This window comes from Anoplopoma fimbria, chromosome 15 (genome assembly GCF_027596085.1).
Source record: "Anoplopoma fimbria isolate UVic2021 breed Golden Eagle Sablefish chromosome 15, Afim_UVic_2022, whole genome shotgun sequence".
Taxonomy (NCBI): Eukaryota; Metazoa; Chordata; class Actinopteri; order Perciformes; family Anoplopomatidae; genus Anoplopoma; species Anoplopoma fimbria.
In genome coordinates, this window is record NC_072463.1 from 7,597,251 (window position 1) to 7,724,750 (window position 127,500).

The following is a 127,500-nucleotide window of genomic DNA, read 5'->3' on the forward strand; positions in this document are numbered from 1 at the left end:
TATATTAGTTAGTAGCCCTTGAATGGACAAACTGGTGTTTCGACTGCATAGTCTCAGGGTTTTGAAAGCAAAGTGACTAAAAATATATTATGATTTAATTCTAGTGCCTCATGTCTCTGTACTAACCTTGGGTGTTGTTTTTTTTCTCACTGCTTTTTGCTTTATCAGTTGTGGTGCGATAAGACATTTGTCTCTGTGTGAGCTTCACTCCACAGAGTCAGTGTTTTAATATTTCCCTTTACTCAGAGAAATCTCAAGGCTGATGAATATTAACGCACACAGATTCACACACTCCAGATGACCATTGAATCCTTTTCAGATTGCTTTTACAAGGCCGGGGCCTTTCACAAGCGCTTTCAACCACATCCAACCTAAACCTGTTCCCACCGTTTTGTAAGCCCAGAGTATACACAGGCTTAGCTCCAGGTTCTCGCCTCTCCTGACAGTGGTTGGTTGTCACACTCATGGGAGGTTTGTTGAAATGATTCCTGTGTTTGATCCGTGGAGGTCGTGGTAGTTTGAAAACATTCCTCCTCCCTCCTCTGTGTACTTACCCACCGGTATCCGTGGTCCAGGCCTGAGCCCGGGGGGCCAGGGGATTGGACCCCTCACTGATCCCCAAGGTGTGTTATGGTTCTGGGGGGGGAATGTGCTGCGTCTCAGGTCTGATTGAGATCAAGTTACTGCCCCCCCCCAAAGCATGTGTTGCCTTTGGACTGAGCTTTTGGACTGCTGATGGGGCCACGTGTCCCCAGGAACTCATTCTGTTGTTTATCAGTGTTGAACAATGGATCATCGCTCTACATCTATCCAGCAACACATGCACTTACATCTGTAACGATTCCTTGATTAACTCCATTACTAAATATTATAATACAAGGCCACTAAATTGTAATAACCTGCCCAGGGGCTACAGATGCAAATTAGCTCTCTGGCTCATTTACATTGAGGTGGAAACTGAAATGCTGATCAATGTGCGATGTCCCTGGTAAATAAAATATATGATTGATGCATACTCATTACTACAATGAATCAATAGCTGCAGCCCTACATGCAAACACAGAAAGTGTCTAAGGTGCTGATGACCTATAATAAATGAAAACACCCACATTGCTTATCATTCACAATGTGTCAGGTGCAGCAAGGTGTTTAATTAATTATCAGTTCTTATCGCAAGATACTTGACTACTAATACTCCCATATGAAGATAAGTATCTGCAACGTTATGCCTGTGTGATGATGCCATGGAAAAACAGGTTTGCTGACACTTTTACCCAAGGAACTTAATATGCTGGTTGGCTTTTTGTCAGCTCTGAAAGTGAATTAGGTCCATATTTCTCCCTGGCACCAATGTAAGTGGTTTCTAGACATAGCACACTGTTTGACACTGGTGCCAAATATAGAGCTTAAACAATAAGTCAACAGCAACCCAAACTGCATCCTCCAAAATGACCCTAAAGTTTCAACAAAAACTGAACATTACAATTGTCATTTAGGTAGGCATTTAGTGCAGGACTGTTGTATTAGACTACATCTTGGTACCAAGTAGTACCTAATTAAACTGACAACTGAGTGCATATTCTAGTAAAGGTATATTTTAATCTTCTTGTATTCATATATTTATATTTGCATATAGGCATATATTATTTTAAAAAATGGTACAACTATCTTGTCTAAAAAACTCGCTTTGATTATATCTTCATAACAGTTTTATTACTTCAACACGTTTCAAAACAAAATCTCATCTCAACATGTGGTCTATACAAAACTTATTTGATATGTATGCTATCATATGACTGTGAGTCAGTAGCAATGAATAGGTGATGAGCATCATGAGTTGCTGTATGATTTATTGTGGTAATGGAGTTTGTTATTGGTTACATTTCATACTCTATCCAGCATGAGCTTTATACAAGTTAAAGTTTTCATAAACAGGATAAGTGGTTGTGATTTGCCCCTCGCGCTAATAACCTCCAGACTCCGGCTGTCAGATGCAGATGGAGAGAAGCAAAACAAGAGGCCTCGGTTGATTGTTTTTAGGCAGACTCTCCCTGATCCCACTTCTCACCATCGTGCTTTTAGGCAAAGTTTATTTTCCTGACCCAGTCACTTCTCAGAGTCTTTCTACCCTCACATTGGATTCTCTCACATACTCAGTCTGCCAAGTTGTTTACCCAGAGTATTAACTGACCTCCCTGCTCCTTACCCAAACACCTCAGCAGGAAGCAACATTACCTCCCCCTCCACTGGCCCGGTTCCACTGCATTGTTATCGTGAAACCTCGATGTAAACCTACACTCGTGTAAAAACACAATGCAAGTGAGATCAAGGTCATCTGCTTACACTGTATGAACCACATCAGGCCACATCGGCAGCTACTTTTCTAGCAAAACAAGCCTTCAGATGTGTTTGCAGGCATTTCCAATCTTACTGAAAAGGCTTCTATCTTTAACATGTATATTTTAAATACTGAATCAGCACCCTTCTTAATTATCTAGACATTTTTTGGCTCCACCCAGTTATTAATAGACAGCTCTTAGTAAGTCTTTCTTTGCGTATTTGAGATTTAGGGTGTGTGTGTTATTGTTCCTCAGGTGTTCCAGGACCTGGGTGTGTCGGTGCTGTCTGGAGCCTCAGAGGGCTACAATGTTTGTCTATTTGCCTACGGACAAACAGGATCTGGAAAGACGTACACCATGATGGGGACACCGGTGAGAAGGACTATGAAATCACTGCACGGCATTGTAGACATCCTCACCAGGCACATTTTAGGCAATGCAATTGTTACACAAAGTATAAAACCCAAATCATGCTGCACTGACAATAAGCAACATTTATTTTATTTTTTTCTCTATGATGTCAGGACTCCATTGGCTTGACTCCTCGGATCTGTCAGGTACGTTAGAGGATTGTACAATTCAATGTGGAGAGCAAACTGATGATTCAAGTACTTGATTATCCATTGTTGATGTGATGTAATTTGCATTTCTCCTTTCCTTGCAGGGTCTCTTTAGGTCTGAAGACACTTTTTCTGATGAGCAAAACTCCAGCAGAGTGGAGATCAGGTATTGTGTTCATAAATGCCTGACTGTGTCTGATTGTCTTTAAAAAAAAATGTAATCACTGCAATTTTAATTGGTTTCCTGATGTAAACATTCAAATTACACAATTTTGCTGCGAAGCTGCAGGCAAAACATGCAAATCAAAAGCTGGATATCCTTGTCGGTGTTGGAGGCAACCTCAACTTCTTGAAAGCAATTAATAATGTAATTTGACAAAGCAGATATTATGCTTCATATAATTACCTTAGTAGACTGTATGTCTGGGTCATTTGGTTGGACCAGCACAAACACAGACCCTGTAAACATGACCATGACCCGGTTCACATAAAGCCAGAGTTCATTGTTTTATGTCACCCCCCCCCCCCCCCTCTGGCCCTACAGCTTCCTGGAGATCTACAATGAGCGTGTGCGAGACCTGCTCAGAGGAGGAGAGCAGAAGAAGAGAGCCTCCCTGAGAGTTAGAGAACATCCTGAGAAAGGACCCTATGTACAAGGTTAGTGTTCAGTTACCTTCTACCTTCTTTGTAAAGGGGTAGACAGCAAAGACATCCCAGGGCTAAACTCAGTTTAAACTCGAGAGGCATCCTTTCTTTGCTTTTTCAGCAAAAATAGGATACATAAGATGCTGATTCTCAACTTATGCCCCCAAAACTAAGTTTTGTTTATTTATTTTTATAAACTATATATACATAAACCTACATATGTGTTCATACTCATAGACCTAAAAAACATATGCAGAGAAGATGGAGAGCTAAGAGTATGTACAAAGACCTTTATAAATAAATTATAATTCAATATTCAAACATGACCCCACAGTTCCAGGTGTAATTGCACAAAATGATGAGCTCCAAAATCAACAGATCATTTTGGCTTTTTCTCTCTGTCTTGCTGTTTAAACAATTATCTAGAGGCTGTAAATTGTCATTACTCTACGAGGTAATGATTAGTGATTAGGTTCCTTCCAATGCACCAGTTGTCAAGTGTCCAATAACCATTTTAAAAATGGATCCAACCACTCAGCAGTGGATCTTATAATAGAAGAATCTGAGTGAATATGAGAGTGGATATCAAAGGCTAAATCTTCTTTTCTCTGCACTCTCAGACACAATATTTGGACTCGGATGTGCAACATAGTCTGCAGTATTTTAAGTAATGCTCATGTCTTGTAAGCTTAGTTTATAGGTCACTGTGGTATGTGGTCAGTGAGCGAATTCTGATCTCTTGATAGTCTTTTGATCCGGTGCAGTATTGGCTCCTCTTTATGCTTGTCTTGTTCTCCTCTCTTACTCTACTTTTCCCTCAGTGTCCTCATCCTTCCCCCCTCTTTCCTTCTCTCCCTCTCATCCCCCCTCGTCTCCGTGTTTCAAGCCCCACATCCACTCATTGTCAGTATCTGGAAAAATCCCAGCTGACCAAAGGAAGTGAAGTCATTTCCTCGTGGTTCCAAAGGGAACACTCACCACTCACAAAGACTCTCACATTAAAGGCTTCCAGCTTGTCCATCAGCACGTGTCCTTCAAACAGTGTTTCACTGTCGCTCTTATTCTTTTGGAATAATACAAATATTTATGTTAAATGGTTTTATTAGAACAAGGATTAAGTTACCACATGTTATAGCACCATGCACCTCTGTGGTAATTTGTGTGTCCATGTGTTTTAAAGCTTCTTAAAATGCATGACTCACACCTGGAAGTAGAGCATGGTTGCATTTTTCTTATTTCTTTATTTAAAAAAATCGTTCAAGAAGGATCCAACGTTGATGACAGACATTTCCTGTTTGTCATCTTTTTCACATTTCTAGTTTTCTTTTTTTCGTTTTTTATTCTTCTGCCTAAATGTCTTTTCGATTCATTTTCAGTTTTATGGGGTTTTTTCTCAGAGCTATTACTCTTCACCATGTGGCAGATTGTCAATAATGTTTTATTTATTTTACTAATTCCACCAGTGTAGCATTATTCCTCTGGCAGCCATGAAAAAGTATAACCTTAAAATTTAAACTATTCCTTCCAAAATCTATTTTTCTAATTCCCAACTGTTGTATAATGTGCATCTTGATACACAACAATGAAGTTGAACTGTTTTTTACTCTTACAGGGAGTTTTCCACCCCAAGTTTCACATGAAGTAGTTCCCAATGTTGCAGTAAATTAACACAGATTTTGAGATTGATAAATCTTATCCACTCTTGGTTTATTTGCTTTAGATTTCTCAACATTTTGTCCCTTTCTAATCAGACCTGTCCCAGCACCTGGTCTCAGACAGCAAACAGGCCATGGACCTTTTGGAGGAAGGCATCGCCAACCGAATCACCGCAGCAACTCACAACCACGATGCCAGCAGCAGATCCCACGCCATCTTCACCATCCAGTACACACAGGTCATCATCTCTCTCAGCCCTCCAATCAGTTTACATACAGCTACACTCGTCTGTTAATCAGTCAATCTGTTAATTATCCTCTTTATTACTTTTGCCAATTATTGCTCCTATGCATTTAATATTGTTGGTATCTTTTTTCAGGTGCAATGTTAATAATTACTTGTAGATTCCTGTCTGATTACTCTTTTCTTTTCTCTAAAGGCAATCCTAGAAAATAACCTTCCTTCAGAAACTGTCAGCAAGATTAACCTGGTGGACTTGGCTGGGAGGTAAAACTGTTATCTCCTTCTGTTGTGTCTTTTTTTCCCTCAACATCATTTGAGTCAGTCATTGACTAAACTGCCCCCTAGTGGTTTTGCCCTGCCCTACTGCCCTGAGATGTTCAATTCCACATTTTTTGTATTGAATAATCTGTGTTTTAATTTATTGTGAATGACCTTATGTTGTTTTTATGTTGTGTCTGACAGTGAGCGAGCAGACCCCCACTACTGCAGGGACAGACTGACAGAGGGCTCTAACATCAACAAGTCGCTCGTCACTTTGGGCATCGTCATTTCAGCTCTTGGTAAATGGAGATAGTAGGAATTAAATCTATCATGGACCTGCACACAGTCCTGTTTGCCATTTCCCCATTCCCTGGATCCTCGCAGTATTCCCTTCTTTTCTGTGACATACTTCATAAATCCCTCAACCTTTTGTACTTCTTCTTCCCAATGCCTCCACAGCCCAGAACTCCCAGATGTCCAGCAGCTGTCAGAGTATCAACAGCATGGCCTCTGAGGGCGATGGCAGCACGGCAGGAAGCCACAGCAGCTCACTGTCTGGAGGAGGAGGAGGAGGAGGAGGTGGAGGGAGGAGGCACTGCTTCATCCCCTACAGAGACTCAGTCCTAACCTGGCTGCTAAAAGACAGCCTGGGCGGCAACTCCAAGACCATCATGATTGCTAGTAAGTGGAACAGATGTCAGTATAGTGAAAGGACCATGGCTGGGGTTTTGCACATGTTTTGGTTCATTAACTATAAATTGCATGTGTTTACATGTAAAAGATTTAACTGAAAATTTAAAGTTGAATGGTTTGCAATCATGAGCTGTTTTCAATATAAAACCCTAAAAGCAAACATGGAAAATAAAAGGAATTACTGATGGTGAATTTTTTATGCCAACCAACTCTTAATTTTCCGTTGTTACAGATTATCTTGCAAGCACTTGAACTAAATAATATTAAAGATTTGCATTAAACTAATCATAGCGGCTGCAGTGTAAAAAAAGAATGTAATGCTGATAAAGATAAATGTCTGCAAGGTATTTCTGTATGTTTCTGTATTTAACCTAATAGCTGGCAGGGTGGTTGGAAATTAAATCTAAAAATTGATGTTTGTGCTTTGGAAAATAGTTTGCAGTAATGTGACCACGCTGGTAAAACCACTGGAATGGTCCTTTTAAGTCTCTCGTAAAACTTATTTTCTGTTATGTGAGTGCTAATTTCTGTGTGTGTGTCTTAACTTGTGTGTGTTTGTGTTGCAGCTGTCTCGCCCTCCGCTAACAGTTACAACGAGACCCTCAGCACCCTGCGCTATGCCGCCCATGCCAAAAATATTGTCAACAAGCCTCGGGTTAATGAGGTCAGCGGCTGTTAAGAGTCCCAATGCCAAGACTAAATGTTTGATCTAAATCTTTTTAGTAGGTTCATCTGAGCTTTGATTTGTGTGCAGGATGCCAGTGTTCGACTGATCCGGGAACTGAGAGAGGAGATTGACAGGCTGAAGAGCATGCTGCTCAGCTTTGAAATGGTATGGAGACCTTTTATCATTAGAGCATAGCGCTAACTCTCCCTACGGAGTCCCCCCCCTAAAAATAAACTCTCTTAGTGCTGTAAGGCTTTGAATAAAAGAGATCCCCACATTACAAGTTTTTCTACCAAAGGCTTAATACAGTGCTTTGTGTCTTTGTGACATTTTTAAATCCCCTGGATGGTAAAGATTGAACGATTGCATTGTAACGCATGTGACATTTTTCTTTTGCACAGTATTGTGACTGATCATTTTTCACCCTCTTGATTGACAGCAGCGTAATCCCAGTCCGTCACTGAGCGATGAGAGGGATGGACTTCTATCTGACATTGTGCTACAGAACGAACTAAAGGTAACGCAGCGTAGACACACACACACATGGTTACATCTGCCTGACAGAGACAGTGATCCTTGACACATCAAGGACCACCCGTTTGACACTAATGTCACTATAAAGAAATAAAGGGGAACATTAATCAGAAGGCTGAGGAACTAGCACCCCACATAAAGCCTCACCCTTCAATGACTGCTCTCTTTGACGTCTTTAACCTCACTGACCTGTGGATGGGTCCGTCATCAGATATACATGAACGATGGCAGGTCTTGAATTTTAAGCTCTAGTCAGGCGACAAGGTTTTAGAAAAAGATAGAAATATGTCATGCATACTCATTTGTTAATGTACATGATATAGACTTCAAAGATCAGTTCACACAAGTTACATTTAACAATTTCCCAACTTACCCCCTGCTGTATCTAAATAGCTTTTTCCCTCTTGATTTTGAGATTATTGCCTACTATTTTTTGACTTCTACTGATTTGATGAGAATCCTTTTTTAATAGATAACAAACATTCTCAGTGAGGTCTGTGGATTATTCTGAGGAACTAGGACATGTTTTCTTAAAACACACTCTCACACAGAATCCCATTTCAAATGTAGTTTTTCAAACTATCGAGCTCCATAAACAAGATTCCATTCACCTGTGTTGTATTGGGAAGACAGCAGATGTCTCAGCAGTGGATATCACACAAAACCTGTGTGTAGAAATAAGTACTTATCTGTGACACGTTGTCATACAGTATGTTTTTGATTTTTTTATGACTTTGAAACTTGCGGAAACATTGGGGTTTAAACTGTATATATGTGTGTGTGTGTGTACCATGTAACATAGTTAAATATAGTACATAATTGTCTTTTTGTATGTAATACTAAGTAGTAGTGGCTGTTGTTGGTATCATCATCTTCCTGACCACAGTTATTTACCACCCTGGCTTCAGCCCCCTGTCTTAATTACCTTCATCCATGTCTCCTCCTCAGGTGGAGCAGCTGACGAAGGACTGGTCGGAGAGCTGGAGAGACAAGAAGGAGCTGCTGGAGCAGTACAGTGTGGACATCAACCGAGACCGGGCCGGATTCCTCATCAACTCCCTCCAACCACACCTGGTTACCCTCGATGGAGATGTTCTCAGCACCGGGGTCGTCTTCTATCACCTCAGGGTATGGTGATAAAATAAAAGTGTTGTGACAATAAAGAGCAATGATTTGTTTTATTTTGGTAATAACAATTGTCCATCTCCATGAAGTAATTTCTTTATGAATTTTGTGCAGTGCTTTTTTTTTTTGTGTGAATATTGCAATACACATTAGATGAGTATGGAAATTCCTATTATAAATGTAGCACTCAATATAATATTTATAGTGTTATGCATGTTTGTTGTATTGGATGGTATTATGGTAAGTATGTGCTTTTTCTCTGTCTCGTTCTTTGTTCATTTCTTTTCATCCCCTGCGACACATCACTCACTTGAACAACATGATGCAAACTCCCACAAACTGATATTCTTTGAATTTGCTCTACTTTTCTCCAACTCTCAAGTTACTGATTTGTCAGCTGTCTTGACTAAACCAATCTCTTTTTTTTCTACTAGATTCTCCCCCTCCTCCTCCTCTCACTATTTCTCTTTGTTCTGCTAGAAAAAACTCTTGAGAAAAGGTGCGTTTCTACTGTCTTTTCTTTTCTCTCTACCCTCCAACTGTCCTGTCGATCTCCCATCTCTGCACGTATGTGTCTTCCGCAATGCATAAAGCTTGGTTGGATAAGAGGCTCTTAGTTCTGAGGCTAGGACTCAGGGGAGCTTAAGCTGTCCTGATTCTGACAATGACAAGCATACCCTTAGGCCTGCCAATTACACTGTGTTCTCCATGTGAAGAGCAGGGGCCACCTGGGAACGCATGTGGTCTTGACACCATATAAGAAAGCTTTTAATCCCATTAGATAAAGCTTCAAAGTAAACGAATGATATGTTTTCTGTCAGCTAAGTGGGAGATTAGAAGGGAAAGGACAATAGTTTTCTTAAGATCATTGTGTAAAATGATTGTCATTATATCCACTATAGCTTGTGTTTTGAGCACAACCAGCTAATTTCCAGAATGCATAAAAGTTGTTTTGATGTTTTTGTTTATGTAGATTTGAAATATAGTTGCCATGTTTACAAAATGTATTTTTTTTTAACAGGAAGGAGTTACCCACATAGGACCGCAGAAACAGTTTGAAGAACCACAAATAGGTATTATTTATTAATTGGTCTCCATGTTTCGTCATCCATCTGCAAATATTCCTTTTAAATCTCTATAAGGAGATTTTTTTCTTGACTGTCTGTACATTACAATAGTGGAAATCCTCAAAGCATCTTACAACCATGTATTATCCAAGAGTAGACACGCAGCAAACTGGCAGCTTTAGATAAAACACACTATAAAACATGGCAGAATATATGCGAGAATGCATAATAAAACATTATACTGGATATCATAAAATGGAATATTCACTTTTCATTAAATGCTGCACTGAGCGCAGAATATATTTGGAAGTACAGTAGCTGCACAGCTTTCTAACTCAGTATGTGTGATTGTGTTTCTTCTGCATTCTGTTCCTAGTTCTGCAGAGCAGTGCCAGCTGTGAGATTGAAAACCACAGAGGTGTGGTAACGCTCAGACCGCTGCCGGGCTGCGTCTGCTTGCTAAACGACCGAGAAGTCACTGAGCCCTGCAGACTAGCTCAAGGTCAGCTCCTTTCCTCAACTAACAGTTTGTCCCCACTGCATTTTTTTACCTACATGTCACACAGATGGGATATTATGTAGTCAAAGTGAAGAGCAAAAAGATATAGTTGTAGCATGTTTTAAATTCACTTTTGTTTGACCGTAAACACTGAGGCAACTGTTGTCACTTTGTTGCCTTTTAAAGCTTAGTTTGGGTACAACAGTTATGATCCCTAATAATTTTGATTTAATTTGCAATACTTTACGTTTAATATTACTTGTTATTGTATTATTAAGACACTGACAACATCTTAATAAATTTAGTCCAAGAGTGTAAATTTATATATTGCGTAAAGTAAAATAAATGCCAGGAAAAAAAGTATCAAACCTGTATAATTTAAGCAATTGTGTTGTAAGAACTGCAAAGAATAGTAAAAAGAAGAGCATCATATCACAAATATCTTTTCTGCATTTCTGATGTCGGCAGAATAGACATTGACATAAGGTCATGCATAAATAACCTGAACAGCACTTGACACTGAGCATTAAGGTCATGTGATTACTGCACTATGCATGTATATATCACATATAGGTTAATGTAAAATATTATACACACAATGAACAGTTCAGATTTGATTATTGTCAATTATATATGCATGCACACTTAAAGGGGCAAAGATATATTTTTCCCCAGGGTAAACGTATAGACACACTCATATACACCCTGCTCCACTCCTACACTGCACCACACTCACCCACAACACACTGCTACAGGATGAGGACAGCTTGTGATGAAGGAGATGTCTCTCTGTCTCCAGGGACGGTGATCACATTGGGAGGAGTGCATAAGTTCCGCTTCAACCACCCAGCCGAGGCAGCCGTCCTCCGGGAACGCAGACGGGTGGGTGGCGCTCAGCTGGAAATTAAAATGATGCTGTTTGTTATGATGGCAGTGATGATAATAATAATGATGATCAGACGAATGAGATGCTGTTGTTCACATACTGAGAAGCTAGTGATGCACAATATTGTTTGAGCATAATTGTGGTTGTTTATTTTTCTATTTCTGGTAAATATTAAAGTTGGTCTTCTCTTAAATGTTTTCAGGCCAGTGAAGGTGGCATGGCCTGCACCTACATCGACCTTTGCCCCTTGACCCCTGACCACAGGTAAACACTGCCACCAAAAATAAGTTAACAAAACAACACAATATTCACCCAGGGCTGGGCGATACGGCCGAAAACTTCTATTACGATATCGGTCATTTCATATTTAGATAACAATACATATTACAATATAGCATGTTTTCTGGTAAGTCAATAAATAAAAAGTCTATATGAAATTGCCACATGGTTTTGAATACTTTGCTTTGTGTACTCTTGTATGAATTAATTACTTGACAAATTAAAGAGTATTTTCCCATTTAATTAAGAACTTTACTATAGAATACTCTGAATATATGAGGAATTTGATATAGTTTGGTAGAAATATCACCCAGCCATATATATTCCTCCTCTGTGTATACTGAGTGTTTTGCACAGCGAGCTTATTCTGCAAACGTGCAACATACATATTTGATAATTAAGAACATGTGTTGTATCATATTCATGCTGCAGAAATAGGGCAATGATTCATGCATCTTTCAGTTCAGTTGTTGGAGATAGCATGTGTTTCCAGTAGCCCCCACCGTCCTGAACAATCCCAGTTAGATGTTTACAGGAGAGGCTCAGCGGTTGCTTGGTTACTGCTGAGACACTAAACTGAAAACCAACAACAGTAGCTCTTACTTTAAAGCTGCCACCACCTAACTGCTAAATTCTAGACATGAAATTGTACCTAGGTGAGGTAAAACGATTTATTTTTCCTTCTGGTTTTCTCATTGCTTTTTCATCTATCACAGTTGCTCACTTTTTATTTTACCCTGTATCTATGTGTCTGTTTTATAGTGTCGAGGATGTGAAGCTCCAAGGCCAGCTGGGTGCCTGTCTCTCCCCCAGTGAGGAGCCTACTGCGAGGCAGCGTATGGAGGAGCAGCAGCGCTACGTGGAGAGTTTGCGACAGGAGATTCAGGCTGAACAAAGGAGGGCTGAGAGAGAGCTGGAGAGGGAGCAGGCCCACCTCCGACAGCAGCACAGTGAGAGTAAGACGTCGTTCCACCTACATAAAAAAGTTATTGCTCATGCGGATACCTGTCAACTTTCAAAATCCAATCCAAGCCAAAGTTCTAGATAGATTTATAGAAAATTGGATAAGCACCTCAGATTTGGTATATTGCTAAATGTTGTGCGGGTGTAAGATGTCCCCCCCCTAATGATTCCCTTCTGTAAATCTTAACCCAACAGTCCAGCAGTGGATCTTGCAGGAGAAACAGCGCCTAACAACTGTAGAGCGGAGAATCACCCAAGAGTCTGGAGTACAGACAGACCTTATGCCCTTAACCTTCCTGGAGCAAGGGGCAAGTCAGGCATCTGAGGATCAAGAAGGTCAGACAGTGGATCAACCATCCCAGGTGATTAGGGCCCGGAAGAAGGCGGTGCAAGAGGAGCTACTAAAGCATCACGCCCTTTGTCGTTCCGAGAGCCGCATCCGTCGGAAAAAGTTGCACTACCAGCTGGAGAGAATCGCCCGCAAGAGGCATCTGTTAGAAGCTAAGAGGGAGTTGCAGCATCTGGAAAGGGCCCTGCCTCCAGGACCAGACAGCCCTGAGTCTCCTGAGCTGGGCTCCCCAACAAAGCTCAGAGAAAGATCGTTTGTTTCTCGTAGACACTCGTTCTCGGCAGATCTTCTGTCCCGGCTCTACCCACAGAACACCCCTATCTACAGGTAAGCCCATAGTGTCGTAAAAGTGTAGAGTTAATTGCATGTAGGGCAGATAGCAAATTTAAGGGGCTAATACTAGAACTACTATATTAATAACAAAATGTTTCAGCAGTTTTTTGTTTTTTTAAATTTATAAATATTTTCATAAATTTCGAGTCTAAACTAGTCCTTTTCTTTCTTTTCTCTGACAGACACTTTCTCAAGAGAAACAGATCCACAGAACGGACGTCAAATTCCTTCACAACCTCTGATTCCATTGGCAGCAGGAAGTGGGTTTCAGATGAGTGTCTTCCTCGAGAAAGAACCCAGAGTTGTTCTGGTTCGCTCTTCTCAGGACGAAGTCAAGCCAGCCGGAAAAGAGTAAACTCCTCTGAAAACCTCAGAGCAACTGCCAAAGACGAGCCCCAAGCTCAGCCCTTCCGGGAACGACCAGAAAGAAAACCTCTGCTGCCAAACCGAGAACTGTCTTTTAAGAACAGATCGGATCAGAACTCAACAGTTACTCTAAAGTCACCACTTGGAATTATTCTGCAGCCAGTCTGCAAAGAAAATATACAAGGTCCCATAACTTGCAAAACCAGTTCTCAGATTGTCCCTTGCATGAATGAGATAAATCAACCCCATGCAGGAAACAATGGACTGGAAACCATTGTAAAGACTTTATCTTGTTCTGTTGGGCCCAGGTTAAAAACGGCTCTGTCCAAAGTGTTCAGGAAACCACCAGCAATTGTGAATGGAGCACGAAACCCCAAACCTCCAGGGAGGATTGCAAGCAAACTTCACTGGCGACGAAAAAGAGACAGGTGCCTTAAAGATACCCAGACGAGCCGAAGCAAATGTGTTGTTAAAACGGCGGTCTCATGTGAGGAGCTTGACCAAAGGACGGCGTTTGAGGACGTTAAACAGAAGCGGTGGCATAGTACTGAGGCTCTGATGAGCAAGACCAGCAGATGGGTCGAGAGACAGCAAGGAATGATGGGATGGGAGGAAGAGCAAGAGGACAGAGATGAGGTTGCGTCAGACTGCGAGAGCCTTTTCTCTCTTGACTCGCTGTCCTCCGCCTATGTGACAGCCCTCGCAGAGCAGCTGAGACACGAGGAAGCAGCTCAGAGTGAAGCAGAGAGCGAAGACAGTCAGATGTCTAAAGATTCCTTGGCTGTGGAGAGCAGTGGGAAATACTCAACAGTGGTGCCAGCTTACTCATTGTTGACAGAATGCTCCCATTCATCCATGCAGCACAATAGAACAGCAGAGATCAGTTTAGAGCGGGACAGCAGTCAGAAACCTCAGGTAATCCCAGCTGAGGTGTACCGGAGCCAGCAAAGCTCCCCAAAATCAACACGCAGTGTTGCCACAAGGAGGCCTCCTTCCCACAAGTCTTTAGTAGCAGATTCCAGAGGCAGAGACAGTGTACACAAATTGATTGAGGACTTTGGGAACATGCAGACCCCTTCAACCATCAGCCCACGCTCCCTGAGCAGCTGCAGTGTGAGGGAGCCAGACAACATGCTGGCACTCACCGATGCCTGGTCCTCCACTGACGCAGCAGACAGTCCCAGGATTCAAAGGGATTCTCTGCCTTTGCAAAGAAAAATGATGTTCAGAGGTGTAGAGAGCAGCAACAGCAGTCCCAGTCCAATCAGTATGAACCTCTCGGACTGTCAGAGTGGACCTACAAGCTGTAGCTCAACATCCACCAGCACTGAGGGTGTAAATGTAACCGTGCTGGAACACAGTCATGAAATTTTAAGGGGCACATCAGAAATATTAGATTCTCAGATTCTAGCAACACCAGAGGAAGCCCTGAAGCACGTAGGACGTACGGGGAAAGCAGTTATGGATACTCCAGACTGCAGCATCAAAAGTCCAGCACTCTTACTGACCTTAGAACCTCAAACCACTTGTGTGTCACCCACAGAGATCCACTACAATAAGCAACAAGCATCAGAACTAAAACTGCTTAAGGTGTTAACAGATGTACCTGACATGGTGGTCGCTCACACTACAATGTCCTCTGACACTAATATGTGTACGTCAAGTCCTACTAACCAAGGTCAAGTGTTGAATAAGATGTCTGACCCTGCAAGTGGCTTTAAACCATCCACTGAAGATGAAGTACTATGCAGTATAGATGGTGCAACTGAAAAGTTGAAAAATATTCATCAATATGAGCTTGGGAACGGCAAACATTTATCTTCTACAACTGACAAAATGTTTGATGAGGCGGAAACCAAAGAAGCTCTGACTGAGCAGTATATTGCACTACAGCAGCCTGGGCTTGTTAAATCATCTTGTAAAAATTCCAGGAAGAGGAACAAAGACCAACAGGATGCTTTCATGGGCAGCCTGAAAATTCCAAAAAGGAGCAACGGCAGTGATTTGGTAACTCTCTGCTCTGCACCAGTGGACAATCAGGAAGATTTTTGGCCTGATGACAATAATAACACTAGTGATTCAATAGGGGAACAATCTGCCGTGGAAACTGACAGCTCCGGAGTTGATTACGTTTGTGTTGATGCCAGCATAAGACAGGACACAGTGGCTTCAGAGGCGTCGCCAGTTTCTGATCCCATGAGCAAAAAACTTGGACAGATCTTTGAGGACTCTAAATCTGGTGACAATAGTCCTCAGATTGGTACCTCTGGGGGAGAGCGGAAAGTAGTTGAAAAGGGTGATGTAACAATAAAGGAAGTAGCTGTTGAAACAAAAAGGGGGAATCACAAATTGATGAACCCAGAAAAAAACAAGAAAGTAGAAAACACATGTGCAAGTCAGATGCTATTTGTAGCGCCATTGACCTAAGAATCTCAGAAGTGGTCAAAGAGCACATGACATTGTCATTGATTGACAGCAAGGATGACAGGAAGAGCAGGAGTCAAAGCATGTATGCCTTGTCATCCTCTGCATGCCATTTTGGCTGTAAGAGTGATGAAAATGGATGGAAGGAAAAAGAGCTGAGAGATAAAATGAGTGATCGGGTGAAAGAAGGAGCAATCCTTGAAGGACATCTTGCACTTGAAAGGATGAAGAGTGAAAACACAGTGGACAACAGTGAACACCTGGCATCAGATCTGCCAGCTGAATTAAGGACAAGCCATCAGAGCAACATGCTTAAATCTACTGAAGTAACACAGAAGATTGACCATGTGCAAAACTTCTCTGATGTGACATCGAACAAGCCAGTAATCCATCATTGTGCTTTCCAAATGTCCAATGCCAAAAACAACAACAACAACTTCCAATCAAACGTGACACTCAACAGCCAGAGAGAGTCTGAGCACTCCACATGTAACCCCACTTTGCAACCATCTAGTTTTTCCTCAATTAGTGGTTCCTCCGTTGATTCTAAAGGACACATTGTGGAGAAAGATGCTTTGTGTCAAGAAATAAATGATTCAGATAAACAAAAAGTTACATCCCATCTTAATCCCATCATCAACGATGCATGCTTGAATGAAGTGGACACACCCAGCTCTTCGGATGCCCCTGCTGTGAATCCTGAACTCCACCAAATAACCCGTGAAACACCTTCCACAATGGGTGCTGCAAAAGAAAACTGGGGCTGTAAGCATGAAATGGATGTCAGTATGGAAGCCACATCAACTTCAGCCAGATTCAAATCCCACGGATGTCACAGCAGCCAGAACCCACCCACTGATGATAGTGCCTTTATGAAAGGGTTCGCTGTTTCTCCTGGCCGTGATGGAAACAGCGAAACAGACAACACAACAGGAGGTAAACATTGTGTCACAGCACAGGACGAGTTCAGTTGTCAACAGACTCATTCAAATAACTCGACTCAGACATGTGTGGTCAATATGAATTACCACAATAGGTGCCAAGATGTTTCAAATTCAAGGTGCAAATTTGTTAAGGATACTGAAGTTGTCAGCCAACAAGAGTATGTATGGAAAACTGACAAAGAGACTCCAAAGATCTTTGCAGAATCAAAACACGAAGCAAGTATTTCTGCTTCTATGGAGCCTCAACACACAATACCACAGGGGAATGCCGTTAAACATACAAGTTGCTATGGATCTGTGATGTCAAAAGAGGTTCAGCTTTCAACACCTTGTGACGAACAGAATCGATCTGCTCTTATGTCTAAAAAGGCCAAGTCAAAGAGGCTGAGAAAGACTAAGATCCAGACTTATCCCATATATTCCACTGAGTCCTCTCCTAAGACATCAGATGAGGATGAGGAGGATGACAAAACCACCAGAGTGCATCACGGCCGGCTTTCATCTAAATGGGTAAAGCTTGGCGAACAAGAAGTTCGACAGGTTAGAAGTAAAGATGCAGGTATGTCTACTGCAGTGTCAGTGAGCAAATCTCAAATGAAGACTTTCTCAGCTGGAACTCAGGATAAAAGTGAAGTTAAAGCTAGTAGAGATTACATCCAAAAAAGACACTCTTTACAAGTGATGTCACAAAGGACAAATGTAGAAAAAATCATCCCGTATGCAAAGCAAAGTGAATCACAACAGGACTCCCCGATGCATTTTGCCTCCAGCGACATCAACCCTTTTGTTCACCAGTGGCAGGGCGATGACTCAAACCAACGCTGTCATAAGAACCCCGCATTCGGAAGTGCTGCTGACCTGTCCTGTAAGTCTCCACTTTTGAACAGCGCTGAGAAACGTATAACGAGATGCTGCAGTGTTGACAATGGTTTGAACGGGCAGAACTCGCCTTTCCATTCCCATCTGAGCACGTATGCCACCAACAAGGGGCTCTCCAGTACGCTGAGCAGTATGGAGGATTATAAGGAACAAGGGAACAAAACCGCTCAGCTCACGCCCTGTCAACAAGCGTCTGTTGGTCATTTAGCCAATCTGACAGTGACCGGCAGTTCTTCAAGTGGTAACAACTCGAGTCAGGTGGATGAAATTATGTTGGTGTACTCGTCTGAGCAAGAGTCCCATGGAAGCAAAGTATCGAACCAAAGGAGGAGGACATGTGAGTATGGCACTCAAACTGAGCCTGGCCTTCAGCCGGTAAATATCGGCAACAGCAGCAGTAGTGCTCCAAAGAGGAGAGAGCGGCACAAAAGGAGTAACACTGATGTACCGGCAACACAGAAAACCAAAATGGGCATGAAAGAATCTACAACGTGGGCCAGTATGGAAAGCATGTCGGCTCACCTCTCAAAGCTGATCGACAGCACCTCAGACCTGCTGGGGGACGTCCAGGGAATGAGATCAGGAGAAGTCAGCAAATCCAGCCCGAGGAGGAGGAGTGTCAACATGTCAAATATCAGCGTCTCTTACAGTGCGTCTAATGACTGCACACAGAGAGACTGCCCGACTCAAACAGCCATAGATGTCGGGATCCAGACAGAGAGGTCTTCAACACCAGCCGTGAAGGACGTCCCTGCTCATCAAACACCCAGTGAAAGGTCCAATTCTCATGAGGTCAATGTGATAGTGAAAGTGATTGGTTCTGAGGTTGTCGCTGTGTCCCAAGACAAGAATGTGCACTGTGTGGTGAAGAGTACGGATGAAAAGATTCAGAGCATATCTGACCTGAGCTTTAACACCTCTGCTGCAGCACAAAGGTCCGCCTCACAATCGGAGAATAAAACACCTCCTTTGAAGACGGCGGTTGAATGTCTGAGACGTGTAACAACTGCTTCTTCTGGAGGCTCAAAGCAAAGCACGCCCGAGGCACTGTTCCACAAAAGTGTAACAATATCTGAAGTCTCTCACAGTTCATCACAAAACAGCCATCAAGGAAATCACAGTCCCTCTTTTAAAAAGAATTCAACACTTTGTTTAAATAAACAAGCAACATACACAGACCGTGCATCATCCCCCATTCGTACTGTGGGAACAAGTTTACGTATGAAGCTGAGAGGAAACCAATCAACACTAAATAAACACCATCATTCTGAGAAAGACAATATTACTGTGTGTTCTAGCAAACATTCAGCCAGCACAACTGTTTCAGAGGATGAGCGAATGCCTAGACACGATTGTGATGTTTCCTCTTGTACATCCGAATCTGTATCACTTGAGAAGGTGAGTGAAATGAGTTGCTCAAGCGCTAAAGGCTCTATGAGCGTTAGTGCGTCACTGGATAGATATACAGACACTGACAGGAGACATGTTACCTATAATGACTCCAAATATCAGAGTACCTCTCAGCAGTGGAGGACTTCTACTTCAACTAAAGGTTTAACTATGCAGAACCACATCTCTCCCATATTAAAACCAGCTGATGTGCACAAACAGCAGGCTAAAGCAACACATGGAAAGACATTAAGCTACTCCAGACCTGCAGGAGATGCTGTTGATTTTTGCGTTGATTCATACAATCCCTCCCCGGTCATCAACAGTACTGTTCCAATCCAAGAGGACGACATGGTGTCACTGGCGCCCAGCGAGTGCAACACAGATGTCCTCGTGAACACTGAACCCGTCACCAGCGTGTCCCCGTCTCATCATCAACACCAAATAGCCCCAGAGGACCTGCCCATGCACAACAAATTCACCAACTGGTCGGGCATCAACCTTCTGCAATCAAAACACTCCAACAAGCCGGGCACATATCCTACCAAAGATAACGACAGGAGCGGAAACTGTGCCGAGTGGGGCGAGATGGAGAGCTACGGCTCAAACGTAGAATCCACGGCGCAGAGCGACAGAAGGGCCAGAGAGATCGAGAGGCTGCGACAGGACAGAGAGCAGGTGATGGCAACGGTCAGCCTCAACATGAACCCGACGCCTCTGACTGTGGAGCTGACGGAGGCCAAGCTGCACTACGGCCTCGGAGAGACGGATACGATGTTAAAGATGCTGTCGCCGAGGACCAGAGAAGAGCTGGAGACACCGACCTCTGCTTCCACAAAGCAGCAGCTGTATGATAGGTAAGGATACAAATGAGGCAAACACTCTTTATTTTGATAGGATGCAATTTTCTTTCTGTAAGGACTAGGTTTAGTTTTAATAATTCCAATACTGGTGCCAGTGCAATGAGAAGGATAAGTAAACAAACTCCGCTATAAATAACTTTGGCAATTTATCTTTTTGTTGAATCTCTCCTCTCAGACACCGCAGGAGTATTGAAGGTTTGAGACTGGAGAGAGAAGAACGTCTCCAGACTTGCCGGAGAGCTCGGAGTCTGAGTCCCAGCAAACATCCTCGCTCATCTCAACAAGAGGCTGTTTCCTCCTCCAAGGTGTCTGCCGCCATGCCCAGTCGGCGTAAAGAGCACCTACAACAGCTCCGCCAAGAGGTGATAGATAGCACCAGGTAAGACTCTATACCCTTATTATTCCTACATTTTAAACATGAATGTTTTCAGGCTTAGTGTTGGAAAACGTGACTGAGTCCTCACTGAATTATCTAAATGACAGAATACCAGACCCCCCACGAGGAGAGGGACACTGTCCATCTGACATTGAGCAGCTGTTGCGCGACTACGGCCGAGCTCGAGAGGAGGCCAGGACTGAGATTGCAAAGGCGCGAGAAAGACTGCGAGAAAGAACTGAGCAGGAGAAAAAGAGGCTTCAGCAGCAGGCTCTGTCCCAGGAAGTCAAGGTCAGTTTTTGTATCACAAGATAAAAGCTGTTTCTCAATATGTTGAACATCTTTAAATAAACCAATTAATCATTTGTTCCATAAGAAGTCCTCTGAGCCTAAGATAACTTTGTGAAATTGTTATTTTTGTTTGACCAACATTTAAAAACATCAAATGCTCACATTTTTCTAAGCTATCAATCAATAAATCGTTTTGGCTTGGATTATAAATCACAGAAAAAATATGTATTTATCTTATGTTTTCCTCTGATTTAAATAAGAACACATCATTTGTTATACATTTAATATATTACAAGACATTAGAAGTGAATTGTTAGGGTCTCTCTGGGTTTTATTTATGACAGCACTGTATAATTTAACTGATATCTCATTTCTCCCTGTGTGGTCAGGATGACCTGAGACATCGGACAAGAATCAGTAACAGCACCTTATGCACCGGATCCAGCTTGAGTCTTTCCTCTGGACCAACGTCAGGTTACAACAGCGGAAACACTGCACAGCTACAGCACGGCAACAGACCACTTCTGACTGGACAGGTCAGTAGATCTGAATAACTGAAATGAAAATCCAGCAATGTGTATACATATGACGGATTACTTTTATACTGCAAATATCATCTCCATGTATTTGTTGTAATTTTTCTTTTAAAGCAACTCAGAAGTTAATTGTGTTGTTGTTACTGTTTCCCTTCAGATCTCAGAGACCCAGGATGAAGGGCTGAAGGTCAGGACGCGTCCACCTATATGTGGTCCTCAAAGTGTGAAGTCACAGAGAGTCTGGCTGTCTGCCCACGGTAAGGACTGTGATTCATTAAAGAAACCATTGACATCTTTTTGTTTTAACTTTATTTAAATTTCATTTAACTTCAAATTGTAGTAACATAAAACAGTGGTAACCAGTCCTTGGCAGAGGGCTTTTCTTTCATCTGTCCACATCAGTTCACATCCTCACATTTAGACAGTCAAGTACAACATAACTGGAGCTGAAAAATGTTCATCTTCATTTGCAGTCTTGCTGTCATATATTCCATAGTGTAGACCATTGACATCTTTTTTTATTTAAAATGTAGTATAAAGTATGTTTCCTGGTGCAACACTTAACCCCCCCTCTACATTCTCTGTGTTGATATTCCATGTTAACATCTATGTGTTCCGCTAGATGTTCGCTTTGAGCCTCCTGTCACCATGTTTGAGCCCCTGATGACTTCATCTCCATCACCCTCAACTTGTGCTCGTCAACGCACAGCCTCCTTTGGCTCCTCCTCTTCCATATCCACGACCTATCAGGACATCACATCTAGCCTCCTCGGGAGAGCTATGGCTGAGGTAACACAGACCTGAGTCTAGAGCTTCTATTTTAGTAAAAACACCCAGCCTTTAAATACTCCTGTTATTGACTTGACATTGTGATTGTCCCAGTTTTTATCTACTCTTTCAGATGTTTGTATCAGGTTGAATTGCAAATCTCTTTCTCCACAGGTGCGACTGGCTTCCTCTGGGGATTTGAGCAACCTGCTAATGAGCAAGGCCACAGCAGGCTGGAGGTGAGCTTAGTCATTCTCTTTAATAAACTCATCCAAAAATAATCTACCCTCACTATCTGAGATTAATGAGCTGCAAAGTGAATTGTTAACTTAAATCACAAATATCATTAATTTGCTAATGTATTAAATCTGTGTTTATTTAGGTACCAGGGAGAAGAACAAGGTGTCCAGGCTTACTCCAAGCCCTCCTCCAGCCCGTCTGTCCATGGTTTCCTTGGAGCCGGGGAGCTGGACAGACCTCTGGACAGTCTGTGGACCACAATCCGCCAGCTGTCCAAGAGCCACATGTACAATCAGTCGGTCCGTTCTGTCTGGACACGACCACTAGATGACAGCACTCAGCTAGGTGAGCTAACATGTCTGTTTAGTCTAAATCCTCCTCACACGGTTTCTATACATTACTGTACCAGTTGTAGAATTCATCGAAGTAAGTTTAGTCAAGAGCTATACTTAACTGCTGACTTAAGTATTTCCATTTTATGCCACTTTAAACTTCTACTCTACTACAATTCAGCAGGAATTCCACCACATTTATCTGACAAATATAGTTACTACTTACTTTATTAAACTTGATTTTACATTAAACATACAACCATCTTATAGAACATAATGCATAGTTATGCATTAAACTACCAAACAGTATATAAAATAGTTGAATTTAGCTCCATCACAACAAACTAACAAAGTAATATTTCATTATATGACATATATTACAGTTTTCTGAATTTGATACATTTTGCTGTTGGAGGCAGTACCTTAACTGGTGTTGGAGTATTTTTGACACTGTGCCAAAACTACTTTGACTACTGAATACTTGATTAGTACACGATTGCTTGAATACGAGATGTTGATGCTAATGATGTTGGTTTTAGTAGACCTGAAACATTAAGATGCGATACTCGTCAAGGAAAGTAGCAGTTTATAAGATACTGATAAATACTTGTTATTTGCAATGTGACCTTCATGTGATGGAAGAGTTGACCTTACAAATAATATTTGTATTGTTGCAAGAATATAAATAGAGAAAAATATTTATATTTTTGCCATTGCTGCAAACTTATTTATACTTTTGCAAGGCGTTTATGTATCCTGCAAATGTATTTTCTTCAAATGATGAGTCTGCATCCGTAAGCTATGTATAGTAGAGTACAGAACACAGTCACATTCATCACTGACTAGCTTATAGTGTTAGCGCATGACCAACTCCACTCTCACACCTGCAGTACGTGGCATTTAATACCTTTGCAACATCATCTCGCCTCATGTGTTTATATTATCTGGAAAATTTGGCCTTTTTTCTGAAGGTAGAAAAATAAATAGCTTTCTGACCTTGTTTAGAAATACCGTTGAGGTCTGTTGCCTTCATTCTTTTAGATTTTCTTTTATTTCCAGGTTTTCATCACTTATGTTTCCTATCCGACACATTCTCTTTGTATTTCTGTCTAGTTTATGTACTAACAGATCCGTCCACCTGCCACCTCAGCCAGCCGCGGGACTTCTGCTGCATCAGCACCGAGTCCAAACAGGTAAGCACAGCTGCAAAATCAACCAGCCGGTCCTGATGATTACTGCTTGTCGCCCCTTGTATAAGGTCCACTGAGCATTTGCAATATGGCTGTTCACAAAATCAAATTTCAGTTTGAAGGGGGAAAATTCCATTTACTGTCAGATTAGTGTTGCAGGAAACCAGGACCAGACATGGCTGTCTTTTTTTAATGAAGTTCAATTTATGATAAAAAAAAGCGTGGCATTAAGTTTGTCATCCACAAAATGTAGAACATATTATTTAGACTCACAGAAACAAGGGTAAACAACACTGACCCAGAGGCAGTGGGTGTGGAAAAAACCTGTTCGGTTATCAGCGTCAGTCTACAGTCACCTCTTGGCTGATTAGAAGGCTGCACTGCCTGTTTTATTTATTTATTTATTTTCCTCCTGCCTCAGGGTGGCTTTTGCGTGCTGGCAATGCAGTCTGTGTTCGAGGAGTCTCTGCCTCGTCCCAGTGTGGATGCCGTCCGAGGGGAGATGATGCCCAGTTGCTGGATCCTGCAGCCAATAAGACGTAGTGGACAGGAAGCCACCAGGGTCATTTACCTGTTACAGGTGAGATACTGTTGCTATAAACTAATCATATATTTGTGCTGTGCACACTAGCAACACAGCTACATTTTGACTGCCAGTAAAAGCAAGGCCGTTTGGGTTGATGATGGACAGATAAATGTAGTCTGTGTGAAAATGCTTAGAGAAAGATAGGTACCATAGCCATTAACTTTAGTGCAACCTGCAAATTGTTCAGGAATTAAACCCAGCCAGCATTAGCTGGTAGTTTTTATAATATAAAAACAAATTTGCAATTCACAATTTCTTGTATTTTAATCCAATGAAATACATTGTTTAATAAAATTCTGATACATTTGAAATTGTAAAAGTGGAATTTCTACCAGGAAACATGCAAAGATGTTACAGCACATCATTGGCAGGTCTCAGTATTAGTAAAATTGACATCTTAGAAGAGGTTTGTTTTAATTCCACCGTCACTCCGATTCTTCCTTACAATAAGTGGTTTCCAGGCAGCGCTACATGTGAAAGAGGTCATGGCTACATCACTTTGTTCTTCTCCAGGTGGACTTAGGAACTCCATCCTTCCCCCAACGACTGTTGAACACTGTTGCCAGAAGACATGCAGCTGTCATCGCTGATCTTGACGCTTTCCTCTCCAAATCCACAGCACTCATGACGACGCATTAGCAGTGAGCACTTAGAGTAAACTGTCTCCAGCAGGGAGGTAGTCTGTCTTTTGAAATTGCACCTGAAATTCATTTACTTGACTTTTTTTTTATTTCTAAGAGCACTGTTAAATTGTTTCCCAGTCACAAAGTTGAAGCAGCTTTTTTTTTTTTTATATATATATATGAAGGTATTTTTTGATAAAATATTGAGACTGTATTTTTATATTTGCAATGTACGTTAATGCATGTAACAATCACAATCCTATTGTACCAAAGATTAATTAGAAATACAGAGTACTACTTTCCACGACACATTTAATGTACTTCTTTATGTCTAGAAAGCGTAAAAATTTTATTATCCAAGGCTGCAAAGCTACCCCACCTAATCGCTTCATTCCTGTGACGAAATAGGTTTAAAATACACTGATGAGTATCAGCCATTTAAGACCCTGAATGCCTGTTTGCAATATAGACTCCATTGATTTCTACCATATTGTAAAGTGGACAAACAAATATATCAAGGTCAACATCATAGCTAGAAAACCATTTTAAATTGAATTTAAAGCATAGATCAACAGATAATCCAAGGTTACACTGATTTACAGTGTATTTACTACGCAAGTGTTTTTTACTTTCCATCCATCTATGATAGACAGATAAATAGATGCAGCCAGCTTTGTTGTCACAGTGACATGTCAACAAACCTGAGATTATACAAGAGGCAGTCACACTTTGTTCCATATCTGGGTCAAGCAGATTTTGCAAATATTTGCATGTTAATGCTTTGGTACAGCCTATTTGGATAGATGATGAGGGCGGTTTGCTGGATATGACTATAATATTAAAGCTGGAACACTGAGACGTTCATACAAGGGAAAGTATTTGAAGGTCAGTTGAGTTTATTTCATGTGAATGTCAACTGAGGTGACACCTGAGTTGTCATGATGAGGTAAACATCATCCAAACATATGAAGGAAACATTTGCAAACACAGTTAAACCCCCTGATTTGTTACAGCATATATGTGTACATATTTCCTCAGGCACTGCTTATTTTAACCACTCAGAAACGTTTATAAAATGAACTTCAAATAGGAAATGTAAATATATGTAAGGGCCTGTACGAAAATCTTTGGGGGTGGCACTTTTTTCCGGTCCTGAATTTTTATTTCAGGCTCTCTTTGTAATAAATTTGTTAGTTACATAAATTGTTACAATAAAAGACTCTTTAAAGGTTAAGAGAAAACATTAAAGACCCCGGGGAGGAAGTGAAATAAGGTCCAACTACTCCAATAATTTTCGTACAGTCCCTGTTGGATCGTAATGTGCTGCATTGAAGGAATCCTAAGAATGATTTAGCTACTCCTCATCCGTTATTTGTAACGTAATTTGAAACCACTCAGCAGCACTCTCTCGCTGCAGGAACCGAATCCCTTTAACAACAGTTTCATAGCAACACAGGGAGATGGTGCTGAGAACCTTTTGGATATAAAAAGTAAAAGTAGCCACATCACCTGGCTTGTGGAAGTGTCCTTGAGCAAGATACTAAAGATCCAGATATGATGCTCTGTAGCTGACGCCAACCTCCCTTTTATTGCATGATTAAAGCTGCAGTATGACATGAACACAACATGGTACCCCAAATCTGCATAAGCTCAGTTTTAAGGCCTCTTGTTCTCACGTTTCTGAAGTATGTGGTATTTATTTTGTTCCTCTTGCCTTCTGTTTTTAAAATGCTGTTGAATGTGTTATGTAGTTGTGATGGGTTAATTATATTTTATGAGCAGAGCACGGTGCCGTGTTTACGCCCGCTTGCACAAAACTGTTAATGCATTTATTAATGTAACATATTAAAAAAAAGCTATTTTGTTTTTGTTTGTGCAGTGTTGAAGCTATGCAGACGCTGATCAAAGGCAGGACTGTGCTCAGTCAAAGCCGGGACAGCTGTGCCCAGATATGAAGCCATATTATTTACAGTAGTTGAAGGTTCGGGATTGTTTTTGGCAGCGCTCAGATTGTGACTAAAGATGTTCCCCGGGGAACCAAAGAGAAAGACACACAAATACTGAAGACACATAGTGAAGGAACAAACACAACTTTTTGTACTGATTTATTTTTGTATGTGTTCATTTCATTTTGTAAAAAGCATTGTTATTTATGTTTTTGATGATGTGTTGTAAGTGTATTTTATTATAAACACCCGGCTTCCTGTTGCTAATAAGATGTTCTGTGGCCCGTGTGTTTGGCCGTTTTATATGAATACAATACATATTTAAAGTGAATTGTTGTTGTTGCATTTTTTTTAAGTCCACACTGTTTGTGTGGACTTCTCCCAGAATTATCCTTAAGCGTCAACAGTACATCAGAATCTTAAATTGCTTCATTAATCATTTGCAATTAGACTAAGTAGGCTTGGGTATTGAGCCTCTGTATCCTTAGTGCTGATCTAAATGTGTCTGAATAACAGAGTATCCAAAACAGTCAAGTACCAAAAGCTGACAGTGAATGCTTGCTCAGATTTATGTCTTCTTTCTCTATTTTACTTTCTTAATGCTTTTGTCCTTCATATTTAAAAAACTGGGGGAAAAAGCCATTCTTCAAAGAATATTTTTCTTTTTTTTGGTATCTAAACTCGCAAACAATCACAGCCCTCATCCTAAATCATCTGCCCCTTTAAAAAAAATAAAAAATATATATTTATTTTCTCTACTCTTTGATGCACCATCAAATAGTTTAATTTGAAAAACAGTTTCAAAGCCCAAAGATGTATTTAAACAAAGCTTTTTTTATTTTATAAAAGTATAGTACTATGTTCTTTTAAAGTACAATCTCAATCTGAAAAGTAAGTATATCAGTCAGATAAATGTGGTGCACTTAAAAAGTACTAAATGTCCTTATAACATGCAGTGAAATAGAAGTATAAAGAAACATTAAATGGAGTAAAGTACCTCAAAACACTTTTAATAAATGTACTCAATTACGTTCCACCACTGACGTCAGATTATCTGACAGGTGTTTTAACTCTGGTGTAACTGATGGACATGCTTTGTAATGTGAGGATCTTTCTCCAGCACTTGTGTCCATGTGCAGGCCTCTGTTCTGTGTGAAGGTGACATTTCTGAGAGGGGTCTCTGTGGGTGTTTTGTGTGCGATTAGAGCCCGTCGGGGCGGGGTGTGGTGGAGAGCAAGAGATCACAAGTGTCTCTGCCATTTACAGTCACCAGCTCTAGTCAGGAATGTCCGTCCTCTGCGCGCACAGATCATGTATGCGCCCACTTTATTTTTAACCCTGCAGGGTGGGTCAGTCTCTGGCTGTCGGGAATGACCGTGGAGCGCCTTCAGCCCCTTCCCCTCGTCCCCCTGTCCTCCGTGCGCTCCGACCAGGACCCCCGCTGCTTCAATGGGATTATAATTGGTTTATTGGCAGGGAGAAGGCTCTAGATAAACACTTTCGGACAGGAGATCATCCAGAAGCAAGTAAGTGTAAATTGAAAGCTGAGCTATAGTTGCGCTTAATTGAAATTATTGATCTTTGGCCAAATAGTTTGGCCGCTTTTTTTTCCATTCAAGGCTGCTTGTGTTTGACGTTGTTTGTAGTGGAGTTAAAAGTTTACTCCACCTGTTGGAGCGGGCTGCCATGTTAAACAATGACGTCTTCTTCAGAAAGCTTTCACACTAATTTTTTTTTTTTGAATGAATGCACTCTGCAGTTAAAGTTAAACTTCATCTGGAGTTATCAGTGTGTTATCTTTGAGTGTCTGCTGAGAGCAACTCGTTGGAAATGCGCACAGTGACGTCACTGCGCATGTCACTGTGCAGAAGTGCGCTCCCCAAGAGTTTTTCTCTAATCTAAAGTGAGTGGTGGAGAAAGTATTTGGATACTTTACAAGAGTAAAAGTGTCAGTACTGCATTATAAAAGTACTCCAGTATATATAAAGAAGTCCTTAATGGGAAATGTCACCGAAGTAAAAGTGTACAATTAGCAGAAATGTACTTAAAAGTATCAACATAAAAGTATTTAATTCAGAAAATGATTACTCTACCATCCTCTTGTTTGATTATTATGATTATTACTTTTTGCTATTACTGTTATTATTATGGATTTACTGTTTTAGTTGGTCAAGCTGGAGCCAATGTATGTATTTGAAGTGTTTTTATATATCGTTGCAATAGTTCAATCAGTAACAGTGCTTTATATTTTATATGCCTGCAATATATTTTTATGTAAAATTTAATCTAAGAAGTAGCTTGTAACTAAAGCTATTAAACGGATGTAGTGGAGTTTAAACAACAAATTTCCTTCTCAAATGTCATGCATACAATTGAAGTACTCAAGTATAGGTACCTCAAATGTGTACTTGGCTACATGACTTGAGTAAATGTACTTAGATATATTTCACCACTGATGTTTGCAACAATTTCAAAAAGTTCTTTGCCTTTTCCTTTCTTAAAGCACCTAACATGCGTATTCCCTCCTTGATCAGATACAGTGTGGTGGCTTTTGGAATAACAAAGAAATAAAAATGTTCCCAGAGCAAAAGAGACGCTCCCCCTCGTTCCCCTTAAAAGGACAAGTGTGTGAGTGTGTCTCCTTGTCTGGAAGAGCTGGGGCTTTTGCGTAAACACACTCCAGGAACAGTTAACTATCGATTCATTATAACCAAGCTCAGTATTGTTGCAATCAAAACATTATTGACCACAACAAAGGAACTTTTCTTTTCCTTACAGCTGGTGTACATAATCAATATACAGTATGGATTATGCTAAAACGTGTTGTGGCCAGCTCCTCCATGTTTTCTTTCTTATATCTTGTTAAAGTACATGAGTAGTGGTCAGTTTGAAGTTATTGGCAGTTTGAGGAGAATTTTTGGAGCTGCAGACTTTGGTAGTCACTCAGTCCAGTACCCAGCCCCCCCTTCCATATTGATCTCTGTCCACTTTGTATTTATATCTCATATTTACTCTCTGCTGGACCACAGGCCTCCCTTTCCTCAGTCCAGTTGCTAATACAGTTTCACACACACACACACACACACACACACACACACACACACACACACACACACACACACACACACACACACACACACACACACACACACACACTGTAGGTCATTCATCTGGACCACACCCATCTCTTATTTCATCCTCTCCACCCGACTCCGTGCTGCTCAGAATAATGTGCTCACACGTTAATGTGATGCGTTCCTCAGAGTGCATGCATAAACACCAGACTACTTACAGCTGGGAGCAACATATCCAGAGTTATTATTCATCTGGGTGCTGACTTAATGTTTATGTTGTACATATTTGTTTACAGTGTAGTTTTGCGGTAACAACAGCAGAGGGAAACGGGTGCAGTCAATTAAAATCACAAGCAGTGGAAAGGTTATCATGAAATAAATGGGTTTTTTTCACACCTCAAAAACAAGGAACTGTTATTCTAACTTGAATAAAAATCTCATTCACACCTTTCTATCATTTACCCCAAACTTTATGTGCAGAGCTGCATCTGCAGATATCAAAACACTTGTGGCATTATTGTAATGCAACATGAGTTTTGATTAAAAGAGATCAGGAGAAAAGGAGAAATTCGAGCCGACATTTTAATCATCCCTTTTGGCATTAAAACAACTTTTAAAGATAAATTAACTAATGCTTCTAAGTCATCATCTTACAATGTGGAGCCACAAAAATTATGAATTACTGGACCGTGTGCTGAGGTCTTTATTTAGAGGTGATAGAAAGCAATACAAGAGGATGCCAAAGTATTACATAATTTGTTTTACAGGCCAATGAAAACTTAAAGTTTGTTATTCGTATCAGCCTCATGTCAAATTCATGCCCAATACCTCAAAGTGGTAACAATGATAACATTACTTATAATAAGACTCGACATTTATGATCTCAGCTTTATGGAACTCAGACATGTAGAAACTAGTGTTGAATGGATTAGTTATTAATCAGCTGGTCGATTGCCAGAATATTATTGTCAAATGTTGATAATCAATTAAAATGGTTTAAATCATTTATTAATACAAAAAGTGACACATTCACTGTTTTAAGCCTCTTAAATGTGAGGATTTCCTGCTTTTTTCTACTGTATGTCGTTACAAATTGCATTCTTTGGGTTATGAACTTTCAATTGTATATAACTATCATTATTTTACATTTTATAGACTTAGTTAAACCTAAATTAGTTTATTGATTTGGGATGCAACTGCAGGCGATTATAATAAATCTTCCAGAAAATTTCCCAAGATTGAATATTCCCATTTCAGAAGCTGTAACCAGCTAATTCTTTTTTCGCATTTTGCTTGAAAAATGATAAAACAATTAATCAGTTACCACACTTGTTGCAAATTCTTTTTTTGTTAATCAAATGATGAATTAATCATTGAATCATTACAGCTATGCATTTAAACTTATTGAAAGTTAGTCGATAATGAAAATAATTCTTAGTTGCAGCTGTGATGGAAACTAGTTTTCAGTAATGACTACTGTTTTTAGAGATCTGCATGTTACACTCTAATTATAGTGATTTCATTCTATTATTAGGCTTTTATTCTCCCTTACAGGATCTTATAGCTGACAAGGTGACCTACTGTGAGTGAAATATGTCAGAGTTCTGTCTCTTGCTCAAGGGCACCACAGGAGGACACCTCACTATTGACAGACACACATTTGCTGTGGCAGGCGGTGAACTTTCCGTCACAGGCCTGTCTATAAGGAGGCCAGCTTGCCTTTAAAACAGCTCTAAATTGAGACTAGTGCCGTCTCACGGAGCACAAGTACCCAGCTCACAAACCTAATTTGCTGCGGTTTGTGTTTGGAAGCAAGCAGTCAGTCGGCCCCTTGGACACGATTAGAGTCTTATAGGGTTCTTTAGAACAGCTGACGGTTTGTGGATACGGGATTTTGTACAGCGTGTAAAGAGGGTTTGTGCCGTTTGAGTGTGTTGTGCAGCGGTCCTGTTCAGGTTATGTGTTGTGTGATAAGGGGATCCCCATTGGTGGGTGGAGCCTTCCCGGACCGATAAGAGCCCTCTGCAGAGGACTGATACTGAGCAGGAGGAGGGAGACCTGTAGGGTGCCATTATTTTGCATCACTGAGGGCCTCTTCTCTGAATGCTGATCAGTAGTGAAGTCATGTCAGCAGCGATGGAAAGTACATTTAGTCAAGTACTGTACTTGAGTACAATTCTAGGCACATGTATTTTACTTGAGTATTTACATGTTCTGATACTTCGTACTCCACTGTGATTCAGAGGCAAATATTCTACAGTTAGTTACTTTGCACCACTGTAAACCAAGAAACATAAATGAAGTTTGTTTGCATTTTCTCTAATTGTGGTTTTAATGTCATCACTTAAATTTCTGATTTAAAAAATATGTGGTGTTCATGTTGTTGTGCCATATGACAACACTGTCATGTTTTTCTGTCTTTTGCAAAAAACATCCTTGTGTACTACAGTATCTACACAAGTTGTATTTCCCGCCTCATTTCAAGTCAAGCGCTTATTCTCACAAACACTCGCCAACGTAAACGCACAAACACACACACACGCACGCACACACACTCGCAGTTCAAACGACGTGAGCTGCATCATTCAAAAGACGCTGCTTTCGTCATGTTCTGCAGTACAGAGGGGTTGCCCTCCCCCTGTGTGGCATGATAAGAGAGCTATGCTGCACTCAGATAGACAGCTATCTGAGCTGCTACCCTTCAACCCGCCATTCCACACAAAGAATACGCAGACACACTGCAGGGTGACAGTTGAGCAGAGCGACACGCACAAAATGGAGATTGCGAGGGGCCCAGGAGCTTGTGGGGCCAATTTAAAGAGCTATGATAGGCATGTAAAAATACAACTGCACCACATCTGAGATCACATAGATTTTTCAAATTGCCAAAATTACATTCTCAAGCCAGGTATAGATGCAGCCCCTCCCCAGTGGAGTTGATAAATTGAAACTTAACACCAAATTACAAACCAAATTGCAAAGAGATGGTGCTCCTTACAGAGAAAGCTGGACTCAAAAGACAGCATAATTTTCCCTACAGTGGGGCTGCAAATAGTTATTTTTTATTTGTAATTGTCTTACTATTGGTCTTTAAAACATTGAAAAACAGTAAAACAATTCTGATGTTCTTAACCAAGATAATTTCTTTCAACAGGCCAAAACAAAGCACATTCCATTTCTTAGCTGTAACCTTTTTCATGAATCAACTGAAATGTTGCACTAATCGTCGCAACTGTGCCATTCAGAAATATTAATTTGTGTCTTATATGGTCTTCCGATAAGAAAACAAACAACTTTATTAGAAATTCTTAAAAATACATGGACCCCTTTCTTCAGCAAAAAAACAGAACCAATGAATATGTAAATATTGTTTAAGTAGTCTCATTTGAACCCAGTTATTGATCATAATAACTCCTCTACTGGTTTCCTTTCCCCTCTCTTTCAGACTACTTCCAGAATTCAAAGTCTATCCTGTCATCTCGTCTCCTCCACTTACTTCCCCTTCACACCCAGACCACCTGAGGACGCCACCTGTCGTCCCCTCACCTGCTTGCCACGCTGGCTTCCGCCATGACTTCCACCACGGACTTTGACAATGCGGAGATCACGCAACAGTACAGCCGCATCAACACCCGCTTTGACCTCACTGACGAGGACATGGACAATGACAACAGCTCTGCCAGGCTGTTTGAGCGCTCGCGCATCAAGGCCCTCGCAGGTGAGTGCATGCATAGTAAACAGGCTGCATTCTCTCAGAGGCATTTGTGGGACACATTTTTGAGATGACAGTGTCTTTTTAAGAACGTGGGAAGGGCAGAAAGGTCGAGCTATAATGGGTATCTGTTTAACTATGGCAGGAATGAATGGGCATGAATGTGTCACTGACCTTCACTTAGATTCAGTCCAAAAAATGAAAGAAATCACTCTCCAGTTGACCCTTGATTTTACTCCAAAGCTCTCAGCTTGAGCTATGCAGGTGTTGTTGTTGTTGTTGTTGTTGTTGTTGTTGTTGTTGTTGGTGTTGTGTGTGTGTGTGTGTGTGTGTGTGTGTGTGTGTGTGTGTGTGTGTGTGTGTGTGTGTGTGTGTGTGTGTGTGTGTGTGTGTGTACATGTTACTCGTGGTGTCACACACACCCACAGCAGCTGAGGCCTGACACCGCTCCACACCCTCTGCATTTAACTGGGATCGCTTGCACATTCCCATAATGCCCAGCGTCTGACCGATCTGGACAGCTGCCCTGCCTGTCTGCCTCCCATAGCACAGATCTCTGGCATTTCAGGCTGGGCTGGTGAGCCGCTACTCCACCTGTGGAGCGGCTGTTTGTGGTTTTAAAATAGCAGTGTTTCTGTGGTGGACGGAAGTGTAACAGAAACGGGGAGTTGAGGGTCAAACCATGATCACTTCCGTAAATCAAGAGAGGTCAGCCACAAGGTGGTAAAACATGAATTTGGCTCTGTTGAGACGGCACTGAAATGTTTTACACTAGTGCGGATACGATGCCCGAATTTCTCCAAAACATGATTTTTTTATACTTTCATTTATATAATATGAACTTGTTTTTCTACAAACCCCTTTAACCAGCCTGGTATTGTTTTCACCTTGTGAGTCTCAGTGTTTGTCATCATGGCAAAATGTGTTGCTGGAGACACCTTCTAGCGGGAATGATGACAGAACGGTTTTGAATATTTTTGCAGGTGTTTATATCTCTGTCTCAGGACAGATTTTGTCATTGTGATTAGGTTTAAATCTTCACAAAACAGGTCTGGTGATAATCTATATATTTTTCATTGTTAACAAATCACATGAAAAGACTAAAACAAGAAACAAAAAAAATATACTTCTAACAGTTATTACTTGTGTAGCCAAAACCTGTTGGAGTGCCATATAGCTCCTGATTAGATTTAGGCAACAAACATACTTGCTCAGGGTTAGGAAAAGATCATGGTTTTTGTCAAAATAAACCCTTTCTGCAGAAAGCCCTGAAGGCAAACTTCTCCTTTGGCCAATCCTGCTGCCTTAAATACTCACCAGAAAACAAACACTTTTTTACTCCTGTTTGAGCAAGATTTGCTAAAAAACTATAGTGCCTAGCTGTTCTCAGAAATAACTGAGCATTAAAAAAAAAACAGTCCTGGTTGTTTTGGGGATTCCTGTGGTTACTACTCTGTCAGAAATGCTGTCCGAAAGAGAGGAAGAGAAACTTTGGATGATAGCATCCCCAAACAAACTGTATTACTAAACCTATGATCATATGTTGTCTTCCACATACATGTAATCTGCACATGCACTATAGCTATAGTCCTCCACATCATGAACTTTTTCCTGTGAATCCCTTGTGGTTTGGTATCTCTTCAGTCATAATGAAGACTCTAATATAGGGCATTGTGTCAGTTCAGGCACTGCTGTTGCTGATTGGCTACATCTGCTTCATTCATGCCTCATAATCATTGGCTCATACATCAGTTGCTTTGTGACTAGCACCATCCAGACTTTCTCCTGATATGCTTTATGTATTGTTGCCTTTGCTAAGAATTATTATCACTTGCCACTCAAGCCAGAAGGGGCCACAAGTGGGACACAATGGGGGGGAAACAGTTGTGGTTCTGGCTGTCAGCTGACAGCTAATAAAACTACAAACACTGCTGACTGCTTCGCCGCCACACAGATGCTGCTCTGTGGCCAGAGACACAATTATTGTGTACTTTTTTTATTGGGCTTCAACCTCACTGATACACTTGTAGTCTAGGGGGATAACCAATTGTGGGTTGTATTCATTCAATCAAACTTTATAGCACTGGCCGTTGCAGTGACACCTGGCAGAGATCTGCACTCTATTAAGTGCACCTTCTATTATTTCTTGTATTCAGGGGGGCAGTAGTTCAGAGATTTGCACATTGATGTATAAGTATTTGACTGAAATCGAGAAGCAGTTTCAGACTGCAAGTACACTGAATGTCTATTCCTGAAAAAGTGCTGGGGTTTGATATAATGAAAGTTAAGGATTACTAGTTTAAAAACTGATTTGAACATTTGACACCAGCTTTCAGTACTTGATGCTACACACAAATATCTATCTATAAAGACACATAACAAGGTATTTAGGTTTGATATCCGGCTTAACATCTGGGTGGCATAAAATATTAAGTTATGTCCAGACCGTTTATTGGGCAGTGCTCTTATCACTTCTCATGCTGTCTCTTTCTGTCTCTTTAAGTGATGAAGGCTTCTGTGTGGGTGTTGGTGATATTGTGTTAGAGTGCTGCTGCACCGATGTTTCTGTAATGCAATCAGTGTTTCCTGTTAGAAAGAAATAGAGAGAGAGACACAGAGAGAGAGTGGTAAAAGAGAGAGGAAAGTCAAGAGAGTGGCAGGAGATGAGATAGAATCTGCTGATTTACAGCTTGTGAACTCAGAAACATGCACCCAGCGTGTCTTCACAGCACATACATAACATATTGAGTATCCATCCATTTGCACTCCTCCTTACATAAACCTAAAAAAGGACATGTTCCTCTGAGATAGATTGTTGGATAATTGGCACAGGAAATACACATTCATTGATGTCACGACTGAGTGGGAGTGCTGTGTAGAGGGAGGGACACTTGTGAGCACGTGGACGTATTGAAACATATTGTATGCATGGATGGGGCTAAAGAAAACCACTCTGAAGTGAACCGAAGGCTGCCAGAGAGTGGAGGCACAGCATCATCACGGCAGCAGTGAGGAGAGAGTGAGAAAGAAAGAAGAGGAGGGAGGGAGGGAGGGAGGGAGCAGGAGTGAACACGAGTGAACACGAGAGAGATCTGGAAAGGAGGACAGAGAGCCAAGAGACAGAGAAGAGGAGGGACGTGGAGTGCCAAGCTCCTCCGCTGGCTCGTGGCTGTGTTGTTGTTGTTTGGGGGTCAAGATGAGCAGCCCATGTCTGCTGCGCGCTGCCCCTATCAGCCAACCCCGGCTCCGGGAGGTCAAGATCAGCCTGAAGGCCAGCAGCAGGGAGACCACAGCCATCCGGAGCAGCGGCGGAGGGACCAAGGAGGCTGCCAGCCGGCCCTATGCCCCAGCAGAGAAGGAGGCCCCTGTTCGGGTCGGCATGAGCATCAGCCGGAGCCGGAGCACCCCGCCGGTCCACCGGACCCAGAGAACCGAAAGCAGGAAGACAGCGAGGGGGAGTAGCAGCAGCAGCAGGAAGCAGCAGGAGCTTGAACCCCAGCCAGAGAGGAACGGCACTATCCTGCACATCCCGGTCGCCGTGACACCCGTGGGACTCTCCCCCTTCTCTTCATCCTCCTCCTCGTCCTCCTCGTGCACCCCAAGACGTCAGCGGCCCTCTCACCCTCAACCTCCCCCACCCTCCTCTCCTCCTCCTCTTCCTCCTCAGCTAAAAGTATGAAGCGGGCGCGCTGGCTGAGTTACAGCACCTCCAACATCTGTTTCAACTCCATCCTGGATGGACGCTTCAGGCAGCTGCAAGGTAGAGGGTGCCGGTGTGGAAGAGCTGTGTGTGTGTGTGTGTGTGTGTGTGTGTGTGTGTGTGTGTGTGTGTGTGTGTGTGTGTGTGTGTGTGTGTGTGTGTGTGTGTGTGTGTGTGTGTGTGTGTGTGTGTGTGTGTGTGTGTGTGTGTGTGTGTGTGTGTGTGTGTGTGTGTGTGTGTGTGTGTGTGTTTGTGCATCTGTGTTGTGTTTCCACCCTGCCCTGCCTCACTGATCGGACGGAGAGAGATAACACTTTTCCAATCATGCCCCTCCCTTCACCAACTTGTGTTTGTGTTTAGGCCAGGACGGGATCACAGGGAGCTCGAGCTGTGATGTGAGCAAGTGTTAGTTTCTCATCCTGTTGTGAGAATTGGAAAAAAGGTAGCAGCAAAATAGAGTCTGAGCTTCCGAAGCGGTGTCCCTTTTTATTAAATGTATAGGGTAGTAATTTATTTATTTCCAGGAAGCCGTGGCTCTGCCCCAATTGTTCACTGACTTTGCTTTGAATAATTCATATGCAAACTCCTAAAAAGGCTGTGATGTTTTCCCCTTCCAAAGGTAGTGTTATGCACTCTTAGGTGCTCCTTTCTCTTTAATATAACAAACATATTCATCATTTTAGTTGTCACCTGTACTCCATATGGCCCTTACCCTTCACAAACTGTTCCAAAGAACAAAGCCTAAGAGTATTTTCATCCTAACCTCCTTTTTTTATTACGTGAATGATTGCGTTGGCGGTGTTAAAAAGAATCAATTTCTCTGGCGGTTTAACTTCTTCCCGAGTATGTTATTAAGGTTTTAAGAGAGAGGTTTGCCGTCACTGTGGATTTTCTGTTAGCTTGCACTATGCTATCCAACTCCCTGATGACAGGAGTGCATTAGTGAGAGGAAGAAAATGGAGTAGACGATGCAGGAACAGAGAGGGAAACATGCTTTTTTTATTCTGCCTCTGCTAGATTTCAAGTATAGACTGATTCTGAAGACTGCAGACTCAACTGATACGTGAAGCGGTAAACTTCTGAAGCTCTCCCAAATTGGAGTGGTTGTTTGGAGCCAAGTGTATTGATCCACCAATTGCATGTCATGGAATTTTCTTTACTTTTTCTTTACCCCTTATTAGGGAGATCCGGTCAACACTGCAGCAGAATGAAGTTGGACAGAACAACAATAACAGAAAATCACAACTAATAAATAGAGAAAGAGAGGAAACACAGTCTGTGCTTTGCATTTATTGATTTCAACCATTCATCCATTTTCTTATGTCTTTATTGGAATTTGACACACTCATTGGTGATGAGTATTTCTGCTGCCCTGGTTGCAGAAAAGTGTATTTTCCATCCTCTCTAGTTGTTTTTTGTGACATGTTGACCTTTAACCTTTTGGCTTACCTCCTCCGAGTCTGAAGAGATCTTCCCCTGTTTACTGTTTAAAAATACAATCTCCATGAGTTTGACCCTCAAATTATTGTGAACATTTGTTCTTTAAGCCGTTGTCAAGTTTTGCAGTTCAGCACTCATTTTGCATCTTTTTAAAAAAGAGTACTTTAACATTGCACCCCTTTAAGACTGTTGGACTCATGATGGACAGTTATCAAAAATCGATGCAGCAGAACCAGAGATATGTTGTTTTTTCCCACGCATTATTCCCAAAAACTTCACGCCTTAATTTCCCATAATTCAACTCTACCGTTGACAGTGTGTTATGCTAGTAGCAGCTTATGTAGCCTTGATGACGCTAGCTTCAAGCAGAGATGAGGAGCAGACTTCAGAGGCCTGGTAAACTCACTTTTTCTAACCACACACCAACAGTTTTTTTTTTTATGTTAGAATTTTAACTTTAGCCCCAACTGACTCAAGTGACATCATTTAAGGCTGTTTATCAGATCTCACTCAGCTCCCTCTGAAGATACAAAAGGCTTTATGCAACTTTTTTCACATTTGCAAAAGTACTCTCCAACACCTGTCAACAGGCTTTCATGGAGCTTCACTATAATCCTTACTAGTCAAAATACTGGTATGTTTTGATGGCCTCTAATGTGCATTGATCTGATGTTTAGCTGTTGCAGAATGTGAGTCCATTTTGCAAAAGCTCCAGCAATTCATCTTGTCTTGAGGAAGCGTGTAAACAGAGCCGACAGAGGAGATGTTTCATCTAAACTCTGAGACAGGCTTGTTAATAGAGACATTGCGTCATGGCTGCAGGACAGGTGGCTCTGGCAGTGCCATGACTCAGGTAGCATGTATCAGGGTGCTGCTGGATCTACTGGGCAACATCCAGTATGAGCTGACTGTGGGAAAAGACGGCTCAGGCAGCATACAGGGAAAATCCATCAGCATGAATAAATCATTGGGTTTTTTACTGGAGTCAAGCTAAGATGAAGGATTACACAGTAAAAGCATGTGAAACAGAGGAATGTTTAGTAAGGCTGGCACTGATATGCAGAGAGAAGAAGTCGGAAGAGGAAAGCAGCAAAACAGAGTCAGGAAAGTTGTGAAATGTAAAAGACTGCTTTAAAAATATTTAATTCATGTGAAAAGGCTGTTTGACAATGGTAGTACAACCAAACATTAAACATACAGTGAAGTTGTGGTCAACCCTTCGTATGAACCATTACAGCTACTTTCCTATTTATGAACTGCATCTAAAAATGCAATGTGTAAAAAAGCCAGGCATCTGTTTCAGTTCTTACGTAACTGAAGCGAAAACCATACAATAAGTTATAAAACATTTCATCTTTCATTTACATTTAACTTAATTTAAATACTAAATAAGTAGAAAAAGTAAATATGTGTTATTGGGCTTGAACACTCAAATAAGCTCAGGCATGTTATCTCTCAATTGGAATTTAGCCTTTCAGGATATTCTGCTAATAAAATCCTGCTCGATATTGAATCTTGTATGACTCATTGTTTGCATATTATTTCGATTTTTTTGCCCAATTCTAACATACTTCAACTTGAATTACGAGGTTAAACAGAACTTATTCTTCAGACTTAACGCTGACGGCTTTGTTCAGCAGCGAGTGAACACACGGAGCTGATGTCACATTGAGCTTGTTGAACTGCTCATCTGGAGACGGCTCGGCGGGATGCATGCAGGCAGCAGTCCTCCTTCCTCCCCCCTCTCTGCTGTCCCATGCTTTCCTAAAAGGCCGGGAGCATCGATGTGCACTCTGGCTCCTCTCAAGGTCTCGTGATGTGAGACGATACGGGACAATCATGTGCACGTGGCTGGGGTGTATTTTAATTGTCCTCCACTCTCTGCACTGAGAAATCCTCTTGAAGCGGCACTCTAAATAGTTCAGAAAGCATCATGCACACAGAGCTGTGTCTTGTTGATTTTTTTGTCCTTGCTGACAGATTATGATGTGACACTTTGTGCCTAATTAACATTGACACTCCAGTGGGAGCTTTGGGTTATTTGCATGTTTTTAATTGCCATTACTTTTTCATGGCGTGGTAATCCGTGACGACGTAGCGGTGCGTGCCGTTGTTCTGCTGAGGGGAGCAGAAAAAGCATGATTTATTTATTGTATTCTGCTGCACCATGTGTTTAAACATACAATAACTCCTGGTTTCTTCTCTTTGATGAGGCTAAGAATGGAGCTGGAGCTTTTTTTGGTGCTTACTGGGTCATTTTTAGAAACTGCAGGTAACATATCCTGCTCTATTTTCCTGGTTGGGTCTCTGCAGATTAAACCTGAAAGAATGCATCTCCCCTCATTCTCTCCATTACTTTCTTGCTGATCCATATTGCCTTCCGTTGCCTGGCCACTTTTTCTCTTCCTATTCTTCTTCACCTTTGCTCCAGTCTCTCCTCCTTCCTCACTCTATTGTCTCCTTCTTAACCTTCTAATCCAATATCTTTAACTCCTCTTTCCTCCCTTTCCTCCCTCTTCCTCCTATGTTCCTCCTCTTTAGCCTGTTCCTTGCTTGTTCTCCACAGCCTCTGGGCCTGAATCATTTATAACACAAAACATTAAGGATGCAGCCCTTTGCACTCCGTAGTTTGAAGTCATATTTGGGTTCAGGAATAAAGAGGGCAAACTGTAGCAGGCAGACCAAGGGGAAGTCACGTGGTGCAAGACAGGACGACCGAGGGGAAAATGTCTCATCACCAGTGGTTGACCTGATAAATGTTAAGGCGCAGTGAGTCTTTATGTATACAGTGTGTGTGTGTGTGTGTGTGTGTGTGTGTGTGTGTGTGTGTGTGTGTGTGTGTGTGTGTGTGTGTGTGTGTGTGTGTGTGTGTGTGTGTGTGTGTGTGTGTGTGTGTGTGTGTGTGTGTTGTGAGTGAGTGTGTTTGTGCCAGCTCGTCCTTCTGTCCTCCAGATTATTCAAGAAAACTTTACTAAGAGCTTCAATCAAAAACTACTTATCCTCATCTAATGATTATTGCCAAGAAAAGATCAATTATTCTGGTTTACAAAATGTCACCAAGTTTCTAGAGCCAAAGGTGATATATTTCAATGTCCTGTTGGTTCTGATAAACAAAAAAACAAAAAAAACTTTTTTAATTACTTAAAATGACCAATATATTATTACGACTTTTGTCGACTAGTTTTCTGTCAATGTATCCAGAGTCAAAAAAATGAAAAATAACTGCTTTAATGAAAGTACAGCCAATTATTACTTACTATATAGTTATCAGATGTGTGAGGAAGTTTTCTGGGTTGATTTATGATTGATTCAAATACTATCTTTATAAGTGTGATATAGTCATTTATTGGCATTAACTCATGATTATTTGATCATGGTTTGTTCAAAACTCTGATGTCTAAATGATTCTCAGTTAATTTGAAATAAAACTGCAAACTAGCTTTGGATGCCCTATATACATTATATCTGATGCATTTCTTTTTCCCATGTAATATTGTTTATATGCGATGATCTGGTTAAATAAACTAATTGATAAATAACGGATTAACCAAGTAATAAAACATATTACTTGTTTTAACAGTTTAAATACTTTAATTATACATCATCGGGCATCAATTTAAGAATTGTATATGTATTATATAATGCATATATTATCATATCTTCCTTTTTGATACATTAATCATATGTTAATTATAGCTTTGTTTATAATGTGACATTTAGTTTAATGATATTGCCAAGCCATGGTATCACCTGTAAATGAAACATATCGACTTATAGGTACGGCAATGAGAATCTTCCAAAGCCTTTGTTTAATATGTTTGAACAAAGCCCTGCAGAAATATTTTAAAAGATCATATTATGTGCGCACAACATTGTAGACCTAGATCAATAATTAACTGGGCTTTTACAAGCTTATTGCAGATAGATCTCGCTGTTGATGCATATGGAGGTGGATGGGTAAAAATAAATTACAGTTGAAAAATGCCAAAACTATGTTTAAGGATAGTTTAGAAACAGTGCTGTTTTAATCATGCAGCAGGACATTAATATGCATACTAAATACAGATACAACCCCCCGATCACAAGCACACACCCACTCACACCACCCCCGTTCCCATTCACATTAAGCGTGTCCACAAACAAAGTAAACAGTGTATAGTACATTGGGTCATGCTGACATATGGTCCCTTGAAAATTGGTTTTATTTTTGCTTCTGAGTAGGAGGCACATCTGCCGAGCACTGAGATATAATTTCTAAGTGTGAGCCCGGCAAGATGTGTCACCATGTGGGCTGAAATCATCCTTCCAAAAAGTCTGACGCTCGTACTTTCTGCTTCTCTCCGACTGTCATTCCTGAGATTTCAGGCAAAATTGCAGTGGAGGAATTTCAGCATAAATACTGTACACCCATGTTTAACTATGCAGAGACCTTGTTTGTGTTAACTTTTTATGCATGTGAGGTTATTATGCAGCATTCTACTATGCAAGGAGAATGAGGAGACTTAAATCATTCAAGTAAAGCTTTTCCTCAGGGAGTATCTGTTTCTTGAAGACATGTATCACAGTTGCAGCAGGTCTGCCTACAAAAATACTGAACTCATCTTAGTATCCAAGTCAAGCATTTCAGACCGATGAGGACTCCGTCTTCTTCGATAATCGAGCAAAAGGTCATACTTTCAGCGTTTTAACAGCATTTTATTGACTGATAAATTGCTCTTTTTCCAATAGAAGAGATTCAATTAACAAATATACAGCAGGGATAACGTGACCAGATCTTTTAAAGTGACCTCATTTGTTTTTTACTTATCCCAATTTTACACATGTTTAACAGTGAATTTAAGTTATGGATATTGATGGATTACTGCATAGGCACTCCATGCACGGGCCTAGGGCAGGGCGACAATACAGTTTTATAATTGATCTTCTGTCAATTGACTCATATGGTGACACAATTATATATATTGATATCTTGATACACAATCACATTGTCTTAATTGGCAATAACAACATACTTACTCAAATTTATCGGATCAAACTCAGTTAAATCAAACAACTGTCTTGATCCAATTACTCTGTAATGTAATGTTATGTGTGCAGACATGTAAACATAGTCTTTTTATAGCTGGAAATATTTATGTATATTTTTCTTTAAAATTACGCATTTAAGGTCTTTATAAAAATGTGAAAATATTCACTACTTTTCATTTATCAGGTATTTAACTGATACAGGAGTATGCACAAATAGGCTTGTTTAGACAAGCATGCTGAGACTACAGTTCGGTGAAGAAAGAACAGCAGAATAGTTCTGCTTTAAGAAAAAAAACATGTTTTATATAATGTTCTGTAGTATTTTGTATGCTATCTGTGTAGAGGAGTGTCAGTGTGGATCTGCTGCTTCAGAAAGCTTCTTATCATCTCCAGCGTGAACTAAATACTTATGTTAAGCTGCAGTTTCTGAACCAACAGCATCATCTCAGAGGTCTGGTTTGTCTTCTCAATGTCAGCCTGGGGGTCTTGCTCCTGTGTTTGAGTGGTTGAGGGCCTAATAGGGGGCCCTTGTATCATTCCATGGTTATGTAAATCATATTTCTTGGAGGCAGAGCTGGTGTAAAGTTAGAAATACTATTACTGAGTGAGTTGGATTAAATGAGAAGAGCCACAGAGGAATTTTTGTATTCTATGTTTTTGCTGCCGCCAAAGCTCACTGGCTAATAAATAGATAACTGGGTGTATAATCAGGCTGTATTTTCTCAGTAAGTGGCAAGAGTGCACAGCTTAACTCTGCACTGAGGATTAATTTAACCAGTCAGATTGCTCTGTTTCCAGAGTAAATTCAACTCCGGGTCCACCATCTATCTGAAGAGCCCTTGAGCAGGACAGTTAATCCCTACCAGCTCCAGTGGTGCTGTTCCGTAGATGTGAAGCTATTTCATTATTCATGGAGCTCATGTTCTTTTCTTTAACTTTTTCTTTTGCTCCCTTCAGATGAGCGTGAGGCGGTTCAGAAGAAGACCTTCACTAAATGGGTCAACTCGATCTTGTCCCGGGTCGGCTGTCGCATCTCTGACCTCTACCTGGACCTGCGGGATGGACGCATGCTCATTAAACTGCTGGAGGTGCTGTCCGGCGAACGACTTGTAAGAAGCTCCAGTCTTACATTTTTATATTTTTCGCTCTTTTTTTAACTCTTTGTACCATCTATCTCTCTCATGTGGTCACTCTTGCTTTTATAATTTTCCATTTCTATGTTTTATTTCTTATTTCTGTCTATAGCCAAAACCCACTAGAGGCCGAATGCGTATCCACTGTTTGGAGAATGTGGACAAGGCTCTGCAGTTCCTCAAAGAGCAGAGGGTCCACCTGGAGAACATGGGCTCCCACGACATCGTTGATGGCAACCATCGCCTCATCCTCGGCCTCATCTGGACCATCATCCTTCGCTTCCAGGTAAGCTAACATTTCGCTTTATTTCCTTATTTTTGCTGATTTGAATCGCTCAAAGCCTTAAGATGTTAAAACATAAAACTTGTGTAATGATGTAGGCTTTTAACCGCTAAATATTCAATGCATTTACTGCATTGATTTTTTACGCTGTGGTTAAAATAAAACACCAATTTTTTATCACTTGCACCAATGCAACCATTATACCAAAAATGTACAGACGATACCACAGATTGCAGATTTAATTTTGATCGTGTAACCTATTATTTCTCTCTCTCTATTATGATTCTGTCACAGGCAAAAGGCAGGCAAAATGTTAAAGTTTGAAATATATATAGTCACCACTCTTTCAGTTATGTCCCTCATCACTTATTATTGATTCCCAGAGAATAAACTAATGTGTTACTGCAGTAAAAGAAAAAGGTTAAAGAGGTGGGAAACAGATAAAGCTATTTAAAAATCATACAACAAATTTATAATTATAATAATAATTAAGCCTTTATTAGTCCCACAATGGGGAAATTCAGTTCTCTGCATTTGACCCATCCCGGAGGAGCAGTGGGCTGCAATGAAGCGCCCGGGGAGCAATTTTGGGGTTAGGTGTCTCGCTCAAGGACACCTCGGCATGTTGCCTGTGGAGGGGTTCGAACCACCGACCTTGTGGTTGCAGGTCAAGCGCTCTACCTCATGTGCCACAGATTTTATAAAGAAAAATACTCAGCTGTGCAAATATATATGCGCAGAAGCATAAAAAGTCCAGTAATTCAAATCTACAAGCCTTATTGAGGTAGCAACTGTCTAAAATATTAAGAGCAAAATTAATTAATTAATTATACTACAGTATTATACAGGATATATGTATATACATATATATATATATATATATATATATATATACACAAAATTCGCAGTTCAATGTGACACAGTGTTCGGTACAGCAACAAAAAGAGAAATGCCAGAGAAATTTCTTTGATTTTAAAAAATATTTTTATTTATTAAAACTAACATCATAAAGTATGTTATTTTGAGCGATGATGTATTTATTTATGTGCAGGAAGCTGCAGCAGCTCCTGTTTTGCCTTCAACACATGGGCTTCAGTGAGAGAAAGTCACAATCTCTCTGATTTATTTTCTGATCCTCCTAGGAGGCAATAGATGCTTTACTGCCATTGCTTTCTGAGAGGACACACCAATGACAGGGCCAAAGCATCCTATCTGTGGCCCTATAGTCCAGCAGCTCCACCAGCATTAACCATATACCTGGCAGTGTCAGCATTCACAGGAATAGTAATATTAGCTCGCTCCAACTTCCACTACTATCTTGGTTCAAATCCTCTCTGGTGCGACTCTGAAGGGGGCGTGTCTGCAGACCATGGCTCGTCATCTCCCGTTCAGTGGGGAGGTAATGTGCAGTTACAGTCAGGTAGATCTGTATAGCCCTTGATGTCTGTTATCAGAGCAACAGCGGGTGCTTCTGTTATTCGATTCTGTATTTGGGCTTTTGTTTTTCCTGCACAAAAACAGGAATGACGGTCTGGAGGAGCAGTGTCATGGGGCTCAATAACATTACGCATGCTCGTAAAGACTTCCCTGCACCAATCTCCGTGGTGGTTGCTTTACCCCCTGCTTGGATCAGTGCGTGATAGCTGCATAAACGCTGCGGGGATAGTTTGAAGCTTGCTGCTGAGCTAGTTTAGCTCAAACGTGCCTCACCGGAGTAGAATGTTGTTCTTCCGTGGTGGGCGTGTCCGACAGCACGTCGCCTGTGACGTCATGTGGCTCCACCCCTAACATTGTATTTCACACAATTGAAGCTTTTATTTTATTTTACAAATGAAATAGTGTTATTAAAACGAATTATTAGGTTTGTAATGCGTGCCTAACCGAAAAGCCTCGTACTATAAATATAATATATGTAAATATAATATATGTATATTGTAAGTATATTGCTAAATGACTGTAATGTAATGTAATATATCCTTCCTCCTATATATTCCTTAAGATTGTCTCTGTATATTTCCTACAATTTTATTTCATCAAAGTTCATGAATTCCTGCTTGTGTAAAAAAAATGTCAACCAATGCCCAAATCAAAAAGTAGTGATATGGATCCTCATTTTGAAAAGGCTTACTAACAGTACTTACATAGAATTTCAAGCTAAGAATTTTATTTACACCTTTATTCAAAGTACATTAAGTGCAATAATATAAATGTTAATTTTAAACAAGCTACTCTATTTAACAAACTTATAAAAGCTTAATTTGGCTCAGTATTACATATATATATATATATATACATACAGTACCAGTCAAAAGTTTGGACACACCTTCTCATTCAACTACTTTGAAGAATCTAAAATATAAAACATATTCTGGTTTGTTGAGCATTTGTTTGTTTACAACATAATTCCATATGTGTTCCTTCATAGTTTGGATGTCTTCAATATTAATCTTTTCTTTTTTTTTTAAATAAAGAAAAGACATTGAATGAGAAGGTGTGTCCAAACTTTTGACTGGTACTGTATAAATGTCTATATATGTGTCTATATATATTTATGTCTTCATATTCAGATTGTCTCACATCAAAAAATGTCACCATTACCTTTCTTGTCCAAAAAGCACATGATATTAATGTTATTTAACATGTGTATCACAATCCTCATATAACACGAGGCAGTTCAAATATGACTGTGATAAATGTATTATGATCATGCTAATATAGACACTTATATACATTAAATCAGAGTATATTAGAGCTTGTTTTTATTTCCATTAGTGTACAACCTGCTGTGTTTGATAGACCAATATCCGATTAACTGATTAGTCTCATTTGGGTGTGTATGCATGCAGCACAGAAACAGTTTCAACTGGCAGCCTTGGGATGTTTTTGACTTTATTTTTCCTCGAATGAGATAGCTTCAGGTTCCTGAGCCATGGTTATCTGCTGTAAGAAGAAGCATCCAGAACATCAGAACATGTCTGTTTGACTGTTTTTTATCTTCCTGGAGGGGGCATATATTTATTTTTAATTTGACAGTTGCACCGTTATTTTTAGACACGTTAGTTCAAACAATATGGCCTCCTGCATTATTCAGGCTTATCAAACATAAAGAAAAGAGAAAGACAGGAGTTGACTTGGTCCTGTCTGTATCTTTTCATTCTTTAAAAGCGAGGAGAACCAAAGCTGGTTAAATTTAGCTCTCTCTCTTAGGACCTGTCTCTCAGATCACATCACTGCTCTAATTACGGGCCCACTGTGTGGGAAAAAAAGAACTTCAATAATTACCACCCAGCCTTCTATCAACTGGATCTTTGGTTTAGATTTGTGAGAATCCAGTCGGCTAATAACATTGATGATTTATCACTTGATAAGTTCTGTTCTACACAAATGAAAACATCCTCGTATGGCTGTTAGCTATAATAAATCATGTATTTCAAAGGGGTATTTGTGCCACTTTGCCAAAATGTTTTCCTGCTGCTGCATCCTATTAGTGACATGTTACCATCAGTTACGTTTTTGTTCTCCACTGTGAGTTGTTCCTGTTTGATTACAAACCTCACAGTCATTAGTTACGTTTCATTATTCATCATCCAGATGTGCTTGTTGTTTTTTAATCAGATCCAGGACATTATTGTGGAAACAGGCCAGGCGGACCAGAAGGAGACGCGCTCAGCCAAGGACGCTCTTCTTCTGTGGTGTCAGATGAAAACGGCAGGGTAAGTGGAAGTTGTGAACTTTAGCATCACCAAGCTGTTGTAAATATCCTTTGGGAATTAGTATGAGAATCAACTCCTGTGCACAGCTGTAAATCTTTTAGTTTAAGATTTTCTTTTGTGGGTGGCTACTTGCGGCCCTTTGTGCTTGTATTTGTTTATTTTGTCTGGGTTTCTGTTTAAATAATTCATTTGTTATGTTATCTTGAAAAGTGTGTTATAAAAAAATTAACTATTATTTTAAATATTCCTGTTTTTAAATGGATGAAAATGAGTTTGCGAAAGGCAGACACAAAATAGTTTTTTGTATTTAATTATACTGTTTAATTAAATAAAAAACAGTGAAGCAGTCTTGAGATGAAAATCCAATGTAATCAAATAGGTCCAGCCAAAACAACAGTTTAGATGTTTTTCCTTTTTTAACATATAACTTGTTGAATATATTTAATAACAATAAAACGTATAGTTTGGTGCTTTTGGAAATATAATTATTAGCTTTTTTTGCAGATAGGTAGATGAAGAAATCGATTGAACTGCTAGGAGACAGTTAGCGTAGCTTAGCATAAACACTGGAAACAAGGGGGAACAGATAGCCTGGCACTCTCCAAAGGTAACAAAATCCCCCTACCAGCACCCCTAAAACTCGCTAATTAGCGTCATATTTGTGTAATTTGTATTAAATAAATGTTTTATGGGGGATTTGTGCTGTTGTGGGGTTTTTTTTCACCTCTGACAGAGCCAAGAAAGCAGTTACCCCTCAGGCTTTATGCAGACCTGAGTTAACCAGCTGCTGGCTGTAGATTAATATTTACAATACAGACATGAGAGTGATATTGATCTTCACATCTAACTCTCTGCAAGAAAGCCAATCAGATGTTAAACTATTCTTTAAGGTTATAGGTCTTCATTTGAAGTGTCGTTATTTGCTAGCTTTGGAATCTGTTATATTTCAGAATCCATGCCTCTAACATGTGTGATCTTTTGAACAAATCACAAAATGCCATTACATGTCTGCTTGAACCTCAAGCTGCAGAAATACTCGTTGCACTTGTTGAAAAGCAGAACAGATCCCAGACATTGATTTAAAACAGGAGTTCCTCAGCAATGTCCCTTATGTTCAGTCAATGACATCCCCTTGGCTGTTGTTTTGCAGGTATCCCAATGTCAACATCAAAAATTTCACCACCTGCTGGAAAGACGGCATGGCCTTCAACGCTCTCATACACAAACACCGGTAAGAAGAGATGAATGGCCAAATCCACTCTCACCAGCTCTGCTATGTAAACACTCATGAAGCCCGTCTGCTCAGTGTCTCTCCTCCTCATTCTGCTTCGTCTCTTTCACTGTCTCATTTTCCTCTTTTGCCCTCTTACTCCATCTTTTCTCTCTCAGGCCAGATTTGGTGGACTATAACAAGCTGAAGAGGTCAAACCCGACCCACAACCTCCAGAGCGCCTTCAACGTCGCGGAGCAGCAGCTTGGCGTGACCAAGCTGTTGGACCCCGAAGGCGAGTGACTGATGGAGGCTGTGCCTTCATGTGGAACTAAATGTTTATGAGCTTTAAGCCTGGTGGAAAAAAAGACCTCAGGACCAGATATGGTGTCTGGCTTGGCTGTGACTGACTTGCTTGCCGTTTTGTTTTGTAGATGTGTTCACAGAGAACCCTGATGAGAAGTCCATCATCACGTACGTCGTGGCATTTTACCACTACTTCTCCAAGATGAAGCAGCTCGCAGTCGAGGGAAAGAGAGTTGGAAAGGTGAGATGGAAAGGTGACGCACGCCTGTGACGAATTTGTTAACATAAAATTGTTCCTGATTGTCTTTGACATTCTTCCTCAGGTTCTGGATCACGCCATCGAGACAGAGAAGATGATTGATAAGTATGAGACGCTGTCGTCAGACCTGCTGACGTGGATCGAGCAGACCATCGTCGTGCTGAACAACCGGAAACTTGCCAACTCTCTGACTGGAGTTCAGCAGCAGCTTCAGGCCTTCAACACCTACCGCACGGTGGAGAAGCCGCCCAAGTGAGTTGAGCCAAGACACCTTCCCATTACAACACACTCTGTTCTGTTTCTGTTCTGTACTCTTTGTCCAGTGCTTTTTAATCTCCAAGAGAAAAAGAAAACAAAACTCACCTTTACAATATTAAGATTTTTTTATTTAATATCAGAGTTAACATAACAAACAAAAAGAAACACAGAAAACAAAAACAAAAAAACCCACAAATTGTTGAAAACCAATTTTCAACACACCTTCTGAGCAAGTGGATTAAAGTTGTCCTTTAAATCTAAAAAGAACACCAAACTTTTTCATGTAGGCCACGAAATATCATCATTAACTACATTGATACAGAAGAGAGATTTCTATTTTTCCAACAGTTTGCAATACACTTATTGGGTGCCATTATAGCTAGTAGTAATACAATTATTTGTTATTATGAAGATTTTTAAAACATTTTTTTTACTGTTTTTAAACAGATGTCTTTGACTTATTTTGTCATCTATGGACCAGCAAACATTGCTGATCCGACATCTAATCACATTTAAGTGAGCACATTGATGTGGATGTAGAAAAATAGATAAATTAATTAATAAATATCAATATAATAAGACATTAGATGGAAGTGAAACACATAAACTAATAATTATTTATATGAATATTATTTTAATAAATTGTAAAGTTACAATATTGAATACGATTAGATTAGAATAAACAACATTTACAATTATGTTTTGATTTTTTTATAAAAGTGACGATCAGCAAACACATAAATCTTTAAATTAAGGTGGATGTGGCTTATACATTAATGTGGACATCATACAGAGATTGTACAAGAAGAGAGCTATTTTTCATAAGTTAAAACAAAAGCAAAGACAAAAAGTGTACGGCTCATTTGTACTTTTATGTGTGACTTATGTTTGTTTTTTTCAGGTTCCAAGAGAAGGGAAACCTGGAGGTGCTGCTTTTCACCATCCAGAGTCGTATGAGGGCCAACAACCAGAGGGTTTACACGCCTAAAGAGGGAGCCCTGGTCGCAGATATCAACAGAGTGAGAATGATCATGTTTTTCCATTATCAATTCATCCTCTGTATATTTTCTTCAATTATTTGATTCATCATTCAGTCTATAAAAAGACAAAAACAAGAAAAAATAGCCAACCGCAGTCTATAAAATCCCAATGAAATGCCCAACAGTCCAAAACACAAAGATATTCAGTTTATTATCCTCTAAAACAAAGAAAAGCAACAAATCCTCCCAATTGAAAAAGCTAAGACTGAGGGATTTTTGCCATTTTTACAAAAATGCCCAGAATAAAACAATGAATAAGTAATTAAAAACAAATGAACTAATTGATTACTTGACTAATCACTTCAGCTGTAGTTTTAATGTTTGGATTCACCTATAAAGTCTCTCTTTTGACCAGCATGTAAACATTTTGTAGTGTGAAGCTCAGGCATACAGCTCAGTTAAATGGACAAGATTCATTCATTAAGCAGTGCACAGTCCCGAGGCCACAATTAAATCACAAATGAATTGAATTATACTGGTAATACTATAATGCAATTCGGTAACTGTTAAATAAAACCCATCTCTTGAAGAAAATAGTGGCCTGACAGCACCACAAGCATAAGAACATAAAAAAATAACACTGACAAGTCTCTAGCACACGAAGGGTTGGGATCTATCTCCCTCTAATAAAGCTAAAAATAAGATATGTATTCACAGGTATTGTAAGTAGATCTGAGACAATTAATTGATTAATAAGTTAGTAGATCGAGAACAACAATTTTGAATATCAATTAATCATTTAAGTTATTCACCATGCAAATATAGTCAACATTTTCTGTATCCAGTTTTTTTAATTGGCAGATTTTGCTGATGAGTTAAATCATTTTCAATGTCAAACCAGTTCTATAACTGACATTGGCCTCTTACGTCTTTATGGATCGGATCAAGCAAAAAGCTTCTTAACTGGGAATAGAAAGTATCTCATCGCTCTTACCCCCACCCACCCCACCCCCCCACATATGAAAAACAACAAACATCATCTCATCATCTGTGTGCAGGGCTGGGAGCGTCTGGAGAAGGCGGAGCACGACCGGGAGCGAGTCCTGAGAGACGAGCTGATCAGACAGGAGAAGCTGGAACAGATGGCGAGAAGATTCGACAGGAAGGCTGCCATGAGGGAGACCTGGCTCCTGGAGAACCAGAGGCTAGTGGCTCAGGTAAAAACATCCACAACAAAACTATGGATATTATATGATGCTGTTATCTGATATTTAGGCTAACCAATTAAATTAAGCTACCAGCAAATAGTTTTACAGATTTGCTTTAGATAATTGACACAGCCGGTTGTTTGCAGATGTGATTATTGGTGATGAGAGATAAACAGCTGAGACAGGTTGCCATGACAAAAATAGAGAGATGACACCAACTAAAAAGTGTAATAAATAAAGTAACAAATAGCAACTTTTTAATCACAAAAAGTTAGTTAGAAGAAGTTAGAAGAAAATAGATATTTAGCTGTTTGTTTATCTTGTAGACATGCAGGAGGATGCACATTCATGATGTGTTTCCCCAATGGTTTCACACCATTACACTGACCTACAGGTGGCCATAATAAATCGATATATGCAATGTGCAAGCAAGGCAGTAAAAAAGGTAGAAGAAGAAGAAGTAAAGTATAGTAAACATGAATGTAAACAATGCCAGATATAAAATACTTAACAATCTGCTTTGCAAATCTTGTGTGAATAAGGAAACACATTCAGCATATTTGTTAGAGCTTAAAAAAACATGAATGTTGGTGAGAACCTCTGAATGTAAACATAGCATAAGTAGCAATATAAAAATGCTTCCAGTATAAGTACAAATTAAAGTATTTGCAAAATGTACCCACAGCTATATAGGTTTACCAACTAAACCATGAGGTTTCTTGTCACCTGAACCGCTCTCTGCTCCCCTCTCCTCAGGATAACTTTGGTTACGACCTGCCAGCTGTGGAGGCAGCGAAGAAAAAGCACGATGCCATTGAGACTGACATCGCTGCGTATGCGGAACGTGTTCAGGTCCTGGTGGACATCTCGAAGGAGCTGGAGTCTGAGCGATACCATGACGCCAAACGCATCGACGTGCGGAAAGATAACATCCTTCGCCTGTGGGACTACCTGCAGGAGCTGCTGAAGGCTCGCAGGGCGCGTCTGGATAAGAACTTGACCCTGCAGAGGATCTTCCAGGAGATGCTGTACATCATCAGCTGGATGGATGACATGAAGGTACAGTACAGGAGGCAATATTCATCAACTATAAAAAACAAATTCTAGACACTTAACTGATCAGATTGCACTTTCCTTGTCTCTTCAGGCTCGACTTCTGTCTCCTGACTATGGGAAACACTTGTTGGAAGTTGAAGATTTGCTACAGAAACACGCTCTGTTAGAGAACGACATCGCTCTGCAGGCTGACAGAGTGCAGGGCGCCAGTGCTGCTGCTCTCAAGTTCGCCAACGGAGAAAGTAAGTGCAGTGGCTCATCACGCCCCTTACTCCTGGTTTTGTTGGAGATGAGGACACTAAAAGGATTGCAGGCCATGGACTTTGACCAGGGCCGGATCTTGAACCTCAAAAGAGTAAAACTGTCCAAAAATACTGAAAGTTATCATCAGATGCTTTGTCTGGTCACGTTTACATATCCTGTGATCGTATATTTCCTACAATTTTATTTCATCAAAGTTCATGAATTCCTGCTTGTGTAAAAAAATGTCAACCAATGCCCAAATCAAAAAGTAGTGATATGGATCCTCATTTTGAAAAGGCTTACTAACAGTACTTACATAGAATTTCAAGCTAAGAATGTTATTTGCACCTTTATTCAAAGTACATTAAGTGCAATATATATATATATATATACTGACTCTATTGCCTTTCATTTTTCCTCAGGCTACAAGCCATGTGATCCTCAGGTGATCCGGGACAGGGTGCAGCACCTGGACTTGTGCTACCAGGAGCTCTGTGCCCTGGCGGCCCAGCGAAGAGCTCGCTTGGAACAGTCCCGGCGCTTCTGGAACTTCTTGTGGGAGGTGACAGAGCTGGAGAGCTGGATTAGGGAGAAGGAGCACCTTTTCTCCTCCCTGGATTATGGCAAGGACCTGACGAGCGTGCTGGTGCTCCAGAGCAAACACAACGCCTTCGAGGACGAGCTCGGAGCCCGACGCGCCAACCTCGACCAGGTCTTGGCCGAAGGAGATAAGATGATCCAGGCCAAGCACTTTGGCTCCCCCAAGGTACAAGAATCCATGGACGACATCAGCAGGCAATGGCAGCAGCTGGAGGAGCTGGCTGCGTTTCGGAAACAGAACCTCCGGGACACCCAGAGGTTCTTCCAGTTTCAGGGAGACGCTGATGAACTCAAGGCCTGGCTGCTGGACGCCAAGAGGCAGATGAGCAGTGACGACATGGGCCACGACGAATACACCACCCAGCGGCAACTGAAAAAGCACAAGGACCTGAAGAATGAAACAATCAAGAACGGAGCTACCATAGATGCTCTATCCAAACAGGCCAATGCGCTGCCAGAGGAGCTACAAAACACCCCTGATATCCAGAGACGTCTGAAGGACATCAAGGACCTGTACATGGAGCTCATGTCGCTGGCTGACCTGAGACAGAAGAAGCTGGATGACGCTATGGCCCTGTACACCATCTTCAGTGAGACAGACGCCTGTGAGCTCTGGATGGGTCAGAAGGAGACGTGGTTGGTGGGTTTGGAGGTCCCTGAGAAGTTGGAGGATCTGGAAGTAGTACAGAATAGGTACACAGAACATGTTATGTCGTAATGCACTCCTGAAATATTGTTTGAAATGTCTAGATTTCATTTTGTAATTCATAAAAATCTGGAAACAATAGTTCTACCAGAATGTTCAAAAAGGAAAAACAAAGCTTTTTTTCCTCCAGGTTTTGTGATCTTGTGTTAATGCATCATCTACTTGGTACTTTTTTTTTTTTTAACACTTTTCTTGTTTCCAGGTTGAGCATTCTAGCTCAAGATATGGCCAACGTTCAGTCGAGAGTTGATGACGTCAATAAAGCTGTGAAACAGCTCGAGGACAGCAGACACCCTCGCACAAAAGAGGTCAAAGAATGTCAGATGCGACTGAATAAGAGGTGCTTCACATTTATTATGAATTCACTATATGTATCATAAGTACAATACATTTCTGATTAATCACTAGAGACAGTGTAACTTCAATTGGTGTCTGCAGGAAATACATATAAATACAGGAATCAGCAATAATAATTTAGTATAAATTATTTTATTAATTGACAGTGTTACACCTGAAATATCAACTTGCATAGGAAATTATTAGGAAATAACAGATCTGTAAAATACAGTGTTAAAAAAATATTAAGAGGGCTCATGGCAGGGTATAAAACAAACCTGAAGATCACATTAAAGTGATTCAACATTCAACAAATATTTCTCTTTCAGGTGGGAGGCCTTCAAGGCCATGGTGGAGGACAAGAAGAGGAAAGTGGATTCTGCCGTTAGTCTAAACAACTACGGGCTGGAATGTGACGAGACAGGGACCTGGATAAAAGACAAGACACGGGTGATCGAGTCCACACAGGACTTGGGCAATGACCTGGCAGCCGTTATGACCATACAGAGGAAACTGTTTGGCATGGAGAGAGATCTTGCCGCCATCGAGAACAAGCTCACCTTCCTGAGCAAAGAGGCCGACCAGCTGGCTAAGGACCACCCGGATAACGCAAATTACATTTTAGCCTGCAGAGGGGAGCTGGACACAGCCTGGGATGCGCTAAAGAAGACCCTGAAAGACAGAGAGGACTCTTTAGGCGAGGTCAGCAAGTTACAGACCTTCCTCCAGGACATGGATGACTTCCAGTCCTGGCTTTTCAAGACCCAGAAGGCCGTGGCATCGGAGGAAATGCCGGCCTCTATGCCCGAGGCCGAGGAGCAGCTCAGCCTTCACGACGCAGTGCGTGAAGACATAAACAACCACGAGGAGGACTATCACCGTGTGAGGGACACCGGGGCCCAGGTCACCCAGGGTCAGGAGGAGGATCCTCAGTACCAGCAGCTGGAGCAGAGGCTGAAGGGGCTGGACCGTGGTTGGGTTGAGCTGCAGAAGATGTGGGACAGCCGCAAGAACTTCCTGGACCAGGGTCTGGGCTTCCAGCAGTTCATGAGGGATGGCAAGGCTGTAGATGCCATCCTCAACAACCAGGTACTGTACATCATGTGTATGTGGAGAAAGACTATATAAATTAGGATTACGGCTTGTCTCCAATTTGTGTCTTTTAGTGGAACAGTCCATAGAGTTAGTGATGGTTTTTAATAACGGGGTTGGTGATGCTACAGGTATTTAAAACATGCAGTATGGGGGAATTCAGAATGGTCAGTTACCTCGCAGCTGGTTATTTGTCTAAAGGGTTGTTTGTCTTTTTCTTTTCTTTGCTTCGTTTTCAGGAGTACACCTTGGCGCACATAGACAAGCCAGACACCTTGGCCGGGGCAGAGAAAGCTCTGAAGAAGCATGAGGACTTTGTGAGCACCATGGAGGCCAACGAGGACAAGATTGACGGCACTCTGCAGGGCGGACAGCGGCTGGTGGACGGAAACAACCTGTACTCTGGGAAAGTGCAGGACAAAATGGACTCAATCCGAGACAGGTCAGATGTTATGGTTTTTGGTCAATATGATTACAACAAGGTTTGGTCAAAAGCGTTATTGAACAGTAGACAATTATGATGATATTTTAGTACTTCTGAGAAATCTCTGTCATCAATCATGAACAGTTTTTACTAAGATGGTTCTTTATTGTCTTTTTCTTTATTTCCCACAATCGCAGTCATTTTTCAAACTGTTTTTTGTCAGAGAAACCATGAATTTATATATGATAAAAAAATAATAAAATTACAATTGAATCAATAATATTATGTCCGTAAATGAGAAAGAAAACATCTTTGCAATAAGACACATTAATCAAGGCAAGCGTACACTCTGAAGCAACTCTCAAGTGATCAAATGATTAATCACGTTTATTTTCTGACAGCGGGAGAAGCCATTTTTTATTCTGGCTCATGCTTTGTTTTTCTACTGCAGTCATCTAATATCTATGTCTTAATTAACATAAGAGACTTTTGTTATCACATAGTCCAAAATGTAACTTTTAGCATACAAGCCCTTATCTTATGTAGAAAAATAGAAATCTTTTCATTTTAACCTGTTCTTTATTATAGTTTCCACCAGCTCAGCATTCAGCTTTCTTATCACTGTATCATTATTGACAACAGTAAGCAGCCGAGAGAGCATAGGAGCTTGTCCCATTAACTCCCACAATTCAGCTTGGTAGACGGACGCCCGCAGTAATGGATATTGATCTTTAAGTGAGAGCTATTCTTCATGGAGTAGCAGAGAAACAGATGATGTTTTGGGTTACTGTGTCAGGTATTCTTCTGTGTGGAGGAGGAGCTCATAATGATTCACCCTCTTGATTCACCACCCCCCTCGTTCAGCGTCTGCATCCTGTTATGTCACAGAGACAGATGTTGAATTAAAACGTAAAGGAAGATAAGTTGTGTTTTTAATGTATTTTCTTGTGTTTGACCTTCAGGCATAACAAGAATAACAGAAGAGCCCAGGAGGTGTCAGAAAAGCTAAAAGACAACCGCGACCTGCAGCACTTCCTGCAAAACACTCAGGATGTGAGTTCACCGTTAGTTTACAGTTCATGTATTCACTGGGTAACATCAATTAGTGCATTAATTATTAACTTAATTATTCCTTCACTGAGACTTGACACTACAGTTTTGATTATTGTAGTCAATTTGCCGAACACACTCTGCGTTGTTTATCATAACACAGTGGTACTTGCTGAGACTACATTTATATCTTCCCTATTTGGCATCGGGGTCCCATTTGGCTAATTGGTAAATGCTCTGTTTTGAAAAGATAAAGAATGAAATCCTGCTCAAAGAAAGTCACCTCTGCACAAATTAAAAATGCTGACGTTTCCATGACTTTCCCAAGTTTTTGAACCGTGCATGCCTGAATCTTCGTTGTTGATTTAAATCTTTAATTTTTCTTTCTTCGTCTCCTTGCTTCAGCTGACTGTTTGGATCAACGAGAAGATGCTGACAGCTCAGGACACGTCGTACGATGAGGCAAGGAACCTCCACAGCAAATGGCTGAAACATCAGGCCTTCATGGCCGAGCTGGCCTCCAACAAGGACTGGCTCAACAACGTAGACCAGGTTGGTAACGCTAAGCTTCTGAAATGTGAAGATTCAAAGCTTTTCTTTGCCATGCATGATAGAAAACAGAAAATCGTTTCATATTGGGCTGTTGGATGAGATCATCTTGGCCTGTAGGAAATTAAATCATGCATTTTTCACTGTTATTTGACATTTTGTAAAAATAAATAAATAAATTCAATTCAATTCAATTCAATAAAAATGATTTATTGAAAAATTGAAAAACAAATATTGACAGTTTAAATGATTATACAAATAATTGTTAGTTTCTGTCATGATGTTAATATAAAACTACTTTTCTGACATCATTTTGGCATAAAATAAGAGAAACCTGAAAAATTTAAGACACAGGATAACATGGTAAAATATTGGTTTTTTAATATCATTGTTCCTTTAAACGGGCTTGTATTGGTAAAGCATTAAGTATTGATTAAGTTAAGGCTTTAGTTATCTTTGTTTTATAAAAGATTATTAGCTTAAATGACTGAAATGATGCAGTTGTGAATCTTATTAAGATAATTGAATTGACGTATTCCTCCACCATCAGGTAAAACATGATTTATTTTTTTGCCCAGAGTAGTTCTTTGGAACATCATCATTTTCTCTCTGTGCATGTTTTTGTGGATGCAGGAGGGTCAGGAGCTCATGGAGTCCAAGCCTGAGTTAGAGCCCATCGTGAAGGAGCGTCTGGCCAAACTCCACGAGCTGTGGGAGAAGCTGGAGTCCACAACCCAGGAGAAAGCCCGGCTGCTGTTTGATGCCAACCGGTCTGAGCTGTTCGACCAGAGCCTGACTGATATGAAGAAGTGGCTCGGTGGGCTGCAGCAGCAGCTACAGAGCGGCGACGAAGACGTCAAAGACCTGACTAAAGCCAACATCCTGCTCAAGAAGCATCAGGTCTGTGTCTCTTCAGCATTTACAATAAACACTCCAGATTTGTATGCTTATTGTGTCTGCAAAGCACTTCTTAAATCACGTGTAGTTAAATCTCACCATGGGAGTGAATACATTAAAGTTTTATCTTTAGCTTTTGTGCTTTCTTTGGATTAACTTTGAGTGAGTGAGTACCTGTGTCGGATCTGTATTTGTGTTTGTACAATCTAAATGTGAAAAAGCATTCGCTTTCTTGGAAAAAACAACTACAACACCATAAGCCCTCTAAATTATATCACAGTCTGTTTCGCATCAGTAAAAGTTTCATTAAATCAAAAGCGGAAATCAGTGGCTAAACTCAGTTTCACACATAAACGGCAAAACAAACTAACTTTTGGTGCGTTTACCCTTCACTACATCCTGATTAGGCTCTTGAAAGGCTATTCATCTTTTTTTCTGTAACCGTATCTCCTCGTGCCAGATGACAGAGAACCAGGTGCGTGACCGGGCGCGGGAGCTGGAGGAGCTCCAGGAGGCCGTCATGAAGCACGGCGGAGGGAGGGAGGACCAGCCGGAACTTGAGGCCGAGCTGCAGGCCCTGCAGAGGGACTTCCAGCAGCTCCTAACACCACAGGCCCAGCGCAAGGGCAAGCTGGAGGCCGTTAAAGCTGTCCATCAGTTCTACAGAGACCTGGCCGATGAACTTGTAAGCACGGAGCAAAATGAAAGCGTTAAAACTCTTTGCTCTCACAAAATGAGTGATAGCACAAGATTTGAATAAAGGATGTTAGATTTTAAGTAGCGGGATCAATGATGGCTTTTGAGCGACAGCAAGAGAAAAATCTTTTGGGAAATATTGAAACCTGAATATCAGAAGGGATTTTCTTTCTGCACAAAATGATAACTTCTTCATTTTGAAATTACTTTTTCAATTATAGTATGTGCACTTGGTATGCAAGACAGTAAGACCATCAGCTCTCTCAATGAAATTGACTCTGCAGGTGAATCTGGGTAAAAAGCTTTAATCCCGTATTGGTTTCTCTGCCTAAATCCACTTAGAGACAGCTTAAAGAAGGATTTTTGCTTTTTGAGAAAAAATTTATAAAATTCAGTATAGGAAAGGCGGTCTTAATATTTTTTTTATACTCTGTGTGCACCTGAGATCTGTGAAGCTGTTTCTCAACAGAAACCAGTCCCTACTTTATTCTCTTTTCAGTATCATAATCCTCTTTTTTCCCCCTTCTTTTTCTCCTCCTCTCACTCTCTCTCAGCTCTGGATTGAGGAGAGGATGCCCCTGGCAGTGTCACAAGAGCACGGACACAATCTTCAAACTGTGCAAATGCTGCTGAAGAAGAACCAGGTGAGGGGTTTGTCTGTAGGAAAAGGGGTTTCGGGTAGCTTTACTGTAAATTGCTGCATGTCAATTCTTCTATTACATTATTTTCCTGATCAATTGTTGCGATTAAGGTCTTTAAAAAGTCAGAGAACAGTTAAAAAAATACCCCTCTCAATATCGTAGAGCTCACTGTAACTTCTTCAAATTGCTCATTTTGTCCCACCAGCAGTTAAAACCCAAAGAGATTAAGTTTACAATTATGTATGACAAAGAAAGGCAGAAAATACTCTTATTTCAGAAGCTGGAACAAGCACATTTTTGGGGTATTTTTAAAAAATGTATTACTATTTTTACTGATAAAATTATTGAAAGAATTGATCAATTCCTCTGTCGAATGTGGTACACTGCGCAGTAAACTAAGTTTTCACCTGCCAGTCTAGATAATATTGACTACTTATACTGTAAAAGCAAAGGAAACAACATATCCTAGAATACACTTAGTTTGTTTGTTTTTGTTTCTGTATATATTACAAAAGTATGCAGGATTGAGGAGCCTCTTGAACACCATCATTTGATTACCATCATCTCTAACGCGATGCTTTGCACTCACTGTCTCCTTTTTCTGTACATCAGACATTGCAGAAGGAGATCGAAGGCCACCAGCCTCGTGTTGACGAAGTGCTAGAGCGAGGAAGGAGGATGGCGGCGGCCGCCAGCGCTGAGGGCAGACCGGAGGCAGAGCGGATCACGGACCAGCTGAAGGAGCTGAAGGAGGCGTGGGCCCGGCTGCAGGACGAGATGGCCAAGCGCAGGGAGAGGCTGAGCGGCTCCAGCTTGGCCCAGCATTACTACATAGACGCGGATGAGGCCGAGGCCTGGATAGGGGAGCAGGAGCTTTACATGATTGCAGATGAAAAGGCCAAGGTGAGGAGCAGAGAAACTGCTGTGCGTCTCAGACAAGGAAACAGGCTGATTAATCAGTGTCGGGCCGCAGATGTCTGAAACAGATCTTATTATCTAAATCAAAAACAATCATGTTGTACAAATAACAAGTGGCACTGCATGCATTAACATGATTACATGGTTAGGGTTTTCTTTAATTAAGTTGACAAGCTTTTTATAAGTAGCACCCTCTATTGAGAGCTTATTTTGAGTGTTTTGTTTTGCTTTAATCTGCAGGCTCCCTTTCTCACATAATTTCATTGCTGTTTTTATTCTGCCTCCTCCACCTCTTCTTCCATCCTTCCAGGACGAGCAGAGTGCCATGCTGATGCTGAAGCGCCACATGATTCTTAAGCAAGCCGTGGATGACTATGCTGACTCCATTCAGAGGCTGGCTGACCGAGCCCAAAAAATGTTTGCTGAAGACCATCCCGATGGGTTTGTGCTTGGATAATTTGATGTAAACACAGAAAAGAATTACATCTGAGGAACTCCATTCACTCATGTTGTCTCAGTCAGTTGTGGTGTAGGGTGATAAGAGAGACACACATGTAAAGTGTGATAATGTCTGTTTCCTAATCACACACCGCATCTAGAGTAAACCAAAAACCAATCTCTTTCTATTTTGTCATTTCTCTATCCTCCCTGTGTCTCATTACCTCCTATCTTCTCACGTTCTTTTGTCTGCAGTGAGGAGATCATCAGGCGACAGAGCCAGGTGGATAAGCAGTATGCAGGGCTGAAGGAGCTGGCGGAGGACCGCAGAAAGAAGCTTGACCACACCTACCAACACTTCCTGCTGAGCCGAGAGGTGGAGTACCTGGAACACTGGATCGCAGAGAGAGACATGGTGGCCTCCTCTCAGGAGATGGGCCAGGACCTGGACCACGTATCGGTATTATTCACACGAAAAAACATGCAGACACATGCGATCATACCTTTATAAGAAAATTATTAACATTAGAGTGCATACAGAGAGAGAAACTGAGAGGGACACTGGCCACAAAATGTAATTCTCTGGGAACAGGTAAGAAAGTTCATCGATCATATTTCACCCAAATCTGCTTTTTACCATTTACCATTATCAAAAAAATATAATCAAAGTGCCAACAGTTCTTTCTCTGAGCAACAGAGGGAGATGGATGCTTCCATATCAAGTAGGCTTTTATCTATTGAACTGTTTTATTATTTCATTTTTTATTTACCAGCATTTTTATTTATTTTCTGCATCAGTCTCAAACTGTTTTGCTGTTTACATTTTATCATCAGCTCTGTAAAACACTTTAAAAGCAGTGTAAAGCACCAACCTGTATGATAGGTGCTATACAAATAAAGTTTGATTGATTGATATAGTACAGGTGCTTAAATACACATTTAGCTGCATGTGGCAATTTTCTTTTTATGTCTTATTTTGGAGCTGATTTAGATTAGACAGTTATGCTCACTGACTAGAATGTCTACATTATAGGGAACTGAAAAATCATAACTAAGTAGCAAATGATAGAAACTTTTCATGAACAGCAGGAGAAAAGAAAGAGGATAGATTTCCTATTTTATTAAATGATATACTGCTTCTATGCTTCTTTTGGTGTAAAGAGATGACAGGCTGTTTTAATGAACACATGATGTATACAGTTTAAAGATATCACATTACATGATTTTTGGGGTATTTAAGTCAAAAATAGTTTTCTTTCGCTGCCATATGTGCTCCAAGCCAGCACATTGTCCTGTGCAGCTCAAAAACTAAATGCAGTTCCATCTTCCATACAAAAAGTACAAATATTGTTACCTGTTATTTTTGAAAAACATATCTGTCTTTTCTCTTCAGCTTCTGAGGGACAAGTTCCGAGAGTTTGCCCGGGAGACGGGGATGGTGGGTCAGGAGCGAGTGGACCTGGTCAACGAGACGATAGACGAACTGATCGAAGCCGGCCACACCGAGGCAGCCACCATGGCAGAGTGGAAGGACACCATCAATGACAGCTGGGCTGATCTGCTGGAGCTCATCGACACTCGCGCTCAGCTCCTCACTACATCTTACGAGCTGCTCAAGTAAGCAAAACAATATCAATGAACCAGACCATGTCATCTTCATTGATGCCATTAAGATTTCATGTGTAATCCTGTAATGCAACATAACGTGTCCAACCAAATGGGAATGATGTTGATATCTGGAGGAACTAACTGCATCAACCAGAACACATCTGGTTACAATAGCACAGAACATTACAACTTTAAATTGATTATAGTAAATTGGATTATTCATGACATGATAATGCACACTAAGCCAAAGAGACTGAGAGATTGATCCCTTTTTTTAAAGGTACTTTGATGATGGAAAGGAGCTCGTCGCTCAGATCCACGAAAAGCAGAAAGAGCTGCCCGATGATGTGGGAGAAGACTTCAGCAAAGCCGAGTCCTTCCACAGAATGCACGCCGCCTTTGAGAGAGACATCACCGCTCTAGGCAAACAGGTACAACACAGGGGATCCGCCCTTTTTATTCTGAGGGAACACAGCAGGCAGCGGCCCAGAGGCAAACCTTGATGATTCATTTCTAGAGGGAGGAGAGAGTGCTGCAATATTTGGGCAACTCTGAACAGTGAGGGTAAGGAGCCATTAAAGGTGGTCCTGTGGGGGGATTTTTACATTTATTTCAGCCTCTTAATCCCATTTCTTTGGGATGAAAAACCTATTGATAAAAAAAAAAAATAAATATATATATATAAAAATAATAATAATACTTATTTTATATAGCGCTTCAAAGGGTATTCAAAGGTACTTTATGTGGTAAAAATAGAACTAATGATTATTACATATCATTCTTGGCAACAAACTGAACCCACTGTTTGTGCTCTGCTGTTTCCCTCAGCTCTATCCTTTAAATATCTTTAAGTAAAACTTATAGATTGGACCATAATTACCCCCCAAACTAGTCATATAACAAAATCCTGCTCTTATGTACACGTCTTATAGTCAGATTTTTGGTGAGCACAGAGCAACTTTCCCCCTTCAGCAGATGAATGTTAAAACAGCCTTCTAATGTCAAACTCAGTACATACATCACTCCGAACAGTAGAGGTCAAACATCCATGTAAAGTAACAATATGCAAAACACAGTTTTGAATGGAGGGAGACTTTAGTTTTTATAAATTACTTTAATGATTTGACTCTTGATTCTCCTTCCACCAGGTCCAACAGTTCCAGGAGACCGCTTCACGACTTCATGCCCAGTATGCAGGGGGACAAGCGGACGCCATCCAGGGTACAGAACGAGAGGTGGTGGAAGCCTGGAAAGGCCTGCTCGATGCCTGCGATGGCCGCAGGGCGCAACTGGTGGACACGGCAGAGAAGTTCCGCTTTTTCACCATGGTGCGAGACCTGATGGCCTGGATGGAGAGCATCATCCAGCAGATCGAGACTCAGGAGAAACCCAGGTGAGCCCACCTCGGACAAGAACTTCACAATTTAATTAGATATCCATTCAGGAAATTTCATCTTAGAATCAATGTGGATTTCTGCTAATTACAAACAGCAAGGGGATAAACCTGACATCTGTTTAAGACAGATGAAAAACACACCTCAAACCTTGCCCTTTGAGTATTTCAGTTTGACTGAGGGGCTGTGGCTGAGAGGTAGAGTGTTGAAATTGGAAGTTTGGCTGTTCAATTTCCGGCTCCTCCAGTTGATGTGTCCTTGTCCATCAGTGTATGGATGTGTGTGAATGATGACATTTAGTGTCCATTTATCATTTACCAATAATATTTACCAAAAGTCAAATAAGATTTATAATAATTTAATAATAAAATGGACATAAACATCTCTCAACATAGAGCTTAACTGAGTTTGATCAACTTTTACCGGGAGAATTTCTGTATGTAGTAATCATATATAACCTCAAATAAATCAATTACAACATTTAAAAATGTAAAATTATCAACATTGTTTTCTGCCATTTTGAAAGGCTGTTTTCTCTTTTTTTCTAAATAATTTTATATTTTGACTATTAGTATATTATCTATTTATGAGACTGTTTATCTTACTTGTAGAATTTTACTACATAAAGGACACTGTAACTTGCCAGAGCCTGGTCACTACGGTTGCAGTTCCAGTCCCTACCAACAGATGTAGATAAGCTTCAAGCATTCCCTGTTATCACTTTATATCCCTCCCTTCTGTGCATTAGGGACGTCTCATCTGTGGAGCTTCTGCAGAAGTACCACCAGGGGATCCGCTCAGAGATCGAGACCAGGGGAGCAACATTCACTGACTGCATAGACCTCGGCAAAGCCCTGCTGACACGCAAGCACCGAGACTCTGCTGAGGTAAGGCTTCAGTAGCAAAGACAGCTTCTTTTCATCCTCAGTTGGGCCTCAAATTGCTGCTTTCATTAGATTTAATTACTTTTCTGGGAGTGATTGTTCTTGTCTGGCACAATGGAACCAATTGGATTGCCACGAAAGAAAAAATTCCACTCATCTTTCACTCATCAGGGAGACTATAAAGCAAACACTAATTAGAAATGGAAAAGCCAAAAGAATTTAAATGAGCAATTGACCCCAGCCTGAATTTAATTTGCGGTTAATTGCTCCACAATACTAATTCTTAGAGGATAATAACCAGTCTTGGGGTTGAGTTGTTTAATAATGCTGATATGTAACTGCGACTGTATAACTGCTTGTGTCAGATCAAAGAGAAGCTGGTGCAGCTGATGGAGAAAAGGAAGGAGATGATGTTCAAGTGGGACGACAGATGGGACTGGCTCAGACTCTGTGAGTAAAATCACATCAACCTCCAACCTAAAGGCAAAACCTGTACATCTATCAAATGACTAACTAATGTTAAAGCTTATAAATTTACAGACGTTTGCACATAAAACCACTCAGAGACCCCAATAAGCACCTTTTGTTGCAGTCTGACACAAAAACAAAAGCATCTATGATATCTGCACAATTCAAAATTGTGTTTTCTCAAACATCGGATGATTCCTTCAACTAAACTTTGGCATTTTATATTCACTTTTAATTGTTTTCAATATGCCTCTCTGTTTTATAAACCATCATATTTTGCCTATACAGGTTTAAATCTAGAGAAAATGCTGCTTTTCATGAGATTGACAACCACATTAAAAGCTGATTGTAATTCACAAAATATCCTGACTTTCTACAATGTTCTCCACGTCTTGACTTGTTGTCCCTTTCCAAATGACCTCAGTTTCTAAAAAAGAACAATACTCCCTAATAATACAAAAATGTCTTAACTTTGTAAAGATGTCATCCCTTTACAAAACATGTCCTTACTTTCCACAAAATGATTTTTTCTTTGAAAAATGTCCTCTTCACAAAATGTCTCTATTCAAAAAATGTTATGTAATAACATTCACACTTTCAAAAACATCTTCACATTCCAAAGTCAAATAATAGCCAGCATAAATATTTCTGAAAAAGTTAAGGTTCTTTTAAAGGTTTTGTAAGATAAAAAACTACACCGTAAACTCTGTCATAATGACCCACTGTCTCTGTTGTTTCCAGTGCTGGAGGTGTGTCAGTTTGCGAGGGACGCATCGGTGGCGGAGGCCTGGCTGATCGCTCAGGAGCCGTACGTGTCCAGTAGAGACCTGGGCCACACGGTGGACGAGGTAGAGAAACTCCTCAAGAGGCACGAGGCCTTTGAGAAATCCACCGCCACTTGGGAGGAGCGCTTTTCTGCACTGGAGCGCCTCACTACGGTATTGACAAAAACATGAATCATCATAGCGGCTAAAAAATTATGGACATGAGAGAAAAATCCTACTGCAGCCTCACAACACAACTTTAACTATTTAGTTCATGATGGCTGAAGATGATGGCAGTAACACGTCATATATTGATTCTAAGACAAATCAACTAATGGTTTAGTTATTGATTCCTGTTCCTTACTGTGTTGCAGCTGGAGCTGTTGGAGCTGAGGAATCAGCAACAGGAGATGGAACAGTTCATTAAAGAAGCGCAAGGCTCAGATAAGGACAGCAGGTAGACACACTCCCACATGCATGCAGGCATATTTATTAGGTACATCAGGGTTTTCAACGTTTTGATAACTCAGTGCCAATGAAAGGAGCCATAAATGATTGAGGGCCACACAGGAAAGGTGCGCACAAAAAACTAAATATCTTTTCCCTCTCACTTTGAAATTAAACTGGCGAGTTAATTTTTTTTTTCGACATAATTTACTATGACATTTTTTGACCTGCTCTACTATGGCTTTTTATCACTTTTGAGACATACTATATTATGACAGTTTGCGACTTACCACTATAACTTTTTTATCACCCTTTTCGACATACTATGCTATGTTTTTTGCGTCAGATGTTCGACATACTATACTATGACATTTTTCGACATACTATACTATGACATTTTTTGACATGCTATAATATGACCTTTTTCATGACATTTTTAGACATACTATACTATTACAGTTTTCGACATGCTAAACTGTGACATTTTTCAACATGCTTTACTGACTTTTTTCAAAACAAAATCAACATACTATGCTATGACATTTTTCAACATAATATACAACTACATTTTTCGACATGCTATATTATGACTTTTTTGACATGCTATACTATGTTTTCTTTCATTAGATTTATGACATCCTATATTATGAAATTTTTTGACATGCTATACTGAGACTCTTTTTCAACATGCTATACTATGATAGTTTTTGACATGCTAAATGATGGCTTTTTAATTTTTTTGCATCATACTATGACAAGTTTCTAACTATAATGCTATGACCTATTCCTCAGACCTTTCAACAAAAAAGTGGTAAAAAACGTCATAGTATATCATGTCGAAAAAAGTCATAGTATAGTATGTGGAGTGAGGAATCAAAAAAGTGATAAAAAAGTCATAGTATAGCAAGTCGAAAAAAAGTATAGTCATAGTATATATAAAAAAAAGTATATATAAAAAAAGTATGATTAATAAAAATGTCAGTATAACATGTCGAAAAAAGTGATAAAAAATATCATAGTATAGCATGTCGAAAAAAGTGATTAAAAACGTCATAGTATAGCATGTCGAAAAAAGTGATTAAAAACGTAATAATATAACATATCTAAAAAAGTTATAAAAAACATCATAGTATAGCATGTCGAAAAAAGTGATAAAAACGTCATAGTATAGTATGTCAAATAATTCGAAAAAAAGTATAAAAAACGTCATAGTATAGTATGTTGAAAAAAGTGATCATGTCATAAAACGTCATATTCATAGTATAGTATGTCGAAAAAGTCATAGTATAAATGTAAAAACATCATAGTAAAAATGTTATTCAAAAAAAGTCATAGTATAGCATGTCGTGATAAAAAAAAGTGATAAAAACGTCATAGTATAGTATGTCGAAAAAAAAAGTTATTGAAAAAAAACGTCATAGTATAGCATGTCGAAAAAAGTGATTAAAACCGTCATAGTATAGTATGTCGAAAAAAGTCATTGAAAACGTCATAGTATAGCATGTCGAAAAAAAAAAGTCATCGAAAAAAGTGATAAAAACGTCATAGTATAGTATGTCGAAAAAAAGTATAAAAAACGTCATAGTATAGCATGTCGAAAAAAGTGATAAAAACGTCATAGTATCATAGTATATAGCATGTCGAAAAAAGTCATAGAAAGCGTCATAGTCATATGCATGTCGTCATAGTATAGCATGTGAAAAAAGTGAAACATCAAGTATAGTATGTGAAAAAAAAAAACACGTCATAGTATAGCATGTCGAAAAAAGTGATAAAAAACGTCATAGTATAGTATGTCGAAAAAAGTGATAAAAAACATCATAGTATAGTATGTCGAAAAAAATCATAAAAACGTCATAGTATAGTATGTCGAAAAAAGTGATAAAAAAAACGTCATAGTATAGTATGTCGAAAAAAAGTGATTGATAAAAAACGTCATAGTATAGTATGTAAAAAAAAAAGTATAAAAAAGTCATAGTATAGCATGTCGAAAAAAGTGATAAAAAACGTCATAGTATAGTATGTCGAAAAAAGTGATAAAAAACGTCATAGTATAGTATGTTAAAAAAAAAGTGATAAGAAAAAAAAAACGTCATAGTATAGCATGTCGAAAAACGTCATAGTATAGTATGTCGAAAAAAAAGTGATAAAAAAGTCATAGTATAGTATATGTCGATAAAAAAAAAAAAGTGATAAAATTAAAAAACATCATAGTATAGTATGTATAGTAAAAAAGTGATAAAAAGTCATAGTATATAGTATGTCGAAAAAAGTGATTGAAAACATCATAGTATAGTATGTCGAAAAAAGTTATTAAAAAGTCATAGTATAGCATGTCGAAAAAAGTGATAAAAAACATCATAGTATAGTATGTCGAAAAAAGTAATTGAAAACGTCATAGTATAGCATGTCAAAAAAGTAAATAGTATAGTATGTCAAAAAAGTGATTAAAAACGTCTTAGTATAGCATGTCGAAAAATGTCATAGTATAGCATGTCGAAAAAAATAATTAAAAAGTCATAGGATAGCATGTCGAAAAAAGTGATAGTATAGTATATCAAAAAAGTGATTAAAAACATAGTATAGCATGTCGAAAAAAGTGATAAAAAACAGAAAATTCATAAAGAAGTCATAGTATTTTTTGTGGACAAAAGTCATAAAAAAAGTCACTATACTATGACACTTTTACATCATTCTTTATGATACTTTGATGGTATACACTATGACATTTTTTGTGACATACTATACAATCATTTTTTTCATGGCATAACAAACCAGAGGTTCTCAAAGTTTGGATGACTCAATGCCAATTTAGGGAGCCAGCATAGGAAATGTTCCCAGCTGTCCACCGAAATCGCCAACTTCATCTAACTTGTGCTGAACTGCAGTTTACTTTGAGTCAATCTTTCACACACTGTTTCACACACATTTGCCATAAAAAGAAAGAATGCAAAAAAATGAATAAAAAAGGTCCCCAACAAAAACACCCCTCACTCCTGTTTGGAAACACTCTGCTGAAAAACTACAGTGCCGAGCTGTTTGGGAAAATTATTTAGTACTTAAAGAAAAGAAGAAGAAAAAATAATATATATATATATATATATATATATATATATATATATATATGGGCTTATGGCTGAGAGCTACATTCAGGTGGAAGAAGTCAGAAAGAATTAAGAGGTGGAAGAAAACGCACTGTTGTGTCTTTGTCTGAAAAAACAGAATATTGCAAGCCTTATCATTTAAACTTTATCCCAAGCACACAGTATCTCCCTCTCTGTACAATCCACAAACATTATTCCTCACCCGCTGCTCTTAAAAGTCTCTCATTCAGACCCCATGCTGCCCTCTTTCCCCCAGGAGAGAAGACACAGGTTTCGTAGAAGAATCTTCGCAGCTCGGCACTATTGAGGAACAGACAATGGTAAGTAACCCTGTTTAAGCATGCTGAAGTTTAAAAAAAAGAAAATGAACCTCTTCAATCACTTCTAAAAATAATCATGGATGCGTACATCAGCGGTACACTCTGCTCTCCATTCCCCTACAAATATGGAGGTTCATCTATCAATGATCTACTGTCTCATTCTATTTCTGCCTCTATTTTTTCCTCTTCCAGTCTGGTTCTGGAGCAGTTGAGCCCAGTTCAGCCCTGCTGGAAGAGACAGCCGGTGACTCCACAGTGCCCATAGTGTCCGAAATGAGAGAGAGTGGTTCTCTGGAGCTGGAACCCTCTATCTCAATAGTGACCCCAAAAGAACCAGAGAAGGCTGCCACCATGCCCCTGGAGACCCTCAGAACCCAGACTGTGCTGCAGGAGGGCACGCTTGGACGCAAACACGATGTGGGGGGTTCAGGAAAGAAAGCTTCAAATAGGTAGATAATAGGGAAAAAAGCCAGAGTGCTGTTTTTGCATGCTTTTGCCCATCCACCAGGTGTTACCTAGTCCCTACACCACTCACTACCCATTCCGGACATTCAGTTCTGTAGAATAGAAAAATCTATAAGCACACTTGAAAACTTACCATATACCATACTTACCATATATATGTTGTCCATCACTGTAAACATCTAGACTGCATTCATTTTTTTCATTATTATCTAAATTACGTCACATTTTGCACCTAAAGAGAGAAATAGCCTAGCAAAAATGTAACAAACAAACAAAAATAAATGCAGAGGTCATGTTCTTTGTTTTGGATTTAACAACTCAAGCAAGCTTCAAGAGCAGTCTCATTTATTTTAATTTGAGATGAAAGCAGTGGCTGCCTTGAATGTAAGTAAAGGAAAACATCTAGACTGTATTACTATATTCTACAGAAGAACGCCTCTATGTGATTTGTATTTAAGAAGCTGAAGTTTACACACACATTTGTGCCGTCCCTTCTTAGACGGCAAGTGTGGTGTTGGGAGAAATGTAAAAAAGGAAGAAAAAGGAGATTTTTGCACTAGCTACATGTTTGCCAGCTTTTAGTCTTAAAAATAAATCACAATATAGCAGCACAAACTTAAGTTATATTCAACATACGCTTACTATACACTAGAGAATTTGAAGTAAAACACAGGCATGGCCATGCAGAGTTCAACAAGGAGCTGATGGAAAAACATACAGTAGATACATATACATACATACATGCATACATACATACATACATACATACATACATACATGCATACATACATACATATATATACTGTTCATTCACAGCTGGCAAACATGAAAAAAAGTTTTTAAAAACTCCTTCAGTTCTGTATTTTTCCGAGTGCTGTCACAGTTGTTACAGAGCAGTGAGCTGCTCCAACTCCAGCTCATTACCAATCAACTGAATTAAGTCTTAATGGAGTGGTGATGTTGTTGTGGCTCTCTTAATTGGAATTAAATTCAATTTATTTTTCCATTATCGCTGGAAATTACCCTCCTGAAATGATCAATAATCAAGCCCTCCACTTCTTACCCTTCCGCTTCCTCTTAGGTCATGGAACAACTTGTACTGCGTGCTGAAGCCCGGTCAGCTCTCAGCTTATAAGGACGCCAAGAGCTTTGGCCATGGGGTGACGTATCACGGCGAGGACCCTCTGTCCCTCAGTAACGCCACCTGGGAGATCCTCACCAACTACAAGAAAAAGAAGCACGTCTCCAAACTACGGTGAGAATTCTAATGAATCTTCAGGTTTTCACAGTTGTCTTACTAACTAAAGGAATAGTTCAACATTTTGGGAAATATGCTTATTCTCTTTCTTGCCAAGGATGAGAAGATCAAGTGTGTTTTATGGGGGATTATGTGCTCTTTGCCAAGAAAAAGTCCTGCAAATAACACAACCTGTTATTTTATGGTATTTATATGGATTAAACAGATGAGATATAGTATTAATTATTGATATTTCTTACCTTTGGTCAGAGCCAGAATAGCCGTTTCCTTGTTTCCAGTCTATATGCTAAGCTAAGCTAGCCGACTGCTGTCTTCAGCGGCCCTAATTGCACTTAATTTGCTAATAGTTGCTAAAAGAGACCTGCTGCCGGTGTCAAACAAACATTAACACATTTTTTTTAAATATGTAGAAAGAAAGTTAAAGCTTTGTTGCATAGATTACTGAAAAATGTGTTCTGCAGAAACTAGTTTAGTCTTAATGTTACTCTTTTTTGTTTTGCACTCCTCCAAACAATAAATCTTAACTTCACTTTCCTTTCCCTTTTCAGTCTTGGAGACGGCAGTGAATATTTGTTCCAGTGTAAAGACGAGGTGAGTTTTTGACTATCAAGTTAAACAAAAACAAAAACAAAAAATCACATGAGACTGAATGTTCTGGACTTTGCGTGTTATTATATAATCTTTGCCCTAATGTACTGCAAAGCAGAAGTCACAGGGTGTTATGCTGGAAACAGTACATACATATTTACATTTTATTTTAGAAACTGTTTCAGTTTGACATGTCTACACATGTCTAAGTGAATTGGAATGGATTATTTATGTAAGTAGACATTAATAAGGTTCAAACATTTCTCCATCAGTTAGTAAGACTACTCTACAGAGAGCATTACATTTTATGATAAAATGATTCACAATGAGGTCGTTTTTATCAATACTACCCTGATTCAGCCTCACAAACACATTCAAAGTTCCATTGCTAAATGCTTGAACCACGTCCACTTTTTAATTTACTCAAATAGAGCAAGAGACAAAAACACACACTGCCCCCATGAGGGTGGACTTCCCTTTGTAAGCCTCTGTGGTGTGTGTGTTTTTGTGTTTTAATTTCAGGAGGAGCTCCAGCGTTGGAGCCAGGCCATGGAGCAGGCCGTTCAGCCCCTGGCAGCGGAGGAGGCGTCGGGGCCCTCAGGGGCCAAAGCCCACAGCCTGCCTCCTCCCACCTCCTCAACTGCCCTCCCCGAGCCCAGCTCTGCCAAGAAAGACAAGGAGAAGAAGTTTAGTCGCTTTGCCAAAAAGAAGTGAAGAGATGAGAAGGCCATTGGAGGGGGGGGGGTTGCCGTGGAAACCCGGAAAGAGAAAGTAGTATTTGTGTACAATCAGTCAAAGACAGCTTTTTAATCACTAGATTTTTTTATATTATTTTGCAAGAGTAAACCTAAATTTATTGTAGTTTAGGTTAAAGCAATCACTTGTTTGCCTGTATTTAAGCCAGTGTATCATTGCAAAGGTCAACTTTTTTTCTTTGTGTTGTTTTTAACAAATGCCAAATTCAAAGCATATAAATTAAAGCACAGGAATGCTCCTTTCACACTCAACCAAAGAATGTTTGTAAAACTTTTATTTTGCTGCATTTTTTTGGGTTTAGTATGGCATGCTTTGATATAGCCATGTACAATATGAAGGCCTGTAATGAACATGGGGTGACACAAGAGTACTAAGGGGTACTTTTATTAATCCGCCTTATACAATGGTTGTGAACTGTAATACTGTGCTTTTTGAATTTGGAGCGCTTAATGCTACATATAGAACCAGAGTGAGTTTAACAGATTTTAAAAAGCTTTGTAAATGAGGTGTAAAAGACTTGGTGAAGAGCTAAACCGTAGTGCAGTGCTGTACAGTGCACACACACCAAGTGTAATTGCAGGCATGCAAACTAAATGCTCTATGCACTGTGAAGGGTTTGACTGTTGAGATTTTAAATTGGTCATTAGACACCACAGTCGGTCAGTTTTGATTATTGATCTAGTAAGGTCGGATTCTAAACTGAACTGTGGCATTAGTTATTTCTGTGAACTTGAAATATATTCAACACTTGTGTATTGAACCCTAAATTTCATATCTATTCATTAAAATATATACACAGAGTATATACAACTACAGCTGCATGAAGTATGTTTTACGTTAGTTTGATATGGTGCTATTGTGATATTCTTGAACCCTCAGTCAAGACCAAACTTGACCTGCCTTATTTGTCTTCAACTTTGGCTTGTAGGGACACACAAAAACGTATTCTGTTAGTAGATATCTGGGGGGTGTTTCATAAGAAAAACAATTAAATGTTAAAAACTATTGTAACAAAAATTTACCAAACCACTGCCGGACTCAGACTCAAGTTAGCTGCAGCGCTCTACCTGTAAATAATGAATTAACAGGTTGACATTAACAAAGTCCTGAATATTCTGGGTATACGTTTCTTCAAATTTTAAGTGACAAAAAAAAAAAAAAAAATAGATGGTGAAGAAGCTGCAAATAATAAGTACAGTAATGGGTCAAAGTTGATTTGTAACTATATATTAGTTGCAGTGCGTCAAAAGTTAACATATGTTAGCCAGAATTATGACCAAATAAAATACATGACCTTAAATTTGAATAATGCAAAAAGAGCAGCCCAAGTCAAAATATGTTAAAATGTACATGTACTTGTGTACAAAACACTGTAGCTAAGCTAAGCTTGAAAACTAACCTGACAAAAACCAGGCTAGTCTGGAAGTTAAACGTTTCCATGGTCAACTAGGTGAGACTTACTTAAAACTAATTTTTTAAGAAAATTGTTTGATTTAACTGGTAATCTTGCTTTATGAAACACCCCTCTGATATCACAAATTACATTTTATTAACCACAAATGCTGAGTGTCAAATTGGAGCCAATTACAAGTTTAAGCAGGCGTTCTTGTTAAAAGCAGAAAAAAAAGCCTGGACCATAATTCAACCAGTTTTTTACAGAAACAGCCAAAGTCAAGGACAATCTGTGGGTCGGATGAATCTTGACTGCTTTTCCAAACCACACAACAGAACCAGGCATGCTCTTTATCTACGGGGAGGTTCATACAGTTGCATTATGGAGCTGAGGGAATGGGTCTTTAATATGAATGTAAAGGAGGAAAAGAAAGAAGTGAGAATTTGGTACCTTTCAACAATAAAGCCATTATAGAATAAGAAATTCTAACCGATATACAGGGAATATAGAGTATGTAAAGTACGTGGAACTGCATTTATAGATGTTAATTTGTCGCATTCACTCACCCACTGCCGTCTTGCCTTGTATTGTGGGCTCCGTCCCTGAACTAAGATCCAACTCAAGTGACCTCAATGAAATGATGGAAGTTAGGTGTAGAAAGATCGAGACTGTTCAGCTCAAGAGGAAATATGGTAGCATCATGATGATCTGTCTAGATCATTAACATATAAAAAGGAAAAACAGTGTTATAACATCTATGATCTTCTTGTGGCCATGTAAACAGCAAATACAGATGTTTTTTTTTTTTTTACTGCGTGCAGAGGGCCAGAAGAATATCACTTCTGTGCTTACAGTACCAGTACTCACATTTCTTTCTGTTGTAAAAGCAAAGCACCTTTAAATGGTTTGGGGAAACTTGCATTATATTTACTCCGTCTTGTTTTTATTGGTCACTATCTACAGTATCTCAGATTCCGACACTTCCCACTCTGTTACCTCTATCCACTGTTTATTCCTCCACTCCTTCCTACCTGCCTTTTCTGTTCAGTGGTTTTTAATCTGCATTTTGTACTCTCTAGCTATGTAAAATATCCCAAAAATAATGTTAACAGGAAATATCAACTACATTTTGAGAGAATAAACTTTAAAATAAACTCCTGAAACTACACAGTTTGGGTTTATTTAGTGTGTCTTTCCTAAATGTTGAAATGCATGTCCTCAGTTGTGCCTTAGCAGATTTTTTTAATGAATACTGATTTTATGCTATTTGTAAATGCATTGAAAATGTCCAATAACATTAATTTCAGAGTACATTTATTGAAGACAAACAATTTAACAGAGGCAGGTGTTAAACATCATGCACTTTGTTGAACAGTCAACTGCTAACCAAGCTAATTTCAGATAAGAATATGAGCTGCATATTGAACATCATGAAAATCGACAAAACGGTTGGATTTACATTCCAGTGGCTGTTGGCAAAACAGTGAATAAACAGCCTCAAGACAGCGAGTCAGCCTCAGGCTACACTAATTATACCTCAGCTGACAAATAACAAGCCGAGGATGATCACTTATAGCAATACAAAGCCCTGAATAACAGTTCATTTCAATCTTTACAAACTCAATAGGTGTACGCCTGCAGCGACGCATACAAATGATCATTTCTCTTCAAAACAAATAAGCCAGAAGATGCATACAAGAGATATTTCCAGCGTACTGCATTACTTTATTAGAAGCCAAATTTCCACAGTGAGGCCTAAACAGAGCCCGCCAGGACTTATTCCGCTTCAACATTTACCCCTTTAACGTCATTAATTTACGTGTGTACTTTTGCTTGCTGCCAGCAGTAATTTCTCAGAATGGCTACGGCAAAACAAGTTATGCTTTCCAACATATTATATCATTTTACTGCAGCTCTGCTGATAAAACTGGCTGCAAGAGGAGCCGTTTGTGATACTGCGGCTGTTACAACACAACCATATATCATCTATAAAGGGCATTGACAGGGTTCCTGCACATTCTCCCATTTTCTAAATTATATTTTTCCAGACTCATTTCTTTAATTTTTAACCTTCCAAGTTATTTTTTCATTATGACAAAACTGCTGCATATGCCATAATGACAACGACATAGTGCGCATGAGAAATGATAGCGGATTAGACAATGTACAGCCGTGTGTTTCAGAACCGAACATTTGTTTTCATACTTTTACAGACTGTGCAATTATCAAACTTGAGGAAATTAATTTTCCGCATATTACCAGACTTACTAGGAACCCTGCAAAGGCTGTTCAATCTCCTCTTGGGTGCTATAAATCTCTATTAACCAGGAGATGACGAAGAAAGAAGAATGAATTTAGATTAACAGAATGACTATGGGCAATTAATATAAACAGCTACAATATGTTTCTGTATCAAGATAGTGAAAATCGCAAGAGACACTAAATATGAAGTACAGAAATGATCCTTTTATGACAAATCTACTGTTTTGTTTCACATATTCAGTGTTATAAAATATACTAGATGCTTTGGAAGAGTTAATGATGAGCGTTCTTCATGATGCTTACTGACCCTCCCTCACATCTGAAGGATAAGTGATTACTAGTATATATAAAAAAACACCAGTTCAGCTTCTCACAATTTTCTTGCAATTAGTTACAACAACCTTGACTTCTCAGTCAGAAATTTTAAAAATAATAGTGAATTGCTATCGTTCAGGGGTAGGTGCTTTGAATTCCAGCATGAAAGGATTTGCCATGACTCACTCCAAAGCACAACATTTAATATTTTATGAAATAGCTTTTACATCTGAAACGGCATAAATGACATGAGAACAAAGTGTTAAAAAAAACTTTATTCACAAGTCATTTTTGCTTGATAAAGAATAATTAAATAAGCACATCATCTCAAAATAATACACGATAAAATATACCTAATTACAAACTGAACCAATAAGAATTTGATTAAGATGCTTTTGTTTCAAAGTCAATGTTTTATGATTTAACTAGAAGTATCAAGATTGGACCAAAAAGAAGGGGATACGATAATTAATGCTAGCTAAAAGTCAGCTAGTAAGCCTGAATCCATGACCTCCTCCACACAAACCACAGACGCACACAGACAAAGAGAGACAGTTCATAGTTCTTGACTCTAAGAGAAAGACAAAACAGAAAAACAGTAAGAAAGAAAAGCAGCTGACCTGTGCTACTTCCCTTCCTCTGAATGTTGAGATATGATACAACAGGCCTGGTGCATATTTGTTATCGACCAGCAGTGACAGGCAGTCAGTCCCTTCCTCTTTGGAGCAGTTTCTGATGCCCTTGCTGCTTTTTCAAAGTCCAGCATGTCTATGAATGCATGTGTAAAAGATGGTGGCCAATTTATAAAATATAGAACATTTTGCGTATTATATTTACATCTTAGTGCAGAATAAGGCAAGCTGGCAAAGATATTCTTCCTGACTGAATTTCTTTTTAAATGTCAAAGATGCATGTGCACAAGAATGCAGTGTGTGTATACAATATAGGTGGGGCGACAGAGGCTCAAGGTTGATGGATAAAACTGGCAGAAGCGGGTTATTTTTCTACTTGAGGAGCTTGTTAGCTCTCTGGTTCGCCTCTTCAATACGATGCCTGTTCATTTCCGCCTGAAAGAAAGAAAAGAAATACATTAAAAAGGGAAAAAGGGTGAATATATGCGTAGCTTGCCCTTTTCACCAAGCAATTCACTGGCTTCAAATGCATAAGAACCAAACATTTAAAGTTCCCTGTGGAGTTTATGAACTCGAGTGCTAATGAGCAGGTTCTTTTGAGTGTGTAAGAAGACTGCTACCCAGTAAAGATGGATGTCAAGGCATTAAATTAGCTTTACAAATGCTTTATTAACTGGATTTAAAACACTGAATGTAACGTCCATAGTGAACCTTTAACTACCAGAGATGCAAACGCATGTACGGTGGAAACAGAAAGAGGTAGGGAGTTTGCATGCCTGCTTATAAAAATGTAGTGAATTATTGTAATGGGGAATTAGGGTTCTGGTCTTTTTTTCCCCACACACAGTCTGTAAATAGCTATTAATATTTTAAACCAACATTTTCCTCACGTCATAACTTTTTGTAATTAAAAATCATAAGAGATGGTTTATTATTATTATTTATTTATTGAAACCTTCACTTTAAGGTTTATCAACATTGATGGTTATTCTATTATTTTACTAGAAACTTAATAAACTTTTGTGGGAACATATTTTAAATCCCATCTTTGTTCTACCCTATGTATTGTTTTTAAATAAATGATCTAAGATGCTGCCAGCGGTGTTTTCAGAAGTAGCTTGTCTAATAAGGACGTCCCGTTTGGACAATAAATGCAATTCTTACAGTGTTTGGTCATCAATGCACGGTAGGAAACATTATGGAGATCATTCTGTCACCATATGAATAAATGAATGCATTTTCTTCCCTCCTTTTGCAAAGCTCATTCTAAATCCTGCATTGTTTACATCCATGTTTGCACACTAGCAGTCTACTGCAGTCCACGTTACGGTTTATCAACTGTCCATCAGTTAAACAGCTTGAAACCATGAACAAGTATGTGCAGCGTTGCTTGTAAAAACATTTCTCCATAGTGCTACTATTGGTAACAAAACTCCACAGGATACCTTCATTTGGCCATCAACCTTGAAATAATGAATAGCAGAGAAAGTAAAACAGGGCAAAACGATTTAAATTGTCAATAACATCCGACCGTTACCTTGTCATTGATGTTGTCAATGTGTTTGTTCTGCTGGTCTATCTCGTTGCCCATGTCCACAGCCATATTTTTCAGGTTGCCAATGATGCTGCCCACTGCATCCAGATTCTCCTCCATCTCATCCTCACGAGCATCGTTGGTTATCCTGTAGATGTTAAGCAATGCTCTGTCAAATGTGTCTCACTTTGTTAATTGTAAACTATATGTAATGTATAAATGAACAACATGCTTGTGATAACATTATGCTAAAAAGATTCTTAATAAAGAAATATGACCAGGACCCCACCTCTTGATGTACTGGCCTGAAGGCGCAGAGGTGTTTGCATGGCCAGCCTGGCCATTGCGGACACCCGATGGCTGCCTCGAGACCACTTTTGAGCCATCGGAGTCATTTTCGCCGTCGCCTCCTCTGATGCCCCAGGTACGCTTGTACTTTGAGTCATGCTCGATCGACGACACCCTGGAGGAAAAGCGGAAAGTCAATACAAACATGGAAATCCGGAGGCGTCAATACAAACTGAAAGAACACAACCACACTGCCTTCAAAATAAAAGCACCCACAAAGTTAATGAGTCTACAAGTCGGCTATTACTACAGTCACAGATGTTCGTTATTCATAAGCAAATTCAAAATATTCCCTACCTTATTTTATGGTACTCATCAAAGAATCCTCTTTTCCAAAGTGAAAGCATTTAGGGGAGATTTTTTTTTCCACGTTTAGAACCAGATATGATCGTACTATGCACACACACTGTCACTGCATATCAATTTGGTTTGATGGAGGGGGTAAAGTTTGCTCAGCAGTCTTGTTAAGAACTTGGTAGGAAAACTGTCATGTTTCCTTTTCATCCATAACAGTTGGGAATGCTACAAATAGTTTATCAATCCATTCACCATAAAATTAACATTTTTAGAGAAGATATGTATTTTCTTCTCTTCTTGCCCTCCTCATAGTTCATGTTGCGTTCATGTGTAATCACACAGACAGATCAAAGAAATGGATGTGTTCAATCCCATGATGATAACTTGGTGAAGAGAGAGAGGCTGCTGGTTCTGGAAATGTTTGCACTCCCTTTTGAATGTTTTCTTTTAATGATATAATCAAATGTTACTCAACATAGACACACAGGACTCTTGAATATTGGCACAATGCCCAAGGTTTATGTAAAAGCTCCAAATCTTAGTTCTGCATGGAGGACGTCTCTAAGTACCACAACACCGATGATCATCTGTTTCTGTTGCCATGGAGAATGCCTCAGGCAGACGCAGAAATCAAAGCGTAAGGGAATTACTTTGTTGTTGCAGTTGGTAACAAACCACGGCATCGTAGTTGCTGAATTCATTCAAAAATTGACCCAGAATCAAAAAGTGAATTAATTCAAGATGCTTATTGTATATTTACATTTATATTTTTCAGCTTAAAGACCTTAGACTCAGGTCTTTAAGCTGTTAGCAGCACTCTTAAAAGCATTTCAAACAAAAAACACTATAGTTTTTTTATGTACATAAGCAAGTACCTTTGACTCTTTTTTTGGGGATCTAACAAGCAGATACCTGGCAGAACAGATTGCCCGCATTTTCGCACTGACATGGCACACAAATATTTAAGACCAATGCAATCTGAATTTAAGACAATTTAATACTTTTTAAGGCCTTATTTTGATGAAAATTGATTATTTGTCTTTAAGCTGTTAGCAGCACTCTTAAAAGCATTTCAAACAAAAAACACTATAGTTTTTTTATGTACATAAGCAAGTACCTTTGACTCTTTTTTTGGGGATCTAACAAGCAGATATTTTGTATCACATTTGGTCAACTCTTATACTGATGATTTAACAAGAGTTTCATGCCTAACCCGGTTGTAGAAAGCTACAACTGTCAGTCATCTAACATTGTCTATGGAGACAATGAACGCCCCTGAAATATCCCCTCCCACTTTACAGGATATAAACAAATGTAATATCTAAAAAGTAAAATATGCAAATGATCACAAACTTGTTATATAAACCTTACTTGTATTGCTATTATTTGTCCCTGTGAATTTCATTCACAAACCAGCCACATACCTGTTGCATATTATCAAACACGCACAGCCCACAAAAAGTATAGAAAAGCACGATGAAGACTTGAGCAGGTCTGAGAGTACATTGTACCTGTCACAGGGGCAGACACAGAGGCCGCAGCACTTGGAGAGGTCGGTCAGGTTCCTCTCTGCCTGTCTCATGTCCTGGTTGATCTGGTCCATGCCCTCGTCCACACGCTTCAGCTGGTCTGAAACACACACAAGTACAGGCACAACAATTCAGATTCTCCCTTTCTATATCTAGGAACATTTCATTATTTTATACACTAGGAGTTTTTGGCTTGGAGTCTTGAAACTTGACAGGTTTGTAGTTGAGAACGGCTAACCTCCTCCCCCACTGGGTTTTCTTGCTACTATGGCCCTGCTAAAACTGAGTGAAGCAAGCTTGAGGCGAACAAAACTCGTAAACATTACATGATAGCAGTGTTATTTTGAACGACTCACAGAGTTTTTTTGGAGGAGGGTAAAAACTGCCTCCTATTCGTTTGGAGTTTGTGGCCAGCCATTACAAAAAGCACCTTCAATGATCATTGTGAGGATTCCTAAACTGGGTCAATAACTTGTGAGTCATGTTTGGGGACAAATACTGACAAAGAGTTGGTGCTGAGAGAAACTGAGGACTAGTAACAAACACTAGTTGAGCATAACAATATTTCGGAATGCATCTTACAGAAATGATTACCAATAACAAATTATTTTCATGATCATTATGGCTAATACTGAAGCAAACTAAAGCACAGATACGTCTTATTAAAACCACGCCCTGTCGGAGAGTGCTACCGTTATGTGCATCAACACTATACTTAACACTAAAGGGTTTCTAGGTGCTGCTGTCACACAGTGAGATTAGCACAAATTACTTCAACTCTTAGTTGGATAATATATAACAGTTCTTTGGGGCATTGCATTGTTAAACATCTTTGTCTACAGCCCACAAATCCATGAGAACTCGACTTTACAATCCTGACTGCCTCAAGTGAAAAAAAATTATTCTGTCAAAATCAAAACATGAAATTCCCCTAAATCATCTCAAAACCTCTTTGAAATCCAAAGGTTATTGGAATAATTTTTTTTTTATTGTGGCACAATGACATCTGTTTGATTTTACCTGCAACATTTTGAAAAATTAGTTTTAGAAAAATATTAGCGTTTGAAGGCATTAGCGCGAGTCATTACTCACTTACAGTTCCTTTCAAAATGAAGCAAGAACATCCAAAAATGGGTGACTCTTAGCACTTAACCATTAGCATACACTCTTTGCCACGGACAAAGAGACAGAAACATTAAAAAATTAGAAGTGTTGTTTTTGTTCATCTCCTCACCTCCTTGCTCGTCCAACATCACCATGGTGTTGATGCCGGTCTGCTTGCTCTGTAAACACAAGATTCAAAATTGAGTCAGATCCAACGAAAGATTACAGACAGATTTATGCATGATGAAGAATGACAATAATCAGGGGTGAATACATTTAAGAGTTAATTAGGATATTGGCTTTGTTAACAATTTGAAAACAGACAGAGAAGTATAATTAATACAAAACAAAAGTGAATTAATGGTCCTAACACTCTGTTGTCAAAGAGAGAAGATTAACTTTTAAATTTTGTTATTTATAAAATGTTCCTAATCGTCATCCAGGTATGGGCAGTTATAAACAAACATGAATCCAGTTATGGTCACAAAAAACCCCAAAAAACACAACTACATGTAAGATGCTTTTGTGTCACTACAAACTGTCAAAGTCTCACCTCCTCTGCCATCTGCAGCATCCTCCGTGTGCTTTCCAGTGACTGAAGGAAAAAAACAGCAGCGTTAGTGAATAAAAAGGTGGGCAAATTTAATATAAACAATCAAAAATAATCCAAAATGGCAATAACAAAATAACATCTAGATTCATCCATTTTTTGTTTTTTTAAGTCACTGTTGATTTGAGATTGCAGGTAGATGAAACCTGACCAGTGCTCATTTGATGTTGTTATACCTTTGACACAAAACAGTACATACTAGTTTTTTGGTTGTTTTTTTTACACATGAGAAAGAATGGCGTCATATTCCAAACCGCATATTGCATGAATAACAGAATACTAGATATCAATTTACCCTCCATTATTAGCCATGATTATCATTTATGCATCTCACACACATAAACAGAAAGATTAATGAGGAACTGATCTGACTTCCTTGTTCGGTGCAATTCAAAGTTGTTGTTTTTTATGTTTTAAAAGCAGCACTGGACCAAATGACTGGACAGTGCCCCGGCTGTGACAGAACAAGGAATCGAACAACGTCAATTGGCCCTTTTTACAGCGGCCATTTAGATAGCATGGTAAACACCGATGTAATACATTCATTTTGGTCCCATTCCATTTAGTGTGTCAAAGTCCTTCCAGTGAGTCAGCAGCACAATACCAGGACATCAGCCACTTAAATGGAACCAGGCCACAAGTAATGTTATTAATTACACCTGTATTTGCTGTGCAACGACATGGCAAAATGTGAGCTGTGAAAAGGGCCAATTATAGCAGAAGATGGAACATATGAAGATCATTTCCTTGAAAATGCAGAGCCTCCCCCCCATCATGGGTACAATTAAATTAATTTGATCAGACCATGACAGTGAATTATCTAATTTAACATCCAGTAATTTGATTTCAGTGACCACAGCAGTTTCCTATCTTATAAATATAAGAATACAAGCAGGAAAACCCACAGTTGAGAACAAGGGAATGCTTTGCATTTTGCATAACCATAATTTCAAGCGTTTTGATAATCAGTTAATTGTTGAAGTACATTTTTTTGACAAGCTTATTGTTGCAGCTTTAAAGCTTATATGATTTGTTCAAGATTCGATAAATGAACATGGATTTTATTTGATCCACATATCCACATTTTCGGTTTATAATATATGCTGGTTTCTTTAAGTCTTCTCAGATACAAGTTGAACAAAACAAGCAATTTAATCAATCTGTGATCAAGAAAATAATGAACAGCTGTGAGCAGCTCCTCAACTTGAGTTAAAACTTTAAGTCAACTCATCCATTAACTTATTTTTTCAAGAACGAAAGAAAGGAAAATATTCTTAGGTTCCCGCCTCGTAATTGTGAGAATTATCTGCTCTTCTATACCAATTGTTTTTATGCCATTTTCTGACATAATCTTTAGTTTCATCACATTCAAAAATCAGCTTTTAGTAGATCTTATTTTGCCAATTCCCTAGTGTGAACACACAACATACTAAAACCTTGTTTGAATTAGTATGCAGTATGGATTTGGGACACAGCTACAGTGTTCTTGGGTCTAAACTCTAATTGTACTAATTGTACATGTGGCACAAAAGTTAACAATCTACAGCAAGACACAGACAAAAACACACACATGCACACAAAGAGGAAAAAAATCTGCCGACGAACTGGAATGCAGTCAGTTCAGGTGAGTTGGGCCTTTGTGTCTCTATTAATAGCGAGAGCTGAACAGAGAGCAGAGCATCCAAAGGAGCAAAGCACGGAAGTGACTCAGGGCATGACTCTATTGTTACCATCCCTAATTAACTGTTAACAAGAGAGAGTGGGGGGACCAGATTCCTCATTCTCTCTGTTATGTTTGCTCTGAATACATTAATCAGTGAGTTGAGAAACAGACAAACATGGAATTGGCGAGAGGGATGTGTTGAGCTCAGCCATGTTTTTGTTGGTTCAGCCAGAACATCACTTGGGTGGACAAACATTACGTTGCGTCTCCTAAAATCCTTGAACTTGGCTAATTAAGCCCAAAATCGCTGCGGTAGCCAAATTTTCCAGATTGGGGAGCTGTGACAGATCTTTGCGATGCAGACAATGGCGTGGTATTTTTATCATTTGTTTGGGATGGCTTCAATGGGAGTACAGTTAGGCGAGGTACATGCAGGTTCCAGCAAGCTACATAAAAGCTTTTTTTTTTCAAGTGTAATTCAACCACAAATAAAACATAAAACGCACTACAGGTATTAAATGGCTGCAATATATCAGGGTGATTAGGAAGTAGCACAGAAACAATGCATTTTAATAACATTGACACAATGTGGTCGGGTGTGGAAGCAGTTTTAACTACTGGACATGGGGGAACAGCCTTGAAATTAATGAGACTGCTTGTGTTAAGACTTCCTAAAACCAGTCTTATCATAACTAATTCGGATGTTGCCCTGATACATTGACAGCCATGCTCTGAGTCTTTTTAAAGGTATGAGTGGTTACCCAAAGCGAAAGCATGAGGAAGCATTAGCAGAAGAACCCTCCCATGCTGAGTCAACCAGGCAGCAGTAAAAAAGGAGGAAGAAGAGAGAGAGAAAAACCACAGGTTAAGTCAGAAAGCACATATAGAGAAATAAAAACACAGTCTCGAAAAAAGAAGAAGAAGAAAACACATAGCAAACTAGTACAGTCAAAATTACAGGACGGTGATGTGCACAGCCACAAGCCCAGATAGACAAAGTTATTTTTTCCTCCATTTGAGTCAGATGGCGGATCGTATCGCGGCCTGGAGTGCTGATGTAACAATTATCTCCTTGATATTAAAACGCTTAGATGTAGCTGACAACATTCAAACTGTCAGATCCAGAGGGGAAAGGGAGCCATCAGGCTAAATTAGGCGTAAAGCCTCACACACGTCCTATTAATGCTTAGCTTAATAATCAACTGCGAACACAATGAATATAATTACCCACCCTCTGCTCTTCCAGTGCGACTGTATATTTAAACAACCCCCGCCTTAATGAAGCTTTTCCAGCTGAACCAAAATGTGCAGTCTACAATATGGTTGTGGCTAAAATGATTATTTCACTACAATAATGGTAAATCCTGATTATTTTGAATTATGGTTAAATTAAATATTTGAATAATACTAATACATAACATACATTCGATCTGCGTGATCGCACCTTCATCATTAAACAAGAAATTCATACTCATGTCTGTTTGTGTAAATTAATGAGCTTAGAAGGTGCTGATAGGTGGATTTTTTAGGCAGACCTTAGACCTTTAGACAGAATGAGGCTAGCCGTTTCCCCCAATTTCCAGTTTTTATGCCAAACTAAGCCAACTGCCTGCCGACTATAGCTGCGTATTTGGCCAAAAGACATAAGTGTGTAATTGAATCTCCTATCCGACTCTTCACAAAAAAAAAAGCAAATGAGCAAAATTTCAAATTATTCCTTCAAGACTTTGCATTCTCATCTCCTGCAGCATGTTTGGGTTCATTTCAATCTGAATAACTTCAGTTTTGCATCTGAGATTGCTTGTTTGTGGATAATTAGCATGCATTTTTGTGCTTGAATGAAAGTGATACTCCACCCAAAATCTCCCTTTTTAGTATCACAAAAGGTGAAAGGAATCAGTTAACAGTTGGCAGATCCATCCTCCCAAGAGACTAACAGCTGTGGTTTGGTTAAAATTTGGTAAAAAATAATTCAAACGGTCATCAGAGTAGGACTAAAAAAAGAGAAACCTTTGATTTCATAGAGGGTGTCATTTTAAAATATCTTCCCAGGATCTTTCCTGGAGACCTCTGTCATTTTTTAATCAACTATATAAATAATAGTTTTTAATAGTTTCCTTTAAGGAAAAACTCAATCTAAATCCAAGTGAATTAATTCATTATTAATTGAATAGTGTACATTTTATTCATCACATACTTTAATTTGTTTGCTTGTCGTAGACAAATTTCACATTTGCATCTTTTTTTGTGCACTGACTTAAAGACTCCTTAGCTCATACTAGCAATCAATTGGAATCAATGAATTGGACGTGTATCAGTCAGTATAAAAATACATAATTCTTTCTAGGAAACGGCCAAGAGAATTATTATGAAATCATACAAAGATTACTGACCCTCAAGATAAAATGTTACAGAAAACAAAACTATAAAACCAAGCATAGAAACTTTCCAAAACACTTCTACATTACCCATTTCCTCACTGTCCATCTGTGCGCTCCATATGTTGCAAACACTCATTAAGGCTTCTGTCTGTCGCTAACACAGTTTTGGCATTTGATATTAAAACATTTTGGACAGATTATCACTTTAAGGAAGTTTCCTACTCACACAAAGAGAAACAGACAATGAGAGAAAAGGGTGTGTGTGTGTGCTTGTGTGTGTGCGTGTCTCTCAGTACCTCATCAGTCACTTGGTTGGCCCTGATGGTGATCTGTTCCACAGTCATGTCGTCCATGTTGCTGCTGTCCTGTTTGGAGGCTCCCCCGTGGCACCGAGCTCAATATTCTGCGGCCTGGAAGAGAAGCAAATTTAAAAAAAAAGGTCACATCAGAGGACATCGATTATCATGAAGCTCTGTGACTGAAACAAATCCGAGACCTTAACTTTACTGTAGACTGCTATGAAAGAGAGAGCAAAATATACTCCTGGACAGGGACTGTAGTGAGTTAACTTCAGGAGGGAATAAAGCATCATACGGTTTCCAAATAAACAGAAAATGATGAAATTACATTTATTCAGACCAAAACTGATAACAATATTTGATAGTTTACCAAATCTGATTACATCATACATGTTTTTATATTAACACAAAACATCTAAACAAACATTAAATGTTTGGTAATTTACACAATGTGACCAAGACTTCTACTGAATTAGACTTTTTTGTCTCTTTCTAATTTATGTAATTTACATTGGGGTCAGTGTCAAAATGCCTCATGTTCTCAGTGCACACTGCTGTAGAATACTTCTTCAGTGAGAAATCATAAATATGGAGAACACATATGCGGTCCAAACATTTACTGCACGAGAACATCAATGTGTTCACGTCATATGGAAGGGGACGAAGATGCAAAACCTAAACAAATCAGGCTCTTTAAATGAGTATTTGGAGTCTGAACACACACGGAAGGCTTGCTGATAAAAGGAAACGAACACCTTTTTCAATGAAGAAGCAAAATGATGTTTCTTGTGAGCCTACAGCAGCTCGTTGTTCGTGTAAAGTTTGGCTGCAGTGTGGTTAGCAGAATGTTTAATCACAAACAGAGATATGATGGCTATGATATCAGAGTTATGCAATTGAATGTTGATAACTGGCAGAAGTACGCAAAAACCAAAACAAAGTATACTACAAAACCAATACTTGAATTGAAGTTATAAAAGTAGGGAGTGAGGAAATTATAAAAGTTGAATAAATAAATAAACCAAAACTGTGTAAAAAGCATGTTACTCTTTTATATGAAGTGTTAAAGGATAGGCCTTTTTTAGAATAAGTTGTCTTGTGACAATATTGTTAGAGTTTATGGCCTAACCAAGGATCAATATAGACTGATCATTCTATCTACAGGTTTCTCATGCCATAATAATAATCATTTAATTTACATAACAACATTTTTGGATAATTTGTCATGTATTTATGCAACCACAATAAATTATTGTCTAAAAGTGGATACACTATACCTATTTAAATGGCTGAAGCATGGTAGAAGGTTTGCAAATACAATGTTGTTACGTGTAAAAATAAATAAAAGTGCATTAAAATGCAACAAAGACGACGTTCTTACCGTCAGTTATTGGAGCACAAAAAACAAAGCTTCATTTTAAAAAGGCACAGATACTTCAGTTAAATGACTGATCTCATGTGACTCCCTGAAAATGAACTCCCACATCCAATTAAACTCGGACAAATTAAGATGCATCTTTATTTGACAGCTCAGACTCTGCCTTCAGATTAACATTCAGATTTCATAAACTTGTAAAAAGATGTACATCAGGGCGGGCATGATGTCAGGAAGTGTCACCCAGAGGCTTTTACTGTAAGCCAGCAGCAGGAAGTGCTGATCGTGGTTGGCCACTGGTTGTGAAATTCAACATTTTCCAGTGCTTTCAGTTTATTATTATGTATAGACAAAGCATAGCAAAGAGAAGTGGATCAGAGTGAAATGCCCCTATGTGTTAGAGGAAGGCCAGAGCAGGACTACGTGAGAAATTTAGCAAAGAGTAACCGCTACAGACCTTTCCGCAGGACACATTGTGAATTACTCTGGTTACTCATGGATACAACTACACCGACAGGCAGAAGCCACAGAACTTGATTAGGTGTGGTATCGCTGTGTTTGGTAATCCATTTGGCGATACATTCTGATCACAACATGAGCAAGGCTACCTTGCAGAACGGATTAGCAGATACATATCCAAGCAAACGATATCTGATTTTGTGAAGTGACCTTCATGCAGCCCAGCGTCACAGGGTGCACTATGACGGTGACAATGACGGGTGTGATGGCAGCCTCTGGTGCACAAGGTAACATAAGATCAAGATCATCGGAAGCAAAGCCTTAATCTTGTATTCTGTGATGCAGAAACACTGCGTTTAAAAAAAAAAAAAAAAAAAAAAAAGAACAGAGCCGGTGAGCCATAATCATAAAGCCCTATCTTTTGTTTCAAAGATACCATTCAGGAAACAGCTTTATACCCATTTCCTTCTCTTCCTCTCCTGCCATCCTTTTCCCTTTAAAGTTCAAGTGGCATTTTCTTGTTTTTCAAATAACCCCTGAACTTCAGGTTCCCTTTCAAACCTGCAGCAACCAAACATCCTGAGATAAAGATGACAGGGGAAAAGGATAGTCTACTTGGCAGACAGCTCAGAGGATTTAATGTTGTTGACTCTGCATTTTTTTTTTTTTTTTTTTCTTGGTAAGAGGGCAGTCGGGGCATTTGGTTCGCACAGGCTTGACTGCTTTTTCTAACTGATTATTGGATTTGGCAAGATACTACTTTGAGTTTACAACTGTAACACTGAAGGAGGACTCATTCACACATATTGCTCTCTTTTGAAATGCCAAGCCACAACACAAGCAGATGAACATGTCAACAGTAAAAGATCAATTACATGTGCCAGTAAAACGGACCTCAGTTTAGCTTGATATTGATTTACCCTCATGACAGTGATGAGAAGGTTACACCCAAGCCATACACATACACACACACGTAAATTCTAGATTATTTTGTTCTCCGGGCAATTTGAGCCCATCATCACATAACAGTAAGCCCTATACGTTTACACTTCACACTCGATAACGGCACAAAACCGTGACACCACTCTACATGTGTTCACAGCCACAAGAAGAGTATTTTAAAACAAGCCTAAAGGACATACCCATTCATGTTGCAGTTCATTCACAGCACCAACCCTCAAAGTGTCCTCAGAAAAATAGCTACAGGGAAACATTTCTTGTTCTTCTACCCAAACCTGTTCCTCAAGTTCTGACTAAAGCACAGCACACTGACTTCTTTTCCTGATCCCATCATGTAATGTTCATATTCTTCTACTTTATAATGAAAGATAGAGACTTTGTTATTTTAAACAATTCACCCTACATTCTGTCCTTCAATGATAACCACACATTTGTTTGGGTTAAGTCTGAAATGTTTTGGGCTGGGTGACTGTGTGCCAATAACAGACAGCAAGGGGGTCAATGACATCAGACTGTACAGACTTAACCTAAACCTAAACAATGATCCTTTATGTTGATTAAAAGAGTATAAAAGCAAGAGTCAAAAAGCTATTCAGTACAGCTGCCAATTATAACTTAAATAGGAGAAAATACACATATTGTTAGTCATTTCTGTTGTTGGAATGATACAGGTGCATAGGTGTGTATCTGCACACCTGACTGGTCATCTCAAAAGCAAAGGAACACAGTCACGTGGGTCACCTGATCAACAGGCACGTGAAGGAAATAGATTATTTAAAAAAAAAAAAGCCCCACACCCAAGGCACCAACCAAGGCTGTTTACTCCACCCAAAAAATATCACTTTTAAACTGAATAAAAGTTGTAAATAACCAGTGTGGAACAGTCTGTAGAAGCACATTAAAGTTTCCTTACATTGTCGTAAAAGTGGCAGCAGTGTCGTAAACAGGACAGGATCCGTGGACTCTTTTAACCCAGCTAACGTGCTACTGGTGGGCTAGTTCCGCTTTCTAGTCAACTACCTCAAACACAAACAAACTATGTCGAGAGAGAACAGGGAGAGAGGTGTGTGATCTGGGAGTCAATACTTACAGGTAACCCTCCTTGTTACTCCTCCTTCTTTACGGTATGTGCACTTGGTAACTTTTGGATTCCTTCACTGGTTTCACCGTCTGGCTGACTGAAGTGTGTCGGGTGGTGCTTTTAAGTACTGTCGGAATTTTCGCGATTCATGTTTTTTCCCCCCCTGTTTTAACAAGCTTTTTGTATGTTTTGTATGTGCAATCTTAATGCACAAAATTACTAGTTCCAGTTGCGGTGAGATAAATGTCGAGGTGTAGAAAGGGAAATAGTTCACTGATGTTTGAGAAGTTGTATTTCAAACTGTAATTCTCAAAGGAAAGGGGGGCTTTCTGGGCGCATTTGAACGCATCACATGATGGTGCGCATGTCCTGTCATATGACTGAAAAGAGGCGCTGCTCATTTTCCCCACATGAGTGCAGCATTTACCCTTCACCCATACCTCCCCCACCCCCCCACTTCACTATTTTACATGAACACAGACTCTGCTGAATATTTTTGCATCGTGTTTCTGAGAGATGCTCTGAAATCTGAGCCTCTTGCATTGAATCTGCTGTGTAATTCCCAAGTTTTATGGTTTAAACCACAAAAGCCCGTTCAAGGTGACTGCAAAGACACTTGGCAGACTGCCTGCCAGCCAGCCAACATATCAACTGGCAATGTCTAAAAGGCAAGTGTTTTTTCCCCCCTCTCATACTGCAGCTAAATATTTTTCCTTCTCGGGTCACCTATAGCTAAATGCATGCAAATTCCTATTAGCTGAACATTTTGAAATTACTCCAAATTTGCTCAAGGGGTGCTCCGGAGTTGCCCTCACTGAACTGCCCAAGGTGCATGAATGGTGCCCAGCTCTCTCTCCCCATGTATCTTTTATAGAGTCTACATAGCATTCATTATTCAGCAATAACACACGGTCCATCTGGACTCCTGTGACTGTGTGCCTATGCACGGGTGTGTGGTCCATAGTTAACTTTCCTGCTGTGCAATTTCACCATTTCACGCCACACCTAACAGTGCTTGAAGAGCTAAGAATTAGTATTTCCTCTTTAATTACAACTAAGGTTTAATGTGAGTGTGTTTGACAGAGGATGTGTGTGTGTGTGTGTGTGTGTGAGAGGAGGAAGAAGCTGAAAGAACGGAGGGAAGAGAAAGAACAGAAAGTAGTGAGAGAAGGAGAGAGAGATTAAGTGAATGTGTAATAGTGACTACAGATGGCACGTTCAGGATCAAGCTCTTTCATCATGCAGTTCCTCATTAATAGAGATGGGAGCATTGCCCTAATTCCATAATTCCTAAATCATGCCAGTTAGTTGAATACGAGGAGATAAAAAGTACAGGGGAGAGGGGAGAATAGATCAGTCTAAAGTGAGTCTGTGAGAGCGAGAAACCAACAGAAAAAGGGATGAAGAGAGGAAAAGAATGGAGAAGGGGTCGCCATCTGTATTTCCTGTCTTTTCTTTTTGGTTGTTGCCAAAACCAACATCATATAGGCCAAATTTATCCTTGCCAATTATTCTCCCATGTGCACGCCAAGAATTGAAAATAGCTGAAATAATCAAGTGATTAATAAGATCTAGAAGGGAATACATGGTGATATATAAGTCTGTGTGCACCAGTGACAAAGCCCAGATTGCTATTTTCCCATGATTTGAAGGAGCACATCTGTTCAATTCTGGCTCCTTTCCAGTCGTATCACACATCTATCTTTCCTCTCACAAGGATTGAGACATGGGAAGGTTTCAAGGCCCTGCTTGATCGGGCTTAATTTTACTTCAGGCTAATTCCGCTGGTACCTGATACTTGTCAGGACAAAGAATTGGCTGACCAAGCATGCGTTTCAATATTCAGTGATAATTTAATTCCCTTGTCTCCTTTTCACTGGGATCTACTCTTTCTCCATTTGAATTGAGCTCCTATATGAAGCAATTTGATGGAAACTAGAGACATCGATAGCCATTAGCCAGCTTTGCACAGGAGGGCCAAACATGGCAAGCCGAGGCTCATCTATTATTCATATACCTGAGTTTTCCCTAAAAACAACGTTTCTGATATTCTTTTTGCACCACGCTGCCAAAAGAGGCAGTCAGTGGTTTCATATAACGCTTTTAAAACAAGGCTGATAAATGTTTTATTCTAGAACTAGCCCATACAAGCCCCAATGGGGACGGAAGTGTCTATTGTCCATCTGTCTATTCATGTCCAATCTGGAGAAAACCTGCTGAGCTCAAGAAGCAGAGGAAACATTTCTGATTATTTTTTTTTTGTCATGAAATGGTTCCATGTCTTGTTCAAGGACACCTGCATTTTGATTAACATATGAGTTGTGGCACAATGTAAAAATACTCTTCAAGTCAAATATTCACACCAGTGAAACATAATAGAATGAAAAGTAAAAGTACATATTCTGTACGAAAATGCCTTTTTAGTGGTATATTATTAGCACATTAAAATATTGTTAATACTGATGCATCAATGCGTAAGAAGCATTTTACTGTTGGAGCTGGTGGAGCTAGTTTTAACCACTTCATGTACAGTCCAGTGATTCCAAAACTAGGGGTCGGGCCCCCTCTAAAGGGTCACAAGATACATTTGAGTGGTTGTTAGAGGATTAATGACGACAAAAATATGAAATAAATAAGTTCTGCTAGAAATATGCTTTTTTATGAAATTTTTAGATAACTCAACCTCTTTGGGCCTAAACTATTAATTTAAATAAAACCCTGTGAGAAGTTTTAACCAAATTTCCAGAAAGTCCAAAAAATACAAATGAACATTTTTATCCAGTATGGTTATGCAAATGTTAGAGGTTGGGGCATCAAGATAAACAGCTGTGGGCACCAATTCTGCAGTTGGGTGCAATTGAACTATTGCACAAGATAAAGGCGTGTTATCTAAACATCAAATGTTCCATCTCAGCAAAGCATAAACACTTTTTCAAGTTTTTTGTGTGTGTCAAATATGAAAGTCAAATTAAAAGTGTTGCAGAGGTATAAAACTAACAGACCATGGAAATACTCAAGTAAAGTACACGTACAATGAAATTGTACATAAGTACAGTACTTGAGTAAATGCACTTGGTTGCTTTTCCATCACTGGAAGGCCACACTGCTGTAAATCTGATGGAAACAGGAGAGGAAAGGCTATCAAGCTATTCGGTCTCCATGTTGTCAGCGGTTCAGATTAGCTGTCACATCGCTGAGGGAGAAACAGCTGAAGATTGGAGTGGGTGATTTCATCTGAATAATTTCATGCTTTGACTGGCAGAGCTCAGTGCTCACCGTCCCAAGACTTCTGACGCCAGAGGAAGATAGACTGGGCAAAATAAAGACCCAGGTGCAGTTTTAATACAGGAATACAATCATCTGCCCTTTGGGGGGGGAAAAAAAACCCCCATCAAATGAAAATTAATTCACATTTCCACTGAAGAAATTCCACTCATTGTTTTTTTCGAGTAGACAAAAAGACAATCTTTATTTGTGTGTTTCTCTCCTTGCTCTGACTTCTGTGTTTACTTTTGACTGACTGACTTAAATGACTGAGGTCAGCTCCCACAAAAAAACACCACAAACAGAAAAGGAGACAAACTCATACATGACGCTCAGACCTGGAGGCATCCTACCACTACCAACCATGGATCACAAACCAGAGAAGAAGAACGATAGAAGAGACAGCATCAGTGGAATAGAAGAAGAGAAAACACATTTTTTTTAATCTTCCACAGGCTATACCCCATCACTGCATCCCACACAGGAGTAATTAACAGTGATTTTAAATGCTACAAAAATAAGATGAAACGGGGAAGGAAGTGCTTCCCCTTGTTTGTGTTTTCCTGTGTGTGTGTGTATTTGTACATGTGTGTATGTGCATGCCATGTCTTTGAAAATGTCTAGATCTGCATGTGCTTTTCTACATAAGTCTGTAAGTGTGTGTGTGTGTGTATCTGTACACTGGTTTGTCATGTGTGTATGTATGTGTGTGTTCACAGTGCTTACTCATTAGGTTTACTTCCCAACATTAAAGAAGTCTCGGTCCCATGATACACACAAACTCTCTCTCTCCCTCCTCTTCTCTCTCTCTCTCTTCTCTCTGTTCCCTTTATAGTTATGTCCACGAATGCTCCAAAAATTCTCAGAGGAACCGTCCCGTTATCAAAGACTGTGTGTGTGTGTGTGTGTGTGTGTGCATGTATATGTATGTGTGTGTGTGTGTGTGTGTGTGTGTGTGTGTGTGCATGCGCATGTGTGTTTTTGTGATGCTACCACACACACACACCTCGCCTCATTTGCCACAGTCTATGCGCTTCCCTTATTGGTTTAACCCTCAGATCCAGGACCAGTTTCAGTCAGTATTTATGTCCGTTGTGATCTGGCCTGGGCTCTGAGGGCTGTTTTCCAGTCAGTTTCACCCTGTGGGTCCATTTATCTCCTCCAGCCCAAGCTAATCCATCAACGACCGAATAGCCAGACAGGAGAAACAGTGTAAGGAGAGAGGCTGAATTTTGTTCCTTTTTGATGCCTGAAAAAAAAAAAAGTCTCAGGGAGAGCAAGAGAGCGGTAGCATGGTGTTTCTGATTTTTCCCCATGAAAAAATATATCATCATTACAAACGAGATTGATCTGAAGGTTTCACAGTGGTCATGCAACTTGAGTGTCGCCTCCTTTTTGTCACCCGTCCTTCCGTTCATCCTTACTTCGCTCTCCTCCTGCCCCCGACCCTCCGAAATACCAGACCCGTTCATCCTCGCCAGTCCTAGAGAAGGTACTGTAAGTGACCACAGTCATAATAATACAGAAAAAGAGACAAAGAGGTGGGTGACCTGTGGTACATTCATACATGAGAAAGTCATGGTTCCAAAAGTCACCCGGTCCAGTCGACATTAGACGGTGCTGAAGACGCCTGTGCTGGCCAGGCTGTGATAAATGCTTTGTTTAGAAACACGAATAAGACAGAAACACATCCCACCTGAAAATATACACCTCACTCAACCCACCCAGAACACCCCCTACACACCCCCACCCTCCCACTGAAACAGCCTATGATTATACTTGTCATTAGAACGTGATATCTTAGCTTCTCATAATAAAAAATAAAAAATAATCAAACTGTAGGATTTTCATATCACATTGCTGTGAATCTACACTGTGTCTTAAAATATCAACACATATAACATTACATTTCCCATACGGTCGTATTTATTTAAATCTGTGCCCGCATTGTTTTTCACTTTCTTTTCTGCACCGTCCGGGTCACTTTTTTCTCCTCTCCATCTCTATACGTTTGCTCCTATTCTCGTTGCAGTTGGAAATGGTCCAGGTAGTATAGAATTCCAATTACAATGCAAGCTTGGCCACTTCCAATTCTTGGTTTGACGATGGGATAGCAATGTGAGAAAAAATCCAATTTTTGTGCATCCAGGCCTATCGCTTAATGCATCCTGCCGTGATTGGATGATAGGAATTGCACTGGAACGACAAGTTTAATCATAGCCGCGGCTACATCTACCCCATCAGTGGCCAAGAGTCAATAGACAAATCAAAAGGACCCCCTGATATGAGTGCAGAGACATTTCCCTTGTGTTTTTCAGCTGCGTCGGAGATGAAGCGCAGCTTCCCAGACAGCTCAAACCCCAACCCTCTAAGCCAGTCCGGGGAGCAGTGTCCGTTGCTAGGCCATGGAGGGGGCTGGCAGTGGGGGTGGTTGGTGGTCGTATAGAGGTGGCGGTGGGAGGGAGGGGGTGGGGGTGGGTGGGTGGGGTAGGACGGAGACAGAGGGCTTCCCTGAGGGGTGGTGGATTTAGAGGGACAGCCAGCCCAGCCCAGCGACCCTGGGTGGGAGCTCCAGGAGGAGGGGGAGAGGGGTCACAGCCAGGAGAAGAGTCCCAGGAGCAGTGAGGCCAGAGCAGCCAACAGGACCATGGACCCCGGCCTCCAGCATGGACCTCCGTCAGTCAGGAAGGGCTCTGGTGAATCATATCCCGACCCATCTGAAACGGAAAGAAGAGAAAAACGACAAAACATCTGAACTGAGAGATGGGACACACAGACAGACACAAAGACGAGACAATCTAAAACAAACTGACTGAAGGAGGGAGAGGATTTATGGAAGGAAGAAGGGTAGACAAGGGGAACTATTACCAGGGAAAAAATGTGGAAAGTGAGCGACAAACCACAAAACTCTCACAATTCAAAAGCCAAGGAAAGGCAGAGAGACGACGGCAGAGAGGGATGAGGAGAGGAAAGAGGGAGGAGGGGGAAGACGACATCAACTGAGCTCTGCAGGGGGTTTAACCAACCTAATTACAGTTTAATCACAGAGACCCGGAATCTGGAGCAGCTGACACACACACACACACACACACACACACACACACACACACACACACACACACACACACACACACACACACACACACACACACACACACACACACACACACACAAAGACACTCACAACCACTCACACGTGGAACCGCTCACAGCTCACTCTAGTGACAGTATTTCACAGATGAGATGGAAGTTGCAATGTCAGACAGATTACTTTAAGAACAGAAAAAAAAAGTTGAATCTCAACGAGGAGCCGCAGCGATGACAGAATAAAAGAACGTATGTTGTTTCAGAAATTATGGAGGAGGAGAGAATTTCCTTCCCCCCCTTAGCGATAGACGGGATGATCTGAGTCTGGAAAGCTGCGAAGGCCGACTCTCATCCTTTTACCAAGATCTTCAAAGCCGTGTCATTATCTAGGGAGACGTGTTACTACCCAGGTTTGATTCTTTAGTCAGGCTTAGCCTAAAAAACTCATGAGGTAGAATCCGCCTTTGAAAAGACGTGCAGGTAGATTTTCAAGATAACGCAAGTGCAGTGTAATGCCTTCCGTAATCTGCTCCCAATGTATGTCGCCTTTCTGTTGAGTTATTTTTTAAACGGCAAGATCACAACTGCACCCTGTCTTTGAGGGAGCCATTTTCAAAAGAGTATATCTTATCAAGTTGCATGCCGTTTGAAAAAAAAAAAAAAAAAAAAAGACTGTATTATGTGGCGAGCAAGTCAAGCTTCATCTTTTACCACAAGGCTGACTCATAAGGGGAATTTTATTAAGAAATACGAAGTGTCTATTATTAGATTAGACTTCTAGAGTATGCGATGGGTTTATTATTAGATTGCTCTCTTGTTTCTTATGAACAAATCCAGCCACTAGAGTGATGTGGAGGCTCGGTAACATTTTTAGAGAGCACTTTCAGCCCTGCTCCGTTCTCTTTTCTACAAGGACAGAAGGTCTCCCTCACACCCAGTGTGATGTGATGTGATCTGATGTGAAGTGCGTATGCCACTTTGTGCCTGCGTGCATGCGCCTGCGCACACTTGTGTGAGCTCGTATGTGTGAATGTGTCAGAATGTGTGTGTGTATGTGTGTGTGTGTGTGTGCGAGTAAAGGTGTTAAAGTGTTGCCTGGCTGGTCTGTGAATCAGAGCAGAGAGTGTTGCCGGGGCATTCTATCAGACCTCTTATTCCCCCCTAATTTTACTTTGATAGCCAATCTGGACCTTTTGCGTGTGTGTATTAATGCGTGTGTGAGTGTGTAGTTAGAGCGTGACTTACCTGGAGGTCTGACATACACCTTCAGCTTTAGACATGCTCGCCCCACATGGTTTGGGTGAGGAGACGCTGTGAAAAACAGAGAGATTGAAAGAGGAGATTAGTTGGGAGATGAAGCGATTTGTGCTGCTTATTGCTCTCAAAAATAAATTAGATCATTTAATCAACTTTTTTTTTTAAATGTTGTTATGCCTCAGAGTGCTATGAGGCTTATTATCAGATGGTGGTTGGACTGGACATAGTAGTGGTGGTTGGATAGTACTGTAACAATGGCATTTCTTACCCGTTTTTTTAAAATATGTATGTCTTATTAATGAATGAATTAAGGTAGATCAGATATTGGGCCTGAGATAGTATAGCCAGAAAGTATTGACAAAGTATTGAGAGAATGACTAACATATAGGGCTACACCAGCCTCATTATTTAGGCAACACAGCTGAATGCATTTATCCTTTTAATTTTACTATTTTAATTTAGAGGCGCCTGTTCTCAAACTAATTTAACATTTTTCAAATTACAGCAAACCAATTGACACACAGTGAACCAAAGTGTTTTATGGCCCATCAGGACTGTGACTGGAGGGTCAAAGTTTCGATCCCCACAACAAAAAGACACCAAACTTCAATATAACCCCAATTATTTTAAGTCACCGTACCTATTTATGGGCTGGCAGAGAGAAATACTGACAATGCATAATAAGTTCATAATATAGATACAGTGGAAATGACTAATCTGCAGACTTTATTCACTGGTAGATTGGCTTTTGTTAGAAACTAGTTTGTCTGTGGGCTTAAGGGTTGAATTTTTCATACATGAATATGCAGAATTTTGTTCTTGTCCAGCAAAGTAAAACCAGTACATGCTATCATTAACTTAAAACAAAAATGTCAGCGGTGGTAAATCAAGGGTAGGCATTACAAAGAAAAAGGCATATGTCTCACTCATTTGTCATAATTTGACATTAATGTAGTCATTAATGCAGCCTAGTGCTTTCCTGATGACATTTAGTGCTTCAAGCAGTTGAAGGCTTTCTTATATTGTGTCCTTTTAAGTTCTCTTAAACCCAATGCTCCCAAGCTTATGAGCTCCCGTAAACACACTGAACACTTCAGGCAATGTAAACAAGTGTGTGAGGGATCAGCCCGCACACTGGGATTCAGTCGCACTCACATTCACACCTAAGGGAAAAAACCAGCTCTCCAATCGACCTGACTTGAATGTCTTTGGAATGGGAGAAGGAAATCCATGCAAATTCCTCACAGAAGCAGGTCCCTCTTGCCGTGAGGTGACAGTGCTAACCACTGAGCTGCACTGGCTGAATGCCCCCCAAAAAAAAAAATGAAAAAAATGTTAAAAAAGTTACTATGACTCAAACTTCAAAGTAGACTACATTAAATTGAATCTGGGTTTTTAGTCCCACCTCGCTCTGATGTGAAATAGAGCTGAAGACCTTACAGCAGATGGTGACCAACTCTCTGACACACACACACACACACACACACACACACACACACACACACACACACACACACACACACACACACACACACACACACACACACACATATGAGGAAAAAATGTGCACACACGCTGGTGCTTGCAAAGGGCGCGTGGAGACCTATTGGCCTTCTCCCTTGAGGAAGTCCGAATAGCCCGAGCCCAGAGTGACCCTGGAGAGGACCATCATCAAGATCCACAGCGCACAGGAAATAAATCTGACCCTTTCCTGTGCCCTCTCCTCCCCCACTTTCTGCCCAGACCTCCCCCCCTCCAATCCTTCTCTGCCCTTCACCTCCTCTGCCCTTTCATGCCTTCCCTGTAGCCCACTTCCTTTGCCTCAAATTTCTTCAAATCATCCATCTACCCCTCCTCACAGTGCCCTGAGAAAGTGCATCGTGGTCCCCTATGAAGCCCCGCCAGCTTTGTATCGAGCTATCTCTCCTGTTGTGTGTCTTTGTTTCGGGTTCCCAACTGTTTTTACTGATAAATGGCAACATATCGCAGGAGAAAGGGCTAGAATTCCTTTTTCTCTGTGCCCTCCAAAAAAATGTTCACTTTTGTCATTTTTCAAATGTCTTATCAGCCCTCTCCCAGAGCCTCCGTTTCCCAGCACATCCACAGACTGCCGTGTCCTGAAAAACCCATTGAAAATCACTCAACCTCATCAGATGGCAGCTGGCAGAAGTAAGGGGTGGAGCGGACCTGTCAACATGTCAACCACATGACAAATACACACACCGACGTGCACACATGGGCGCACACTCACACAGGTCTCACAGATCACCATCGGAGATCAATGTGTTGTACTTCGTAGAGTTTTTATGGCGAGGACAGACACAAATACCCCCACACCCACACACACATCTGTAGGGCTGGGTGGTTAAAAATGTCAAAATGCCTTCGTTCCACATCAATACTAACCTGTGTGTGTGTGTGTGTGTGTGTGTGTGTGTGTGTGTGTGTGTGTGTGTGTGTGTGTGTGTGTGTGTGTGTGTGTGTGTGTGTGTGTGTGTGTGTGTGTGTGTGTGTGTGTGAGAAACCGTGCGAGACAAAAACATGTGTGGATGTCAGTCAAGATGATGGACATGGCCTTTCACGGACTCACAATCACTTGACAACTGACCCCACAACCAGCCCTCCCCCTACAAAACATGCACACAAAAACACACACACACACACACACACACACACACACACACACACACACACACACACACACACACACACACACACACACACACACACACACACACACACACACCAATCTCGTAGAGTACACATTCCCCTCAAGGGTCCCAGAAACACAATAGTATGGTCAGCAACTATACAACTCTGGAGGGGCCCTGTCCATCCTTACATGAGACTGAAAACAAAAGAGAGTGTGTGTTTTTGTTGTGTGTGTGTGTGTGTGTGTGTGTGTGTGTGTGTGTGTGTGTGTGTGTGTGTGTGTGTGTGTGTGTGTGTGTGTGTGTGTGTGTGTTCCGACTAGGAAAAGTGCAGTAGGACATCGGGTGGCTGTTATCTTCGCCTCTTTAGCTCTCTGACTCCCGCCTGCTGTGTCTTTGTGACAGTGTAGACAACAGACTGGGGCAGAGAAATATTTGCAGATACTTAGTGCTCATTATTAAAACTAACTTTAAAAAACAAATAGTGTGGGAGGGAACGCATTACTTTAATCTTATTATCTTTTAATTCAGTAGTGCAGCACATTGGCTTCTCAGTGATTGCACTATAATGAAAAATCGTGTTACCACATTAGAAGTACAATCCGAACACAGTAATGCTACAACAAATTGAATTAAAACCTGCCTATATCTATCACAGAATGTTTTTTGTTTTTTTGACTTGGCTGATCGCTCCGTCCGCTGTGTGAATGAGGAATATCTCTGTAAGGGTCAGAATCTCTGTCCAAGGCCAAAAAACTCAATCAAGAAATATGTGGCACCTGCATGCCGACCTGAAACTGATGGCGGAGGACCCTCATCTGATTATGGGTCATGGTGAGAATGCATCATCTCCCGCTGAAAAGGTTAAGGTCAGCTGTGCAGCAGCAACACAGCGGGGTAATAAAGAGACCCATGCTAGGCTGCACCGGGGACAGAAATGCTGCTGTTGTAGAATCATTCGTCTATGTGACAAATTCTGAACAAGATACCAACGATGGGTCAGGTTTGGTTTGACTTTTAGAGAGTGACACAAAGGTAAACTAAGGAAAGGTCTATCGAGATAACTTTGCAAATCGGTTATCGAGTAAAGTCATCAAGTTATGAGAGAAATTAATAATTACAAAAGGATTTTTTTTGTAAAACTAATTTCACACATGGCAGCTCAAATTGTCCTTGGCAGATAAAAAACAGAATCAATTGTTTGTTCAAAAACTTACGATACGACGTTTGTTGATTATAGATTCTCATGATATGTGACCTCATGTGATTGTGTGAACTGTGACTATCTTCTCTCAAAAGATCTTTCAACATATTCTCCCATCTGCTCTGTGGTTTCAAACAGTCAAATGTTTTGTCACAAGCCCAACAGTTCTCTTAGCATCCTCGCAGAGAACAGTGGCACTTCAGAAAGTTTGGTCCCTGACAGTAAAGCTTTTGAAAGTCAATTTAATGTGCTTTTCTGTGATTACCAACTGATCTTGCACTAAACAGTCCGGATGCGGTAAACCTATCCCACCAATCTGGCGCACCTAGCCGCTGAAAACAAGGTTTAAGAGCAATTTGAAGCTACTATTTGCCTGATGTTTTAAAAAAAAAAACTGTGTTCATAAAAACAGTCTCAGGGGGTGTGAGGCCCATCTGTGGTACTAATACATCACTTGTTGGAGTGAGGAGAAACATCAATACAGCTAATATAAAAATGATTACAAAATACGCCTGGTGACATTTTTACCACTTTGCTGAGCACACCACTTATGATCTCAGCAGACGCAGACAGATGCATCGAGAAATAAAGAGAGAGCGAGAGAGAGAGATTAGGGTGAGCGAGTGAGCGATGGAAGGTGCATTTATGCGCCCCTGTGGGTGCGCGAGCGACATGGTGGGCCGTGTTTGAGAGCTCTCTCAATCATCTCTTCTGTTGATTGCATATTTACATATCGTTTACGAATGCGTGGCTAACATGCAAACACAGACAGGCACACACTCGCACACACTCGCAACAAACGGACAAACACCACTTTATCTGCACACACAGCCTCACACAGAAACACAAACACTGCCTAGCTGATGACCCACAGATGTAGTAGTACTCGTGTCCGGGCCTGAACTCAAAGCCCAGGGAGAAGGGGGTGAAGAGCTGGAACTTCTCTGAGAAGCGCAGGGGTCCGTCAGGACCGCTGGGACGGTTGCACTCCCAGCGCTTGAAGCCACGCATCCTGTGCTGGCAGGAGGTGTAGCCCTCGTGGTTGACCATGAACAGGATGTAGCGCTCCATGCGCCCGTGGGACGGCGGACCCTCGTAGTAAGGACAGTAGATGTCCAGATAGTCGTTAATGTTCACTGCCACCCTGTACTCTCCGTGCCAGAACCTGCAAGACACAAAGGACACAACGAAATTAGAATCTCTTCATGAATAAAAATAATCACAGACAGACTCTGGAAAATGCAAAGAATCAGTGGGCAGGGCTGAGGAGGCTTCAGGAATAGTTTACTGAGGAGTAATGAGATAGTGTGAGACGTCTATTTTGAGAAAAAAAACTTAATCTTCTCCAATACTATGACTATTTACTGCCTATATTGAGTTTCTGTATGATTGCACAGCATAAAGGAAACTGCTGTGAGTGTCCACTTAGTTCAGTCATGCTGTGCACTGTAATTATATGAAATTGTATGATCGCTGTTGGGACTTTTTCTGTCTGCACATCTCCACGGGAAGATCCAAGGTCGAGTAAGCAACATAACAGCAACCCTCAGAGGTGCCACGCGTTGCTCGAGGACACTTCAACACATGCTTTCACATAGAGGGCATTGAAACCACCTGAGTCATGGTAGTTTGTAGCAAAATAAAATATCCTGGAGGGTATTTTTTACTATTTAATAAACAAGAGAAGGCCAGAAAAATCAATAATAATCCCTCGGGTTGCCCCAAAAAGTTTGCATGGTTACCAATTTTATTCTAATCAAGCTTTCCGAGCTATGCTGCATAGGATTTATAAGCATGTGTGGAATATGGTATTTTCTTTTTCCCAGTCCGAGTGATCGAATGAGCCTTCTTGTATGATACTCAAGAGAAGTGGGTCATGTGATGGTAGAGAGCACACATTATTATCCCACCGCCTGAAGCAGTGTATGGAGTCGGTGGTGAAAGCCCACTTAGTTCCGTACACATGCGGATCACTGAAGGTGGGACGATGAACTGAAGTAGGTCAGAGGTTACTGAAGAATAAATATCAGTGTATAGACACATTGTGAAGGGTATATATTGTGGTAATTGCCCCTGCTTTATATTCATCCTTCTGGCAGCGAGTCAAAGAGTTTGAGAAACAAATGCAGGTAACATATGGAAGTACAAGATGGTGCTCGAACACAGTTGGTGTCTCCCCAATCTCCTCAAGGCAGTCAGGAGTACATTAAAAACATATTTTTTCCCGCCTCCACATCATACAGGGCTCTATTTATGTTTGTGTTTTGATGCCAACGTTGCTTATATGGGAACTGAACTTCTGTTTACAATCTTGAAGTCACTGGAGGGAAACAGTCTCTCTTAAGACTGTTTCAGCATAAGGCTTTAACATATGGTATATTTTTGTTATTGTCAACAATTGCCATTATAAGACTAAAAAACCAACATAAGGTAGTCTGTCTCTCCATACTTAATGACTTCATGTATTGTCCGTGGCTCTCTTATTTGTTCTGAATTTATTAGACTTTATAAACAAAGTGGTTTTTTTCAGCTGCAGATGAATGCACATTTGGTGCTTTCATCTAGTGAGTGTTAATGGCAGAAGTATGGTATATTTGAAATCAACTCAAAATGAAACTACAGTGTTTTTAATCATTTTTGGACAACAAGGCACAAAGGAATATGCTACTTTATATCTGCCTTTCGGCTACACAGACAATTATTGTTAGTAGAATCAATTAATTGTTGTTATCATGCAATATGTTGATAGTAAGAAAAGTATAGAATATCACACAATTTATAATGCTTGAAATCCTCAATATGGAAGATTCATTTAAAATTCACGGGATCTATGAGCAAACGTTCTTGAAGCTGAAACTGATCAATCAATATTTCACATATAATGTTGACTCGGTACTCAACATTGTAGTATTTGTTCAACCACAAGTCTTAAAATACATAGCTTTGTTTCATGAATAATTTTGCCTTCACATCGGCACCCTGCTGTGAGAAAATACAATACATCAGTGTTTTTTTAAATATTTGACATGTCAGATGTTTTATTTACTAGCACTTCATAAATAATATGTCCCAAGAGACTGACTTAATCTTTTTGTTTTTGCATCTTTTACAACTCATACTAAAAATTCAAGCTTCACTTTGAGACATTCTTCAGCAAACCATCTAACATTTTGAAAGGCCGTTTAAAATTCTTTAGTATTAAGTCGTTGTGTAATCTCTTTGTGGGAATGTACACACGTCTGTACCAGACGCTTCTTCTTCTGGTTCTCGTCATTAACATTAACATTGTCGCTCACCATGGCTACAATCAAATTAAGTTCAGATGTACCCCTACAATACATATTTTAAAATCCAGCTGCGGCACATTATCAAATCTTGTTTTCTCGGAGCTCAGTAAATTTGAGACGCAGGAAAATGTCATCGATCAAACGAGCATAAACAAAAGCCAGTTGTCGGGCAATTTCAACGTCTCAGATTGGACGCACGCATACACAGACAGAGCTTTTTTTAAACAAATTCATCATTTTCCCCCCCCTCACCTTGGCAGTAATTGATTGCCTGGAATGAAGACATTTTAGTCTAAGCACTGTTGGTTAGCGGGATATTAAGCTTTGGGACAAATTATCCCTATAACGGCAGTCCTATCTCTCTCCCAGAGGGCAAATCAGGAAGTGAGTTAGATGTGAAATGAGCGCCTTCATGCTTCGGTGCCCTATCAGAGCGAGTTTTGCAGGTTCTAAAGGGATCCTTGAACAGATCATTTAGAAGCATTGATCCACTGGGGAGCTCCTCTCGGCTCTCTCTGCTCCCAATCAGCTCTGATTAACAACTAAAGGGGAAAGGCAGAGAGAGAAACAGAGGGGGGAGATGCACAGAATGAGAATAAAAAAGGGCTGAAAGGAAAGAAGAGAGGGAGGGAGGGAGGGAGGGAGAAAGAGAGAGAGAGTAAAGGTAGGGGAGTAATGGCGATACGTGTGGAATGAGGACAAAAGAAAGAAAGACAAGAGAGAGGAGGAGGATGGAGAGGGATAATGAGATTGCACGAAATGGAGAGTAAAACAAGACGGGAAGAAGAGAAAAGGAGGAGGAAAGAAAGAGCTGAAGAGGAGGAGGGGGAGGAGGAGGCCAGCTGGAGGAAGAGCAGATGTAGGAGGAGTTTTTCTGTCTTTCATTTCAATTTGTTCAACTGTGCTTTTTCCATCTGACTCAAATGTGCTTTGCCTATTGATTGTGCACTGATACATTTATGGATGACTACCATCAGAGCATTAGTACTTTGAGCATACAATGTATGTGCGTGTGGACGTGTGTGTGTGTGTGTGTGTGTGCGGTTGCTTTAATGGTAGCTTGGTAAAGTGGGTCTCGATGAGTGAGGATGCTCAATCCAAGAAAGGGCTAATGTGCCAGGATACATTAGGTTGTATTAAGCCACTCAGCGCCCTGCCCTGCTCCTGTGACACCGTCTGCATTCCTAATACACCCAGGCGTGAAGAAGCTGTGTGTGCAGGTGTGTGTGTGTGTGTGTGTGTGTGTGTGTGTACAAGTGTGTGCCAGCGAGCTGTTAAACAGTACATGTTGGTGTGCAGTTATGTGTGGATGAGTGTGTCCCTGCATCCCCTTCCTCTCAGGCTGTGTGTCATTAGGAATTAAACACACACACTGCACTGGCAAAAAAAGACACGGGAATGCACTCACACTTACAGCATACCTCCTCCTCATGGAGCTTATGTGCACGATGTGTGTGTGTGTCGTTAGTGTAGGTATCGGTGTGTATTTCTTTCAATGTGCATATGTGTGATCATACCATTTAAACCCTATCGAACCTGTTAGAGACATTGATAATATTCGGTCACACTTTATTTAAAGGCGTATGCACGAAGCTGCCGTGACGCTAATAAAAGCTGACATTAATCAAACTTCATGAATCTTTATGATTATGAGGTTGCTATTAAAAGAGTCACTCAACACCTCAAGAAAGTCTTATTTTTTTGCAGTGATGTAGCGGTGCACTCAAGGGCGGGTCAGTTCACGGTGATGTCAGAGTTGGGTGGAGCTACAGGTACAACAGAGCACACTGATGGATGTGGTCACTGGTAAAACACGCTTGTGAAATGCAGCTTTTCAGACTGGTTTTGAGTTACTCTTTTTTACCTTTATGAAAGTTTGCTCTGACGTTAAGAAGTAGTATATCATATATTCCTATTCTTAAAGTTTCAGTTCACACCCGCCCCAAAAAAAAACACACATTTGAGACTTCGGTCTCCTCCCAAATACAGAAGCGAATGGAATCTCATTTGTGTCACACACTGTCAACCGTTGTCATAGGGACTTCTTCTAATGAAGAAAGGACTTCCAATGAAAACTGTTCCCAGTTTCGACACTGCTACTCTGTGGAATATCCAGGGTAGAAGTTTCTTGAAACACTGACATCGCTGTTAAGTTTTTAAGTATTTTCTTTTTTAATTCTCTGAGCGCCATTTCATGATAATGAAAAATTGCAGCAGAAATCTCAGACACACTTCTCGCAAGTCGACGAGAACTAACTGCAGAACTACATACCATAAGGGGAAAATATGCTTTTTGTAATTTTGGGAAGCTGACCCTTTAAGACCCTTTATATTTTAACTGTCAAATTTAAACAGTAATAAAAGTGAAATATCACCATTTAATGGTATACTAAAAGTACTGCTTTCACAGTTGCATCAATTAAGGAGCATTAATGTGGGGTTGAGTGTGAATGTAAGTCCAATATCCACTCTCTTTGAGCTCTGTTTTTGGACTCCCGAGGGAAATATCTGTCTCTTTGGCTGTCTGATTATTGTTTTGGTGCTGAGCAGTGTACAGAAGATTTTAGAGGTTTTCCAGCCACCTCGACAACGACAACGGCAAGACAACGAGCTGAAACTCACTATAAAGCTCCGTAAAGCTGCCGGCAGCTGCAGATTTAGGTGATGATTCTCTGTCGGTTCATCACTTCAAGCGCAGCATCTCACATTTCACATTATCATTTGATACATTAAATAACGATTATGGCCGCTTACTGGCTTTTGGTGACCCCGGGTTTAACTGTAGGATTAAAATAGATGTTGTTGCAAAACCTGCAGACAAAGCATTCCAGCCTCAATCAATCCAACCTGAGGATATTGTGTATGTGTTGCTTTACACCCACACATTCTCAGACGGAGCCAATTTTCACTGCGGGATTGTCTTGGCATTTGACAAACAAAAATGTCTCCAAACCTTAAACCAACACAGTGGGCTTTAAGGTATCTTACAGCAAAGTACAGTGCATAATCATAAAGCTTCAGAAATCCTTTTACACATTCTGTGTAAACTCTGATCATCGGACAAGAAATAGTGCACACATTCCTTATTTTCCGGGCGATAAAACTTGATTATCTTTCATTTGCAGGGATAGATAGCTTTTTAATATTTACGGCATATTGGCAGTCAATATTACTTTGACACGTAAAACTACCAAAAAGGAGTAAAACTTGATAATTAAGTTCAAGGATGACAAGAAGATAGATCTTCAGCAGTGTCTTCATGAAAAAGACATAATCTTAAAATATGCCCATAAAACAGATGTTTTACAGTTGTTGAAGGGCATGTTGTTGGGTACACCGTCTTTTTCAATTTTCTGTTCCGCAGCATCAACCCACTCCTTTTTAATATTGTCTGAGTGTAAACCTGTGGTTAGCCAGATGTAGCAGAAGTATTTGGCTTTTGGCTGCATCTGGCTCTCAAATGGATGGAAAAGGTTCATCCTGAGGCTTGGACCACAATCAGGAAGAAATAGTTTGTGTAAAAAGTGTTCATGGTATTGTGCGCACACTTCAGGATGAAAAGAAAATAGAAATTGAGGTGTTTAAAAAGTTGAAATGGAAGATTAAAGAGAAAGGAGAAGAATGAAAGCTTATGTCGTAGTGTGTGAGTGGGTGTGTACTTATGTCCACGTACAGTAAAAAGTGTGTTTCTGTGTGATGTGGCCACATCTTAGTATTCTGGCACCACTGAGTCATCAACATCAACTCTGAGCGTGGCTGTGATCAAAGCTGGTTGGAGAAGCCTCGTGTGTTTACCATACCTGCCTGCGTCCTAAACAGCAGGCCGGATCGACCAGCAAACATCAAAGGACGCTTTCACTCTCTCCGTCTCTCACTCTCACTATGACACTCTTCTCTCCATCCACAACTTTCTCTATTTTTCTCCTTCCATCACTCTCGCTGATGCGGCATTCATGCTGTGGCCTGAAAACCCCCCCCAAAAAAATCGCGCTCTTGGCGTCCGTCAACGAAAAATGCTTTCCGCACAAAATCTTGTTTTTGGTTTCAAAAGATGCTTCAAAGAGAAGCTCCGGAGAAATTTAATGATGCAACGTTTCTACCTACAAGGTCGAGCAGATATCCATGTAAAAAACAGCATACAGAGAAAAAAGACGTTATGACAGATGGCTTATTAGAAATAAGGAAGGAAGCCATTACACTCTCCTTCTTCTTTGCATGCTGTTTTTTTTCCTGCCATACATGGATACATTTGGTTACATTACAAAAATTAAACAAATCATTTTATGTGACTAAACTTAACCAAACCTCAACAATAAGGTAGTCACGTCATAAAACTGATTTATTTGTTGGCACAGACAAATTATGCCGTTAAGGAGCGTCAGATAAAGAAAACGCATTTTGGTGTTTCATTTGGAGGATTTGTTGCATGAATGCAAACAAGGACGCACCTGCACGACTGAGAGCAAACAACTGACAGAATTCAACATTCTGCCCCTGTCATGCCACTTAAATTAAAATTAAATGTAAATGAAGAGTAAGGAAAGCATATGAATAGCGAGAGTAAAAAAAAGTGTTGCTTTTCCCCCACATCACGCCATGTCTCTTAGACGAGGAGTCAAGAAGAACCAGTGGAATTGATTTTCAATCTTTAAACAATTCATCCTCGCTCCTCCAGTTGAAAGTTCAACTTTTGTTGCCAACTTCTCTCTGCAGTTACCGACAACGAGTCTGTAACTGCAGACATAATTGATTATCATAAAGCACATTAAGTCTACTGCTGTCGAATGGAATGTGATATTTAAACAAGCTTGTCTATCATCATCCTCTTATTAACAGTAATGAACATCCTGTTCGCTGTGGCTAACCACTGTCAATATGAAATCTGATATTGAGCATCTGAAACGTGCATATTTTCACCTAATTTATCTTTTTTGGCAGGAACGAAACGTGTCTGTAAGTCGTCTCGGTTTAAGTTACGTTTCTGTCTCAGTCTGCTGCGCTGCAGCTTCAGTCACTCTTAATGTCTCTCCAATTATCTCCACATTACTCTCCGTTTCTATCTCTCCGTCTTCATCTGCTCCTGTCTTCACTCTGTCTTTGTCTCCTTTTTCTTTCCTTTCTTTCCCTCAATCTTCATCTCTCCTCACTTCAGATTCATTTGCTCGCTCTCCTTCCTTTCTCCTTCTTCTCCCTATTTTCCTTCCAGGAGCACAGCAGCATCTTTTTGACATTGTTACTTTCTCCTCTTTTCAGTCTTCATGACTCCCCCCTCTGTTTTCTCTTCCTTGTTCTCTCCTCTGTCTTAACTTCTCCCCACCCCCCATTCGTGACTTAACTTCCACACACATCCCCAATTCTTGTATTTCTATCCCCTCTCCCAACCCGCCTCCTGCTTTCGGCTTGTTCTTTATGCATGTTTAAAAAGATTCCTCCACACACACACACACACACACACATGCACGCACACACACTCCTTCCTCTTGCTAAGACTCTTTAGCTGCTTTTCTCTCAGCATGAGCTATTCCTTTCTCGCGCTGTCATCTCTGCCTGCGCCTCCCGCTGCATTGCTGCTGAGTCTCATAGGTATGTGGGGCAGAGTAAATACTTTACCACCTCCTACATAAACACACGCTGAGACACACAAACCTTCATATATATGTATATAAATATATGACACTACTAACACACATGTCACATTATAACATGTTAACACGTACACAATGAGGCATCCACGTTACACAGGGAACCACTGGGGTTTATAAACACTAATGTTTAATTATGCAAATTGGCTCGTGATCCTCACTTCAAAGTAAACACATGCATTCAAATAATAAAAAGTAGAAATAGAAACAGCACAACACACACATGAATATCATACTGTACGTCGTACGCTGCAGCAACCAGCACACTCCCACATTCCCAAGCTCAACTTGTGCTGTTTTGAGTTCCACATCTGTCACTCGGAATAATGTTGCTCATAGATCACCGTGGTGACATTCAGCACATCTGAAAGGTTATTATGTATTTCTTCAAGACGGGCAGCACGGACCCCCTGCGGATTAACCGCCGCCTGTGCCAATCCGTGGCACATTCACACACACACACACACACACACACATATATATGCACACGTATACACACACTGTCAGACACAAACATGCCTCCCCATCATACGTACAGACACATACAAACCAGACACCCACTGCACTGAATTAACATAACAAAACCTGTCGGATATTTAAAAAACAGTCTCTAGAACCCCCGGTGGTGTTGTCACCTTGGTGATGCAGTAGCTGGAACACACACACACACACACACACACACACACACACACACACACACACACACACACACACACACACACACACACACACACACACACACACACACACACACACACACAAAAGTAGAGACAGAATAGAGCCAAAGCCACAGATAGATGGACAAGCAGGATGAGTTAGTCAGACAGACGAGATGAGAGCTCAGGAACACGCAGCGCATCTGACAAGCTGACAGACGGAGTCCATGATATGCTGATATCACTCTCCTAGTTTTCTGAGGGGGCATCAGCCACGATGCAGGACCGGCTTTGGCACCTTTCGACGTCGCAAAACAGCAGTGGGGCCGGATTGGTAGCGACATTGTTTGCCCAAAAGCGAAGCGCTAAGGAGTTGATGGCTGGTGTCCGAGCGCACCAATGGGAATCTCTCAACACAGAGGGGGGGGCGGCCGAGGACAATAAAGGATTTGTGTCAGTGCCCTGCAGAAATGTCACGTAGAGACAGTGTCAATGTTTGAAGACGGAAGAAGAACTGCACTGATTTATTTTTCATTCCATCGATACTCACGGATTCTTTAGATGTTTTGATGCAGTTTTAATGACTCTTTTTTTTTTTTTTTTTTTTTACAGATTGGGACACACTTCAAGATGTCAATCAACATGACCACCACTATTTTGTGAAGTTTTTTTTCATTTCTTTCTTTCGTACTTTGTTATGTTTCCACAAGACATCCACCCCACGTTTGGCCAGGATAACAAACCCTCCATTTGGTTTGGCTCTGTTACATATTCATGATCTTTTAGCCTCATACTCTGCTCCAATAAAGCTCCAGAGTCCAGGTCCAATATATAGAAGGCCTTACTTTATGTGTTGTAGCTCAACATTTTAAGAACCATTTTTTAAGTTATTTATCCAGGTGTTTTATCTTTTGATTAAATGTTTGTCATCTACTCAGTTGCCAGTTTATTAGATACACTTTGATGAATTCAAGGTAATTATATTAAATCATACCGCCACAATAGTTGATTTTGATTTTGGAGGATGTAGAGCACTTGAATTGTATTGCATTATACAGAGAGGCGTTTCTGTTTTCTAGTCTACCCTCATTCAAATAAATGTGGACAAATAAACACTAAACATTATAACCTTCATGGAGGCAGCGTTTATTACAGTCCTGTAATAAAAGCTGCCTCCATTATATTTAATTAGTTTTAGCTAGCTGTATTTAATAGTGTTATTCTCTATGTTTGATCGTTCCCTGGAACTGTTTTGCAGTATTTCACAGTGTTTTTATCTCTTCTTGTGAAGCATCACTTGGGAAGGTGCTTACAGAAAAACGGTTAACTTACTCGCAAGAATTGGTTTAGAGGGTTTTTAAGTCCTTGATTGACAGCCTGACTGACAGATTGAAAGACGGACGGTGCAGCTAAAAGGCCATCAGGCTTATTGCCTGGCTTTTTAAACTGACCACCTGAATAACTGACTGGATGAAAAAAGTGGCCAGCTGTCTGTCTGACTGACTGACTGACTACTAATCTTTCACATGAACAAGTGTGTCAAACCGACTGGCTGACTGGCTTATTAACTGCCTGTCTCGCTCCGGCTTCACCCCCCCCGGCTCAGGGATTTTTCATCTAATATGGATAGGTTGATCCAGATTGACGAGGTGAACTAATCCATGTAGTTTGGGTCAAAGCGTTTGAGCCTCTGTGGGGTTGGAAGTCACAGAGGCCAGAGGGAGTGAACGCGGGGGGGAAAGCTGCTGTATGGATTGCTTTGCGGCATCTCTAATGAGTAATTAAACACTTGAATGGAGTCCAATTAAGATACACACTGTGTTTGCAGGCTCACACACACACACACACACACACACACACACACACACACACACACACACAAGTAAACATCCGCATGTAAACACAATCAAAGGCACATATAGGGAAGCATGCACGCTCATGCTAATAGTCACACTCCTGCGAGTTAAGCACAACACACACACACACACACACACACACACACACACACACACACACACACACACACACACACACACACACACACACACACACACACACACACACACACACACACACACACACTCTTTCTCAAGTCTCGCCACATTAAGTGGAGCCATATGTGCTGAACGTACCCTGGTTCTGGATGGATTGAAGGTCAATGCCGTCTGACTCTAATAGCGGACATCTCCCTCCTTCCCTCCCTCCGTCTCTCTTTCTCTGCTCGCTGTGATTGTCTCTCCGTCTTGCTCTCCACCTCTGTCTCTCTCCAACGTTCTGTCCGTTTCTCTTTATGTCAATCTTTCTTTCTGTCACTCAGTTTCAATTCAATCTCAGTGCCAATTCCAAGGTGCAGAAGCCAAAAAAAAACAAAAAACAACAAACAGATTCTGAACTGAGACTGTCATCACAAGGAAGACGACAGCATTGGTTTGTTTGTTATAAAAATGGGAAGTGACCTCTGTTTGCGTTTAACCCTACAGGAACTCTCTGATGGTCAGGTGACTCTCGGGATCAAACGGCAGACGCAGCATGATGTTGTTTAAGGTATTCTTAAAAAACTGGATGGTTGTCTGACCCAGCGGTGTGTCCATGGAGTGGCATGAAACATATTTACCACCCCATTATCTATGATTGGCTACCTGGTCAGAGGCGGGACTTAAGCCAACTGTCAATTCTAAGTGCAATTTGGTCTTTATCCAGAGAAGCAATGCAGTGGAGGAACGCCTAGTCAGCCAAAACCCAGAATAAGAAGGTCTGATTTGGAGCTGAAGAATAGAAGCTTTATGGATGCTTCCTTTGATATTTTTTTAAGAAATAATACACACATGGGATCAGCACAATTTTCACGAGGAAGTTACGTAAAAACACTTCTTAATTTCATCCATAATCAGCTTTATGAGGCCTACAGCTTAATATTTTTGGAGGAAAATGAAGCAAATTGCTTTACTTTCACTCGATAGTTTGTTTTGTTTTTGAAGGCGACCAAAAAAATCAATTTTATCAGGTAGGATGGACAAAAATGTGGAGGGTGATATAAGCTATATCAAACAGTTAAATTAAATAAAAATGAACATTTTCAAGGCCAAATACTATTTCCAAGACAATTTATATTCCTTATTTGGGAATCTATCTCCTCAATTGTCACCTATCACACAACACAAAGTATCTTTCTCCCTAATTCTTTCTCCAAGTGATGCTGTCTCTTTGTCTTCTCTCTCTGTCTCTCTGTATTCCTGTCTCCCACTCACCACAGCTTCAATCCCACTGCGCCCAAACCTTCTTTTCTCATCTTCTTCCCTGCCACTGATCTCCCAAAAATTCCACCCCCTACCCCTCTTCTCTTCTCTCTCCTTCAGAAATCCCTCCTCTGCAAACCTTACATCTCCAGCTAGACTCTTAACCCAAAAAAATGTTCTTTAAGGCTTGTACCACATCTTAGTGAGATAATGAACACTTTTACAAATGCTCTTTGTAGGATCATGCTCAAATAGTTTGCATAGAATCTTTACAGCATTCTCAAAGTCTTTAACAAAATTGCAATGCTACAAAACCAGCAGATGGAAGCACATTTTAAAGCACCACACTCTACTTTGTTGTTTTAAAGTCCAATTGAATATAATTGCATGATTTCTCTGTACTGTGCAAGTAAGATTACCCTTGATTGGTCTTCTCTGCATACAGTCAATCAAATCACTGAATTTCAAACTGTATTTGCATAAAGCAGTAATATCACTGTTTCTGTCTAATTAACACTGAGCAGTCGCAGAAAACAACAGAAGCCAGGACTTTGAACTGCAACCATTGTTTTCTCGCAAGCTAATGTTGAACAAGACACAAAACAAACATCCATTGCTAACTTCAACTTGTAGGCTGGATATCTACAAGCAAGAACAGCTTAAATGTGTCGACCTTATTCTGCTAACCAAACATTAACATTCAGTGCATCTACACAAATTTACAGCAAGTAAGAAGGCGGATTACATTTCTGCAGCTACTTGATTTCTTAAACGTCATCAGTACAAGTTTTGCAATCAAAGTAGTGGAACAGAGACACTTAATTTCCTCAGCTAGGTTTTTCCTGGAGAAAGCTGAGTTCTTGAGATGTATAGACGTCACCTGAACCGTGTCTTAAAATAACAAGTACAAATATGAAAGCATGCCAGTTGAGTGCATAACACTGACAAGTATAGAAAAATGCAGTGCACTATGAGTACCCATATGGTGTACTCATGAAGGTCAAAAAGTTCAGTGTGGAACGCTGGAAACTTCTCATACTCAATGGTTGCCATCTTTGTTATATAGAGGAAGGGGAGGGACCACCAAACTAGTGGAAATGGCGGCGGAGGAAGCTGCAACGGTTGCAGTTGCTCTGGTGTAACACTGTACTACGCAAACATAATATCATCTTCGGTTTCATTCAGTTTTAATACAACTTTCAAGTGATCAAACAAGCAGGCAGATATTTTGACAAGAGACAATTGTGGTCAAATGCTGCAATTTGCCATTAAAGAGAACTTTACTCATGGAAATTTCCAAATAAAGACACAGTACAGGTCTCTAATCTACTTTTTACATACATACGTGTGCATGACAAAGATTTTAGAAGAGGGAAGTACCGAGTGAAGTAGCAGGAACAAAGAAGATGTCATTATTTATAGCAATAAATCTTTGCATTCCAAATAATTTGATTCAAAAACTCACAGTAACAAAAAAGTGGTAGTCTGAGAAATCCCCCTGACCCAAAGCTGACATTTTGTACAGTAACCAGGTCACTACAGTGAACGTGAATACGTCATCATTGTAACCAGTTTTCTCTGTATCACCTTGTTTCCTGTGTGGATGTAAACCTACTGATTGTCGCTGCTCGTCGCTGCCTGCTCAGCAGTCAATCAAACACATACACCCACTGAGAGATTTAAAGGCTAAAGGAGCATGTATAATCCCTTCCAAGGACTATTTCTCTTCCTGTCAAGACTAGAACATATATATAAAAAATGGCTCTGAAAATCACTTTTATTTTTTATTTTTTTACTGCAGAAAAAGGGTTGAGTAATACTGATTCCAGGTCAGTAAAGAACCACTGATCTCAGAAGAATCCTCTTTTTTGGGGGGATGTCATTTCGCCTTCGCTTGCTTTCTCTCATCCTCTTCACATGTTAAGCTTCGTCTTTTTTTTTCTCTCCACCTCCTGGCTCTACTGTCTCTTTTCTCTCCCCCATCCCCCCCTCTGATCATCTTCTTCCACGGTACTCTTCTCCCCAAATTTCCTTCCCTACCCTTTCATTCTCTCTCTCTCTCTCTCTTTCTCTCTCTCTTTCCATCTGGTGTCTCTCTATGAACATTAATCAGAGTGCTCAAGCACCATGACCAAAACAACTCCACAGAGATTCGCTGTTTCTCTCTCTCTCTCAGAGTCTCTCTTCCTCAGTCTTGCTTTTTTTTTCTTCCTCAAATAGTCACAGATAGCCCCCACCCACCACACATACACACACACACACACACACACACACACACACACACACACACACACACACACACACACACACACACACACACACACACACACGTACAGAAGAAATCCATAAACATTAGTCAATCTGGGTTATGATTTCAACCTGGCCTGAAGCTACTTTGGTTGTGATGGTATAGAAGTCTTTCATCCATCTCAAAACTTACTGTTGTGTGCAGGGAGCTGATTTTCACAGAGTTCGCTCAAACTACGGGGGGGTTGGGGCGGACAAATTGTGCAAAGATGTCCTGCGGTAATGTTTTTCATACACTCGTTTCGGGGGCCCATCCATCACCGCAGAGTCAATGCAAATCACTAACTGAGTCATGAATTTAAGTTTATCAAACGGACCCTCAATCTTTTTCCACTGGCAGCAGGCATGGCCGTGAAGGAGGCTGCAGCTGATTCTGCTATTAAAATTCACAGTTGGGATCACATCTGGATGCTGCGAATCTCCTGACATTCTGAAATGGTGGTGCTGAACAGCCTTGGGCTTGTTGATGAGGACATTGCCATTTTGGATGACATGGCTGAGATCAATATGGCAGAACATTATGAAGAAGCAGAACCCCACTAAGATATATACATTTACTGTGAGAAATGTGCCTTATTAGCCAGCTCTGGGATGAAAATCTCTGAATCATTATCTTAGTTGTAGCTGAAATACATCCAAGACTCTCACTGGACTAATGCCATGAAATTCATCCCATTAAAACCAGCACTGCTCAGTTTTATGGAGCGTTAAGTTGCAGTAGTGTGACTTTTACATTTTTATGAATTTAGTTTTTTTTTTTTTTAGACATGCCACCCACAATTATTTCTGTTGAAAATATCTGCCAGGTGATGCCAGTGAGAGGGCTGGGGGCAATTACTTTGCATATTCTACACAGAGTCACAAAAAGTTGTCACGATCCAGAGTCAAAATTGTGCTTAGTGTGTGATTTGTGTAGCATTTTAACAGCTAGAATTTGAGGTCCTTTACCCCCTCCAACCACATATATATTTGGCTGGTGAAATCATGAAAACTGATGGTGAAGGTTAAACTCCACCTAACAGACAAAACCATTGTCTTGGGTTCGTATTCTCACCTAATTTTCCCTCATTTCCTTAAAACAAAGCAAGTAGGATCTACCATAACTAAAAGTCAAAACCAATGCAGAAGTTAGTAAAGAATCAAAATCACCCAAAAAAGATATTATGGCTTAAAGAGGTGAATTTGAGATATGCATTTGCCCAATTGAGAGGTACCTCAGCCTATCACATTCTACTACAAACAGGCTCCATCATGTTGCCAACATTTGTTTTATCTGGTGCTAAACAGATGACAACATTGCAAAAAGCATTAATCAGATTCAAGGGCAACATTTTTATCAAACTGCAGAAAGTGAAATTTTAGAAACAAACAAACACCTTTTACTTTTTACTCAAAAACTCTTTTTACTCAAAATATATTGTAATATATATTTCAGAGAGCCCCAGAAGTATTTTTAGTTGGTTACGAGCAGATCCAAGATGACTGCGGCACAGAAGAGTGCAAAATATATTCATCTAAACATTTGATTACCCCTTTTGTTTACGCATTGATTGGGGGTGCAAACAACATGATTTTATTTTACAATCACCTTACAGGCATCTTCACTGTCTGCACCTGTGGTACTAAATCCTCTGATACAATGTATTTCATCCCCAAGCATCAGAATGTCCTCTCTATTCTAGTTTTTTTATTTTATTTTGTATGAAATAAGGTTATTTTTACACTTCACTCAACCTAAAGTAACCTGATAAATGGTTCTTATTCTTCACACTCAGCACAGAGCTTCCTCACACCCACGTTTGTTCCTTAAAGTATTCTTCGGTGTATTTATCGGTCCAGAGCTTCCATGGTTCCCTTGAGAAACCCTCAAGTGACGTCACAGATGATGCATCCAGAACTTTCTACGGCCTAATGGATTTAAAGCCTGTGCTAACCTATGAGTCAGAGTCTGAGTCACAGTGAAACTAGCTCTCACTTCATAAGAGCTCAATTGAACCTCTAATCCAGGTGACCCATATGAGCTGGAATAAAGCATGCTGATTATACATTCCCACCTGCAACACTGAATTCTATTAAAAAATGAATTCAATTAAACTTACTTTTGTCTATTTGCACAATAAGGAAGATATAATACAATAGATAAAAGAGTATTACAGTGCAGGAGAGGAAGGAAGCCTGAAACAACTATAAAGAAGGAAATTGTTACTGATTAAAAATGAAAGAAAAAGAAGAACGCATAAATAAAATGCACGAAATACATCTATATACAAAAAACACACAAGATAGAATAAATTGTAGTCAAATTTACAAGTAGATCTAGAATAAGTAGATATGTACAACAGACTAAAGCTTCTTGGCTCAAGGTTCTAGAAGAAATTAGAAATTTCTTTAACTGTGTCCTAAAAGATGGAAAAGGAAGATAATGATTTCAGAGTCAAATTGAGTGAAATTCATAACTGTGGGCCTTTAAATCTGATAAAAAAAATGTATGTCTTGAAGTAAGAAAATAAGATAAATGGAAATAGTTTTTTGCCTGGTTGAATATGAATGAATGCCTGAAGATACAAAAAAAAGAGCCTCTAAAAAAGTTTTGCCATACTCCATAAATGCCAGAATAAAATTCAACTAATAAGCTGCTGTGTTGTAACAGTGATGTAGAGGGTATGTAGAATGTGGCACACTGGCCACTGTTTCTGTACGGAGCTATGACTCAGGTGAAGGGTTACAGCTCTGATGAGATCACTGCAACACCAATTACATTTGCTCAGCTGCCTCTGGACTTTCTCAAACAAAAACGCATTTGATTTGAAATCGAAACAATTTGACTTAATGCTCAGTAGCTTGTCAGAATGGCCGCCCTTTTTGTTTTTTTCTCTGTTTTGTTTTTATCCCGGATCTGTTAGCGTTGGTCTTGGGGAGTATCTGTGCTGCAAGGAGTGATATGGCAGAGCAAGGGTTAAGGCTTTAAGAGGATGATGTGTGTTCAGTCTTCTTTTCATTGTGAAGAGAGAGAGAGCGCTTTTTTTTTTTCCCCTTTTAAATGGGAACACAGCTTTTCTCCACCGGTGGCCAAACCTTGACCCTCAAACCGATCTAGAAATAGGCATTCGCTAAGGGAGGAAAAAGAAAGAAACACACTCTCTCTCACACACAAACACACATTCATAAAGCCTCCAGCCTTTCCTTTCCTTTCCCCCCCCCCACACACACACACACACACACACACACACACTCACCACAAGTCCACTCCCTTTAACACACACACACACACACACACACACACACACACACACACACACACACACACACACACACACACACACACACACACACACACACACACACACACACATTCCCACTGCCAGAGCACGATGGGTATAGTGCACGGACAGACACACACCAGCATGGTTTTCCACTTTTCCACTCTGGGGAGAAGGCGAACTCATATTGTCGACTGCCGAGTAAAATACAGCAGAATACACACACACACACACACACACACACACACACACACACACACACCACGCACACCCACGCACACCCACGCACACACACACCCTGTAGACACAGACCCAGACTGTTGTTCCAGATGTCTCCTTTTCCCTTTTTTTTTGTTGATGTGTGTCCCAGGAGATTGGCTTGGGGAGGGCGCAAAAGATTTCCAAAAGATATTGCAGTTGTGTGTGCATGTGCGAAGTGTACTATACCGTCTTTAACTCACCAGTTGGCTTTATGTCATATATATTTCTGCATCTTATAGTACAGTATGGTTTTCTCTGAGTCTGGGTATTTTCAGATCCGATTGGAGCATCAAAATGTAGAAAACAAGATATAAATAAGTAAACCTTTCCTGTGTTGCCACACATACATGAAGATAAACACCACGTGTTTTTTCTCAAACCCTTCTCAGTTCGTCTCTGCTGTCGTCCATCGATGCGGCCCGCTCTCTCCTGCAGCGACTCGACGCTGAGGATCGGGTTGATAAAACATTTACAAGTGAAATGCTGCATAGCAGAGATGTTTTTTTTGTTTATGTCTTCAACTTCAAACGTTCAGAAAAATACTGCTTCAGCTACAGGCGGTGAGCCCATGCTATAAAGACATGATTCATGCAACAATCTGGTTTTCATGAGAACGGGCTCTCAGACTGCGAGAATGGATGCAAACAAAGTCCTGCTGTTTAAGCTCCAGAGTCTATCCCGAATTTTTCCTCCCCTTCATCTTCCCAAATCTCCTCTTCTACCCCACTTCTCTGTCTTGCCTTCTCCTTTGCTATCCCCTTGACGGCGACAGTAGCACACGAGGCTCTGCTATAAGCCGGCGTAACAGGAAGTGAGTCCAGACTGCGACAGAATGCCTCTCGCTGGTGGAAGGAGTTTGTGGCCCGGTGGCCGTATGAACAGCTGTGAACATCTGTGTTTACCAGCTACACAAAGATGTAGCCTTCAACTTTTTTTTACTGCCTTTCATTTCATGCTGCAGTGAAATACAACCGTTGATTTGCTCCCCAAGAGAAGGTGGGAGTCAAATTAAAAGTTTTGTTCTGTTTTTAGCTGTCTGAAGGCGTTCAGCATGATTTGACAACAAGCAAGTAAAGATTTTTCGTTGACTTCTGTTGCCTGACATTGATAAGTAGGATATTGCATTAATTCAGGGGCTTTGATTGAGAGATTGATGGATGCCTGATGGCGATATTCTTCACTGCCTTGACAATCATGACTCACTGACAGTACACAGCGCCTAATATATGATTAAAATGTGTATTATCTCAGCTTTAATTCACTGTGATGGGGGCAGATATTCAAATCACAGTTAAATAATGGAAAAAGAGAATGGATTTTTCACTTAGGTTAAAGCTCTCCTCATCTCAGAGTTCAGCAACTTTTTTCATTTAATTGAAAACCACTTCCTCGAATACAATTAATTGAAAAAGGAATAGAGCCTTAATTTGGAACTAAGGGCCCGTAACTGTGGTCAGCAGTGAGACTAATGGCATTCCGCTCAAACACAAGAGCCTTTAAAAGTGGACTGAGAGTTGTTTGCCTTAAATTCCCTGGGCAAAGGCAGTCATTGATCCTTAGCAGCAAACTTGGTACAAACAGAGACTAAATGGGGGCACAAGGAGAGAAAAAAAAAAAAAAATCTAGATTTTTAGCTCTTAATAGAATGTTGGGCAGCGGGGTAAGCTCCACGCCTGAATAATTCACTTTAGCCAAACTGTTGCTCCGGGTTCCATTCATTTTTAATGCTGTCTTTTGATGTTGATTAATTAAGCAGTGCTAGCGCTGCTGTTTCTCAGCCGTCGCTGCCGCTTGCGCACACGCACACACACACACACACACACACACACACACACACACAGACAAACATGCTGCTGCTGCTGCTGCTTCTCCCTCTGCTCCTCGCCTCCCTCGCCTCCCTCGCCTCTATCCCTCTAAACCCTAAAGCCTTAACACCACCCCTCCTCCTCCCTGCACCCCTCTCCACCCTCAAAAATGCTCACACACACTCGTACATATACACTGGAATAAGCAGCCACAAACAAGCACACTTTGAGCACTCTGCTTCGGTTCCACGCACACATTTACAGTGTTGCACGCTCTCACAACTTCTAGAGCCCCTAAGCCAGCCCCCCCAAAAAGTGTTTCAAGTCTTTTTCTTTTAAGGCAGTTTGGTAGGAAGATGTGTGTGTATGTGTGTATTTGTGTGTGTGTAATGGGACAGTGATGAAGGGAAGGAGATGATAGCGAGAGGGGAAGGGGGGAGGAAGTAGGAAAGGGGAATGCCTCTCAGCAAACACATAGCGGATTATGGGAGGTGTGTGTGTGTGTGAGAGAGAGAGAGAGAGAGAGAGAGAGAGAGAGAGAGAGAGAGAGAGAGAGAGAGAGAGAGAGAGAGAGGATAGATGTATTGTTAGAGGCTGTACTGTACTGTTACAGCTTGGGGGTTGGATGTTAATTAGAAGACATGCATGCCTTAGCTGCTGGTGGTAACTGTGCATGTTCCAGTGTGTGCGCGTGAGTGCATTTTGTGTACGTTCGAGTGTGCATGTGAGTGTGCGTGCTCCCCGACTCTTTCATGTGTTTTTAGCCAATGAAGACAAGAGCAGCCGTGCATTGTCCAATCAGCACCCCGAGGTTTATAAATAGAGTTTAGCTGACTGGATTCTTTACTTGTTCTTCAAGCAATCTTCTGCTCAATTTTGCTCCTCAAATGACACTTAATAGCAGCGACTCGGTGAAGGTAATTCAAAGAGAAAGTTTAAACCGGCCGTCTCTTGAGGTAGCTAATAAACGTCGGGATTTTTCTTTAAAACGGGGGATGGAGAGAGGTTTTTTTTTTTTTTTTTTTTTTAAATGCAGAGATGGCTAAGTACTGGTGAAAAATTTAGAGTGAATTGTACTAAAAAAGGACGATAAGAATGATAGGAAGATGTTAATGTGTGACCACATGTGAACACACACACACACACACACACACACACACACACACACACAGTCACACACACACACACACACACACACACACAACACACACACACACACACACACACACACACACACACACACACACACACACACACACACACACACACACACACACACACACACACACACACACACACACACACACACACACACACACACACACACACACACACACAGGCACAGTGTGAGTGATTTGATTTGCTCCTGATAATGAAGTGTCTCTGTAAGAGAGAGGCCATAATGCTGCAGTCTATAAATACCTGGCCAAAAAGCCCCCTGTCATGTTACATTGATCTTAGCATGATGGTGTGAGCCTTCCTGATTCCATCAGCATCTCTGTTACACGGCTCGGCACTATAATGGGGGAGATAAAAAAAGAAAGAGAGAAAGAGAGAGCTATGTTTTTACCTCTGCTTCTCGAGTTCGCCAAAAAGTAAAAGGTCTCTCACGGTAAAGGTCTCATTTATCTTGGCCAATAATTAGTGCAGGAAGAAAAAGTAAAGAGAGAAAGAAAACGAGAGAATCTTTTCCCCAGTGCTAAACTAAATCTTATCTGCAGGAGGACATACTTTACGGATACATTGTCTAAAATAATTTGCCATTTTAACAAAATGAACTCTCTGAATCCGTCTGTCTTAGGTAAATCGATAGCCATCATTTCAGTAAGTCCTCCTCACCTATTGTGTTGTTTGGAAGCTCAAGTCTAAAGCATAAACCAACAACAACCTCATCAGAGCAAAAAAATACTTTAAATGAATCAACACTTATGAAACCACAGAGCAGAAGGTTTAATTATATATTTATTCCAACACATAAGTGCACGATATGAAAGAAAAAGTACAAAGGCAAGGCCACGAGGTAGGACAGAATACTAAACGGCAACTATTCTGAGCTTCAACTGGCTCACTGCGACCATTACCTGCAGTTTATCTAACAAGTGACTGTGTATGCACCAAGTGGGGAGGAGCCCTTATCATTTGTACTGGTTGTAACAATCCAAATGCTCCCACCATCCACACGCTATCTGTGTCAAAGAGGCACAATTGCAGCCATTTGTCAACCTGACAAAAAGGACAACCAGACTTTTTTTCTTTTTTTTTTTTGCCGGAGTGGAGGTTTTTGTCAGATGACTGCTTTTGGTTACACTTGTTATTTTTGATGAGAGCAATCTCTGGAAGTCTGGACCCTCTTGAGATCATGTATTTGGCCTAAAAATGTCTTCTGTGCGTCTCTTAAGGATGTACAGTATTTTATTTAAATCTGTGCCTGCATTTTGGTTTCCTCCAACACTTAGCAAACCTTCTCTATTGACCCATCTCTG

The 127,500-nt window shown here is 40.3% G+C and overlaps 5 protein-coding genes across 5 annotated transcripts in view; 3 read left to right on the plus strand and 2 right to left on the minus strand.

The window, feature by feature from the left end:
- The first annotated feature begins 2,313 nt into the window (after nucleotides 1–2,313).
- stard9 (StAR-related lipid transfer (START) domain containing 9) lies at nucleotides 2,314–15,897 on the plus strand. Its single transcript, XM_054614301.1, has 20 exons — nucleotides 2,314–2,319; nucleotides 2,595–2,711; nucleotides 2,864–2,896; nucleotides 3,004–3,065; nucleotides 3,444–3,556; nucleotides 5,296–5,438; nucleotides 5,640–5,707; nucleotides 5,906–6,003; nucleotides 6,164–6,385; nucleotides 6,964–7,061; nucleotides 7,152–7,229; nucleotides 7,504–7,581; nucleotides 8,547–8,726; nucleotides 9,745–9,796; nucleotides 10,167–10,292; nucleotides 11,089–11,171; nucleotides 11,378–11,439; nucleotides 12,217–12,410; nucleotides 12,613–13,093; nucleotides 13,282–15,897. Exons 1-20 carry the CDS (start codon nucleotides 2,314–2,316, stop codon nucleotides 15,890–15,892), a joined length of 4,905 nt encoding a protein of 1,634 aa, XP_054470276.1. The 3' UTR covers nucleotides 15,893–15,897.
- Nucleotides 15,898–17,361: 1,464 nt separating this feature from the next.
- LOC129103473 (stAR-related lipid transfer protein 9-like) lies at nucleotides 17,362–27,161 on the plus strand. Its single transcript, XM_054613963.1, has 11 exons — nucleotides 17,362–19,958; nucleotides 20,140–20,343; nucleotides 20,448–20,631; nucleotides 21,021–21,167; nucleotides 21,325–21,424; nucleotides 21,790–21,956; nucleotides 22,110–22,174; nucleotides 22,318–22,520; nucleotides 23,621–23,700; nucleotides 24,119–24,277; nucleotides 24,797–27,161. Exons 1-11 carry the CDS (start codon nucleotides 17,395–17,397, stop codon nucleotides 24,920–24,922), a joined length of 3,999 nt encoding a protein of 1,332 aa, XP_054469938.1. The 5' UTR covers nucleotides 17,362–17,394; the 3' UTR covers nucleotides 24,923–27,161.
- A 9,673-nt stretch (nucleotides 27,162–36,834) lies between these two features.
- Nucleotides 36,835–77,419, plus strand: sptb (spectrin, beta, erythrocytic). The gene is given in 37 exon segments (XM_054613255.1): nucleotides 36,835–37,302; nucleotides 37,305–37,398; nucleotides 44,764–44,915; nucleotides 45,052–45,225; nucleotides 48,838–48,935; nucleotides 50,086–50,166; nucleotides 50,325–50,440; nucleotides 50,580–50,692; nucleotides 50,775–50,962; nucleotides 51,870–51,987; nucleotides 53,007–53,165; nucleotides 53,913–54,215; nucleotides 54,304–54,454; nucleotides 54,878–55,748; nucleotides 55,964–56,101; nucleotides 56,427–57,186; nucleotides 57,429–57,631; nucleotides 58,576–58,666; nucleotides 59,069–59,215; nucleotides 59,846–60,112; nucleotides 60,570–60,794; nucleotides 61,360–61,449; nucleotides 62,059–62,349; nucleotides 62,675–62,805; nucleotides 63,058–63,262; nucleotides 64,196–64,419; nucleotides 64,691–64,841; nucleotides 65,559–65,803; nucleotides 66,553–66,691; nucleotides 67,054–67,138; nucleotides 67,898–68,094; nucleotides 68,295–68,377; nucleotides 71,728–71,791; nucleotides 71,984–72,240; nucleotides 73,338–73,511; nucleotides 74,063–74,105; nucleotides 74,625–77,419. Coding segments are annotated over 37 exon segments (7,488 nt in total). The 3' UTR covers nucleotides 74,817–77,419.
- Nucleotides 77,420–77,548: 129 nt separating this feature from the next.
- On the minus strand, nucleotides 77,549–93,222 carry LOC129103221 (synaptosomal-associated protein 23-like). The gene is made up of 8 exons (XM_054613573.1): nucleotides 93,110–93,222; nucleotides 89,223–89,336; nucleotides 84,826–84,867; nucleotides 84,403–84,451; nucleotides 83,151–83,268; nucleotides 81,284–81,457; nucleotides 80,998–81,142; nucleotides 77,549–79,895 (listed from the first exon to the last, which is right to left on the minus strand). The coding sequence occupies exons 2-8, from the start codon at nucleotides 89,277–89,279 to the stop codon at nucleotides 79,833–79,835; spliced, it is 648 nt and encodes a 215-aa protein (XP_054469548.1). The 5' UTR covers nucleotides 89,280–89,336; nucleotides 93,110–93,222; the 3' UTR covers nucleotides 77,549–79,832.
- Nucleotides 93,223–98,956: 5,734 nt separating this feature from the next.
- LOC129103935 (ephrin-A2-like) overlaps nucleotides 98,957–127,500 on the minus strand; it is a 73,681-nt gene continuing 45,137 nt past the window's right edge. Inside the window, exons 2-4 of the mRNA XM_054614580.1 lie at nucleotides 105,436–105,728; nucleotides 100,697–100,762; nucleotides 98,957–99,081 (exon numbers count right to left, since the gene is read on the minus strand). Coding sequence (XP_054470555.1) covers nucleotides 98,957–99,081; nucleotides 100,697–100,762; nucleotides 105,436–105,728 — 484 coding nt within the window. The remainder of the gene's footprint in view (nucleotides 99,082–100,696; nucleotides 100,763–105,435; nucleotides 105,729–127,500) is intronic.

What these genes read in the sequence shown, in the direction of transcription:
- stard9 (XM_054614301.1), top strand. An exon ending in GAAAGGACCCTATGTACAAG is followed by an intron (nt 3,557 to 5,295) that starts GTTAGTGTTCAG and finishes CTTTCTAATCAG; the next exon opens with ACCTGTCCCAGCACCTGGTC. An exon ending in GTTTGAAGAACCACAAATAG is followed by an intron (nt 9,797 to 10,166) that starts GTATTATTTATT and finishes TTCTGTTCCTAG; the next exon opens with TTCTGCAGAGCAGTGCCAGC.
- LOC129103473 (XM_054613963.1), top strand. Translation starts at nt 17,395, where the DNA reads ATGTCTACTGCAGTGTCAGTGAGCAAATCTCAAATGAAGACTTTCTCA. An exon ending in AAGGCCACAGCAGGCTGGAG is followed by an intron (nt 22,175 to 22,317) that starts GTGAGCTTAGTC and finishes GTGTTTATTTAG; the next exon opens with GTACCAGGGAGAAGAACAAG. An exon ending in GGGTCATTTACCTGTTACAG is followed by an intron (nt 24,278 to 24,796) that starts GTGAGATACTGT and finishes GTTCTTCTCCAG; the next exon opens with GTGGACTTAGGAACTCCATC.
- LOC129103221 (XM_054613573.1), bottom strand. Translation starts at nt 89,279, where the DNA reads ATGGACGACATGACTGTGGAACAGATCACCATCAGGGCCAACCAAGTG. An exon ending in GATGTTGGACGAGCAAGGAG is followed by an intron (nt 83,269 to 84,402) that starts GTGAGGAGATGA and finishes TGTGTGTTTCAG; the next exon opens with ACCAGCTGAAGCGTGTGGAC. An exon ending in TGTGTCTGCCCCTGTGACAG is followed by an intron (nt 81,458 to 83,150) that starts GTACAATGTACT and finishes CTTTTCCTCCAG; the next exon opens with GGTGTCGTCGATCGAGCATG.